The sequence below is a fragment of the Sceloporus occidentalis genome, unplaced genomic scaffold, assembly GCF_023333645.1.
Source record: "Sceloporus occidentalis isolate IW3139 unplaced genomic scaffold, rSceOcc1.0.p SCAF_9, whole genome shotgun sequence".
Classification (NCBI taxonomy): domain Eukaryota; kingdom Metazoa; phylum Chordata; class Lepidosauria; order Squamata; family Phrynosomatidae; genus Sceloporus; species Sceloporus occidentalis.
The window spans coordinates 46714492-46858670 of record NW_028316989.1 but is presented as its reverse complement, the minus strand read 5'-3'; the positions used below and the strand labels follow the sequence as shown (position 1 = coordinate 46858670).

The following is a 144179-nucleotide window of genomic DNA, read 5'->3' as shown; positions in this document are numbered from 1 at the left end:
TGTGACATGCCCCAGGTCCCAGTGGCTTCAATAGATCCATTAAATCAATGGTAACCTGGTAAGTCAACGGATATATAAATTCATGGCCAAGCGGGAAATCAAACCTATGGAAGCCATGGAAACCCATTGGATGACATTGGACAAATCACACTCTCACAGCTTCAGGGGAAGGCAATGGCAAACCTCCTCTGAACAAATCTTGCAAAGAAAACCCCATGACAGGTTTGCCTTAGGTTCTCCATAAGTAGAAAATGACTTTAAGGCACACAACAACAGCAACAGCAACAGAGGTTTCCAAGCACAAATAGAATTTTAAAGAAGAGAATGGACATCTCTGCCTTGTATACCATTTCAATGTAAAAAAAAAAGATGAGGGGGAAAGAAATCTAGCAGTAATGTGTGTCAGTGTTTGGCTCCATTTATGTAACAAGGCGCTCAGCCTCAGAGGAAGGCAAAGGCAAACCTCCTTTGAGCAAATCCTGCCAAGAAATTCCCATGATAGGTTCACCTTAGGGTTGTTATAAGCTGGAAATGACCTGAAGGCGCACGACAACAAGAAACAACATGTAACAAGGCAGCAGGGATTGAACCTGTGATATTGTGCATGCAAGCCTCTGCTCTATCACTGAGCTGCAGCCTGTTCCCTTTTATTGTCTGGCAGAATAGGTTGGAGTGCCAGGTGGGAGGGCACACAGCGCATGCGACAACACAGCTTCCTGCCTTGTTGTTGGGTATGCACTCTTAAAATTGAAAAACGGTCCCATGCAAAAGCTCCAATTCATGTAGCTATTTTGAAAAGTGGTTAATAATGAAATAAATGAAGATGGGAACTGAAGACAAGAGAGCTGACAAGGCCAGTTTGTAACAATTTGTTTGCCATGTGCGGCCATGTCTTAGATGTGGAAAATGTGATTCCTTGGCCAAATCCATTTGCTTTCCATGGTCTAGTTGGGGCATATTAGTGTGCTTCATACACTCCTTCTCTTTCCTGGAAGTTATTCATCTCCGATGCATTTCCCTGCCGAGTTCTTTGAACAGCAGCAGTCACCGTGGCGTGACCGTTTCCGCCTTATAAAACCGCAAGCCTCGCCGGTAATGTTTCTTGTTTCTCCCGACAAGTTCAGAAATCAATTTGCCAAGAAGTTAGAGAGGAGATAAAATAGGGGTGGCAAGAGACACAACTTTAAGTTATCCCACCTGGAACAAGCTCACTTCTGCAGCGGGGATCTTTATCTCTTGCAGAGTCCTTCAGTCACACAGTTGGAGAGTGTATAGAAAGACATGAGCAACTGCTGAAGAGCATTGAGAGTCAATGGTCAGAATCAGATTCACCATCTACTGACATGGAAGCCACAACCCACCATTGGCCAGAATATTGATGGGATCCTACAAATGTGTGACTTTCCCTGTGGAACTGGTTGAAAATGTTTGTCTGATGTGCAGTATCTCCATCCAGATTGCGGAAGCATAGTTTCACATAATTGCTGATGCACAGATGTGCCTGAAGGGGTGCATTTAGCTGCAGATTCAATTCAGTTGTACAATGTAGTCGTTCAACAAAAAGGTTGCACAGTAACATCAATGCACAGTTCTGCATGTGGAAACTTACACTACGTAACACCAATGTAGGATCTTAACCAATGTTTTGGAGCATAACGAGCTGAAATGCTTAGCTGAAGGATGATGCTGTCAGACTGATCTCCTGCACAGGTTTATTGTATGAAACAGTTTTTGAATTGTGGCTGGAAATGGACCTGAAGCCAGTGGAGCGTCTTTCGGCAAGGGATCCCTTGTTGAAACTTTGACTTGGATTACTCATAGTCCACATCAGATATGTACATTTTTTTAAGCACATGGCCGAAAAATCCAATCGCTAGTTCCAACCATAGTAGGCCTATTAAATAGATGTGATTTATCTACATTTTGATTTACCAAGCAACAATTGATTTTACTTGGAACTAGCAATTTGGATGTAGTCCTTTCTAGCTCCTATGAATTCTAATCGCTGAGCAAAAATGCAGCTTTGTTTTTTCCCTATGGATTTGATGTCCAGCCATTAAATTGTCACTATCTTTGGAAACACATTGAGTCAGCACAACCTTCCAAGCATTTTTTATTATTATTGTTTTGGCAGAAGGAAGCTGAGTCTGACCAGATTGAGAAATATCAACTCGGTAGTGACATGTTTGCAAGCAAAGGAAATACATCCTTTAAAACAAAAACCCTGTAAATTATTGCTGCTTTGGAACAATCAATAGGAATTATCTAGCTACTATTGTTTCCTGCATGGGCACTCTGCTGAGTCCATTATTGCCAATGATGTCTAAAAGAGCTTGGGTCCTGTTCCAAAAGAGAAAAGAAAAGAAAAAAAGTATCACATTTGAGCAAATACGCCATATTTTTAACCATTTCCATATCACTGAAGATGAGGTTTTAGCCTACAATCCTTCTGAGTCAAGCGTCACAAGTTCACTAGATGTTTGTGCCGAAATCATCATCATCATCATGATCTGAGGTCATAGATCAGCTACTTAGTTAACAATATCAGTATTCAAAGGGATCTTGTAGCACATTTGAGATGACCTGAGCAAAAGATGTTGTAGCATAAGCTTTCATACGACTTTGGACTTTATCACATGAGGAAAATCAGGGATTTAAACAGTCATTTTCCGAGGATCGCGGTGAAGGTTTTCACACGACGTCGCGATTAAAGAGGACGTATCTCGAGAATAACCAGGGAATAATCAGCCACAAATCATTCATGGGGAAATGTGTGTGAAAATCTTCGCTGCGATCATGCGACTTTCTTAGGAAAATGTCTGTTTAAACCCCTGATTTTACCCATGTGTGATAAACTCCTTTATCACATGGGCAAAAAAGATGGGAGCATAGTGTAATGCTGCCATCAATATCGCACGATCCTGTGAATAAAAAGTGGTGCTGGAATTACTCTTTATTCACACGATAATCAGGGGATAATCATGCTACCATGAAACGTCGTGTGATAATCTTTGCACTATTGTGCTATATTGACAATAAAAAGGAACAGGCACTATACTCCCATATATATATATTTACCTGTGTGATAAAGTCCATAGATTTGGTTTACTTCCTCAGATATATAAGCACAAATCATTCATTTTTGAGGTCAGAATGAAGTGCCCAGCAACAAATACAAGGCTGGGTGCCTTATTCTGACTTTAGAGTCAGATCTTCCTGGAAGATCTGGAGCAACAAGTGTATTATTTTAAACTGTCTTAAGACTGTAATACCCTGATTCTGGTGTGGAATATGCTTGACTTCATCCAGACTGCTTGCACTAGAAATGGGGTTTGCGACATGCATTGCCGAAATAGGACAATGTCAGATTGCAAGGAGGAGGACAAGCCTAGAATCATAGAATCGGAAGAGATCCCAAGGGCCATCCAATCCAACCCCATCTTGCCATGCAGGAAGACACAATCAAAGCACTCCTGACAGATGGCAATCCAATCTCTGCTTAAAAACCTCCAAAGAAGGAAGATTGCAAACAAAGCCAAAGTCACATCAAGTTTCCCTCCTGGGAAGTAAATCAACCCTGTTGATGCCTACTCTGGAAACTGCAGTTGGGAAGAACGTGTGGATACTTGCACATTCACAGACATCCATATCTCCCTCCCATAATGCTTTGCAGTATTAGGTCATCTGAAGATAAAAAACACTTTCAAACTAGGACTGTGGCTCCTGGATTTGGCAAAGTGATTGCCTGCCTTCGCATATGGCTGCCACATGCGTCTCAAATGCTGATTGACGCACAAGTGTCTCTTGGCTCACAAGATACTGGATCAAAAAAAAAAAAAAAATGAAGGGGGAAAAGTGGATGGACTTCAAGCAGAAGCTTAAAGAGACAAGTTTTCTGATAGATGGTTCTGGCTTCTAGGAATGCGCCCAAACAGTAAACATTGGGCCACTTCCAAGGACATAAAGTGCTTTTCTTTTTTCATTAGAACAGAGTGAGAATTTTACTGCTAATCAAAGGCATTCTGAATTCCATGGAGCTTGAAATGTATGGCCCTGGATTCTTTTCTTTCATCGGTCTCCAATAATCCCGCGTCCCCCAGATTTAAATGAAGTTGTGTTGGTTTACCAAGGGAACACCGTAAGAGCTGCAATATGCATGGTATTGACACTCAGTGTGCCAATTCTTACACCTCACATTACACACCATGAGTATATCAACACAACCTACAAGTAGTAGTTTGTTACATAACTTTAGTAGGCTTTACCTGAACTGCAGGTGGAACATGTTACGCTTGGAGAGCTGAACTACCATACAATACTGTACTGTATCGTAACATACTATACCATACCAGCTTATTGCGACTTATAGCCATTATAGACCATTATAGAAAGGAAAATCAATACAGTTTAAAATTTGGGCCTTTAAAACTAGAGTAATTTTCCATACCCCCCTTTAGACTTTGTGGCACATATTTGTAAAGCCTGGAGAAGACATTTTGATGCTCTAAAAGATCTATACTTCTCTGTATAAAAGATATATACTTCTTGGACAACAACAACCAGAACAACAGCCTTTACAAGCGATGATCTTTCCCTCAGTGGTTTTAGCAAAGAATAAATGTAGCTGTTTCTATGTTCATTATAAATAGAGCATTCAAGCAGTACATGAATTGAGTTGAACTACAGCATCAGAATTCTCTAAGCATAGAATTAGTTAAGTATATGGTCTGGTTAAGTGTTTATTTTGTGCACGTCTGAAACTGGATGTGTTGCTTTTCAAGCATGCGGTTTGTTTTAACACAATGCATCCCTGGCCCTCTTCCAGAGCACAAACTGTGGCTGGGCCATGCACTGTCCAGAAAGTTTGGGCCAGGTGGGGTTCACCAATGCAAAAAGTACCCAGAGCACATTTTCTATACATCTCTTGTTGCTTGTTGCTATGGGCTGTCAAGTCAGCTTTGGCTTATGGAAATCCTATGCATGAGAGATATGGCAGAGATCCTATTATGAACCCTGTGCAGGTCTTGCCAGCTCAGAGCCATGGCTTCTTGTACAGAAGTCTTCCTCTTTTCCTTTCACTTTACCAGGCGTTAGCATCTTTTCCAAGGAGCCATGCCTTCTCACAATGTGTCCAAGGTACAACAGCCTCCTTTTTGTCATTTCGATGAATTGCAGACCTCATACTGCTCACTTAAGCAATAGAAAAAGAGACGGTGAGTAGACTGTAGTAAGGAGGCAACTTCTCAAGAATATTAAGTAAAAATAAACCCTTTTCCCATGCTTCGGTTGAGGATGACATTGACTGTATCTCATGTGAGATTCTCCAGGGCCTCTCTGCCTGCCAGATCATCCAGTTTCTTCCCCTAAGACCACTTGGGGAAGAAATCCAATGCTTGGTGATATTCAATCTCCCTTTTCATTGCCCCGGCTGTATGCCTTTCCATGACACACGCTACCTCTTTTGGGGACAAACGTTTGCTTTGATTTCATGCTCTCTGGAAAGTCTGTGTGTCAGCATGATGCCATTGGTACAGTGCTTTGTGAGTTCCACTGAAGGAAAACAACGGGTCTGAAAACAATGCAGCTAGTTTCAAAAAGATCTTTTAAACCTTTGGGGCTCATCATTTCCTTCCTTCCTTCCTTCCTTCCTTCCTTCCTTCCTTCCTTCCTTCCTTCCTTTTATGCAATGAGAGTGGCTGACTTCCATGTCAGTGGGGCAGTCAACTGATTCCAGGTTTTACTTTGAACTTTAAAGGAGCAAAGGCGACATCTGCACTACAAAAATAGTGCAGTATGACTCAGCTATAACTACCATAGCTCAATGCTATGGGATTTTGGGATTTGTAGTTTTGTGATTTCTTTTTTAGCCTTCTCCCTCAGAGGGTTTTGGTGCCTCGCCAAACTACAAAGCCCAGGTTTCCATAGGATGGAGCCATGACAGTTAAAGCAGTGTCAAACTGCAGTGCGGCTGCAGCCATCGGTGCTAAATCCGCAGCACAAAACTCCCTTCTTGCAACAGCTCCATTGGCTGCCCATACAATTTTGGGCAGAAGTCAAAGTTTTGGAGATGACCTGCAAAAACCTTTTCAGGGTAATGTATAATGTATATACATTATATATACAGTTGGCCCTTGGAACTTGTGGGGGATCTGTTCCAGACCGCCGCCCCCCCACGAGTTCCAAAACTCATGCATATTCAAGCCCCATAGGCTTGAATGGGGCGCATGCATGCAGGGTGTGTGCCACAGGTGCACGCCCCATTGCCATTAATGGAGGTCACCCCTCCACAGATTTCCATATCTGCAGAGCTCAGGTCTGTGGACTTGGAGGGATGACTGTACAATATACATACATTATATAATGTATAATGTGCTGGACTACATTTGGTTTTGTTATTGTTCCAGTTTGTTTTAAATGGTGTCCAAATTTATGATGATTTCATTGCTTTTTAACTTGGGTATGCTGTTAGTTTTTAACTATAAAAAGCACCATCATCTTGGCCATGGAAACCCACTGGATGACATTGGCCTCCCATCAATCTCCATTGGCCAAGTCATGCTCTCTCAGCCTCAGAGGAAAGTAATGGCGAACACAGTCTGAACAAATTCTGCCAAGAAAATCCAGAGATAGGCTCACCTTAGGATAGCCATAAGTCAGAAATGGCTTGAAGGCAGACAACAACAGCAACCCTTGGAATATTCATCAGTCTCCTCATTACAAAAGAACACTTGTCTCATAGTGAAGAAATGGAAATATCTTTTCCTCCGGAGACCAGGCTGCAGGCATGGGAAGAATAGTAAGAGGAATTCTTCCCCCAAATCCTTTGACAATCATCTCAATGCCCTGATCAGAACTGATCTGGTATTTTGTGATTTCTGGATGGGTCATTTGAAGGACAAAGCCTGCTGCATTTGATGGAGATTACATCCAACATACAAAGGCAGCAGCAGAGGCACTGATAAGGATTTTAAAAGCAATAAATTCATTCACTGGGGAAGAGAAAGCGCAATGCCCTGAGGTTAGCTCTGATTGTGTCCTATTATCTTAACGCAGGATTTCTTTGCAAATGTCAAGTGTTATGAATATTAATCATTAAAATTAGGATGCAGCTCTCATCATTATTCTAATTTTCTGTGATTACTCCAAAAAAGCTTTCATATGTGTTTATTGCGACAGTGACAGGTGCTTCTCAGCATATTCCGATCAGCTTTGAAAACTAACTAAGGCTGCATCTGCCCTGCAGGAATAACGCAGTTTGACACTGCTTTAGCTGCCATCATGGTTCAATGCTATGGGTTTCTGGGATTTGTAGTTCTGTGAGATATTTAGTCTTTCTCGGAGAGCTCTGGTGCCACAACAAACTGCAAATCCCAGACTCCCATAGCATTGAGCCTTGGCAGTTAAAGTGGTGTCTGTTGACTTATGGTGACCCAATGGATTTCATAGGGTTTTCTTAGGCGAGGAATACTCAGAGGTGGTTTGCCTCTTACTTAATATGAACTACAACATGCAGCACCTATTATGCTTATGCATAATACTTGGGTGGTAGTCTCTCACCCACATATTATGCAAAGCTGGCCCTGCTTAGCTTCCAAGATCACACAGGCCTTGAGGCATTTAGGGCATTTCGGCCCAATCAATTACGTTAGACCTGGAACCATGCTGAAACTCTGCACCTGTATAAATAGAGAGATTGCAGGCATCTATCCCAGACAAAGCAGACCACAAGGGCTTCTTGGGGCTTGTCAACAAGGCAAAGTAGTCCCTTAATGGAAACCAGTAGGGGTTCCCATCTATTCCCTTATTCCCTTTCAGCTATGACTTTCCACCTGACCGACTTGATGACTATTTGTGCCTTCGAGTTGTTTCCAACTTAATGACAACCCTAAGGCCTTATATCATGGGGTTTTCTTGATAAGATTTGTTCAGAGGAGAGTTTGCCTTTGCCTTGCTCTGAAGCTGAGAGAGTGTGGCTTGTCCAAGGTCCCCCATGGGGTTTGCATGGCTGAGCGGGAACCTGAACCCTGGTTTCCGAAGCCATAGTCAATGCTCACACCACTGCACCATGCTGGCTTTTCATGTCTCTTACTGCAAGCAATGGTGAACCTATTTTCATCAGCAAGTAATGCAATCTCTAAGCTTCAGTGATCTCTCTTTCTCTCCCTCTTTACTTCGCAATGCACCATGGAGAGCCCAATGTAATGAAGTGCAGGGTATGTATGTATGTGTGCTTGTCTATGTATTTGGGAGATCAAGGGTTTCCATTTCAAGAAAGCTCAGGAAAAGGTTTGCTATTTGACCAGTAATCCTCCGCAACTGTCGTGGTTTAATTAAAGCCATGTCTTCACAAACAGATAATTGTAATGCCCTTTGATAGACAGAGGCTGATTTACACATCGCACTGCCATCTCTGCCTCATCCATAATGTATCAAAGGGTCTTCTTTGGCTCCAATGTAAAACTAGAAGAGATAAAAAATATGTACGTATGTGAGGAACAAGACCATGAAAAAGTCTGGGTTACAAGCAATGAGATGGAACCTTACTTTCTGGGCTGATGTTTTGAAGATGCGTAACCCGATGAAAGCATGCAGCAACAAACCACAATCCGACAGAGTAAAGTTGATTGCGTGGCTTCTTTTGGGAAGTGTTGCTTCACTTCTGACTTTTAGCAGATGATGAAGGTAAATCTTACAGCTAGGAGACGTTGACTTTTGGGGACTACAATTCCCAAAGACTCCACTAGACAACACAACCATTGGCCTTGCTGTTTGGGAGTTTCTGGGAGTCATAAAGCAAAAACATAGCCTCCAAATGCTTAATTTTTCAAATTCTGGTTACCTCCTATTTTTGGCCAGAGTCCTGTTGGTGCCTTACCAGCAGCAACATGTGTTAAATCAACTCAGAGAAGTGACAAGATATTTGTGTCCAATGCACAACGTCTGAATTCAATTTAATATTGGGAAGGTGGCAGTACACATCAATGTGCCATTGCTGATAAGCTTCAGGCACTGTACATTACGTGTTGCACATTCAGCACACAGATGCACATTGCTGACAGTGCAATCAGTACATTGTGTGTGCTGCTGTGCATTGCATGCTTGTTCGCACATTCAGTTGGGCAACACTGCAGTTCACTACCAAGGCAGCCTTGCACAACCACAGTGCAACACCACAAGTGTGCAATCTCTTCAAATGTTTTATACTTGTTGTTCACCGCCATGAGTCCCTATATTGGGAGATAGGCAGGGATATAAGAAAATACATATAATAATGATAAATGTAGGATCTCACTCTCTATCTCAAAGTCCCCCTATGGAAATGATTAGGTTATTATTATTATTATTATTATTATTATTATTATTATTATTATTATTATTTTGCAATGTGTGATGGCACTGCTCAACTCACTGTTGCACATGTGGAATTGTGCATGACTCTGTTGTGCAGTGGTGGCAGTGTGGTTGTGTGTACCCTGTCAGTAGTGATGCAGGGTTGGAAACCCCATGATAGGCTCACCTTAGGGTTCCCATAGGTTTGAAATGACTTGAAGACCCAAAACAGCAACAAAGTCCTTGATATAAGATCTTGGCCGAGGTGGTATCCCATTGAGAGAAAACTACAAAATGCAGTGAAGGGGGGCTTTTTGTAGCAGCAGCATCTTCTTATGTGGTGCACCAAACAATAATGTTGATGACACTGAAGCCTCTTATGCTCCATTACCTCTCAAGGCAAAAGCCCCATGTGATGGATGATGGATTGCCTTGGGCTTGCCCCTCTTGGCTTGATAAGCCCAAGGTTGTCCTTTGGCTGCAAATCCAAAAGGTGAGCAGGGAAACCTTGTGTTATTTCTCTCTATTAGGCTGCAGCAGAGCATCAGGCGAAGTGGAAGACATAACATTCAATTGACCTTTTGCTTATCTATAAATGTAGAATGAGTTGCGTGGACCCCAACTCCCAATTCACCAAGGAGCCATTGAGAAGAAATTTATTTCCTTTCACTAGCCATAAAAATAAATTGCTCCTCGCAAAACCAGACAGATGCGAATTCCAATCTTTTCTGTAGCCACCAGCCAGTAATATGATTATTATGAAGGAGATGTTTTTCTTCTCTGGGAAATCATAACAGGGCAGCTGTGTTATCAAACTGTGTTCTGTCAAATTGCCAGATGGGCGTTAAGTGTTTGAGAACAATTGCAGGTATCAGGTTGGCTACCTGTATTTTTGGAGCTTTGAAACTCAGAAGTAGTAATATGAGACTCAGGGTTCCCCAAGGCTGCCGCCACACTGTGCAATTATTGCAGTTTGACACCACTTTAACTGTCATGGCTCCATCCTATCGGATACTGGGATTTGTAGTTTGTGGTGGCACCAAAGCTCTCTGACAGAGAAGGCTGAATATCACATAAAACTACAAATATCAGAATTCCATAGCACTGAGCCATGGCAGGTAAGTGGTGTCATGCTGCACTAATTTTGCAGCGTAGAAGCAAATATAGGTATATTTTAGGCATTTCTAAAAAAATGAAACTGCACGTTGATTAATGCCTATTGCCAAATGTACATATTTTCCTCTGTCAACTAAGGCATGCCTCTCTCTGTGTGTTTGTGTGTGCATGCATCGCATGATTCAATTGTATGCAAACTGCTGGCTGGGGATGTTGGAAATGGTACTCCAGCATGAAACTGAAAGGAGCCAGATGGAAGGAAGTTGGATGGCATCCAAAGATCCAGACGTGTCTCCAGTGTCTTCTTTGATGTGCTAAGCAGTTGCTTCTGAAAACAAGACCATGTTTTGGAGCATTAGGTCACCTCTCTGGGCCAGAGCCTTGCAATTGGATTAACACAATTGTCATCAGGGCAAGCTTGGCTTGTCTTTTTGATGAATGATGATGGCTGTTTGGACCTCTCTTTCTCTCTGTGCTATAAATGCCTGTTTGTGTTCCATTTTAACACTGTCCTAGATGGTCTCGGGACAGAGAGAGGATGCATGAGACAGTCAGAGGCAGAAACAAATGGATGTCCTCAGTACTGCCAAGTCTGAATATATGGGTTGTCCTGAATTTTGGCATCAAAATTTCCTACTCTCTCAGCTGCACTCATGTCTTAAGTGAAAAAGGTCTTTCCTGCCAGAAGAAAGACAATGGAGAGGAAGGCTGATCTTGGTGAGAATATGTCCACCAGAGAACCTGAATGCATGGAGTGTATTATATGGGAGGAGGTGAACCTGTAGGTAACCTGGACCCAAACCATGTAGGACTTTAAAAATAACCAACACTTTGCCAAGAAACTAACTGGCAGCCAGTAGAGTGGTTTTAATACTGGTGTAATACAGTCACTCCTGGATGTCCCAGTAATCCATCTAGCTGCCATGTTTTGAACTAACTGAAGTTTCCAAACTTGGTAGAGAGGTAGCCAATGTACAGCGCATTGCAAACATCCAGCCTTGAGGTTACCAGAGCATGCACTACCATGCTATAAGAAGCTATAAGAAGCCCTGATGGTGCAGTGGTTAAATGCCAGCATTGCAGCCACAAAGTTGTGAGTTTGACCCCAGGGCTCCAAGGTTGACTTAGCTTTCCATGTTTTCATAAGTCAGTAATATGAGTTCCCAGCTTGATGGGGGCAATTGGCTCACAGACTGTAAACTGCTTAGAAAGTGGCTGAGTTCACTATGAAGCAGTATATACTGCTATTGATATTGCTTTAGGACCTCCAGCTCTCTAGGCATCAGACAGTCCTCCAGTCTGACTCTGTCAACTTCAGTCGGCAATACAGGGTTTGCTATTATCGAGAATTTTCACTATCCACAGTAGGTCTGGGAACATATCCTCCATGGATATGGGGGTACTGTATGTTACTAATAGGATGGAGGCCCATGACTATTCTGTACCCCTGCTCTCTTGCTTCACAAACCTAGGAAGAACAGCAGTTTGGCATCACAATACTCCTAGTGTTGCTTTCTGACATCTGCCCCATGCCAGTTGGAAAAGAGTTCCTTGGGAGTTTGCTGTTTTGATGCAGAACACAGTCGCCATTGCGGATTAATGAGCAAAGACTGAACATGAGGCCTCGCTACCTGTAATCCGGCTGAAAATATGTAAGCTCATCATAATGCACCAAAAGTGAGGTGCGTCTCCAGCAGATAAGTGGCTGTTCTCCATTTGTATTCCAAATGGCTGTCCCTGCTAGTTTGCAGAGATACGGCACAGCGGGAGCGCTTATGCCTCTTCAATCAAACTGATTGTGGAAAGAGGCAGGGAGCCTCTTCTGAATGACTCTTCCACATGGCCTGAGTTCAAAACCATGATGCAAAGAGTCCTTTGAGAAACAACCTCCATTTTTAGGTCTCTTTCGCACTACACCATTAGAGCTCTTTGTTCCCACTTTAAGCGCTGTTGGAATTTATGTGCCGCTTTTATCTGTGAAATTTTGAAGTGCTGGGTTTACTTAGCCTCCTAAGAAATTCCAACTCTCCAATATTTCATAGATGAAAACCAGAATCCATGAGACCATGCAACATCAGAGTGTGAGCAAGATGGCCAAAGTTATTAATAAGCGAACACACAAAAGTGCACATAAGTGTGTGTGCATTTGAGTTCTTCAGAACTCTTAATCTACTAAGAAGGAACAAAAAGTCAGTGGTGGAAGATTTGCTGGGCAGACAGCATATTAATACAGTATCTGGTTGTGCATCCTGTATTTTGCATTGCATTTGTGCACCATGTATTCTGCATTGTGCAAGGGTACTTAAGCCACTGATGTGTTGCACAATCTTTTTATTCTATGTGGGGGTTGTGTAGTGCTCACTTGGGCTACTGCGCACTGCAGAAATAAAGCAGTTTCAACACCACTTTCACTGACATGGCTCCATCCTGTGGAATCCTGGGATTTCAGGTATCCAGCCTTGTCTGATAGAGAGCTTTGTTGTCTCATCAAACTACAAATCCCAGGATTGCAGAATATATGGTGCACAACTTTAAAGTGGTGTTAAACTATTTTATTTCTGCAGTGTGGATACACCTGTAATGTATCTCTCTGTGTGAATGAATATATACACTGTCCTGAGGGAATGCTGGATTGCAGCCATAGAAGGTTCTTCTGTAACTGTCTCTCCCTTTCCCCATTCCTTGTTTGGATTATCTGAAACAATAAAACTCATTATTAATACTCTGTGAGGAGCATCCATGTGTATAAAGAAATACCAAAGATTCTTGCATCCTGAACATCTGAAAACATCTGGCTATGTCCATAATGGACAGTCAGTTCCTCCTATAGCCAGCCCCAAGGCATTTGGTATCATTCTTAAAAGTTTTTACAAACCGAAACCCGATGCTCCACGGTTTCCTCTAGGGAAATCGCAAAGATCAACACTGTCTTGTCATAAAGGATTATGGTCAAACTGGAATATCTGGAAGCCAATCCAGACAATGGTTGTCTCACCCACCAAAGTGAGTTGGTGAACTGGTGAATTTTCTTGGGAGAACAAGAAAGCAGAAATGTATGCCTCTGTTTTCCTCCAAACCATGGTGCCACAGTCCACAGATTATAAGCATTCGCATCTTTTTCCAAAACTGGTTAATGAGAAAAGACGTTCTCTTTTTTGAGTTTCTTGACTTTCACAGGGTGTCACAAGGCATCACCGTGACAGATATTCCCCCGTCTCTTGCTTGCCAGAAATGTCATGCATGCGCACAGGTGGAGCAAATTGAATCGATAAGCCTTAGAAATCAGGTGGTGTGCCATGCGCAGCTGGAATTTAATTTTGCAAATTGATTTGCACAGCTGATGATGGGGGAGCAGGAGGGGGAAAGGAGAGAAATAAAGAACTAGGGACCCTCTCCCATCAGATTTGGCTGAGTCTCATCCTTATTGGGAAGGAGGAAAATGAAGTCTCACAAATAGGCATTGCCATTCCGTTCTGAGGTTCTGATCGACTTTAGAGCCACCTTTGACAAGCGTTGGAGAGCTCAGAATCACTTTCTTTTTACATTAAAATTGGACACGCTTGGGATTCATTCAGTGATTTTAATAAAAGAACAGAAAGGAAGGACATGATACATCTCTCTCTCTCTCTGACACACACACACCACTCTTTTCTGCAGTTGTACAGTATGTGGAAGTAAAAAAAATGTTTTGTCAGCACAAAAAATTTGCCAGACCCGTCATCATAAATTGCACCTTGGAAGCTTGCTGCACCGCTCAGAAAGTCTGGCCAGATTACATTCCAGATTCCCTTCGTCTGGAGAAAGACGTGGGTCTGGGGGCAGGGATAGAGAGAGAGACATTTCAGCCTCACTCATCAGCTCAAGTGACTAATACACATGCATTTCCTGTTACACCACTAAAAAAACAGCAGGTGTAGCTATAAAAACCATGCGTAGGCTGGAAGGCTTTGGGGATTCTCTTCAGCGACCCATTCTGCGATGCTACCAAAGTTAGGGCCTTGGACACATCCTGAGTCCATGCAATGAGGGACTTCAGGCTACACATCTTGGCAGAATGAACCATGAAACAAAAGAGAAAATGCCCAAAATCCAAGATTCAAACTTACTTGGTGCAATTTTGTATACCTGTGCCTATCAGATAGGGGTCATGTTTTGGCAATCTCTTCCACAGCCTCCCTCTCCCTCTCCCCAGCTTTATCTTTCCATCATTTCCAACAGTGAAGGAAAAATGTTAAGCTTTTGGCTGTCTTTGCCGCACACAGATGCCAAGCATACCCACTCCCAAGGGATCAGAACTTTCTGCAGCAAAAGACACAGAGAACACATATTGCGTTGGCTTCATAGTCCACTGACATTTTGACCACCGGAAATGCAAGTTTGGAGCCCTGCAAACTGAAAATTCTGAGTTGCAGGACAGAATTGATCTTGCCTCCCCTGTTGCCAATCACTTTTTAAATGTCATCTCCTAGAGTCGGAGCCCATGGACTACATGTAGTCCCTAGAGACTGTTTCTGGGTTCCAGACCCCCCAAAGCTGAGATTTTACCAGAATGGTCAAAAGTTACTCTTGGACTCCTCTGATAATGGTGGATACCTGAAAAACACTGAGAGTATCCCCAAAACCAAGGGAAAACAGCCCCCAAATGCCCAAACAGATAAAGTAGAAGTAACATCTAGTAGTGTTTTGGGTTGCTTTCTAGACAGTTTTTGACCCCTCCACCTTCTTCTGTTACCCATCTCAAAAGAGGTCACATTTTATGATATGTGTTTTCCTGAAATACATAGTTCTTCTCTCAGTATCCCTGACTCAGTTTTTCTGGCGTCATGTTTTACAAATTAGAGTTGCATCACAGAATTGGAAGAGACCACAAGAGCCATCCCTTGCACCACCAAATGAGCATTTCACTGTGACATACAGTGTGCAAGCATTCAGGTCCGTGCACACTGTGCAATACAAAATGCACAATGTGCATTATGCATTGTGCACTAGACAACATGCACCGTGACACCACATGCCCAACACTGCTTTCATACTTTCCAACTGAAAGCAGCTGCTATACATCAGTCAAAAACGTCCGTCTGTTTGCATGGGGGAACTTACACATACGTAAGTCACCAACGGGATGACAGTCAAAGATAGAAATCCATCCAAATTTCTCTGGACTTTCTTTTCAGATCTTTGTTTGGCTAATGCAGTTGATTCAAGAGCCTCCCTCCACTCCTCCTGTGTCCCTAATGAGATGATTTATTAAGCTTCCTTTTTATCATCCTGGTTTTTAATTCTTTCTGGAATTTTGAAGAAAGAAAAAAGAAAAAGGAAAAAGCTGTTAGGTGCTAATTAAACCCTTTCTGAGGATGACAAGCTCCGCAGGCAGAGAGAGAGAAAGAGACGCTTGCCAACTCAGAGTCATGAGGCACTCAAGAGAGACAGAGGGAGTCCAGAGAGATACAAGCCAGGCTCCTGGTGAAGAGAATTACCTTGCCTGGAAAGAGACATCTCTCATGGATCAATGCATTGATTCGATTGATTGGTGTAAACCATTGGGTCCACGTTAAAGTCAATGGGTCCAAACAATTAGGTGTTGCCTTATTGTTGTTCCCCCCAACTCAAAACAAAAGTGAGGACTGCCCCAAAGGCAAAAGGATAAGCTGTGTAATTGATTTGCCTTCCTTAGGCCCTCTTCAGACAGGCCATTAAGGCTAGCATGGGGGCGAAGTCAGGGTGCCGCATCCAGATGACGCATGCCCTGACTCCGTTCCAGGGCGCCATGATGCCACACGCCACTCCACATGGCATACGGTGTCATAGAACTCCTCCAGTGTTGCATCCATATGACACAGCGCTGAAGGAGCACCGTATAGCCGTGGCAACACAGCTATGGCGCTCTTTTGAGGGCGCAAAAAGGAGCTGCTTTTTGTAGGTCCTTTTTGCACCCTCAAAAGACCAGATCGGAGCTACGTCATCAGGTTGCCATGGCCCCGATCAGGCTAGAAAGAAGGTGACGTCCCACCATCCCTTTGGGGCAGCCTGTTGAGCCCCTTACTTACCATATATACTTGACTATAAGTCGATCTCATGTATAAGTCAAGGGCAGGTTTTGGAGCCAGAATTATGGCTTTTGATATGACCCATGGATACGTCAAGGGTAAAAGCATGTAACAAAGGGTCAAAAGGATGAAGTAAAGAAAAACAGTGCCAAAGAACTTACAAAATTCCAGCAGGCAAAACTGTTTGTGCTCATACTAAAGGTTGGATAGATGAGGGACTAGAGGGGAGTCCATGCTTCCAGGACAGATTATATTCTTGCCTTTCACCTGCAGATGGTTCCTTTTGTATATTAGAATTAAAGTATGGTACTTACATTGACCCATGGATAAGTCAACTCTGTTTTTTGTGGCCAATTTTTTTAAACTAAAATTTCAATACTTATACATGAGTATATAGAATGGGTACTTGCTTATTTAATTTATATGCCACTTTTCTTCTGGAAAGGGACCCATGGCAGCTCACAATTGTCCAATAATTTAATTTTATTTCATTATGGATGGGAGGGTTAGGAATATAATGAAACATGATGTTATTGTATTTTATGGCAACCCTACGGCGAACCTATCATAGGGTTTTCTCAGCATGGTTCTTCAGAGGTGGCTTGCCATCGCCATCCTTTGAGGCTGAGAGAGTGTGACTTGCCCAAGGTCACAGTGGGTTCAGTAGATCCATTAAATCAATGGTAACTTACATACATAAATTCTGTTGATTACTTTAGGTGGGACAAGCATCCCCTTGCATACTTTAGGTGGGACTAGCAATTCGGATGGTTATTTTAACAACAACAACAGCAACAATACCTGGATTGTTGACCACCATGTCATTTCCATTTCCTTATGCAAAAAAGAAAAGAAAAAGAAAAAAAAGAAAAAGAAAGAAAGAAAGAAAGAAAGAAAAAGGAAAGAAAGAAAAGAGAGGTTGTACAACATTTCCTAAAAGACATAAAATTCAGACAATTAGGGTGAAGGAACACCTCATTTGGTATGCAAATGGCATCACGCAGGCAGCAGGTTGCACATTAAAGTGTCGAGAAAGTGTCATTAGGAAGTGCGCAGAGCCACATTTCTTTCTCTCTGGCAGACTCTGCCAAATTCCCTTGGTTCCCCCAAGAATGCTAGATATTTTATGCATCAAACTGGGATCCAGCCAGAGAGCGTTAACCTTTTAAATGAAATTATTCCTCCTCCTCCTCTTTCTCCTTTAAAAATGATGTTACAGCATGCCTCTATTTTTATTTTATTTTTATGTGGCTTAGCATGACACCCCGGTTGTTGTAAATATTTAAACTGGATAGAGACACAAAGATCCCTGCTGTTTTAAAATGGAGCTGTGCCTTTGCCTGTGGAGGAAGCAGAAAGAAGAAATGAAAAAGGTAGAGGGACTATATTGGTTCTGGTTTGCAGGCAGCGGATCATGTTTTGGAACACCTAGTACAGCAAAGCTGTGCTATACCTTTCTTCAATGGTTTGCAATAATAAAAAAAAGGTATATGGTCTTACTAAATGAGAGGCAGTATTGATATATAACATTCCCCACTTGCAGCATTTTGTCTTCCATCTTCTGCTGCATGTGTAGGTCAAGCAAAGAGAGATTCTGCACTTTGTGGCGCAAATCAGGTGAGAATTATTTTTGGGACAGCTGGCTGCATCCACTCTGCAGAATTAATCCAGTTTGACATTGCTTTATCTGTCATGCCACAATGCTATTGAATTCTGGGGATTGTAGTATTGGGATATATTTAGCCTTTGATGTCAGAGAGAACAATGGTGCCACAACAAACTACATATTGCATGATCCTTTGCATGGAGCCATGGCAAGTGATGCCAACTTGGATTATTTCTGCAGTGCGGATGAAGCCAAAGAAGGATAGCATCTCAGCAGACGCTGTATTATGGAGTTGCACCTGACCATTCTTCTCTCTTTCAAAGAAAGCAAAATCTGGAAGGAAGGACTGTAGCAAGCCGCTGGGTCAATCCATGATGGAGTTGTACCTGGATGTTCTTTTTTTCTCATGGAGAACAGAACAATAATTTTAGTTTCACCTTCAGCTTTCCCTTTTAGATTTCCAAGCTAAGGGTGACCTTGCACCCCGAGATATATTTGCTAGGCGTTCTGCAGTGAAGGATAACTGCTTGACTTTCATGGATGGCCAATGTTCATCATGCCTCTCCAGCGAGAGCTAACCTTAAATCAGGCTTAAAGGCCCTTTATGTGAAGGGACACTGAGTGGAAAGCTTGTTAAAAGAGAGCGCAACAAGGTTGTACATCAAAGTCACGAACGATGGATCCATTGCTGAGGAATGCTGAGTGTGACGTTCCAAACGGTCTCTCCAGTGAATGAAGTACAAATCTTGGGATCCTATCAGTAGGGAAAGGGGACAAAAACTCTCCAGAGACCCTTTACTTGCCTGATCAACATTCCTTTCTGCTTCCCTTGAAAGCTGTTGTTACTTTAAAAACGCTTTTGCCTAAACATACACCTTCCACCTGTTTTGAATTGCTCACCAGGCTAAATTTGCAGATGACCTAAAGATACTTGAAATTCTCATCCAGAATATAATTGATTGAAATTTCACTAACCCCGAGAGCTTCAGGTTGCAGGGAGATGGAGAAACCTGGCTGCCTGGAGCTAATAAGGAGTCAGGTTCTGAGTCCAAAGCTGTCATTCATTCCATGTTAACGTCTTCAAAGACATACCTGGTAAGAATGCTTATTTTCTCCTTACTTAAAAGTAAGCATGGGAGAACCTTGCCAAGATCAGGATAATGACATGGCAGATCAGGGGGTTTTAACGTTGGTTTGGCTGTGACAGCATTGAGGACCTTCTGCCAACGTGTCTGATGCCAAGGCATGGAAGGCATGGAACTTGTAGCTAAGGTGGAGGGTGGTAGGGTAGGGCATAATTCATGGGCTCTGCGTATTTTCAGACTTGCCCAGCAACAGAGGCAAGCAGCAACTGGGGAGAGTTGGCGAGAGTGGCATTGGAACCAGTGTGTTGTACTGGTTTGAGCATAGGACTATGGCTCTCGAGGTGTGAATCCCTGCTCAGCCATGAAACCCACTAGGTGACCCTCGGCAAGTCACACTCTCTCAGCCTCAGGGGAAGGCAATGGTAAACCTTCTTTGAAAAAACTTGCCAAGAAACCCCATGATAGGTTCCCCTTTAGGGTCGCCATAAGTTGGAAATGGCTTGAAGGCACACAACAACAACAACAACAACAACAACAACAACATACAGGCTATTTAGGCCAAGCCTAACATGGCGGTGGGTGGCAATGAAGGAAGTGGTGGTGGTGGCTGGTGAATCTAGAGTTTAATTGGAAAGTTAAAGGAGTTATCCAAAGTGCCAAGGCTACTTTGGTGGCATCCATGCCAAGGGTGCCAAGAATGTTCTCTGGGTTCCCCATGGAGGCTTGAAGGAGATGTCCATGATGCTGAACCCATTTTGGAGACAAAGGTATATCTAGAAATTCTCTCCGATTGAATCCAGATTTCACTCCGCTTGAAAGAACGGAACTCAGAATTTGAAATTAGGTTCTTTGATTAAGGATCCCTAATAGGTTAATCCAGGTAAACTATTACAGTTTATGGTCAATTAGGTATTGCACATGATGAGGATGTTTAAGAGGAAGGGAGCTAATTACTTTGATTAAAAATGTTAATTAATCCATAGTGTAAATCTTCATTGGTCTGACAGAACCAATCAAAGGCTCGTTTGTTTTCTCTTTTTGATAAATGCCTTGGTTTCCTATCTTAGACTTAATTAAGGTACAAAGGTTGACAGTCATCATCTTTGGGATACATGGGGTTCTTCGGTATCTTGCTTGCACATATCCATATAATTAGGTATCTCATGTCTTTACTTGACTATGTAAAACTCATTTATTATTTGGATTTAATGCCTGTAATGAGAGATAATGGAATTAGGGGCGGAAAAACCCTGGAAAACTGGGCTAGTGCTGGATTGGCCCAGCATTGTTCTTTCCAGTTGAAATACGTCTGCTATTTGTTCTTGTTATACTTGGTATGCATCTAATTCATAATTTATTTTTGGAACTTCATGTTGGGAAGAAGTGTGGATTTTTAAAGAGTGAGACATAAGCAATTCACAAGGGTTTGGATCCTTTATTGTGCTTGTGTAGTGCAAAACTACATTTATCCAGTGGTGTTAGCATGGTTGTGCTACAACATCATGCTGCCGAATACGGATGTTGTTCAATGCACTTCAATGTGTCTGCCTATTGTTCCACTGTGCAAATAGGAAGGCATAGCAGTTGTATTTGCAATCCCAGTGAATAAAGTGCTATATTTGAAGTCACATATTTAGCCCGGGGAAGGGAATAAAATGAACAAAGTGCTGTATTTGAAGTTCCATTATCTCTCATTACAGGCATAAAATCCAAACAATGAATAAGTTTACATAGTCAGCTAAGGGGATGAGATACATAATTATGTGTAGTGAATAATTATGCGCCACAATTACCAAAGTCTAACCTGCATTGCAGAAATAATGCAGTTTGACACCCCCAAAACTGCCATTGCTTCATCCACTGGAATTCTGGGATGTGTAGTTCGTTGTGACCCCGGACAGAGATGGCGAAATATATGACAAAACTATAGATCCCAAAATGCCAAAGCATGGAGCCATGGAAATTAAAGTGGCACCAAACTGCTTTCTTTCTGCACTTCAGCAGCAACCCAAGTCATACCCTCTGAGCAAAGGCAAAGTCAAACCCCTTGCAAGAATAAATCTTGGAAATGGCTTGAAGGCAAAGAAGTATGGCTGAAAGGCAAGATATAAACACTTGAATAAATGAATAAATACATTCGAGGTCCATCCCCAAAGATCATACCATGCATCAGGTACATCACCCTAAAGCAGAAATGTTATGTGGTCAGAGTTTATGGCATCCCACTGTGATTGTTGTTGTTGGTCATGTTGTAGCATGCTGTCTCTGCGCACGGCATGCAATGCCTCCCCATTTCGGGCCCAGATTTTGGGCGCTGGCAGCCAAATGTTCCATGCATGCCTCTGACTCTGGCCAGCAGCAGGTGTCAGATGGAAAGCAGCCTTGTTGCTGACATTTTGGAGAGCAAAAGGCTTTTACACCCTCATAAATTTTGCTTCCATTTGTGTCTCTGTGTGTGGGGGCGTGAGTGACCGAAAAGCAGGTTGTCAGGTTTTTCTTTCACACTCCTGGCTTCCATTGGCACCGTCCAAATACAACTTTTAAAATATTTGGCAACTGGAAGGAGGAAAGAGGACGAAGGAGGCGTTTCTTCTTCTTCTCCTCCATATTTTGCTTTCTGATATTACAGCCCATTCTATTTTTTTGCCATTTAACCAGTGAGAATAAAAATGCAATCCAAGGCATGGTGTGTCCAGCAGGTACTCTGTCTGTCTGTAAAGTCTTCCACCTATTTAACCCAAGGCATGCATGCTTAGAAATAACTTCCATGTAGCTTAATGAAGTTTATTTCTAAATCAGTAAGTATAGGATTGCATCCTTAGTATATATGTATCTCTATATGCAAAATATTTCAAGCCGTGGATAGTTGAATTTGTGGATAAATAATCTGTGCGTATGTTGTGCCAACTGTACAATGAGCCTGCTGCAATAAGCCTGCTCTCCCATAGCAGAAATGACATTTCCCATATATATGTGTATATACGGTGTGTGTGTGTGTGTGTGTGTACAGTACACACACACACACATGGGAGAGGTGCATTTAATGGAGGGCATGAAGGGAACAGTTCACTGCTGCCTGCTAGCATATTGCATGCCATAAATGTAGGTTTTTGTTTTTCTTTACATGTGAGAAAATGCCCTGCCTTTCAAGTGCCTCTTAATAACAATATAGTCACTTTCTCCTCCTGTAAAAACAACAAATGAACCCAATTAAAATTATTGTCATGATCGCGAGGCCAATATCCAAGGCTAAGATGAGATGCTTTCCTTCTACTTCTGTGAATTCAATTCACACTTTGCGTGTAATTCAGTAGCGATGGAGTGATGCTGAAATAACAGCGGGCGGCCGTTTATGTTAAGGCTCCTAAATTACCATTGAATTTAGTAAGCTTGTTGAGAGACGATCAGAAATATATTAACAGGGGAGTGTGTGGGTTTGTGAATCGAAGCAAATTTGTCCTTCACCTGTTTTTTATAGTCAATGCATTTGAAGATGGGTTTATGGGTCATCGTGAAGGAGATACAAGGACGAGACTCACAAGTGATTTTGTGATTCTGGGGTGACATTTCTTTAGAGCTCTCTCTGAATGCATCCAGAGAACGGTGACCTAGATGATGAGGACTAGAGCTGCCAAGCTAAGAAACCTTATCTCAGAAAGCCACAAATCCCAGAATTCCAAAGGATCAAGCCATAGCAATTAAAGAAACCAAAGCTGTCACAGCAGTGCAATGTGGATAATATTCATAGTGTGGGGAGCAGTGTCCTAGAAAAGCTTTTTGATGTGCACCATCATCTGCATTCACCCTAGCAGTGCGAAAAGACAATTACCCCAAGATACGGAAAGCTTAAGTCATTTTCACTTGATGGAAAAATCAATTAGTCATTTTAAACAGCTCAGCCAATTGATGGAAATATACTCCTATACTCATCCTATGCTCCTCCCTTTGTTCATGCAAAGCTCCACTTTCCACAGCATCAAGCCAAAGAGAAAACATTGAGGCAGCTGGGGGGAACGTCCCAGATTTATGTGCCCTGTGCCTTTGCAGCCAATCTCGCCGATCCTTCCCTCCACATCTGTTGTATGAATTGCCATCCAAAATACTGAGGACACAAGGCTAGTAGAAATAAACCCATCCAAAATGAGAAGCATGCAAACACCATCTGCACCATGCCCTTATGTCTCAATGGGAGACGTCCACACATCTGCTGCCCTTCTGGTGGCTGGGATTATCTACATTCCAATGATTCCTTCCATATTTCCATGTTGGGATTCAAAAGATCCCTCTTTTGATGATGAGATTCAGACAATATGCAGATCACACAAATGGCTGGTTTTTCTGCATAATGGAAACTTGTTGACATCTCCAATACGAAATGGTAGATGCTGCAATCATCACAATAGTTTTGCAACGCAAAGCCAAGCAGGGACATTCAGCAATGGGATCGATGGCCTTCATACTTGTATTGAATCTGTCACATCTTTGCATAAGTGCAGGTTGTTGGTACATAACACTTGCAGAGAATCTAACAATTCTGTGAATAGAGTCCTATTGGTGGGTTCTGGATGCTCAAGGTCCTCTCTAGGAAATATGTTGAACATTTTTGTCTAACATAGAAAGGCCATATTCAGTTGATAACTATAGAGTTTTTAGGCAGTGCGCATGAGCATGGACAATGGATTGCACATTCAATTGCTCAGCACTTTCACATAACTGTGAGTGCAAAGTTATGTTCTGTTGCCTTGATACAGAATTTCAGCCATTATCTCAATTCCATTATTTTCTCTGTCTTTTTTCTTCTCCCCCAAAATCCCCATCCCACACTTTCATTGTATCGGGTTGTGCGACACTAGCTGAAATTCCCATCAGTGGGTGCAAAATGTATACCTCTGTCTATGCAGCCTCATGCTCGATCCATCATGCTACATCCATAGGAGATGGCAACCATATCCTAGCATTTCCAGAAGAGGCGCATTCCAGAGGAGGCCTGTCCTTCCATTCCTCTGAGGCTGAGATAGTTTGCCTTGTGCAAAGACAGTGAAATCTTCCATCTGCCTATTTAATCCATGTGTTTAGAAATACCTTCCATGGAATTCAACAAAATTTATTTCCAAACCAGTAAGTATAGGATTGCTGCCTCAGTATATATGTATGTGATTTGCAGTGGTTTCAGTGTTGGACTATGACTTCCTTGCCCAGCCATGGAAACCCACTGGGAGACTTTGGACAAGCCACACTTTCTCAGCCTGAGGGGAAGACAATGGCAAACCTCCCCTGAAGAAATCATGCCAAGAAAACCACATGCAAGCTTCACCTTAGGTTCGTCATAAGTTGGAAGTGACTTGAAGGCACACAACCCCAATCACAACAGCAAGGATTGCAGCCTGTGTATATATACATAGCCTTGTGCAAAGACACCCTGTGGATTTTCATAGCTGAGCAGAGAACTGAATCCTGGTCTCTGAGAGTCCTTGTCCAACACTCAAACCATTATAACACTGACAAAGTCAAACATAGCAGAAGCGTACAGTAGGAGCATCAATTGTCTGGCTGAGAATAAGGTAGCTTCCCATGTTCTTATGTGCCTTATTAAAATAATAAAGAATAGGATGTGTGCTTACACACACACAGAGTGCATTTGGTCAGCAAGTCTCTTTCCTTCTACCCTTCCCATGTTCACGCCAGCTGCAACTATCCTTAGCGGCTTTCTGGAAATTTTAGGTTGAAGTCTGTAATGCGTTCCTTATGGCAACCCATGAAACAGACCTTGTAAATCATGCCTACCCTGTCTTGAGAGCAAATGACTTGCTTATTTAATGTGAATGTGGGCTGAGAAACAACCAAATTCAAGGCCAAGTGAAACGGTACAGCTTTCATGCAATTAGCAATTCTGAAATGATTTATTGGACCATGCATTGCAGGGGTGTGTGTGTGTGTGTGTGTGTGTGTGTATGTGTGTTCACTCTCAAGCAAGGATTAATACTTTCTAAAGTTTTCTGCCTGCTATGCAAGATTACAAAAGAGTGGCTTTTTGGTAAGCTTTTAAATGTTTTTCCTCCCACATCAGGTTTTCTTTTCGTATTTATTTCGCAGCAAAACAAACCATTTGCTTAAAATATACCAATTTTGCCACCGAAGATTTGGGCATAGAATAGTGCAAAGCATATTGGCCAGAATCTTGTGTCAGCTTATATTTAACTAAGTACTTAACTGAGCAACGTCTCTTAGCTTGATCCCGCCGAAGCGGATGTGATCTTAGGTAACTTGCAAGGGTCTCTACTAACTCTGTGATTCTATGTTGTGCCTCTTATTGTACAGATGAATGCAGAACCAAATAGGCAATAAAAGCTGCATCTGAATCTGCCTGCACTTGCGCAGTAGCATTGCATGCACAACTCTGCTTCTGCAATCTTGCAATGAATGCAGATGTTCCTGACTGGAGAGGAACCTGCAATCGTTTTTGCTGGTGAAGTCCCACATTTTTAAGACACCTATAGCATTCTCATAGCCCTGGTTCTTACTCTTGGAGATTACCTTTAGGTGGTGCACTGAGTCAATGGAGGATGGGTCCATGAGTCAATGGTGCACTAAGGATGGATCAATGTATGGAATAGGAAGAAGGCACATAACGCCTTTGAGCCATGTCCATTCTTTACGGAGCAGAAAGAAGTATTTCTTCTACTAACAGTTTCTCTTGAATTTCTCTCCTAGGAACGAGAAAATTGCGCACTGTGTTTTTTGGAAAAGTGGTAAAGACTGGCTTAGTGGCATGATTGTTTTGAAACTATGCAGATATTTTGTGTTTAGCCTTTGGCAAGGTTAGTGTTTTTGGCTGGCAGCCATCTTGAGAAAGTGTTTAGTTTTAAGTTGGCAGTCATGTTAACACTGGCGATTCCCAGGTAGGGCCTTTCTAAAACCAAGAAGGGAATGGCAGCGTTCCCATCATGTCAGCCGGTTCTTTTGGCTTTGTCTTTGCTATTGATATTCTGTTCATGGACACTCATTAAAGAAGCGGAGTCTATATATTCCTCTCTGTCACCAAACAACCTGTGTCCCATTTGAGGAACAACATAAAAATCCTGTGCCTTCTGAAAGAAATGGAGGGACATTTAAACCCAGTGGCCTAAATCAAGATGGGAAATATGCAGCTGAACTGAACTTTTTAGCAGCCATAGCCAATAGTGAGGGATGTTGGGAACTGTAGTGCAACCATCTCTGGGGGGTCTGATCCAAGCGCTAGTCCCTTTGAATCAATTGCTGAATGGCAAATCATTTATGAACATCCCATTTCTTCACTTGCCTATGCTCTAGCTTGGACTAGCCATTGATCCTGTGATTCTAGCAATTTCAGCCAATTGCTTTTGGTTTTCTCATAGAAGCTACGCTGAGGTGCTCTGAGAAAAACATCATACATGTCTTAGGGAGAACCTAGTTTGAATCCTAGTTTGAATAGAAGCAGGCAAGAAAGAAGGAGGAGGAGGAGGAGAAGGAGAAAGAGAAGAAGGAAGAGAAGGAGGAGCAGAAGAACAAGAAGGAGAAGGAGACAGAGAAGGAGGAAGAGGAGGAATAGCAGCAGAAGAAGAAGGAAAAGGAGAAGAAGGACGAGGAGTAGTAGTAGAAGGAGGAGAATTTGTTCATTTGTACCATGTTAGCATTCAACGCAAGTAGTACGATCAATGGGAGCATGCATCAGAAGACCATGTTTGGTCAGAGAAGTGGCTTCAGGGCCATGCCACCTGCTCCCTGGTCATTTTAAAAAAGCTTAACCTGTCTACCCCAGCTGCTTTTCCTATGCTCCCTGTTTTATGTGCTGCCCTTTCTTCTAAAGAACTGTAGTCTCACTGCAGAGGAGGCTGACCTGACTCCTAGCACCTTTTTTTTAACCCATAAGTTTTAAACAGCCGAGAGCAGAACATGAAACGCCGTCTCTTCTCCTAAGGCAGTACCTGCTCCCGCATCGAAGGTGTGACAAATTAGCAGCTGTCTCTGGCAAGGACACACTCCAACAAGTATGTACCTGCGTCCCTTCCCTCCAGCAGAGTTGGCTCAAATTCTTTGCAATAGCAGTGAGGGAGGGAGGGAGGGAGGGAGGAAGGATGGAGAGGACTGAAACAGACCTCTGTCTGAAACCCAGCAGCAACCAGGTTGTGCGGGACAGACTTCTAAGGAGGAATCTTGCTCTACGGATATGAGAAATAGCTCAGAACATTTGCTCCCTATGCTCCCCAACCCACGCTGAGTCAAGAAAGGACTTGCAAGGTGTCACTGCACACAAGTCCTGATAGCAATCTCTGGCCCTACAGAGAGATGCTGGATCTGAGAGCATCACGTTACATGGCTCATTTAAGGATGCCCTCAATCTGTTCTGTCATTTTATCCATTTGCCTTAAAAGTCATTGTCTATGATGCTAAGAGATCTTGTCGCACCTTTGAGACCAACTGAAAGGAAGAAGTTGGCAGCATAGGCTTTCATGCCTTCATGCCTTCTAGGGCAAGTGCGATGCCTTTGCTTTGGGTTTCCCAGCCACATCCAGTTGGGGATGATGGGCTTGATTATCATTTGGGATGCTGGAACAAGCTCTTCTCAGCATCTTGCAGAGAGTCAGCCAGGGAGGTCATTCCAAAAACTATTGTGCAAGAGCATATCTCACCTGCAAACAGCTCCCCAAATCTATCTCCTTCAAGTTCAATGAGTAATTTGCCTGGAAGGGAAACTGATTTAAATGCAGCCATAAATCTATCAACTTACCTTTATTTGTCAGCTGAAAAATATGCATTAATGATTCTTTTTCTCTGTCTTGCTTCACTTGAGTCCCTTTTGTGAAACACATAAGAGAAACTGCCTGGAGCCTGGCGAAAGGGGAACACAGCCTTAAAGAGAGAGACCCAGAACTGAGAAGACAAACCGTTCAAAATTAGATAGACTCTCAAACTAATATGCTTTTCCGTTCTTGCAAAATGTGTCCAAAAGCTCCAGGGACAGCTTTTTTCTGCTGAAATCTTTTTAAAGCTTTCTCTCTGATATGAGTCTCAGTGTAGTAGCTTTAGAGGAGATGATAAGTCAAGGATTGTCTTTTTCCCTTGTTTCTGTTTCACCCCAACATCTGTTTCTGCACATTTTTAGCAAGCTGTTGGGGTGGGATGTCTCAGTTGTCTAATCCTGTTGCAATAAGCCTCTCAGATATGCACCCATCGCTAGTTATTTCTTTCTACAGCAAGAATGGGAATTGTGGAGTCTATGAAGCACATGCAACTCCCAACCACAGCCTTATTTGTGTGGAGACCAAGCTGCTCTAAACATGGTCCTTGGTGCACTAGAACATTTTTGCTGTGTGCGTTCAAGTAATTTCTGACTTATGGTGACTCTAAGGCAAATCTGCCCATGGCCTGAATACTCTATACCTTATATAGGTCCTGTCTGATCCTAGAAGGTAAGCAGAATGGTTAGTACTTGGGTGGAGGCCTACCAATGAATAACCAGGTCTATAGGCTATATTTTAAGGAATGGAACGGAGGGTTCCTTGCCCAAGAAAAGCCTATGAAATTCATGGGTTCACCAAAAATCTACAGACGACTTGAAGGTACATATAGACACACACAAGTTTTTCTTGGGAAGACTTTTTCAGAGGGAGTTTGGCACTGCCTTCCTCTAAGGATGAGAAAGGTTGACTTCCCAAAGGTTTCTCAGCAGGTTTCCATGATTTAATGGGAATTCAAACTCTGGTCTCCACCATGAAGTCGGGATAGCTCTGCTTGCATCATGACTTCAGGATAGCTCCACTGCAATTCCTCTCCAGCAGTCCTTTGGCTTTTGTTTGGCATAGATATAAATACATGGCTGGGTCAATCTATTTCTGGACGAAATAGCACCTTCCACACCTAAGTTCATTGCGTTCCGTTTTTGTGCAAGCCCACAAATTTGCATTTGGGTATATAAATTGATGCATTGGCAATGCAATGCACACGTCTTCAATCTTCCAGACAGAAACAAAATAACAACCAGCAAATGTGCACCAAAGGATTTTAATAGATAAGATAAAGGAGAGCCATATGTGAAATGTTTTGGTGCATATGCCAGCATCAGCCGCAAAGTGTGTGCTTCATTTCACACATCTGGCTGAAACTGGCCTATAAACCAAAATGTGGATCTGTTTTATCTTAGTTGATAAAATCTTTCACTGCCCATTTTGTTTTTTAATAGATATTTGGAAAGTACTTTATTCAAAATATACATTTCTATAGGCGTACTATCTCCAAAAATGCATTTTAAACGTATTTGATCAGCATTGAGAGCCAGCATGGTGGAGTGGTTTGAGCGCTGGACCATCCTTTTGGGGAGGCGAAGCAGGGTTCGAATTCCCCACTCTGAAAACCCATTCTCTCAACCTCCATGGAAGGCAAAGGCAAATCTCATCTAAACAATCTTGCCATGAAAACCCTGTTATAAGTTTGCCTTTTTGTTTGTTGTGTCCCTTAAGGCCATTTCTGATTTATGGCGACCAAACATTTATCATGGGTTTTCTTTGAAGATTGGATCAGAAGGATTTTGGCTTTGTTTTAGAGTCTCTTAAATTGGAAACAACTTGAAGGTACACAATAACGACAACAATCTGCAAAATTACCTTTTGGATTGCAACTCCCAGTTTCCATGATGACTCAGGTATTCTGGCATTTGCAGTCACAAAAATAAATGATGATGGCCCAAACTCTGATTCTGATACTCCCCCCCCCCCAATTATAGATGCATCAGAATGCATGTAAGATATGGCCAGATGTGTGGCCAGATGTTTGCATTAAGCATGTTTTTAAAGTGGGTATATGTACTGACAAATATCTTCCTGATGTTGTTATCTGTGGAGATCCCTCAGGGCTCGCTTTAGCATCTGCTATCCAGGACCTAGATTATTATGTTTTATAAGAAACTAGTTACATTGCTCATTACTACAATAATACAACAGATTATTAATTTATCATTCTTCCTGTAGTCTAGGAAGAAAACACTCAGAGATACCCATTACAAAGAAGTTAGCGTTGTTCCACTAAAAGGACAGGAAAATGCCCTCTGGTTCCCCCAAAAGGCCAGATCAGATATTGCACCTTGCAAATTTAGAGGGAGAAATAAAGATTTCATTGGCCAAATAGCTGCTTTAATATGTGTGTGTGTGTGTGTGTGTGTATCAGAACTATTTAAACAATTTGCAATGGGTCCTAGAGCAAATCAAGTCTGAACTCTTCCTAGAAGCCAAGACAACTGAACAGAGAAAGTTGTACTTTGAACTTATCATTAGAAGATAAGACTAGCTAGCAAAGAAGCTTGAGAAGTGAGTAGATAGTCAGAAAAGAGAAAGGAGTAAGTCTCATTTAAGTCACTGGGGCTTACATTTTTTTAATGTTATCTATAAAGTAAACGGAAATATATGGTTGTTGACTGGTATACAAATATTGCAAATATCTATTTTACGTTCAGGTGTATAGGATTGCTTTGTAAACCATGCAGGTTGGCTTCCACATTAGCTATGTTCATGAACACCCTGAAAGGTCCCAACTTCTTGCCTCAAGGTCTGAAAAAACCTATTTATCAGGCTGTCTAAAATATTGTCATTCACGGCACATCTGCTGGAAGGAGATTCAGAAAGTGAAATAAATGAATATATATATATATATATATATATATAGAGAGAGAGAGAGAGAGAGAGAGAGAGAGCGCACCTCCAGGCTTTGGCATTAAAGTGTATGAAACTAAATTAATTCCAACAGGACAAGGACTCAGTAAGAAATGGCGTCCTATAATACAGTGTTTGGAGATGAAAAAAGATGAAAGCCCTCTCCAGACCCAGTTAAAGAAAAGTTGGGAAGAACCTCAGGCTTTGCCTTTTTCTTCCTTCTCCTCTAAAAAATGTGCAACTTTCCTTGAGCATTGGGAGAGGTTTTTGGAGCTGCAGGTCCTTGATGTGGGTTAGAAACAAATTTCAACCTTAAATACTATTCTTAATCCTGGCTAGAGTACAGCCACTAAATCAATTGTTGTTGTTGTTATGTGTCTTCAAGTCATTTCCGACTACAAACATATATTTATATGTTCATAAAGATTTGGGCAAGATCCTAAAGTGTAAAGGTATACAACTGAGTACTGAAGTCAGAATCATCCAAGCCAAGGGAAGGCAATCTGCACAGATGTGAAAGCTGGACAGTGAAAAAGGACAAGAAGAAGATAGATTCATTTGAGACATGGTGCTGGAAAAGAGCTGAGGATAGCATGGATAAACAGATGGGTCCTGGAATAAATAAGTGCGAAATCTCCCTGGAAGCCAAGATGATCCAATTGAGGCTGTTGTACTTTGGCCACTTCATGAGATGGCACGACTCATTGGAAAAGACAATAATGGTAAGAAAGGTGGAAGGCAGTAGAAAGAGAGGAAGATCTCATGTCAGATGGTTAGACTCAACCAGGAAGATCATGAGTCTGAACCTGGAAGACCTAAGCAGAGCGGCAGAGAATAGGGCAGTGGTTCTCAACCATCCTAATGCCGTGACCCTTTAATATAGTTCCTCATGTTGTGGTGACCCCCAGCCATAAAATTATTTTCATTACTATATGCAAATATGTGTTTTCGGATGGTCTTAGGCGACCCCTGCGAAAGGGTCGTCCGACCCCCAAAGGGTCCCGACGCACAGGTTGGGAGCCACTGGAATAGGGGGCTTGGAGATGTGTTATCCATAGAGTCGCCATGAGTCGAGGTCAACTCCCAGGCAAACAACAAACCTCCGTTTTGGTGTTAAATGTGCCAGACATTGTCTGGACTGTTTGCACCAAAACTGGGGTTTGGGCCACGCATTGTCTGAACAGAAGGGGCAGAAGGGGCTTTTCGGCCCATGCGCTCTGTATTGTTCCCTAGGAAATGCCTTGAAAATTACACTCTTTTGAATCCTGGATGAAATCCTCCCTCCAAAGTATCTTTTAACGTAACTAATATTTATGCGCACGTTCCACTCTCTGAGCCTTTTTTGATACAGTAGATGTCTCAGTCTCGTTCATGAACATGGAGCCCAACCTTCTTGGGTCTTAACCAGAAATGTAAATTCATGGGGCGCATACATGTTTCTTTTTCTCAGATGGCGATTGCTAATGAAGCCTGGCTCAGTGAAAATTAATTGCTTTGTCTCCTTGTGAGCTGCAGCCAAAATGTGGTATCGTCTCACTACAGGCTTTTGAGGCACCAAGTCCCTCCTCTTCCTCCTCATTGCTCACAAAGCCTTCCTCCTTTTCTCCTGGCTCAATAAAACATGTTTTTTAAAAAATGTTTTACTACCCATTAAAGCGTTTAAAGGCCAAGGATGCCAAAAGGAAATTAGTGCACTCCTTTATATAGAGATGAATGCAATGGAGGAGAGACATGTGGTTCCAAGTATCATTTTACAAGACACAGGCCAAAGGCCAATTGCAAAGGATTAAAAATAAGGTTGCCAACTATCACATCTGCCGTTGCAAGCATTTTTGTTTATCTATCTGTGCGCCGTTCTGGTCCCAAGATTTAAAGACTGAGATGTCACATTGACAAGTCAGAGAGTAACTTTATGCTCACAGAGCTAGATAGAAGTTGAGCAAAATCATATCTGACAGAGAGTAACTTTATGCTCATAAGGTTAGACAGAGGTTGAGCAAAGTCACCTCATTGATGTTGGTGATGCTATACAACCAAAACCCCCACAATGTGCTTCCATGCAAATCCATGAAGAATGCGCATTGTATGCAATGGTTGATGGCACTGTATGTGGAGCTCCACTTCCTCAGCTTTGCGCTGAACATGGCTGTTGAACAAAAATGTCCACAAGTGTAAGACGCCAACAGGAAGCTGACCACGAAAAATATCACCCAGCTGGAAAGGTCCGAAAGAGGCAACCCAAATGTCCGTGGGGTTGGAGAAACTCCCCTTTGTAGAAAAGCTACTAACAATTGGAATTGTTCAGCTTAAAAAACAGGTGCATAAAGGTCTTGGCTCAAAGGATCTATTAAAGTGCACGAGAACATGCACAAGCATTTTAAACAGAAGCATAAGCCCTGCCCATGGAACATAACACACTTCTTTCTTTTGTATGGTTTTTGTGGATTTACTGGTTGAAATCCTAGACGTTTTCAGGTGTCTCTGGAGGGAGGGCCAGAAATCCATGCAGGTCGGTGGCAGGTGGAAAGCCAGTGCGGTATAGCGGTTTGAGGATTGCCATTTTAAATAAGGGACAACATTTTGCCATGCCATTGTATTTATTGGAACTTGAACATCCACAGATTTTGGTATCCATGAGAGGTCCTGGAACCAAACCCCAGCGGATACCAAGGCCCACTGTATTTCTATACTTTATTTTAGCAGCCAGGGCAGCATCCAATGGGATCTCCCCCTCATGCCTTGTGAGGATGATGGGAAAGCCAGGGGCCCTTTCTTTCCTCCTCCTCCTCCTCCTCCTCCGTCCAGCTGTAAGTCTTTCTAGCAGCATTGGCCTCAATGGAGGACGGAGGGACACCGGGAAAGAGCCTCCTTCTGCAAAGCCCACTGGCCACTGCTTCTTCTTCGTTCTCCTGGGAATCCAGAGGCAGAGGTCCACCAGTTTTGGGGAGCCTTGCTCTTGAATGTTTCCCAAATAATAACAATAATAATAACGATAAACCATTCACCTTTAAAATGCTTATACTTTTAGATTGTAAGCCTGAGGGCAGGGAACCATCTAATTAAACATAATAATTGTAAGCCACTCTAATAGCCTTTAGGGTTGTAGGGTGGGGGATCAATACCATTAATAATAATAATAATAATAATGAGGATGCTCCACGTGCAAAGAAGGAGGCCACGCCCCTCAGGAATAGGCAGCCAATGGGAGCGGAGGAAGGTCCAGGTCAAAGGATGGAGGCCACGCCCCTCAGGAATGGGGAGCCAATGAGGAAATCACAGGAGTCCCCATAGACTTTGGTTTTATTAAGATGTGGCTAATAAAGAACATTCCTGATACAATGGTGCCCTCTTGTGGCTACTGAGGGCACTGCAGCCTCTAGATGACTCCAGCAAGAAAAATTGGGAGATTGAGCCAGAGGGACAGATCCCTCTTCTCCTAGGACTCCCCTGAAAGGCCCACTCTGCAGCAAAACCCATATATATACACACACACACACACACACACACACACACACACACACACACATACACTGTATTTTCTGGTGTATAAGACTACTTTTTAACCCAGGAAAATTTTCTCAAAAGTCGGGGGTCGTCTTATACGCCGGGTGTTGTCTTATAGGGCTGAAACCTCCGAGCCAGAATGGAGAATCTGTGGTCTGTGGTCACCGCATATGGTGGGGAGAGCTCAAAAACGGCCGCGGCTGCATACTCTCCGTATGTAGTGACCATATGAAAGCAGGAAGGGAGGCACTGTACAAGTATGGTAGAAAAAAATCTTGGAGACAGAGAGGGATGGGCAGGCAGGGAGAGCTGACCAATCCAAGCAGGCTTTGTATACAACAAGTTTTCTTGCTAAGTACCTGCATGTCATAAGCATTTGAATTAAAATTACCATATTGAAATCAAATCTGATGTTTTTTAAATTTTTATTTGGTGTGTGTTGGAAGAGGGGTAGTCTTATACAGCGAGTATATCCCAAACTCTATATTTTAAATGGAAAAGTTGGGGGTCGTCTTATACGCCCAGTCGTCTTATACGCCGGAAAATACGGTATATATATATATATATATGTATACACACACACAAACACACACACATACATACACAATGTATATATCTATATCTCTATATATCTAATTTATATGTGTGTGTGTATATATATATATATATAAAACTATATTATATATGTGTGTGTATGTATGTGTGTGTGTGTGTATATATATATATATATAAAATCGTATGTGAAATATTATTATGTATGTGTGTGTATGTGTGTGTGTGTGTGTATGTGTATACACACACACACATAAAATTGTAACTTTGTATATGTAATTATATATATGGGAACTGTCCTCCAAGACCCCTCACATGCTGTGCCTTGTGAGGATGATGGGAAGTGTCCTCCAAGACCTCAAGCAATTTTCTCCAGCGTAATACATTTGTGTCCAATGTACTCACTAATATATTCAGTTTTGCCCTCCCTCCCAACTTTTTGGTCTCTTTCTTTTTGGAGCCAATGTGAAGTGCCTTTATTTGCCTTAATTTTGGAGATGGATTGTGCCATCTAGTGGCAATCAAAGGCAAATGCAGTACTTCTGGGCCGCTGGTATATTTTGGGCAGAAGCCTTGCCAAGGACAAGGCATCCTTCTCCTAGCGTTGAAGGATTTATTAATGTCTCCTCCTTGATTTCTCCTGGGTACAATAATCTCTGAATAACCAAAAGATAAGATGGAAGGCGACCATGCCTGTCACCCAACCTTGTTCTTAGAAAACACTTAGTGACCGACTCAAGGACTTTCTAACTGAATGGCACTTGTTTGTATTGAATCCGAACACATGAGGACCAGCAAGGTGCCAGTATGTTAGGAGTATGAAGCTTGCCCTATTCTATTTGAATGGTTGGAGTTGCTGCATTAAGCAAGAGCATTGTGCCTCCCAGGGTCTTGATAGATGAGGTGGCTCTCTGCCATTAATACTAAGTGGTGCTATTTTAATGGGAGAAGCATCAAGGGAAGCCAGGAGGATGTGCAGCTATGAATAGCAATTGCAGATGGAAAGCGATGGGTGGGGAGATTTAAAGGCCTTTGCAGAGCAAGGCCTTAAGAGGAGAACTGAGAAAAGAAAACGCAATGCCTCTTTAAATGGGGTAGAACTGGGGGTCTCTTGTTATGCCCTCCTGCAACTTGTCTGAGCCTCAATAGGTTTGGATTTTGCGACATTTCAGCTGCAGTTAAAGATCCAGGTCCCTAAAATCCCAATTGAACCCAATGCCACTTACATCTGAAATTGGCATAGGAGTTTATTATGGGAGGCATCCTGTGCAGAAATGAGATTTAAAACAGGATTTTAAAAAACCCCAAAACCTAAGAAGACATGCAAAAGTGTGATTTATTTGCAGACACATCGGAGTTAATGCAACATTAAACCGGCTAGAAAGTTGACAAAACTGTCAGGAGAAAGAGCCCAGATTATCTAATGCAGCTCTTGGGTTTCCAAATGTGGAAAGGTACATCAGGAAGGATGGTTCAGGAACATCTACAGCCCTGGAGGCCCCTAGGAGCTCCTGCATGAGAAAGGCATTCCTGCAAAGCAAACACTTCTCCCAGTTGCGCATAGAAGAGGTCACTAAATATTAGCTTTCCGGGACCGTTACTTTGCTGGCTGTTTACTTTCAGCTGCCTCTCCTTGAAGTCCATAGAAATGATCCTGTTTGCTTGGGCTTGCTCTTAAAAGACCGTCGCATCAGGCAGGAAGGATGCTCTGCCATTTCTGGCTCCCCCACAATGGAGGCCTTCCAACTTTCTTCCTAAAGCAGACATTAATATGGAAGAGGGTTAGGACAGCCTTGTGAAATGGGTGGAATTTACACCTTGCATCTATTTGGTGGTGGTGGTGGGGGGAGATGGATCGATTTGACAGCGGAGTGTGGTTTCCACTACATTTGCCCCGATCACATTTTCTTCCATTACATTTGCCCGAATCTCATTTTTTCCCTCTGCTCTGGGCCCCACAACAAACTCCAGCTCCCAGAATTCCATAGCCTTGAGCCAGGGCAGTTAAAGCGGTGCCAAACCGGGTTATTTCTCCAGTGTGGACATAGTCTACATTTCCCAGGAAGCCTCCATGCATTTGCACCAAGAAAACCTTTAGTTGCTGTGAAGGTAAAGCATGCCAAGGTTGGCTGCTTTGTTACCTGGAGTGACACTGCCATCTCCTGGACAAACTATAGATGACTGCCACTGATGGAAGAAAGGCACATCACACACATTTTGAGCAGAGCAATCCTGTCCTTGCTGCCAGACTGCTTGCCATAGGCCCCATACAGACAGGCCAAAATAAAGCTGCTTCGGGTCACTTTGGAGGTATGCTGTTTAAATGATGCATGCATGCGTCCTAAGAGTCTGGAAGCCGCACCAAAGCCCTGATCCAGCCCTAAGGACTAGAGCATGGCTTTGGCGCAGGTTCTGGCCTCTTAGGATGCATGCACCATTTAAACAGCATACCTCCAAAGTGACCTGAAGCAGCTTTATTTTGGCCTGTCTGTATGGGGCCTTACACAATTTCCAAAGCTCTGATAGTCCATTCGTGGCACAGCAAAAGGAAGACAAGGGTAGTATCTGGTGCCTTTGTTTCTTGGATGCATTTTAAGGCATCATGGGATTTGCAGTCCGCTGAGGCACTGGAGCACTCTTGCTGAGATTTATATATATATATATATATATCCCATCCCTGGCCTTCAAATCTCAGGATTTCCTAAGATCGAAGCATCTATTATTATTATTATTATTATTATTATTATTAACATTTATTTATACAGTGCTGTAAATTTTGCACAGCGCTTTGCACAGCAAGGATCAAATAAAATTAAGGGTTAAAAAGAATAAAATCCCACCAAGCAGATTACACGATTAAAAGATCTCTAAAATAATACTTAATTAATTAATTAATTTGTTTTATTTATATACCGCTATTCCAAAGATCATAGCGGTGAACAGCAAGTAAGCTAATTAGCAAGTTATAAATATAACTAATGTATAATACTAATAAAAAATAGCTAGTATACAAATAAAAACAAAGTAAGCAGCAGATTCACAGCCAGTAATTCAGAATGCCTCTCTAAATAAGAGTGTCTTATCAGTTAAATTGGAATCACTGTGCTATAAATGAAAGGGAACCTCACTTCTGTAACCCATGTGAGATAAACTTGTGAGATAAAATCTTTCTGTGGAAAAAGATTTAGAGGTTGCGTCCCATCCGTCAGCATAGTAAAATGTACGTAGTAAGTGCATTTTCTCTTGTATGATTTCTGACACCTTTGCCTGATGAAGAAGCCAGTGGAGCTCCACAAGTTTGCATCACGTATTTTGCACACTTTGGTTGGTCCCATCAAGGTATCACTGTTTTGTGGATATTGGGATGTTATTGCACTTTTCTCTATGGCCCACACGGATTTGTTTCCTAATGTCTGCAGCTGCAAGTAAAATGGAATAAATGAATTAAAAAGCTGTAGTAACAGCTAGAAAGTTACAAATCTGTCTTGGGAAAACTTCTACAGAGGAACATATATTTTCTTTGGAGAGATGGACGTTTTGGAGAGATGGGCTCTTCTTATCTTTGGAACGATGGACTCTTATCAGACACATTTCTGACAAAACTCTATTTTTCGGGGACAGTAAGTCGGAGTAAATCAAGGGCTCTCAGATGACAGAATAAAAAGGCATCAAATGGGTCAGACAGAAGTTCAAGGGACTCATTCTTCAATTATGGAGCCTTCCTTCTCCGATGGGGAGGGCAAAATCCTAGATGATAAATGCTCTGCGTAACCTCAAACACCAAGACGAAATTCATCAAGCAAAGCCTCTGCATTCTCTTGCGAAGCCAAACCTAGGTTTATATAAGCAAAAGTTTATATAAATTGATATAAACCTAAGTTTATCCAAGACTCAACTGACACAAAAAACATACGAATCTCCAAGTCTAGAAGCTTATAAGGTCTTGTTTCGTATCCAGACCTTTTCTTAATGGAGCGGAATCCATTTTCCTCCGAGAAGAAAATCATTGTATGCTTTTCTGACAAGGGACCAAAAAAGAGAGAGACTTTTCTGGAAGGGGAGTCGGAGGAGATGGAAAAGACGGAGGGTGCAAAAGGTCATTTCATTAAACTTTGCCATGTGTTGCCACATGGAGGTGAACTATGCGCAACGTCTTTCCTCCCTTCATTTCTCTGTACTTCATAAATCACCGAGGAGCGATGAGCTCAGGAGCCAGAACAGAGCGGTGCTAAGAAGGATCCAAGGAGCCATCCATCTTTGTCAAAACAAGATCTTCCCTCTGTGTGTGTGTATATATGTGTGTATGTGTGTATCAAAAGAACACCTTGATCCCTGTGGAGTTATTTCCTTTCCTCCTATAATTTACTCCTTGATGTTTCTCAAGATTTCCTGCTCATGTAAGAAATGAACACTTCAAGATGTCCAGCGTGTTGTTCTTATTAGTTTATTTTAACCATTGAATTATGCCCAAATTGTCCCTACTTGGCACACGTTGCTCATGGGCATGATGTACCACAGCTGCATTGGAGAGATACCCCCTCTGAGCAAAAGACCACCTTGTTGCACACTGAAGTACAAGGGTAGTTTAGCTTTCTTTGCAAATCGTTGGCCATTGTGCAATTGTGCGGCTGGGGAAAGATGGGACAAATAAAGCCCGGTCTTCTGTTGTGTAGTAGAGCTGGGGTGTGTAGGGTTTAAGAACTGGGGCTTTTGAATTAGTAGGGATAATGATGTTATTGGACACACAACACACACACAAGCTCCACAATATTAGAGAATGGCTAGGTTTCCCCTGTAGCAGTGTATCAGGACATGGGGTGTGCATATTTTATACTTCCAGGTACCTTTTGTAGCTTTGTTAACTTGTATTGTTTAATATGTTGTTAGCCTCCTTTAGTTCCATTATTGAGAGAAAAGCAGAATCTAAATGATCAACAATGATAACAACAAGACATACATGCAAGCCAGTGGGCTATAATGGTTTGAGCATCAGATTACGACTCTGGAGACCAGGGTTCGAGTTCCCGCTTGTCCATGGAAACCCACTGTGTGATCTTGGGTGGGTCACACACTCTCATCTTATGATAGCATTACCTTAAGGTCACCATTAGTCAGACACAACTTGAAGGCACATGAGAACAACATTTACACACAGAGATGCACGATGCATATAAAAAGATGCTAGATATATAAGTAGGTAGGTAGGTAGGCGGATGGATACATATAATGCATGTATGCAGATACTAGGTACATAGATGGTAGGTAGGTAGGTATGAGAAAGATAGATAGATAGATAGATAGATAGATAGATAGATAGATAGATGATAGACAGACAGACAGACAGACAGACAGACGGAGAGATAGATAGATAGATGATAGATATAGAGATGATAGAGGCACACACACAAACAGAGAGCATTGCTCTCTCATATGAATCCTGCTCCTTCCAAATGAATTTTCCCTTCATTTCCTAAACTTCTAGCATTGCAGTAACTTAATACTTCATTTCAATATTTAGAAACAAGAGTTCAGGCATGCAGAGAAAAGGGGCAGGCAAAGCGACCAAGAGAATGCAAACCCAGTAAGAACCAGTGTGTATGCTTTCTCAAGAATAACTTTGGCCACGTGTGTCATGGTTTTCATCTGTGGACATGTCAGAGGGTATGAAATCTATGCCATCATAGCTAAGCCTCATAACATAACAAATAGCTAAACCTCATAACAAGAAAATGATAGCAATACTAGACCTCAACCCCACACCACTGTGGTCTACCCATGAACTCTCCTGTTGCGCACAAATCTAAACCAGCCAACATCATTTTGTTCTCAGCTACGTGTTCGAAAAGAAGACAAGCATCACTTGGTGGTTTTCCTATAAATAAACACATGTCATGTATGTCTAAGAGATTATCAAAGTGTTCCTTACTGTTCCCTATAGTGTCTTTTTCAGTCATATCACAAACCCGTCTGTCATCCGGAGGAGAAAAGAAAAGAAAAACAGTGACAAGGGGAAAAATATATATCTGAACAGTGTAGGAAATTTTGAGTGGACAAGGAAACCATAAAGTAACCAGTTATTTTTATGGCTGGGATTTTCTAGGCCGGATCTGATCACTGAGCTCCGCTGTCCTCCCTGCAAAGACCTTGCAACAAGATGCTCAATTTGGTTGCATAACAAGACATTTTATGGGAAGCCGTTTGCTTTGTGCTACTTACAGGAAATTAATGTGAGCTTTCCAGCTCAGGAGAAGCCAAGCAGCCCTATCTCCTGCAGGTTTCCTCAGAAGTGACTCATGGATTTGTTTCCATGTTAGTGTGTGTGTGTGTGTGTGTGTGTGTGTATACAATTGCAGACCAAAACACCCCAATGCTTCCTTGACTTTCCCGGCAACCAAGCCAAAAGGAAACCAAAACACAAGATTCTGTTTTTGCCCCCCAGAATGAGCATGAAAAAATCCAGACGGGAATCTGTGGTGGCTTTCAATGGATGTAAATGCTGTTATTCTGGTGGTTGCACTTTTTCAAGTGGTGCAAGCCTTATGGCAACTGTGTCCATTGTGATCCAAGCCTTAGAACTGCTACCTAGGCGTTTCAATAAATGCGTTCCTTAATGGTGGACGGACAGTTGGCTAAACATGTGTGCAATATGAGAGTTCATGGGTAGACCACAGTAGTGTGGTGTTGAGATCTCGTATTACTATCATTTTGTTGTTATGAGGTTTAGCTATTTGTTATGTGATGTTAACCTGGATTATTTCTGCAGTGTGGACACAGCCCTAGAGGGGCAAACTGCCTCTGAAGCTGGAAATGGTATCTTGATTCATAGCCCTGGATGGCCCCATCCTCTGGGTTTATGTGCTGGCTCTCCCCCTGCAACGAGTTCTATACTTTAAGTAGATGTTGTTTGGAGGATGCTCACAAGTCCATTGCGATATGTATTTTCTTATGTCTTTTACTTGTTCTTTAAAAAGAAAGAAAGAAGAAATAGAGATGGCAAATCTTGGCCCCGTGGGCAGGAAAAAGAGACATTGGTCCACATCTGCCATGTTACATTTCTTCCAAGGTTCTGAATTTCCATCATATAGTAAAGAGAAATAAATATACGTTTAAATAAAGTCTCTTTTCCTCTCCCAATGGGCATTGTCATAATTGTTCCTTTTATGTTTGTGATAAATATAAATGAAACGGACATATAACAGCTAGACATCCACTCACATGGAAAGTGCCATGAATAGGGCCAGCGTTGGGTTTCTTTTAAGCCGGCCACGTCTGACGCAAAATACCTCCATTCTCCCATTTTTAAAAACTGGTTGGCCTGAAGGTGACAGACATTGGCTTCCTTCCTCAATATGTCTTCTTCTGGGTGACAAAAGGCCAGGGCAGAAGTGCATCCCCATTTGCGTATGAAGCAGGCTGGGGTCTGGTTTTTACAGCCAAAGGGTCATGGAGAGGAAAGATGAAAATATTTGTATGCAAGAATGAAGAATGTAAAAATGTTCTTCCTGCTGGGTGAAATGGCAAGAGGACACTTTTGATGCACCGTATTTTAGTCATTAATATATGTGTTTAGGTTTGGACTAAACCATGTCCCTAGCATTGCCAGGACAGAACTACTCCAGACCCTGAAATTTAGGAGCCAAAATCTCCTCTTGTAATGTCTGAAGAACAAGACCACATTGATACCACTAAGCATAACACCTTAAGCATCAACCATACTTGCACAGAATATTGCCTAGCAGCCCAAAGAAGTAAGGTCGGACTCTGCGGTGCTGGGCCAGGCTTGAAGATTTCAAAAGTTGTCATTGAGCATGCTGGTAGCAAAAACAATACTCTCCCTACATTCTGTGCTTTCCTTGTACAGAAGGTGATAAGGGTGTCTTCCTAGGAATTCTGTTTGCTAGGCATGCCATTCGTCTTTGCTGATAATTCATGAGGTCAAAGCTGACACCAGTGCCTTCATGCTACCATAAGTCTTGATCAAGTTATTATTATTATTATTATTATTATTATTATTATTATTATTAACCTTTATTTATAAAGCGCTGTAAATTTACACAGTGTCCTACAAAGAAATGTAAAGCGGACACGTATAGTACTTAATCTCACAGTAGTAACTGCCTTTGGCAAACATGAGAACAAACAGTTTACCGAGGGAAGAAAAATCAATAAAAGCAAGGCTTTTTGGTTCCACCTTCCTTTTCGCCAGGTGCGGAGTTGTCCTGTGTTTGTCTAGTGCCCTGCTTTCTGATCATATTTCAAGCCAGGCATAAAGTGCGCCTGTTCCTGTTTGCATTGCCCCAGCAGCACTCTCGGGCACATTGTCAGGACTTATGGTGCAACACAAAGCAGTGATCTGGGCAGAGGGTATCACTCCGGGAGATAATGGTGTGTAAGTTAATTCGGCTGGCATCAGCATGACAACAACAGAATGGGTCTGGACAGTGCAAAGACAGATGAGGCTGGCCACTGGCCAGGTTGCCCTGAATATGGATAATGCATGCTGCTACTCCGTACATGTTCAGGAAACAAACCAACAACCTGTTTGGTATTGAGTGAAGAACCTAGCTTCCTCTAAACCTGCTTTCTCTGTTTGTTTCAGTTTTTTAAAAGGTTTCTAGTCCTTAGTGTGCCTTGAAGTGTGTGGGCTTTTGAGATCTCAGACCTTTTGCCACTATGGTGGTGATGCGCCTCCAGGTTGATTCGGATTTAGAGCAAACCTATCCTCTTTTTTTTAACCCAACAAAATTTGTTCAGAAGGGTTCTGCCGCTGCCGTCTTTTGAGGCTGAGAGAGCATGACTTGCTGAAGTCTCTGTGTCATTTTGCATTGTCAGTGCTTGAAGGATTATGGGAGTCTTAGTGCAAAAAGAAGAACCTTGATTCAATTCTAGGTACACCAAGAGGCCGTGTGTTGGTTTTGGGGCAAAAGTGGGAATCCTATGTTGTTGAACTGCAAATCCCATCCTTCTTCACCAAGGTTAGGATTGTGACAAACTGCCATCTGGATGGTTTCAGGTTACCCATCCTGACCTAAACCTGCATGGGCTTTGAAACCTGGTCTCCAAAGGTTCGCACTACACCACACTGGCTCTTTTAGGGAAACTACTAAGAGCATCATAAGCCACTGTTCCTTATTTATTTCATCAGCATAATTCACTTCTCCCAAATGAACCTTTTTCTTTACAGTGGGTCACTTTTTTTGTTCCTGTTCCCCTTCAGGGAGGAAAACGCAAGACCTATTTTGGCCAAAGAAAGTTATTCTTGGGCGTCTGAAAGGATGGAGGGCCATGAAACAGGCTTGTGGGCCACCACCCATCTCAGCATTGCTATTACTGTTATGTGCCTTCAAGTCATCTTTGACTGATGACATTATGAGTTTTTCTTGGCACGTTTCTGAGATCATCTGAGGCTGAGAGAGTGTGCTTTGCTCCACACTCACCCAGTGGGTTTCCATGGCCAAGTGGGATTCGAACCCTGGTCTCCTAGTCCAACACTCAAACCACTACGCCTCATTGGCTGCTATCCTTTCTTTAGGGTCATCTTTTGGATGGGGGCACATGTTCAATTTGCTTTTTTGGGATAATATTCATTTCCCCCTAAATTTTGGATGCTTCGCTTTCTAAGCCACATGACGTGAAATCAAGATCTGTTCCCTGCCACAATAAAAGGTGCCCAGTGTCCTGAGACTGAGTTTTACAAGTGAAGTGATATTTGTATTAGCTGGGAGGTTTGTTTGGCGACCACATGACAAGGATACATTTACGAGGATGTATAAGACAAAAGCAAGCAGAGGCCGAAGGATTTTCTGGCAGCAAAAGTGGGGAGGGAGAGGAAGCCAGTGCAAAAAAGGAAACGTTTGTTTATTGGGCAAGGAAGCGTTATAAAACCTGGCCTTCTGCGCTGGGGAAACATGGAACTGGAACCACGTTTTACTCTTGCATCCTTTAAAGCAGTGCCTTGCAAACTTTGAGCCCTCCAAGGCAGCATGCCCAGATATCATCACAGCAAAGGAGGACAAGGCACCGTAAAATGTAGGGCATCACCATCCAAAGGCTCAAGATGCTCCTGCAAATGTAAATGCGTGCTTCTCAGTCCTGCTGAAAAGGGAGGACATTTTCAAGGTCCTCCTGGACAGTAGGTTGAAATGTAGGCCATAGTCCCAGAAAAGGAGGACATGTAGTCACCTTGCTTCCAAGGTTTTTGGTCATCAGCTTCCAGAATCCCTAGACAGCGGTCAGGGATTCTGGATCCTGAACTCCAAAACTCCAAGTGGACCAAATTTTGAGAATCATTGCATTTGGAGAGGGATGGGAGTTGCAGTCCAATAACCGGAGGGGCGAGGGATTCCAATCCCTGTTTTAGAAGCAAGGAAGTCCAAAGAAAGATGTCAGTGGTGAAATATTTGGAGAGGTCGGGGGGGGGGGGGCTTTCATCCTTTCCCCTCCTTTGGTGCCTGTCTCCCTTGCTTTTACGCTTGAGTCAAGGTGGGAAACCAAAACCTTCCAGGTAGCCATGGTCTTCACTTTGTAGCAATCCAAGCCTGTTTCCACATTGCCAAAGAATGATGGGATTTGTAGTACAACAACGCAGGAGTCTCATTTTTGCCCTACATCCAAGACACATAACCTCTGGGTGTACCTAGAATGGAATCGTGATTCTTCTTTTTGCACAAAGGCTCCCAAAATCCTTCAGGCATCGGCCATGTGAGTGGACACAGAGTTCTGGGAGTTGCAGTCCAAAAAAGAAACTTTCCAAGATTAAATAAGAGAGATTCTTTGCCTGTTGTGTGACAGCACCTGCCTCTAAGTTCCTTGAAAGGAAGCTGTTTTCTTCTTGTTTCTCTACTTACCAGGCCTCCAGAAAAGCTAGGCACTCTGCACATGTCTGGAAGAAGTCTTGACCCACTCTCCTTGGTCCAGCTGTCAAGAAAGGGTGTGGCCTAAGAAAAAGGGGCGTGCTTAAAGGCAGAGGCGGGGCTCCAGGATTTAAAAGTACAGCTGCCAAGTGAATTCAATCATTGCTTAAGAGCAGAGGAGTAACCCACATTGGAGAGCCAGAGCTGTGTTGGGCTATGACTCTGCAGACCAAGGTTCAAGTCCCTACTCCGCCATGAAAACTCACTGGGTGATCTTGGGTGAGTCACATATTCTCAGCCCCCCAAAAACCCTGCAATGAGTTTGCCTTAGGATTACCAGGCTTCTCTGATTTCAGTTCCTCCCTTTCTCAGGAATTTTCTTGCAGCTTGTAACATTTTTTTCTCTCGCCTGGGAAAGGAAGGAAAAGAGCGTACTGCTAGGCATTGCTTCCAACCACCCTGCAGAGTAGCCCACCTGATTCTCAGTCCGATGGGTTGCTGGGCATGCCTTCCAGCAACCTTGCAGAGTAGTCGACCTGATTCCTTACAACAACCCTGTAGAGTAGCCATCTGATTCCTCACAACAACCCTGCAGAGAAATCCACCTGATTCCTTACAACAACCTTGCAAAGTAGCCCATCTGATTCCTTACAACAATCCTGAAGAGTAGCCCATCTGATTCCTTGCACCAGCCCTGCAGAGAACGTCTGCTTTTCAGTTCAGATATTGTCAGGCTGGGCATGCCTTGCACTAACCCTGCAGAGTGGTGCATCTGCTTCTCAGTCAGCGCAGCTGGATCTGTGGGAGTGAAGGGCTGGATGGAGAGCCACCAGGGAAGCCCAACTCTGGGCTCCCCTCCCTGGGTCTGGTACATGTGGAGGGGGAGCTAAGGCTGAGATCCAGCTTGCTCTAAGGAGGGCTGGGTGGCTCTCTCTCCGGGGGAGGAAAGCCCTTCCACCGCCTCCTTCTCCTCCTCCGACTCCTCCTCCCTTCCTTCCCTCCTTCTCTCTCTTCCTGGAGGAGAGCAGAGAGAGGGCTGGAAGAAGCAGGTAAGATGTGCACCTGAGAAGTTCTTCAGGAGAGGGGATGCTGGTGGTGCCACTCCTTTGGGGACCCCCTTGTTCTGGGGCAGAGGAACTGGCTGGGATGGTGGGGGAGGTTATGGGGCACTGGAGGGGATGATGGTTTGGGCAGTTTGGGAACATAGCTTGTCAGACTTTCCCGGAATAGTTGCTGGACTGCAACCCCTAGCATCCCCCCTTGTTGGGAGTTGCCATTCCAAGGAGTAAACTTCTGGTTAGGGGAATAGGCTTGGGTTCTCAAGGCCCCTGGGCAGGACTTGGGGGCTGGGAGGGGATTGCTATTCCTTTGGAGAACCCATCTGCTTTGGAGAGGGAAGGGGATGGACATTTATAGATCTGTATACAGTTCAGTTTTCTATTTTTAAAAACGTATCTACAAGTCTATGTCTGTATAGATGCAGTACGTAGAGAGATCTTGTCTCAGCATTTGGAAAAGCACCTGAGGAAGTAGACAGATGTCTATGAAAGCTCATGTTCCCAACTTCTTTTTTCCATCAGTTTCAAAGGGGCTACAAGATCTCTCTACATACTGATTGTAGGGACTAATATGGCTAGATCTTTGAATTCTACCTATATAGATGTAGATACATTAGCAGGATTTGTACTTTGGGTCTCCCTTTTGTCCCAGAAAGAGGCCCTATGGCAACTCAAAATACCAATTGTTAATAGTAATGAATATTGACACAAGGTAACAGAGGACAATCCGAGTTTACAAATTATCACACAAGAGCAAACATGTAATGGGTTAGGAATCCACTGAAGAGCTACAAAGGTTCAGTGAGCCACCTTGGAGAGGGACTTCCACAACTTGAATGCCATGACCCAAAAGGCCCTGGTCTGTCTCTTAGATAGCCATAAAGGAGGGATGGGGATGCTACCACTTTCTAGACAATGTTGGGTTGCAACTCCTAACAGCTCTAGTAAAGATACCCAATGGTGATGGCAATTGCAGCCTAACAACATAAGAACTGTTGGATTCAAACGCCTTTTGCACTTTGAACTCAGTTTGCAGCAACTGAAGTAAACTGGAGGACCAAGGGGAAATGTGAGGAAAAAAGAGAGAAACTGGGACATTTTAAAAGCAGCTGGGAAAGTGGGACAGCAGAGGATTATTTCCAACTGTCCCATCGAAATAGGTACTTGTTTTACGACACTTGGATTTGCATAGAGGAATGCATCCATCTGAAGAAGTAGACCCTGGTCCAAAACACACTGCAGAAATAATCCAGTTTGACACTACCTTAACTGCCAGGTTGTTTTGTGAGACATGGAGCCCTCTCTGTCAGAGAGCTCTGGAGCCACAGCAAACTACAAATCCCAGCATTTGATACCATTGAGCCCCAGCATTAAAAGTGGTGTCAAATTGGATTATTTCTGCAGAGCGGATGCAGCGTCTGTCTCCAGGCTGAGAAAAGTGTGATCTTCTAAGTGTTTGCTCATTAAAGCTAGTTGTTTAAAAGGCAGAAGAACAGAGAGAGTGTGTAGCTACTTTGCCTTGGATCCTGTGTTGGGCTGACAACAGTTAACCAGAAGTCAGAACCTCCTTACTTCTCTTTTGCCTCTTTTTTATGAGGAAGTGATCTGCCGTCATGATAAGATGAAGCAACCAAAAGGTGTGGAGATAAACTCTATCTCCCAATGGTTGCTTCAGACTGAGTTGCTTTTAAAGATACTGGTGAACCTGACATTTGGCAACCCTGGTGCGAAGGAGATGTTGTTTGGGATTTTCCGCAGGAGGTAGCACAATGTCTTACATTTTGAGAGCTTGAGAGTCAACCATAAAGACCTGAATTTCCTTTAGAGGAGTATTGACTCATTTGGAGTTGGAGGGTAGGTGGGGTGAAGATATGGGGTGGTTTTTGTGGTTCTCTCAATGACAAGCGAAGAGGCTGTGTGCGGAGGATAGAAGCTACAGTTTGTCATTCTCTTTTGTTTCAGACAGACAGTGGCCAGAGGTGTTAGGGAGCATTATGTTCTACTTGTCGAAATAAAATTTGGTGGTTTTAGCGAGATATTCGTGATACACTTGCAGTTTGGTTGAGCCAGGATGGGGGAAAAAGTAGGCTTTTTAATTTGTTGGAAAGACTTGATAAAAGGTGGACTGCAGCCAGCGGATTGCCTGGAATGCAATGCTTGTCCGAAGAGGCATGCGTTGGGCAAGAAGAACTTTCTTCCCCGGTTTTGCCTTTAGGGTGCAATCATTTTTCGAGGAGGTGATTCTCCTGAACTGGAACAGGTTTAGAATTGCATCACTTGTGCCCTCTGGGCGACTGGAGGAATTCGTTGGTGGCAGTCTTGGCATTCCCAAGAGAGGTTGCTTGAGATGAGCATTATCCTTTGGGGATCATGCCATTGTCTTGTTTACATGGCTGAAAAAATAAAATAAAAATGGAATTGTGAGAATGTACTATCCCTGAATCGGATGCCCTGAATGATTTTTTCCCATTCAGTCAATCAAAAAGGAGCAAAGGATGGTCTTTCAGGTCCCATCAGACATAGTTAGCAGTTGGTTCATGGAGAGGAAATCTGGGAGATGCAATCCAACAGCACTAGACGGATCACAAATCACCCGTCCCTGTTATGAATGAGATGCTTTTTAGTAGGAGAGTACACAGGAGAAGTTACCACATTCCTGGGATCTTTCTCTGTTTACAGTGGTCCCTTGGTATCTGCTGGGGTTTGGTTCCAGGACCCTCTGTGGATAACAAAACCCATGGATGCTCAAGTCCCACTGAATACAATGGCATAGCAAAACAGTGTCCCTTATAGAAAATGGAAAAATCATGCTTTGCTATTTGGAATGTATACTTTTTGTTAAAGCCGTGGATGCTTGAATCCGTGGATAGGAAATCCATGGATAAGGAAGGCTGATTGTATATGCAATGGCAGCTGATGGCTTCTGTAACAATCTACTTTGGTGAATCTACTCCTGGTTTTAGGATGGGGAATTTGGATGTATCTTTAAAGTTAGACCCAGAGCAGATTCAGCATCCTGCGGTTGTGTGTGCCACCGGCTGCCAGTGTGCATGTCTGCATCTGCCTTGTTGTTCCAAGTTTAAAATGTCTCTTGTTTTGACTCACTTTCGATATATCTCTTGACATCCAGGGTAGCCATGTGTTCTGCTTCAGGGAACGGCTCTTGATCTGAAGAGGGTGCCTGGGTTGGTTACATAAGTTCCATTGTGGCTTCTGCTATTCTATTCTTCTACTTTAAGGTTAGATGGAAGTTTGGTGAAGGAAGCGCATGGCGACTGAGTGACAGGTGTAGATTGCTGGGTGAATCCCATTATAGATGGCGATTGGTGGAGAGCATGAAAGTGGGAGGAACTGCTGGAAGGGTATACTGAGATTCAGGATGAAAGAGAGAGGATGAGATTTTGCATGAAGAAAAAGGAGAAGCTTAGCATGAAGGGAGATTGTGTTCAGTAGTTAAGATCTGGTTTGTTAGTTGTGTACAGTGGACCTTTCATATCTGCTGAGGTTGGGTTCCAGGACCAAAATCTGTGGATGCTCAAGTCCGATTAAATACAATGACATAGTAAAATGGTGTCCCTTATATTAAATGGCAAAATCAAAGCTTGCTTGAGGTGGAGAGTCAAGAGAGGAACAATAACTATATCACATGGATCTTGATCAGTAAATATTCTTGCTTAGTTGGTCCCAGCTCTCGTCATACTAGTGAGATATGTTGCAATTCTAGTTAAAGTGTAATGATAGTTTTTAAGCTTTGCATCTGCAATAAAACGATAGCACGTGTGGGTTTTATGAAACCCCTTACCTTCTCATTTTGTGTGATTTGTAAATGATTACCCAGCCTAACCAAGAAACTCTAGCCCAAAGAACATGCTTTCTCATTGGCGACCTTGCTTTCCTTCTCTTGCAAAGAGTGCTGCTACTTCTAGGCAGAGAAGTACTTACATGTGTTGCAAGAAAGTCCATTGTTTGAAGGGAAATTCTTGGATCTGGTTTACTTTGGAAGGGTTCTCATGGGTAATTTGGTAACCTGAGCTGGGCAAACTCTTTGCCAGCACTCTGTTTTCAATTAAGGCCAGACTTTGGTAAAATGAAGTATAACATGAGATGCAAAGCAAGAAGTAAAACAAAGAGGTTTGGCTCCAGTCTTAGTTGTCCATAGCAGCCTCTGCCAACCTGGCTGGGGATGAGGGCAGTTTTAGTCCACAGCTGGAAGACATTGTATTTAGGAACACTAGTCTTTATGGTAGGATTCAAAAACATAGCCATGTTAGTCTGGATTAGTATGCAAATGATCTTGAGACGAACTGGGACAAAGAGGTTGGTAACACGGTAAGTACTGTAGTTCCATCCTAGGGAACCCTGAGATTTGTACTTTTACAAGGTCTTTGGCCTTTGCTGTCAAAGTGTGCTAGTGCCCTACAAAACTACAAATCCCAGGATTCCCTAGGATGGGGTCATGGCAGGTAAAGTGGTTCCAAACTACATTATTTCTACAATGCAGATGCACCTTAAGTCTACTTTGTAAGATGCATCAATTTGTTTTGAAGTTGCTACAAGATCCCTTTGCATACTATTCTCTATGGCTTAATCTTCATAAATTTGGAACTTTTTTGGACCCCAATTTCAACCTGCAACATTCTTTTTAACCCCCTTCATCCCAATTTCCATCTTTTTCCAGATGTCACATTTCCTGCACCTCCCAGAAATGAGTGTTAGGTTCAACGTGCTGCAGAGAAAAACAATGCATTCCTTCTAATTCCCTCTTCAGATCTGAAATAACTTTGTCTAAGGTCATTTAAATACAGTTTTATAATGTCACCTCTTAACCTTCTCGTCTCCAGGCTAAACATACCCAGCTCTCTAAGACAGGGCACAGTTTCCAAACCTTTCCAGAAAGAGGAGGGAAACAGACAGTGGGGGCTACCAGAGAGGCACATTGGATCAGGGCCTGTTTCTCCATCATTTGGAGAGCTTCCAAATACTTCAAGAGCCCTGTGTTGAAAACTCTAAATGTTAACAGGGCAGTTTCGGATTTCAGGGAGAAGCTTGTAAATGCCACCTTAAACAAATGCTTGTTTGATTTGACTCAGAGCTTAATTTCATAGATGACCTGATTTAAGATGCTTAATGAAGAGCAAGAGACAGCATGTCCCAATGTGTGCGTTTTTGCTTCAAATTCATTGCCTGGCGGACATGAAACGCTGTTCGGTCCCCTCACCTCCATGAGATCAGGGATGTCTTGTAGCCTGTCTTTTCCCTTTTCCTTTTACATGTGTAAACTTCCCTGTTGCACTGCATTTCCAAAGCTATTTATGGTGTGTTGCTTCTGTAGTGCTGTTCATGCCAATGACAGTTTGTTCTGAATATTTTACACAGCATGATTGCATTGACATGGTTTTGCTAACCATGGTTTGATCCAAGCCATGATCGGGAAAACATGCCATGACTATTAAAACATGTCAATGCAACATACTGTAGGTTACCTGTGAGATCAAACCATGGTTTGGAAGACCATGTCAGTGCAACATTGTGCCATAGGTTACCTTTAAGAATGAAAGGGAAATGTGAACTTGCATAGGACTCCCTCCTTCTGTTTTGTCCCTCTCTAACAATAGAGAATTTGGGGAGCAAATAGATATGAACAATCATGAGGAGTCTGGTTGTAAAACCAAGGATTCACATATTTTCATGAACTGGGAGTTAATTTCAAAACAACGAGGAATAATTGCTAAATATATACTTGCTGGTGAAATCTGCTTCTCTGATACATTTTAAAGCTTATATTCAGCATTAATGCAGTTAATCTAAAAAGGGGGTAATTAAACAGATAGTGATTCACATGTGCTTTAAATCATTAAAGATGAGTCCTTCCGAGAAGTGATTCAAACCATGACTTTTATTGTGGTTTAGGTCAAATAACCCCCAATAGCTACTTCCCTTCTTCCTAATTTGTGCTCAGCATAGTTGATTTAAGATGCAGCCGACTGACATTAAAGTAAGGGAACATAGAGGCAAATAAGAGAGACCTACTCTCTGTTGCTCATATATGTGGTTTTGATCAAGTTCAGAAGAACCTATCTGGGCCAAAAACTGCCATAAACTGGGGAGGGACAATGCCCAATGTTTAGCCTATTGTCTTTTGTCAGAGGATTATTTTGTGCGGTGTCTTTGCATGCCCAGGACTGGCTGAAACTCGGGTCAAGAGTTTTATTTCCCCATATTTTCATGGAGACAGTAGAAGGTAGGATCAGATTGCTTGGTGCACAGCAGGAGTCTAGATCACCTTTTGCATTTCTGCTCTGGATTGATTTCCTGTTCTTTTTCAAAATGTTCAAAACCATGTTTTTCAAGTGTGAAGAAACACCGACGAAAAGAATCCTGAGTTCACTACAATCCTACGTAGGGTTCATTGGTATACAGACCCTCTGTCTTTCCTGATATGGTAGAGACAGTTTCAATCAATCCTCTGCTGTCCCTTTTGTAGATGTGTCCCAGTGTCTCTCTTCTCCTTCCACTTTCCTCTATGGTCCTCATCTTATTTCAGTTGCTGCAAATTGAGTTCAAAGTGCAAAAAAAGTAATTCAACAGGCAGGAGAGGAGAGGAGAAGGTGGACTCTTGTCTTTCCCATTAGGCTCAGGCACCAGCAAGCTGCTGCAGTCTCTCTTAACTTGTATGTTCTTCCTCATTGATAACTTTTGCCACTTTGAACTTGCTGGGCCACATGTGTTCCAGTTTTCGTTTGTGACATGTTGAAAGGTTTGGGTGTGGGAGGTTACTGACTGCAGAAATGCTCTGCGTGCTAACCCTGTTTTCCTTCGAGGGAGGGTTTGCTGACCAGGGATATGTAGTCCGACTTTTGGGGTGTGGAAAAGAAGTCGCCGATCACCAAGCTCCCCACTGACCGCCTTCTCTAATCCCTTTGGATTGTTTGCTGGAGAGACCTGTACACATAAACTGAGATCCTGTTGCTCGCCTTTCCCTTTTCATTCAAGTGCGGTGTACTGGAGCATTGTTTATGCAAGGGGGGTTGTATGTATTTGCTTAAGTCTTGGAGGAGGAACACTGAGGAAAATATAGCTGAGGCCTTCATCATGATTCAGGACGTTCCTTTTTTGCTTTAGGTGGTACTCTATTGTTGATTTTCATACTCATAATTTTGTTTGTGAAGATACAAATGCTGAAGGTCTGTGCATCTCCGCCACCCTCCACAACCTCCTTTGCCACCCTCCTTATGTCAATTATACTTTAAAAAGTACAGTTTGACAAAGATGAAGGGAGTGTGTAGGTGTAAAAAGACTTGTGTCTTTGTTAGGTGAGGTATGGCAGCATTTCATTTTAATGTTTGGATCTGACTCAACCGCTCCCTTGGGGAAATCATTATTTCTATAAAGTGACTTTTTTCTGTGTGCAAGCTAACTTTGTTTCACCTTGGGACTCTGGTTTGTTTTCATCTTGGGGAAATGGTCAATTAGGCCATTTATATGTGGACTAATTGCTTCCGTTCGTTGTTCCAGATGACTCCACGGTTGGAGACCCAGCTTCAACCTCACCAACTTTAATGTCTGCCAACAGCCAGTGTTTTTGATTCAAACTTGATAAGATGGCTAAACTGTCCTGTTTGGTTGGTCATTTACCTTGTGCATGGATATACTCACAAGGAACTGAGGTGTGCATTATCCTACACTTGGAAATGTGAAGTAAAATCAGATGAAATTCAAGCAAAATCTAAATGTTCAATTGATATCTACCCATCCATAACTTCAGACCGTGAGATATTTAAAGAGTGTAGTGGTGCCAACACACAGCCTTCTCTTCACCAATGCCCAACTCCTTCAACATTTACTCATATGTTTTGTTGTCCCTACCTCTTATAACCCTTGTTGCCCTTCTCCCAACTCACTCCAAGATGTCTATATCCTTTAAATGAGGACCCAGAATTGAATGCACCCAAGCAGCAGAGAATATATTGGGATTATAACTTCCCTTGACTTGGAAGATATGCTTCTATTAGCATCTTGCACAGTTCCTTCATGTTCAGACTAAAAGGAAGTTTGCTCTCCCACCAAAAAGAAAGCTATCACTTTCTTTCCAAAGGATTGTGCATGGAAATTTTTACTCTTTTTCTACTTCTAGTATATATAAATATTAAAAAAAATCATTCAATGCATGAAGTTGAGAGCATCTTGGAGATTTGATTAGCTGTCTAGACATTGTGACTGGCTTTGCTGTTGTCGAGTGTATTAACGTCTGTTTATTGCAAGTAATGGGACACATTAATAGTCTCTGATTTATTTTCCTTTGCCATATGTCATAATCTTCCCCGCTTCTGAGTGGAAAAGGTATTCTTGGTGTTTTGGGTCCTAGAGAAATAATAGGAAATATTTGCCTGTTTATTAAGATTGATGTCTGGAAACCATTGTGGGTCTTGGTTGCAAGTGCAGAAGCAAATGCTGGGTAGAGATTTATGGACAGGTGCAGCTGGTGTATTTACATGCTTATTCAAATGTTTTTGCTTCGTTGCTTTCAGGGAAACAACCTGTACTCCTGTCAGCACAATATTTCAGTCGATTGCATGGATTGTTAACACCCAAAGATTCCCCTTTGAATTAAGCTTGGTCAGCTTTGGCTTCATGACTTTCTGGAGCAGCAGAGTTACTGAAGACGACCAAGAAACTAGATCACAAATGAGCGCTTGAGAAGAGGCACCACGATGAAATGGTTAAATTAAGTCTGTAAATCCCTGCACACTATATTTGCCTATCTTAATCACATCTGTCGCCTTACTGGCAAAGAAATAAAGAAAAGAAGCATCATCTTTTATTGCAGTTTGAGGAAAAGCAAAGGTTTGCTTCCCGTTTATATGCTGTTCTTCCAATATAAAACAGTCTTCCATGTAAAGCAGGGGTGGGACAAGCATGGCCATTGTGCCACATGCAAAACTTACTCCTTACTTTGGGTCCCCTGCAGCCCCCTAGCCCCTATATATACATATACACATACACACATATATACATATCCCACGTATCCTTAGGATGCAGCCTGGAGAATTGAAGTGGTATCAAACTGGTATAGCTGCCTAGCGTAGATGCATTCTTGACTTTTCTTAAAAGCCCACCATATCTTGGAAAAGTTTCTTTTTTGCTTATAAGTGAAAATATGAGAGACTCAAATAACTTAGAATCAAGAGGTTTATTTTCTTGCTCCTGTAAGGAAAAAAACACACATGATTATTAAAAAAAGAAGAGTGTATTGGGCTTTAATAAGTTTCTTGCCAGCCCATTTCCTTCTGGATTTCTAGCAGTATATGATCCCTCCTTTCTTTTTTGCTTTGCATGCTCCATATGGGCTGCTTGGTCCAGAGGCTCCATACTGTTCTGCATCCCTTGGTCCTGTCCTTGAAGATCTTGCTGTGGCCCATGGCCTAGCAACCAGTTACTTCATTAACTAGGTCTCTGGCTGCATCCGCATTGCAGAAATAATCCGGTTCGGTGCCACTTTGCCATAGCTCCATGCTACGGAATTCTGGGAATTCTAGTTTGTTGTCCCACCAAATTGGATTATTTCTGCTGTGAGGATGCAGCCTCTAACACCAAGATGGTGCCCTCCCAGACTCATACTTCACCTCCAAGTAATTGGTAAGGTGATGCTATTTAATAGTACTTCAAGCTTCGGTGCTGCGTCGAGCCTCCTTTCAGCCCCAAGCAATGTGTTCGTTCTTAGGATCAGCCCTGGAGCCCTTGTTAGAAGTTGCGGTAAAGAAATGATTGCATAAAAATATTGTCTTGGAGAACGCTTGTAAGTCTTGCAGTGCCAAACAATTTAAAAGCTACTGAGAGGAAGTTCAGTTTCCCCCGCCCTCTTCTTGTTTGGCAAAAGGTGAACGAACACTGAACATACTGAATACGTGGAGCAAGTGTCTGCCTGTCCTTGCTGGTCTCAGGTTCCTCAGAGCTGTGGGCACAGCCAAGGTTTGAATGCAGAACTAATTTCAAGACCGATGATTTAACAAAGGATGAATTGTATTACCAACCAAATTCCCTTCTGGAGATGTTCCATTCTGGAGCACCCAGTATGCATCTTTGCCTCTCTCCCTGAGCAGACATGATAGCATTGCTCCCCTTCTTTCGTGGAAACATACCTACTGTGGTTGTCTATGCTGAAAAAGAAAAGAAACGAACACAACAGTGACCATGCTGTTTAGGAAAATCTGGGAGCTCTAGTCCTCCCAACTAGTGTTTCAAAGGTCTGGGACATGTGCAAGGTTGGATATTGTTTTGAAATCAGCAGCCATAATGTTTATAAGGATCCCTAGCCAGATAAATGAAATTTCGCATATCAACAGAAGCCATCCAAGGTTCTTCTATCTCATGCGAGGGAAATGAGGATGAGGAGACAGCCTTTTCAGCAGTGAAAGCACTTATTAAATTGTGTCCAGAGGGTCACTTTTATCATCCTTTTGTCAGCAGAAAAAATAAGGACTTCTCCTGGGCCTTTAAAATTCCACTGCCTTAACTATGGCCCCATACAGACAGGCCAAAATAAAGCTGCTTTGGGTCACTCTGGAGACAGGCTATTTAAATGATGCATGTGTCCTAAGAGTCCGGAAGCTGCACCAAACCCATGATCCATTCCTAAGGACTGGAGCACAGCTTTGGCGCAGCTTCCGGACTCTTAGGACACACGCATCAATTAAACAGCATGCTTCCAAAGTGACTCAAAGCAGCTTTATTTTGGCAGTCTGTATGGGGCCCATAATACCGTATGCAAAAGGATCTTGCATCACCTTTGATACTATTTATGTGAAAGAAGGTGTAGCATGAACTTTCAGAGATTTGGTGTGCTTCCTCAGATGCTGCAAGATCCCTTTGCATACGGTTATTCTAGACTAACATCAATATGTCTCTGAATTCTTAACTAATACAGTCAGTGTTTTTAACTGTTCTTGTCGTCTGATTATGAACTTCCCCGGGAACCAGATGATTGAAGTTGGCGATATAAATAAATGCTAAAATAAACATTGCTGTGTAACATTATACAACTGCATTGTCTCTCTGTTAAATATTGTACAAATACGGGTTTCCCAGGAATGACTTTTCTTCCCCTTTTCCACTGAAATACAAGTGAGTTCTTTTTGTAGGAGGGGAGGAAAGTCTTCATGTTTCTTTCCCCCCCCAGGATGTAGTGACTGTTGCCGCCGTCCCAGATCGTGGCTGAACTAGGGTAGGATATCTTGTTTTTCCATAGTGACTGTTTTGTAAAAGGAAATGGCTTTCCTGTTACTTAGCAAAAGCAAAGCCTTACGGATCACTTGAGACCACAGCGGGCAAAGAGTTGGGAAACTGGAATGTGACAACCTTGGTTTGATTTGAAATGTCTGATAACTCATGAAAACGCTCTTGAAAAATAGAGGGATGTCCCTAGCTCACAAGTTCAGGATGCCTATTGTGGCAAAATGGTCCAAAGTTAAGGAACACCAGAAGCGTCTTTAGGCATAACTGGGAAATATCTCTCTTTGAAACTCTGGAGAGCTGTTGCATACAGTGCTGCCAGTATGAAACTAACAGGAACCAATGTCATGATTCAGTATAGGACAACTTCCTAAAAGTGAAAATGACTGTCCCTGTCTATTTTGCTTCTGCATGAGGTCCATATCTGGGCATACCTTCTTTGCTTGCTATGAGATGGTGCATTAGGCCACCTCCTCCAATTCTTTTGCATCTTTGTGCATTAAGCAGTTCAATACTTTTCATCACACCTGATTTATAGACAGTGTGGCATGACCCCCTGCCTTCGAGGTGCAGCCTATGGGTCACATATGGACCCTTGGTTTCACTGTTGTGGGCTTGCTGTGGCGGGGCTTACAACCTGAAGGACCCTCATCCGTGTAGTAGAGTCAGATACAAATATGACCAGGCTGGAGTAGTGACTCTTACAGAGATACAGCAGGTAGCTTCCTCACTGAGTAGGTACTTTGGACTCCCATTAACATTTAGTGAAGTAAAGTCACCGATGCATGAGAAAGAATAGGTGAGATGCAGCTTGGTTGCTGGAGAAGACCTCTTGGTACTTATGTGTTCAGAACTTCAGGTATATGCAGGATTTGATATTTACCCCTGTGAGACTAGAGACGTGTATACTGGCCAAATGGCTAGCTCAGAATAATAAAACCTTACCATCAATGAAGCTTAGCAAGCATTGAAAAGGAGCCAGAATTTTTTGCAGACGTTCTGTGGAGGCTTGTGGCTTCCATGTCAGTGGGGCGGTGACTGTCCTTTCAGTTTTAATTTGAACTTTAAAAAGAGTTCTCCAAGGATTTAAACCTGTTTTGAGGATGGTTTAACCCAATGGGAGAATGGCCAGTTGCATAACAGGGACCTTAAATTGCACAGATGTCAATGGGACTTCTGTTGGATGATGACAACTGCTGAATGAATAGAAGGTTTGTGCAGCATCCTTCATCGAAACAGCGCATGGTTTTGCTGCAAATCAGAGCAGAAACACTCTGTACATCTTCCTTTTGCCTTGTGTTGCTACGCAGTTGCTAAGACTCTTAAAGAAATCTTGGTTTCCAGTTTGTTTTTTGAATTGATGCAAATGACACGGGACACTTCCTTGATCCCAAAGTGACCACATGCTATTTTAAGGCTGCTCTTTCAGTCTCTGCTCAAATGGACCCAAAGGGGGACTTGTCTTGTGGGTGGGTAGCGCACACAAGAGACACTTGGCTTTGGCCTCAGGAAAGAGCTTGAAAAAGTGACTCCTGGGGGTGATAATTCCCAGAATCCCCCAGCCAACATGCCCACTGACCTTCTTCACGTATGAATATGCCCCAGGAGGGACTTGTTCCTTTCATAGCACTGTGGCTAGCAGCCATTGAGCTGAATCATTTTACAGCATTTGGGAATTCCCATCATGTTGGAAGCAACCAAAATAGTTCTCCCCGGGCTATTTTTATCTTCGCAACATGTGTAGGATAAAAGACTCCGTTTCCTTCCTAGTAAGAATAAACACTTGCTGGTGAGATGGTGTGTTTGTTTTTGACACCGGGACACATTAGTAATGCTGCCTGTTTTGAGCGAGAATCTGTTCAGGGTATCTCTTGGAGACATTTCAGCTCACAATCCAAATCTGTGTTCCTTTTGCGATGTTGCGACTAACTTGTTTTTTCCCCTTCATGTTCCTTCTCTTCCTTGCTACTTTAGGATTTGGTGAAAAGGCTTAAGGATACGGAAGCGCTACTACAAACTCAGCTTGACTATGGATCTGGAGAAGCCTTCTGTCTGGGGATCATTCAAGCAAAGGACAAAGCCTTTGTTACAAAACCTGAGCATCAGAAGGACTAAGAAGACCTCAACCAAGTTGGTGGAGAAAAGGCAGAGGCACCCCTTGGACCGACGTCTTAGTTCTTCAGTGCCTGACATACTGAGCGTAGAGACTGTTACGGAAGAAGAAACAAATTATTCACGTTCCAAAGCCTTGTCCATTTACTTCCCGAGTGACTTTTCGGCAACAGAGGCATTCCTTCAAGACACTAGTGACTCTTCCTTGAAACCATCTGGAGAGGAATGGAGCTGGAGTCAGCAGGAAACTGTGCATTTGGAAATCAGAGCGGATGACATGGAGAAACCCGTCGTCTGCAACCCAGATCCAGAAGCGAAGCGGAAATCTAGCGACGATTTCTTTGAACTGCTGCAAAGAAATAGCTTCAGTAGTGACCTTGCAGAAGATGCGCTTGAGGTAATGCCCACTGGGTCAAGCAAACCTAAGTCTGCGAGACTTAATAGTAGCCATATTTCTGATGTGTTTGTAGGATCTTAAAAACACAGCAAATGGAAAGGCGATGACAAAAAAAATAATTTTGCAGATATACTGTCCTAACAGACATGGGTTTTCATTCCTGCTGAGTAAGTTTGCATTTCCCTTTATTCCTCTGATATTATTGCATGTTTTCAACAATAAAATAGGAGCAGAGTTCAAAGCTTGGAATGGGAGCCTTTGGTCCTCTAGACCAAAGTTAAAACTAAACTCATCAGTTAGGGTTACCAGGTTTCATAATGCCAGTTGCAAAGCCTCCTAATTTCATGGTTTCATGGCTTGAAAGGAAGGATAAATCTACTTTCTTTTGGGCAGCTCCACAATCCCATCTTAACATGCCATTGGCAACTGGGTTACTGGATTTCGCCTCCTGGGCCTTGCTGGTTTATTTCCTCTTCCAAAGGACTTGCATGCAGGTGGTTGGTTTGGTGAAAGCTAGGACACTTTTCGGTCATGTTCCATTGCTTTCTAGCCTTTGTTCAAAAAGATGATGATGATGATGATATTAATAATAATAATAATAATAATAATAATTTATTTATTTGTATTTCCTGCCTCTCCCTAAGGATCGAGGCGGGATTACAACAGAGAATAAAGTCATCAATAATTTACAAGATACAGTATTATCTAAAGATACAATCAATAGAACAAACAGCAAAACTACTACTACCAAGAGGGTTGGGATATTCAATAGGGATGTCAGTCTTCAACTATTGCAACCTCACTTGCCTTTACAAATAATTTTTGCATGGAGGACCCACATATATTTCAACAAAATAATTCCTGGGACCTGGGAGAAAACGGTGCAAAGAAGTGCCTTCTCAAGAGTTTTCTCAAGGATCAGGAAACCTATTTTTCAGGGTGAAATGCTGAACCACAAACCCAGAAAGTCCTCTGAGAGTCATTGTGTGTCATGCTTGAATTTTTTGAATGCATGAATCACAAAAGCCTTATGCAGATGTTTGCCTGAACATGCTTAGGACATGAGCACACATGTAAGCCCTTCCCGTCCAATTCTTGTGTGTTGGGAAGTAACTTAAACATTGGGCATTAAAGTCTGAAGAGGTCTCTGTCGCTGCAGTTGAGGCTTCATAACCCTTAAGACCCCAGAAAGTTGCCTGCCCTGGAGCAAGGTCCTGGTCATTTTTTATTTTTAGTCACCATGCTACTGGCTTATAGCATGGTGTTTTATTGTTATTGTTCCTTAGTAGCTCTCTCCAGGAAAATGAAGTTCTGATGTGGCCTTTTTGGCATCTCCAACTGAGAATCTGTTTGGCTTAATTTTAAGTATTAAGCAAACTCTGAGATTAAGGCTACCATCCTCTGCCCATGTTTTCTATGAACGGGTTCCACTGAACAAAGTGGGACTTACCTTTGAGCAAATATAAAGTAATTCACAGTAAATCAGGATGATGCAAGTGTGTGTGTGTGTGTGTGTATAGATAGATAGATAGATAGATAGATAGATAGATAGGTAAGTTGATGTTTTCCAGATGTTTAGGACTCTGATTCCTATCACTGCTAAGGAAGCATGACCAATGGTCAGGCATGATGGGATCTACAGTCCATCAGCTTTCTGGGGGGGGGGGGTGTCACAGTTTTGTAGAAATGTTTGGTATCTATATCAAGCAGAGTGCAGAAAAGCCAATGCAATATGAGCTTGTGGTAGAAACAGGAGAAAATATGCAGGATGGTCTTGTAAGATTAAAAACAAACAAATCCCTTTGCATTTATTGTTTCATGAAATCCATCCTGGGAGAGAGAAGGAGACAGGCAAAAGAAGATTGCCTAAACATCAATACATGAGCCACCAAAGCTGGCTATCATGTGTGCATATTGGCTAGTGTCCATGATCATGGATGCTCCTCTGCATCTATGGTGACTTCATCCCCTTCTGCTTGTGTATTCGCTTTTATTCATTTTTGACATGTATTTGAGGCAGGCAGACATCATTTTGGTATTAAGGCTAATATGCCATTAAGCTGTTATGCATTGTGGGCTCCCTCTATTTTGCAGTCTCTTAAGCAGGCCTATTGTGTTGCAGGCAAACAGGGAACTACTTGTGTAAGGTGGTATCAGGTGTCTTCTTACGCAAGCTTGTAAAAAGTATAACCACTGAGTCAACTTGTAGTTATACAGGTATGGCATCCCAGCAGGATCCCCCTCTTTCCAGTTTTTAGTTTCTTGAGGCAAAGGGAGTCATTAAAAAAAAAAAGAAATATGTGAAATCTACTATCTTTAATGAAACAACCTCCAATTCAAAATGGTAAGCAGTACAAGGAGTCTTGCACCTATTTAAAAGGTGCATTGTCCTTCTTGGAGGTGTCAGTGAGCAACGCTTCACCTTTTGAAGCTCAGAAAAAGGTTGATCTGGGAGTTCTGGAGGTGCCGGAGACCACAAAAACTTAACTGTGGACTGCATTTTGCCCAACCCAGCTTAGATGAACCAATAACACCAAGTTAAGATGGAACAATGATCCAATAGGAAGCAACATCCTGGACTCGAAGCTTATGGAGATGTGAGAATAGGGCACCAGCTGGGTTCAAATGTGTGGCCGACAGGAGGAGTGTGTGCCTGATCTCCATCCGTGTACCTGGCAAATTCATTCTGGTCAAGCAAAGTTAGCTGTTGTTTCTTTCCTTGACCTTTCCCTGGTTTCATAGTTGTATAGAAACACACCAAAATACTGAGCAACTGCAGTAGAATCCAACAGTAAAAGGATCCAATAAGAATACAGCCTCTTTCATAAACTTGTGCTTATTTTTGACAGCGTTCTTACGGTGATTCCAACCTCGACTTGTCATGTTCTTCACAGATGTTTGATGACCAATGTGTAAGTGACTTTTTTTTCTTTTTCAAAAAATGTAGTGAATTATAGAGTATAGGTCAAGTTCAATGGAGTATAGGCTATGAGTTCAATGGAGCTTGTATGAATGTGGAAGGACCAGCTGAAAGAGAGGGAGGGCAACTCTTTTCTGTGGCTGGATTCGCTTGTTTCTCTTTTAAAATTTGGTTCTAGGAAAGTCTTTGGGCAGAAATGTCCTGTGCAAGGATGTCCTGGGTAAAGAATGCTTGCAAATAGCCTTGTCTTCAGTGAGAAAATGTGTTTTGACACATTGAGATAGCTTGGGTGGGGAGTTGTTCGCTTTGAAATGTTTCACATTTTGTAGCCTTTTGCAAAAATTCTGTTTGCACAAGAGCCTTTTGACACTTTCTGCACAAAATGAAAATTTCACAAATAAGTCCCAAAATGTAAAATAATAAGAAATAATAATCAGAAGCTTATACAAAATGTCTCACATGCTCACCAAATTGTAGGAGAGGGACTTCTGAATCATTTTGTTCATGTGTGAGAAATGAAATAAGTTCAGATTTATATCCCCAGACCTATGGAAGATAACCCAACTTATTTTCTTGCCCTTTGTTAGGCTGGGTGAAGAAGCTCGGTTAAGTGCTTTGCCCAGGAGTAAATTGATGCCAGGGGGCATGACTACATACTACTACATGGCCTCAGAGGAACACAATAGCAACCCCCCTCTGAACAAATTGTGCCAAAAAACGCCATGATAAGTGAACCCCAGTAGGGTTTCTGTAAATCAGAATTGATTTGAAGGCAATCATCAATAAATAGAGTCCAGGCTATTGGAGGATGAAGGATTTGGTGAAAACCAAGTTTCTCCTTCATGAAGAAACCATGGTTCGGCTGCTGTCTTGAAAGGAGACCAAGACGTACCTCTGAGTTTGGTGGCCTTTCATGCGGTTGATTCCCATTGCCACAATGCAGCCTACATCAGACGCGACATTCTTTGCAGGAAGCGAAAGCGATATATATGATTGTTTTCTCTTGAACTTTCTCACAGGCCCTGGAGGAAGGAAGCGATTGCGTGAGTAAATTGCCCAGCTCATTTGCATATCTGTTAACGATTCATTTGAAAGAGGGCAGGAATCTGGTCATCAGGGATCGCTGCGGTGAGTCCGCTTACGTATTTTTCTTTTCTTTTTCTTCTGTTTGTTCAGGATTGTGAAAAGATGCAATCCTGCCAAGGTTTGATCACATCTTATATAATATATAAAATGCCCACAATACAATTCTTGATCCCCTGACTCAATGCTTGTAAACATCCAGCAAAAACCTTGGAGATGTTATAACATTATGGCCTGCTTGGCTTATGTTCTCTTTCTACATTTCATAGACTCTTGGTTGGCTTACAGTATTTAAGCATAGTTGTATTTTGCCTTTATTATGTAACAAAGGGATTGGAAAGGGTTTTTAGAGGAAAAATCCAAGAAATTGCTAAACTTGTTGTCTTGCGATATTTTCCTGTTTTTATTGCAACACAAGTCTATAGTGTGTCCAGAGAGACCGAAAAAAGAAAGATGTAGTTTAATATGCCATTTTGCAGCTGCCCTCTTGTGGATGTTTTCAGTGTTGCAGAATATTAGATGGATTGAAAGCCTGTGCACAGTTTATGTTGGAATGTCAAATATTCCTTATTATAGCAGGGAATCCTTTATTTGAGAGCCAGAAAGCTTGTTGTACATAGATCTGGCAGGATTCCCTTATTATAAGGTATGTCTACATTTGTGTGGATTGGTTAGCTTTTATATAGACTGAATGAAGGGTGAAAAAAGTCTTGTATTTTGGAGCGTGGATCCTTCGTAAAGATGGAAATGTGTGCATCATGTTGTTTGTTTTAACTTGGTTCATATGATGTTTTTAATTTGTTGCTTTAACTTTTAGATTGTACGGCATTGGCAGGCTTTTATATTCTTGATTTTACTTGGTTTTGTACAGCGCCGTGTAGATTTATGGCGCTTTATAAATAAAGTTAATAATAATAATAATAACCATGTAAATTGTGAATGTAGACAATATGTTACTTTTGCAGAGAAACACATGGCTAGGTTAACTAAAATACTTCCATTTTGCTATGACCCCCAAAAAGCTCATTGCAAGCAGTCAGCAAATTAAACAGAAAGTCAGTTATTTCTTCCTCTCACCTAGGATTAGGAGTTTATCACACAAGGCTGCCAAAGTGGAATTACAGATGAATAGTAGTGTCTGTGGCTGTACCTTATTGTATGATGACTATCCTATAGCTGTCTTGTCTTCCATTAATTCCTGGGGTGCTTTATTTCTTTTATTTCAAGGATTTATAATCCCGCCTTTCTCCAACAATGGGATACAAGGCAGTTGCTCCTTTTAATTGATGGGCAAAACCTGTCAATGCTTCCCAGTCACACTGCTTTTCCACTGTTGATTCAGGCGATTCAGGTGTAATGAGTTTCTCCTGCTGCCGTTCCAGTATTCAAGAAGTCACATTCCTAAGCAGGCTGTTTTGTTTTGATTTTGGATAAGGAAGGCTCAGCCTGTTTATATATATACACACAGACACATGCGTAGTGCAATAATATCCACAATCCACAGGACAGCGATACCTTTATTGGCCAGCCAGAATGCACAAAATACATGATGCAAGCTTTCGAAGTGTCACTGGTTTCTGTAAAAGGCAAAGGTGTTAAGAATGAAATGGGAGAAAGAAAGAAAAAAATGACAGTGTTGGAGTCATATGCCTCCATTTTATCAAGATATTGTTATAGTTGTTCTCAGTTAAGATGGCACAGAAGGATATCCCTGTAGGAAGAAGCAATTACTCCTTGTTGGCCATGCAAGCTCTGAGAGATGAAGAATAAACTCTAGGAAGTAAAAGTTAAAGTGTAATGGATACCAATGGATATGCTTTCTGGATATGTATGTATATACAATCGGCCTTCTGTTTTTGTGGGGGATCTGTTCTGGATCCCCCCCCCCCATGAAAACGGACACTCGGTGATATTCAAGCCCCATAGGATTGAATGGAGCGTGTGCCTATGAGTGTGTGCCGGGTGTGTACCTTGGGGGTGCGCCCCATTGAAAATAACAGAGGTCACCCCTCTGTGAATATTCAAGACTGTGGATCTCAAGTCCAAGAGTACAGAGGGGCGACTGTGTGTGTATATATGTGTGTGTGTGTGTATATATGTATGTATGTATGTGTGTGTGTACATATATACACATATGCATACACACTCACGGAGTTTTCAAGGCAATGCTCTCATCCTGAGATTCCCCCTCCTCACCTTCAGGAACATATCAAAGCAGCCAAGCCCTGAGACACAGAGCCAAGCAGTGAGATCTGGCAATCCTCCTCTGCTCCCATCATGAGATGCAAACTCATTTAGTTGGCATCCAGTCCTAGAGCGAGAGGGTTCTGGCATTCGTCAGGCAACCCTGCTTTGTAATGAAAGAGAACACGGTTGGAAATGAAGCAAAATTATAAAGTGGTAAAAAAAAATTCAGAAGCAATAAAAATGCTCTGGTTGTTCTCTTTTGAACTGCTAGAGGGCAGCAGTAACCGTTTCAACTCACTTTGGCTACTAGCTAAATGCCATCAAATGTTGAGTGTGCTTTTTCTCCTGCCTCCTATTTGAAGAATGCACTTATTCCAACTGCAGTATGTGACGGGTGCATTGTGATGCTAGAATGGCTTTCCCTTTGGAGCAATTTCCCAACAATGCAAAACGCCGCTAACTCTTTCAGTCAAAATTCAGGCAAATCCTTGGCATGTCATGACATTGTTTAGGAGATGTTGATGAAGGGGATGTTTTATCATGCATTATCTAATGGCGGAAGTCCTAAATAACCTAAAGGCACCAGATCCTGTCTGATCTTGGAAGCTTAGTACTTGGAGGGAAGTTAGTACTTGGTTAGTACTTGGAGGGAAGACTACACATGAATGCTAGGTGCTGTCGGCTATATTTCAGACGGAGCAAATGGCAAAACCACCTCTAAGGATAGCATTAGCAAGTACATTTCCATACTGTTTATCATTGCACTTTAAGCACTCCTTAAGCAGTTTACAATGTGTAAGATACTTGCCCCCAACAAGCTGGGTATTCATTTTAGCGACCTATGGAAGGATGCCAGGCTGAGTCAACTCTGGAGCCCTGCAGGATCAAAGTCACAACCTTGTGGCTGTGAGAGGCTTTAGTACCAGCATTTAACCACTGTGCCACCAGGACTTCTATAAGGATTTCTTGCCTAAGAAAACCCTAGGAAGATCATGGGGTCACCATAAGTCAACAGGCAACTTGGAAGTCTCTCTCACATACACACACCCACGTACCCTAATCCTTATGGCAGCCTTGTAAAAGTTAGTATTAATTTGGGCTTCAGATCCCCGAATCCTGATGATGATGATGATGATGATGATGATGATGATGATGATGATGATGGCTGAGGTTCCTGGGAGTTGCGGTCCAAACCATCTGGAGGAACAAAAGCTGAAAATCCCTTCTCTAATGCTTCACCAGACTACAGTCACCAGAATCCCATAGGACATTGCCATAACAATTAATGTGAAACCGTTATGCCATAATTGTGTCATGCAAAGGGCCTCCAGGAGATGCAATTCACCTTTTGCAGGGTCACCTGTGATGTTCAACATAAAATGCTTATTAAATGCTTATGCTATTTCTGTTTTATTGGTTTGTTTTCTGACATTTTTTGGTGGCCCATGCGGATCCCGTCGAATCCCAGAGACAGAAAATTGGCTCCCAGGCATTTACTGTAGTTGCCCACCCCTTTGAAAGTCACAATGCTATTCTGGAGACAATGAGAACCTTTCTAGTAAAGACTTAATATTGCGATTGCTTTCGGCTGCAAGATTAAAGTGGAGGTCTGTAAGCAATTTGTCTTTTAAAAATTGGTTGAAATACTGCTTTGCTAGAGAAGCTGTTGGACCAGTTGTGTGCTTCCAGAAACAATAACCAAAAAAACCAATTTCATTTCAATCTGGCATCCTTTTATTACATATATATGTCATGAGCCATTTCCTTTTGGCCCTCCAGAAGGCTGTGCAAAGTTCTGGTCAAGTCTTTTCTCATTTGAAGTCCGATGGCACATTAATGCTATTGCTAGTCCTTCCATTTTTCTCATCTGTTGGAAAGGTTTTCATGCTTCCATACCAATGTGTAGTAGTAATGGTGGTGGAAATAACAACATTATTGGTGGAATCACTTCATAAATCCACTCAAGAAATCCAGGCCATGTCTTAGATAGAAAAAGGAAATAATATAATTCATTGGATGGGGTTACACTTTTGCTGAAGACACAGGCCCAGAGTTTGGATGAGCTCCTGCATTTAGCTATGAGCCTGGAAGCTCAGATTTGTGTATTTGCACAGTTAAAGCTTATGCGCTGGTTGTGTACTTTCCTTGGGACATCGGATCTGGCCACAGTGACACATGCCTTAGTTATATCTTGGATGTATTACTGCAGTGTACATTAGGTGGGGCTGCTTTTGAAGAGAGTTAGGAAATTTCAGCCGGTCCAAAGAACTGTGGCCAGATTGCTAACTGGGGCTGGCTACAGGGATCACACAATTCCCTTGTTGCAGTAGTTGCTGGTCCATTTCGGGGCACAATTTAAAGTGCTAGTTTTGACCTTTAAAGCCCCGCATAACTCAGGTCCATAAGGGCTGTATGAGAGCCAGTGTGGCATAGTGGCTTGAGTATTGGACTATGACTCTGCAGGCTATGGTTTGAATCCCTGCTTGGTTATGAGAAACCCATTGGACATGTTTTTGCAGAAGACACATCACATACCTTCCCACGCACACCTCCCAAACCTGTTTAAAGTTGTGGATGGGAGACAGAATTGCTTGCTTCATTGTTTTCTTTGAAACCAGAAGCTCCTTGGTTGATGCGTAGGATCTTTGCAACCGACTCTGTTTAAATAAATGCCTGTTGTTTGCAAAGCTGCTGATATTAAGGTTAAAGCCCATCTGTTGGCTGACACTGAAGGGCTGTCATTGGCGTATTCTCTCCGTTGCGCTCTTCTCCCCTCCTTGCTTTTCCTTTGTCCTTTTCCCTCTCCCCCTCCCGGCTCCTTGCCTAGTTGAGATGTTACTTTTTTGACAGTGAGACAGAATATATTTTCCCCCCTGGTTCTCTGAGATTGGACGGAGGGAGAAGCCCACACTTCCATTGCCTTTCCCCCCTCTCCATTTGTTGCATTTCTCCAGCTTCTCCCCCTCCATACCTCTCAATTATTTCCCCCCGTACAATTAACGTCCTACTAACTTGACACTTCTTCCCCTCATTTTGGCTTTGTCAAACCCTCGTTTCCCCCCCGGTTTCCTCCCCCCGATTAATTCCAGACATTAATATTTTCTTTCACACAAGTGCCGCCGTTCACCCGTGAAACAGTTTGAACATTATGTAGCTGTCAAGATACCTAGGGATTACCCGGCGTGCTTTGCCTCCGTAAGTGACACCGCCGAGGCCTGGTTCTGAGATGTTTATTTTGAGACTAAGCTGACAAGCATGAAGTCCTGATCCCAGGGAGGCAATCTCATTTAATTAAAAGACTCTTTCATTATAGTTCGCCTTCCCCATCCTAGCCGACCCCCCCCCCCCTTTAAACACATCCACACTTCTTCTTCGTTTCGCATGGACAGCATTGTTTTACAGTAAGGGAAGGTTTCTTGTTTTCTGGGGGCATATATTCCAGCCGTCATTAAAAAAACAACAACCCACACACACACAACTTTGATGTTGATGCAAGAAAACGCAGAGTATCCCCATGGAGATTTGCTCTGTTTAGAAGGAGGAGAAAGTTATTTTGGGATTAATATCGCAGAAGCTGGAAAGCGCATTGTCTGTCCGCTCCCTTTCAACGCTGCGCTTTGTTGCAGGACTCTTGTTCCATTTAAGAAACAGATGAGTTGTGCGTTTGGACCACCTGCCTCCGCTGCTCTATTCATGTTTCCATTCTGCCAGTTACTTTTCTTGTCTCGTCTCGATATTGCCTCTTTCATGTAGTTAATAGTTGAGGGACTTTTTTTTAATATGCCAATAGCCGCTGTTGATCAGGAAGATAAAGGCCGTCTCTCTTCTGTCTTCCTCCTTCTTTTAAAGCAGGGATTGAAAAATTCAAGAGAAATTAACAAAAGGGAATGCAGCAAATCACTCTCATTCATCTCATTTCCAAGTGGTTCTGCGCATCTTTTTCTTATTAAAAACCCATCCTCTGAAGGTTATTGGAAATACTTCATGCATGGTATTTATCTGGATAGCTTTGCCCTTTGATGAGACGTGTAATATTAGCGCACATTGTTTTATTCCGTTTGTGTCTGAATGCTCAATAAATGGAGGTCAATTTCTGAGTGGACGGATCTATGGAAACATCTCCTTGGTTGACATTGGAAAGGAAGGAAGAATGGCAATGGGATATTTAGAAAAACCTTTGCAACTACTAATGCCAGGTTTTGCACTTGTTCTCTCCATCCTCATAATTTTATCTGCTCAGAAGTGAGCTTGAGTTCAATGGGACTTCACTCTTTGCTTGTATCGATCTTATCTGTACTAATAAATAAGTTCAAGTTTTCTCCTTAATGGCTGGGGTTAGGAGAGGTTTTCCTCCCCGCCTCCAAAGATTTTTCGTACTTCGAGATTTAGTTTGCAAAAAGGAAAGGAGAAAATTGCACAAAAAATTTGGGTTTTGTCCAAAAGGACTTTCTCCGGCTTTTATGCCAAAAGCAACTCGTTGTGCAGAAAATTGTATTTTGTTTGCAAAGCAGCTGATTTGTGCAAAATGTAGTTTTATGCATTTTGAGGGGACCTGCTATCATATAGTTTGAGTCTTGGATGCCAAGAAGCCCTTGTAAAAAGGGACTCCACTCTATTACCTTTTAAATCTTCCTTTCTTCTATTTCATAACGAATGTAAGTCAGAAGTTCATATGTTGGGCTCCATCTCAAAAAAATGTTCCAGCCAACATGGCCAATGAAAATGATCTCAAGGAAGCGGATACCTTTCCATAGATAAGGAGCTACCAGTGAAAAATCTGTTTCATGCCATTCCCCATCACTAGTTGCAATGGCAAATTTTCATATTTTGAAGTAGGGTATTCCCATTATGAGCATCTGCTCATAATGGGAATCTCCATATCCGGGCCCAGAAAAGGAAGGCAGCTCTATTGATCAACACACCAATACTAGCCTTTGTACTAGAAACATGACATTTGTAAAGCTAATGAATCGTAATTCATTCAGAAACGACTGGGAGAACCCATCCCTGAAACCATACAGGGATGTAAGGTAATGTTGTCATACCTACTGATTAAAATGTGTGGTTCATACAGGTTTAGAAATGCTAGTTTAACATGTAACATTTTCTCATTCTTTTAAACATTCTTTTTTTGTTCTAAGGTACAAGTGATCCGTACGTGAAATTTAAGATGAATGGCAAAACCCTCTACAAAAGCAAGGTTGTCTATAAGAACTTGAATCCTGTTTGGGATGAAACAGTTATACTTCCCATCCAGACCCTGGATCAGAAACTGCATGTGAAGGTAAGATGTTGGTTGGAACAGTTACTAAGGTTTGCCAAAAAGAGATTTTTCTGTCTTTAAAGTTGCCTTTGCAGGGCTCCGTTTGGCGAGATCCTCAGACCATTGAGACAAGCAAACCAGATTGCAACATGTGAGCAAAATTCCCTAGGAGTTCATTCCATAAATTCTTACCATTGTTTTTGGTGGCGGTGGAAAGATGTTGCTAAGAGCAATTTTCCAAGTCTAAGAGGTTTTCTTAGTAGAATTCAGATCGACACCAGGTGGCATGTTCAAAATACACGACTCCATAGGTACATCGAAAGAAACCTGTTCCCTCTTTATGTGTCATGGCATGTGTCATGGTTCTCAGTAGGCTTCACAACAAGAGAAAGCATGGCTTGAAGGAGAATTAATGCAGCGGTGCAACATAAAGAAACCAGGAGCAGAGCACTAGACTCTTATAGCGGAGATATGAACCGTATGTGCTCTCTAGTGTAGACCACAGGTTTCTATGGCCCCATTCACACTATGAAAATAATCTGGGATGAATCCGGGTTATTTCCTTGGTGTTCACACTTGCTCTGGATGTACTCAGTGCACCTTTGAGGGGAAGGCTACCAAGAAACCCACTGAAAACAAGATATTAAATACTGTTTTTTCCCCAAGTTTCCACCAAAATTTGCATTGATCCACGTCTTTGGCAGTGTGAATACACTTCTGAATCGATTTGGATTACTCTGTATCATTGAAGGGAATGGGCGCAGCTCCATTTTATCCTGAAACGATGGCATGTGTGAATAACACATGGGTTAAAATAGCACTGTGACATCTGTGAACCCAAACATAATGGGAACCATGATCCCAATATGCATCAGTGGTCTCCTTGGGACAAAAGGCCCCCTACAATTCTCATTGACCACTAATGTCCCCTGGGGTCACTTTCTATTTCTTCAATACACTTCTTCAGGAATAATGTATGCCCAGTAATTGTCTGGCCTGGGATAAGCCTACTTTCTTTACTGATAATGCTCTTTTGAAAATTATCTCTATAGCCATAACATATTCAAGGGTTGCCGTGTTGGCCATATAGCAAAGTACAGTAACATCCCAAATCCACAAAACAGTGATACCTGCATTTGGCCAACCAAAATAGTTATTTCTCCATGTTGCCAGGTGAGAGCACTGTTAACAGAGCGGTCTGTAACTAAAACCACCTGTTTCTGGCACAGTCGAAACAAATAGTCTATCTATCGGTGTGTTAGGAACCATCTGTTTGAGGGTGGAAAAGGAAGAATTTAAAAAGGAAGAATTAAAATGAAGTCTTAAGAAGTTAACAGCTTGTCGGGTTGTTTTACTATATTTGAGTAATTCTTCCTCCCCAGCCACAAATATGTTCATAGACCTTTTTTGGGGGGGAAAAAACATCAACAACTATCAAACTATTTATTTAAAATACATTTTTGGAAAAATATGAACATGGTTAGCTGATGAAAGCCAGCAATAAACTAGTTAAAAATGAAATGGGGGTAATAATAGAATTTGATCTTGCTTTTGATTTCCTCCCTCATGAAGCTGTATATGTGTATATATGTATACATATGTATGTATGTCTATGTTTAAAAATTCAGTGAATCAACTGTTGTTTTGCACATTACTGGTAGAGGCTGCCACTTCGCTCATTTTATGTTCTTTTTCTTAAGGCTTTAATTGGCTCGGTTTTGTTCACAAACAGAACTAAGTGAGGACAAATTGCTTTGCTTATCTGATGGGCGGAAATTGTTTTCAGATGTTTCAGGTCTCTGTTTTCCCTCCTTCTCTCCTCTCCTCCTCTATATGCATCAGGTATACGATCGAGACTTAACCTCTTCCGACTTCATGGGGGCAGCAGTTCTAGCGCTGGATGAACTGGGGCTCAACAGGTACCTTTAAAAGCACATTTGGGACTCCAAAATTTAAAGGAGTTCTTCAAGGTTCTGAATCCTACCATCCATTAGCAAAGTTTTGGCCAGAACAGATGGGCAGGAATGTCAACACAAATGCATCACTCCCAGCCAATAATACCCAAGCATATAAGGTGGCTTTGTGTTACTCTTATCAGGTCTTACATGAATTAATAAGAAATGGTTACAGAGAGCATAAGAAACACTGTGATGACAGCAAGTCATTGTGGAAACAGTAACAATGCCCTGAAACCTCAATGGAAGATCAGGGTGGGATCTCTTGAGCTTTTCAGATAGTTGTTGGACTTCAGATCCTACTTAGTTCAAACTAAGTATTATTGACTTAGTGCAAACTAAGTATAACCTATTTTCTATGTAGGAAACATGTGTTTTGGTCCAGAAAATGGCTCATTTTCTAGACATTTTTCTTCCCTCCTTTCTCTCCTGCCCTTTCTCTCCTTCGCTTGCTTGCTTGCTTGCTTGCTTCCTTCCTTCCTTCCTTCCTTCCTTCCTTCCTTCCTTCCTTCCTTCCTTCCTTTTTTCCTTCCTTCTTCCCCTCCCCATTTTCCTTCCTTCCTTCCTTCCTTCCTTCCTTCCTTCCTTCTTCCCCTTCCCATTTTCCTTCCTTCCTTCCTTCCTTCCTTCCTTCCTTCCTTCCTTAAATAATAAATAAATAAAATCTTTATTTATAGCCCGCCTTTCCACAGATCAAGGCGGGTTACAATATGCAAAATACACAATTGCACAAGAATACAATGTCATAATAAAAACATCAATAAAACACATTAAAAGGTACAATTAACAATTAACAACATCCAGTCTAGCTCAAAATGCAAAGCTGTAAAGGGAGAGCAGGAGTACAACTGGGACATTAGGGGAAAGCCTGCTGGAAAAGGAAGGTTTTTAGCCCCTTCCTGAATAGGTCGAGGGAGGTGGCCAAGCGGAGCTCACCGGGAAGCGAGTTCCAGAGCTGTGGGGCCGAGATGGAAAAGGCCCTCTGTGTTGTTATAGAATATTTTGCATCTGGAACTCGCAACAGTTGCTTCCCGGCTGACCTGAGTGTGCGGGGCGGATTATATGGAGAGAGGCGGTCCGCCAAGTACCCTGGGCCCAAGCCATTCCTTCCTTCTAGCACAGAATAAGCTCTGAAATGTGAAGATTCTCACCCATTAACAATGCTTCTCATCAGGTCTTCCTAACACCCTAGAAACCTGATTTTTGACCATTTTCAGAATAGTCTTTCAATCTCTTCTCCAGGTTGCATACCAGTCTGTTGATGGCCATTTCCTTTTCTTCTTTCAGGACTGTTGAGAAGACTCTGAAACTGGATGATCCAAACAGCTTGGAGGATGACATGGGTGTGATTGTGTTGGATCTGAAGCTTGTGGTGAAGCAGGGAGACTTTAAAAGAAATGTAAGTGGGGTCCAAGCGTCTTTCTACATTCCCCTGCCAAAATGATCTTCGATAAAAAGATTTCTCTGCTGGAGAGCTCTAGTGTTGAACCCATCCCAAATCCAACCTGGCAACCCTAATAGTCTAAAATGCCCCCCACCCCACAGGTAAAATCCCAGAATGGCTTTACCACCCCACTGATACTGAATTTCAGATAATAAAAATGTTCTTTTATGTATATAACAATTCAAGTTCTTTCCATTCAAAATATGCTCAGAATGTGAACTCCCTTTAGAAGCTACACTCAAGGCATTAACAATCTGAATCCTTTTTTTCACTTTCTTTTTGCTCTTCTTTTTTGAATGGCCCTTGTTACGCCAATGTGGATGCTGCCAATAGAAGTGGGTGAACCGAAGAAAGCGCTCAGTAGCTAAGGTAACTCACATTTTCCTTCCCCCCACTTTCCTTCTCCTCACCTCCCTTTCTTCCAGTCCTCAAAAGTGTCCAACTTTTACAAGAAGCTCCGCTGAGCATATGGAAACTTGCCCTTTCACGCCATGCTGTTATAGTACTATTATTCCACTTTAACTGACATATCTTTCTTCCTCTGGAAGCCTGGGGTTTATTCTTTGGTGAGACACTAGAACCTTTGGGCAGAGAAGACAAATTCCTCTCCTGAAACTGCAAATCCCAGGATCCCATAAGATGGTGCTATGGCGGCTAAAGTGGAATTATTGCACTATAATTGTATAATGTGGAAGGATCCTGGTCCATGGGTCTTAAAATCAGAAGAAGAGTGATGGTGACTTGGACTGCATTTTATTTTCCACTAGGAGCCACCCCTGAGGCTCTCATTTGTGGTCAGTGCTTTACCTTCACCTCCATGTCTGCCTAGCACAGAGGTGAAAATCAATGGATTTCCAAATGTTGTCGGATTGCAATTTCCAGCATTCCTCATCATTGGTTATGTTGTTTGGGGCTGATGGGATCTGATGGAGGAAGAGGAACAGGATTCCCAGCTCCAATCTACCAGGAATCCATACACACCCGTTTTTTTTTTGTTGTTTTTTTTTGCAAACTTGTTTTGAATTGGAATAAGGTACCCAGAAATCTTTCATTGGGTCTGACAGGTTCCTGGAGCAACAGCACTGGGTCTCCATGCAACACATTGCCAGCTGAACTTCATTTCAGTCAATGTAGGGCTTAGACTTATAGCAGAAGTAGGAATCATAAAGCTTTCTGGATGTTGCTGGACTGCCGTTCCCACTATTCTTGACCTCTGTCTATGGGGGCTTGACCTGATGGGAGTTGCAGTTGAACCACATCTGCAGACTATGTGATTCCCACTCCTGGTCTGTTGCTGGGATATAAAATTCTTCCGTATTTTGTTTTTGTATGCAAAGATGAATATTGAAGGTTGTTCTCTCCCTGCTCCGTGGCAATGCTTCAATCACCCATCCTTATTTTATCAGTTTGTAATTCCTGTATATCAGAGATATCATGCTGTACACACAATATGGTAGCAGCACCTAGTGGTATCTTATACACATTGCAGGCATCACACAGCATCTCCAGTTCTGTCCTAGAAGCACTGATCTCTCTCTGCTCTCTCTTCCATCCAGCCTTTAATGTGAACAATTATGCCTGCCATAATGTTGTAGGTTCTTTGGCATTGTTTTCCTTTGCTTCATCATTTAGATCCTTTGTTGCATGCCCCTAACATTTACCCTCAACCTATCCAAGGGTCATATCAAAATCCATAATTTTGCCCCTAAAACCTGCCCTCGACTTATACATGAGGTCGAATTATGGTCGAGTATATACAGCCATTCTCCACAGAGATTGCTAGAAAAGGGAAGAAACATGTGCCTCCCTTTGACATAGAGGATATAGATGCAGCAAGGATGTATTTGGGAATAAAGGTGGAGTCAGAAATTGTAGTTGGAGTCGTAGTTCTTGGAAATTGGAGGAGGCTGAATATGGATTTATATAGGCTTGCATTTCTCCTGATTTCTCCTCTCTCTCTACATTTCCCCTCTCTCTTTCTCTCTGTTAATACCCATTTAGCCTTGAAGATCCCTTGAAAGGAATTGAGATTTCCCAACTATGGCTATCACTGGCATATTCTGAAGCCCTTTCCATGATCGTGCCCCTGCATTTATGCATTACCTTTCTATGTTAAAACAGTGGAGACAGACCTTTAAGTTGGCTTGACGGGTTGCTTGGGTCCCAAGGTTCTCATGAAAATATTCTCTTCCCCCCCTTCTCCTCCCTCTGTAATGAACATTTTAAAAAGTGATGGGAACAAAGGGTGCACAAAATAAAGGGGGGGAGAGAAGAGGGAGACGTTGGAACAAAACCTGCAAACCTTTCCTTTATTCCATTTTGTCTTTATTTCTTGGCCTTTTTCCTTGCTGTCACTAGAGGGTAGGAGAGTTGCAGCATTCCTTCCAGAAGCCAGAGTTCAGGCTCTCAAGCGATCTGCTAAGAAAGAGCTGCTGTGACCAACGGAGAGGCAGTAAAGAGTTTCCCAGCAAGACTACTTGGGCAACACTTGACAAAGCAGTATTTCCTGGTTTATCGATTCGGCTGCCATACTAAAACACCGGCGTTGTACATCAATAACTATCTTTAGTTAGGAAGCGCCAGGCCTGTGGAAACAAGACGGGCTCCTTTCTCTCTCCGGCCCTCCCTCCTTGCCTGTTCTTTTTGTGTATGTGTGTGGTGGAACGTAAAGGCTACAAAGCAAAACGGTGCGCTTGGGGAATAGCCGTGTCTCGGAGAAGCATGAGAGGTTATGGAAGAATGGTCAGGAGGAGTGTGATGGGGCAGAAGATATGTGGATGGACTGGATTAAGAGACCAGGAGGAAATAAAAAACAAGCTCTCTAATGGATCTGTAAACTTGGAGCCGCCATATGCTCTTGTCTAGCCCTCTCCAGTTTCCCCGCTCAACTCTTCTGGCCGGATAGATGAAGGAGATAAAACTCCAATACGATGCTCTCTCTTTTGTGAAAGTTGGTTCTTTTCTTCAGTTATTGGGCTTCCTTCCCAATACACAAAAAAACAAACAATTGGGCAAGGAGGAATTCACTCCTGTTATTGGTGATGGGAAAATAAAAAACAGAATTAAAAAAAGGCAAGAGACTGAAGATCAACTTCTATGAGGAATTTTTCCTAGGGATCATATCCTCTTTGTTGGCTCTTGCAGGGTCTTAATGTCCTCAAAATTAAAGTAAAGTTTCTCCCCAAATTAATCTAAAGTTGTGAAATGGTTCTGTTTAGATCCAGTAGCAGAAAAGTGAGCTGGCTCAGTTCTATGCTCAGGCTTTAATCTGAGAATGAGAAGAAAGCTTTGGCTCTTAAAGCTACATTCAAACTGGCTCCAGTCTGGCTTTAACATCAAACTGGCTCCAGTCTGGCTTCAGTTTGAATCTGGGCACGGTTCAAAGTGCTCTTTATGACTTATGTAAGGATTCAGTCCAAATTATCTGAACAACCGTATGTCACCATATCATCCTGCCTGGGTCTTATGGTTTTCTTCTGAGCTGATCTCTGGAGACCTTCACCAACATCTCTACCGTGAAGACTTTAAGGCTAACGGTAAACATCCATTGTGTGCTGGAAGATGGAGGATGACAGTTTTGCATCCCAAAGGATTGAAATAATGGGCTTTGGGTACCTCCTCCCCAATAGCCTTAAAAAGTAGGCCTTCGTCACTTCTTGAGAAAGGGTTTGGCTTGGTAGTCTGAGGCTGCTGTTCTTTGCAAGGGCAAGTTCTAGGAAAGGGGGGGGGGGCTGGGAGGGAAATGGCTGGCTAGCTGTATGACCATGTAGCCAGGCCACCGTCCCTTAAACTCAGTTTGTTGTTCTTTTGTTGCCATCTTTCAAGACGGTGGTGCCTGGTGTGTCCAATTCACATTTGGAGCTTTAATTTGGACTTTAAACTTACTATCTAAGGTGCTGAACCTATTTTGGATTGACCTAAGGTGGATTCACCACCATGTTGGCACAGCCTCCTCTAGTTGAAGGCAGGTCAAATATGCTCTTGGGTCAGCTTTTGTAAATGAAATTGTGTTTGCGGATCTTAGAGGGGAAGCAATTGGTGTCCTGTCATTTGCCTCGATGCAGCAAAATGTTTTGGGCCAGCCCTGGACGAGGGGTTGTGGTACAAGTGGAATGAGCCCAAATACCACCTGGATTTTGGAAGAGTTGTTGGCCCAGCTAGTAAGGACACAGTTGAGAAACTGTGTCAGACAGAGTCCTCCAAGTACTGGATTTACTTTTTTGGACTTCACCTCCCAGTCTCTCTCATACTGGCTTGGATGTGCTGGGACTTGTAGTCCAAAGAGGTAATGTTTCCAGGTTCTGTTTAAGTTCAACTCCATGGGTGGTCACTGGGTCAATTAAAAATCATTTAGGCCACAGTGTATGCCCCTTTGGATTAAATCTTGTGTAAATCTTCCCACCTTTGATGCAGTTACTTACCCCTGCATTAGTGGGAGGGGAAGGGAGGAGTAAGAGACCTGAAATGCTCTGCTCCTTTCTAGGCCATTGTTGTTGTGTTGTGTTTTCTTGGAGGCGCATAAGGCGAACCACTTGCCAGTAACCTCATTAGAACAGATCTACTCTGGTTCACTTCTCCCAGGGACCTGGAACCTTCTTGCCATGGGGGAAAGAAGGTGTCCCTGTGCAGCTGAGCAAACTTTGCATGCTCAATGAGTGCCGCTTGGGCGAATGCATTTGCTTCGGGGAGGTGACAGTGGACCTGCCACGCTTCCCTCTTTTGCTGTGGAAACTCAGAAAATTTGAGTGGCACCTTGGTGTCCAAGTGATTGGAGACATGGGCTGAAAAATAGATGCTGAGTTGACGTGAGACCAGTTTTTTCCTCTCCCTCCTTCACAGGTGTGTGTATGTGCATCTTTGTGTTTGCGTGTGTATAGATGTGGGCCATGCACAGAGCACTGTTGTGCTCTGCTCCTCCTCTCTTTTATTGTTCTGTCTCTTGCGATGGCCTTTGATCAGGGTTGCTGCTCTCCTCTTTGAATGGCTTCCACAGAGTTGCAGAACTCGCTTGCCACGGGGTCGTGAGCCATTGTGCAACAGTTCAGCTGCCGCGTCTCATTCTTCTCACCTCTTACCCACAGGGAAAGTACTTCAGAAGAATGGTTTCCTTGCCTAATGAGCAGAGCAGGGAGAGCAAGGGAGGAGAAAATCAAAAGCGAACCCCTTCCTCCTTCATTTTGCAATGATGCTTTGACCTGTTCACAGGCCTCTTGCTTCCCCTGTTGCATCCTTTCGGTTTTATCTTTATTTGTGCTTCTCCTTTTGGTGGGTTTTATTTTTTTTAACCTGAGTTTTGAAAAGTTTGGACTGTGTGCATTTTTAGAAATGAGATACAACAAACCAGCTTGGAAGTAAGTATTTTTAAATAGTATTTAAACAAAACTAATTTTTTTAGTATAGAAGATTGGCACCAAGCATGGCACCAAAGGGCCACATTGGGTACAAAACACAAATTGGTCCTAAGCTTCCATCTGATTCATGTACTACTGTATTTTTGGCTGCCAAATCTCAGGATGTCTTGATATGTAAGGCATACCCCCTTCCTTTTTGTGTGTGTGCTTTTTGTGTTTCGCTTCTCTTCCTGAGCCAGAATCAGCATGAAATCTGAGTAGCAAAAGTTAACATGAGGAAAAAAGAGCAAGTGTTAGACCTAAAGTGTATGTGACTTTGCATATGTGTTGGGAATTGGTATAATTGAAAATATGATGTCATTATAGTTCCATTTCCCGACTTGGCTCCATTGGTTACTTCTGCTGAGGGTAGGAAATGCTAAGCTGATAAGACTGCATCTTGTTTCTTTTCAACAGCCGGTTATCCAGCATGCATATATATATATATATATATATATATATATATATATATATGCAATGCCTATGCCTCTACCAGCCATGTGTTTGGGAAGTCTTCATTAGAGATGCTTTGAACTATGACTGGGAAACAGTCTTCAGGAACCACTGAATCACAGAGTTGGAAGGCATCACAAGGGCCATCTGGCTGAACCCCCTGCCATGCAGAAATTTAAATCCCCAGCCCTCTTGAAAGTTGTCCATTCAGCCTCCAAAGATGGAGAGCCTGGCCACCATCTGAGACAGTCTATTCCATGGACAAAAAGCTCCTGGAGTAAAACAGTTTGTCCTAATGTTTAGGTGAAATCTTGTAACTGGAGTCCATTTGTGCATGTTCTAGTCTCTGGAGCAGCAGACAACAAGCTGGCTCCATCTTCTACATGACATCCCTTCAGCTATTTAAAGCTCACTATCACATTACCTCTTGGTTTTCTCTTCTACAAATTAAATCTTCTTAAGTCATTCTTCACAAAGCTTCATTTCCAGACCTTTGATCAACTTGGTTGGATATCAGGGACTGGTCTACTTTGTATTTTGGGAGCGCAAGTACAGCAAAATTGTAGGCAACAGATGCTTAAAGCCTCTATCAGTGAAGTCCCTTTTTACAAAGCCCTTTACAACTCTCCCAGCCTATCCTTTCTTCCTTATCCCTCTATCTAGCTGGACATTTAAAAAAAGCCACATTAGCACTGGGAAGAAGGTGAAAGAGAAGCGTGTTTGCAGTAAAGAATGCAATAAAACAAAGCTAGAGTTGGAAAGAGTGGGATTTTACTCTAGTTGTTCCTACCATATTAGTACGTACCGGTCTACTACAGGCAAGACAAACAGCAGCTCCCTCCAGAATCTCTCATTGAACAAAAGAACAAAACAGAGAGAAAAAGAGTGAAACAGAGAGAAAACGGGAGAGCAGATAACCCTGTCTCACCAGCTCCCTCCGCAGCATGATTCTGAGGGTAGAGCAAGCTTGTTTTCTGCTGCTCCAGAGACTAGGATACAGAGCAATGGATTCAAACTCCAGGAAAAGAAAGTCCACCTAAACTTTTGGAAGAACTTCCTGATGGAAAGAGCTGTTCAACAGTGGAAGATGCTGCCTTGCTGTGGTGGATTTCCTTCTTGGGAGGTTTTTAAATAGAGGCTGGGTGGCCATCTGTCTGGAGTGCTTTGGTTGTGTATTCTTGCATGGCGGAATGGGGTTGGATTGGATGGCCCTTGAGGTCTCTTTCCATGTGTGTGTTTAGGGAAAGAGTGAACCAGAAACAAAACTGGTCTCAAACATGTATGTGAGCAGATAGGGGGACATCCCCTTAGTTGTCCACGTTGTTGTTTTTGTGTGCCTTCGAGTCATTTCTGACTTATGGCAACCCTAAGACAAATCATGGGTTTTTTTTGGCAAGGTGCATTCAGAGGAGGTTTGCCATTGCCTTCCCCTGCGGCTGAGAGCATTTGACATGCCCAGGGTTGCCCCGTGAGTTTCACAGCCAAGCTGGGAATCGAACCCTGGCCTCCAGGGTTGTAGTCCAACATTTGAACCACTATGCCACACTGTCCTCCAAATTGGGGTGCCCCCAATATTTTACTTTTGAAAACTAGAGGGGCTAACCCAAGCAAACTCTCCCCACTTCTTAGTGTTCTCTTCTCCCTTTTCCTCTGGGTCTGGAAAGCTTGCGAGAAGGCGAGCGTTTCAAGAAATGTCCAAAAAGTGTGCCTATGTGTGTATGTTTGGTCTCTCTGGGAACCAGCCTAAAATATCTCCCCCTTTCTTCCTGCTCCACAAAAGGAGAAAGTCAAGAAAAGACCAGGCAGGGGTTTGGAAGGGGAAAGGAGGGGGCAATCACTTTGGATTTCAACCCAGCAAGCGCCGCACATCAAACACAGCTGCGCCATGCACTAAAATGTTCAAAGTACGGTGGAGATAGATAAAGGCTTTTGATGGGAAGTGGATATTTCCCAGGGACATTACGAGCAATAATCCAGATGTTCCCCTGTAATGGAACGAGTGTCCACAGATAGACCGGGAACGTCCCAGCCAAGTGAAGCCTGCTGTAGGCCTTGGCCTCTCCGCTCCCATGCTGTTCAGCCATATGGAAGCAATCTCCCAACCCTTTTTAATGGCCAGCCTTAGATTCCATTTTCGCCGGCCTCGCCGAGCTTAAGTGGGCCTGTTTTTATGGACAAGTCAGAAAGAAGCCGTTCCAAGACAAACATCCAATTCGGAAAAATTAGGACATACCAAGCCGCAAAATTATTTTAGAGCATATTTCATGGAAGCGGGGCCATTTTTCTCCGGCAATTGACAGATTGCAGGCTTGACCTTCGCTCCTTGGTGGACATTTTCACCACCCCCTTCTCTCTCTCTTTTTTTTTCTTTAAAGGGGAAAGTAAAGGGGGAGGAAAAAGTAGAAGTAAGGAAAGGAAAAGAGAAAATGGAGTTTGAAATAGTTTTCAGCTTTTAGGGATGGAAGGTGGGGGTGGGAGGAGAGAAGGAAAGGTCTAAGGGGACTTTGAAGTATGTCCATGGGAAACATACATGTTTTTGGCTGTTTTGGCTTGTGAAATAACTTTAAAAAAATAGCCCGCAGCTAGATTTATGAAGGCTTGCTAGCATTCATCCAAAGAAAGTTAAATGGTATGTTTTGGATGGAATCCTCTGATTCCACAGAAGTAGATGGATCTGTGTGTGGGATTATAAAGGCCATGGCTGTTTAACCCAGAAGAGCAATTTCAGAATACTCTGGGTGTGTTTCTGACATTTTAGTGCATGGAATTAAAGAACTGGGAGGGAAAGTCTCTATTTTGAGCGGATCCATTTTCTCCCCTTCCACCAAGAGCCAGTCGCAAGTACTAGGCATGGATATAATGTTTTTGAAAATCCTATTCTCAGGTCGACATGTTTTTTCCTCCCAAGTGTCAGGAAACTCCGGCAAGGAGATTCCTAGATGCAACAAGAAGCTTCACAGTTTTGGGGCTTTGTTGTTAAATGTCATTATGTTGGTGTTGCCTTATGGCAACCCTGTGAATGAGACAGGGACATGACAACCTGTTAGTAGCAACCCTGCTCAGGACTTGCAAACTCAGAGCTGTGGGCTTCTTCAACAGAGTCTATCCACTTTCAATTCAGTCTTCCTCTTCTCCTTCAAAAGTGTCTTGGGATTATTGTTGATCATAAATTGCATATGACCCAGAGTCTGGGGCTGCAGCAAAGAATGCAAATACTATTTTTGCCTGTATTAATAGAACTGTAGTGTCCTGGACAAGGAAAGTAATAGTCCCACTGCATTCTGTGCTGGTCAGGCCCCATATGGAGTATTGCATTCACTTCTGGGCACCTCATTTCAAGAAAGATAAAGATAAATTGAAATGGTTTCATTTCATGCAGTGGGACTATTACTTTCCTTGCCCAGGACACTACAATTCTATTAATACAGGTGATAAGAGGTATGGAGAACAAAACGTATGAGGAAAGATTGAAGGAGCTGGGCATGTTCAGCTTGGTGAAGAGAAGACCGAGGAGTGACATGATGGTCCTCTTTAAATATATAAGGGATTGCATAGAAGGGAGGGGGCAGGTTTCTTCTCTACTGTCCCAGAGAGTAGGACCAAGTCTACTGGTTTTAAGTTACAGGAGGATAGATTTCAATTGAACGTTAGAAGGAACTTCTTGACAGTAAAAGTGGTTCATCAGCGGAGCTAATTATTTGGAAAGGTGGTGAGGTCTTTTTCTTTGGATCTGGACAGCTATCTGCCAGGAATGCCCTAGTTGCAGCAGGTTGGATTCAATGGCCTACCTGGGATGACATTTATCTGGGATGACGTTTGGAGAGATGGATCCAGTAGCACTCCCAAACTGTGAACACGAGTCTTTCAGGGTGGGAGTTACCCTATCCAGAACTGGTTGACACATCTCCAACCTACAGATTAGGATACTTAACAGTAAGCATCTCTGTCTTGTCTGGATTCACAAATGAACGCTCAGCACAGCATTGGAAGATTGCCTGTGTTTTTCTCCATCTTTAGGCAAGCTTCATGCGGATGTCGAGGACGGAGGATTCGCTACAACAAAAAAACCAACTGTGGAATGGAACGGTTACCATTGCTTTACTGGAAGGGAAGAATATCCCTGCTGGGGGAATGACGCAGATCTTTGTACTGTTAAAAATGGGAGACCAGAAGTATAAGAGCAAGGTGAGTGGAATGGGTGAACAATTTCTCTATGCTGGGGTTGGACGCAGCAACCCATCCGAAAACCCATTCCCATGATAACCTCAGTATATTGCAATGTAAAAGGAAAGTTTGTGCATGAGGAGGGAGCAAGTTTATTCCAAAGGCCAAACTGCTCTGTTGACCTTCAGTCATTGATCACTTGCTTTAAGAAAGTACATTTGACACCACTTCAACTGCCATGGCTCAATGCTATGGGATTTTGGTATGTCGTTGCGCCAGAGCTCTCTGGCAAAGAAAGCTAAATGTCTCATGGAGCTACAATTCTCGGTATTTTATAGCACTGAGCCATGGCAGTTAAAGTGGTGTCAAACTGGATTATTTCTGCAGTGCGGATGCAGCCCTAAAATGGGTCTATGCTCCTTCTCTGACCTTTTTCTGATTCTTCTGCCAGCAGAGCAGTTCTGTTGGCAGGTCTTTTAGATCAGCCAGCAAAAGATGGTTCTGCTGGAAGAAAAGTATTTCTGACGAGAGAAGAAGCTTGTGCCTAATTTTAACCTCCTACAGCTGGCACTATTTTACATTAGGGTTACACTGTCAGACAGTTTAAATTGCCAGCATTTACATTTGCATGCATTTTTATATGTGCCTTAAAAGATATGAATCCTCTGGTGTGGAGTACAAAGCGTACTCCGCTTCTTTCTCAGTGTCGCAAATGACAGCTGTTCCGTACTTCTTGCTTTTGAAAGATCTTCTTTTGCTTCTGCCCTCCTTTGAACTGTTCTGTGAAAGAAGCAAACCTCTCTTTTTTTTAAAGAAAGAAATGAAATGAAAAGAAAAGTAAACCTTATAACCGCATGTTTTCTAGACTCTGTGTAAGAGAGCAAATCTACAGTGGAGGGAACAGTTTGATTTTCACTACTTCTCTGACAGGAAGGATGTGTTGGAGATTGAAATCTGGGGAAAGGATAACAAAAAGCATGAAGAAGTTTTGGGAATGTAAGTTTTGCCTTCTTTTTTTAAAAGGTCTTTAAAGAGTAATAATGGGACACTGATGTGATAAAGAACCCCCCTTTCTCTTTTTCTCCCGAGTGCATCCTCAGATTTATAACTGTGTTATATTGTGTTGTCCTTGTAACTGAAGTTTGCTGAAACCCCATTGAGGACCTTTTCATATCAAGAACCTATGAATGCAACCAGGTCTTCCAGTTCACGCAGAAACCTATACAATACATACATCCTGCTCCATACTCACAACAGAACGCAACACACCAATGTGAGGTTGGCATAAGCCAGACCTGGAACAATGTGACATTCGTTCTCTACTTTTTAGCAATGCCGCACTCCATAAGTAACTTTTTAAAAAAAATTATGGTGACACTGCAAAAGGAGTGAAGCTGTTCCTTGTTAAGTTCCATTAGTAAATTAGTAGTAGAAGAGATTTGATTCCCAAATTGGACTTCTCTAGTCTCCCTGTCCCTCTGCAGTGACAATGTACTTGAGTGCAGTCTTTTGTGCACCAGCTTAACACCGGTTTGCGGAGCTGGCAATGTGGTCTCCAAAGGTGTCATGCAAGTCTAGGATGCTTTATTCCCTTGGTTTAGGCTCTTACAAACCTTGTACCTAGAACAACTTGTAAATGGGTTGTTTAGCCTGCACTTCGCAGCACTTCTCTTTCCCCCCAAGTGAGCTTGAGTATGTCAAGAAAGCCGACTTCTCTGCTCCCTCCTTTCCAAACCTGACAATTTAAAAGTAGGAAATCTCTGAGGTTTTGTAGCAATAGGTGCCAACTGCTCTGATCCTGCAGCTGGAGTGGGATCAGTCGAGAACAACTCATGGCCCATTTACCTAGAAAGAACCCACCTGGGTAGACTCCGCAGGGTTGGATGTATTTTTTTTGCAGGGGGCCCTATTAAGAAAACACCTTAACATGTTTTTGTTTAAATAAAAACCCTGTCAACAGGCTTTAAGCACTGAAAGCTTGCTCCAGACCTTCTTCCCAGACCTGTCTCTGTTTGGAAACTTGACTCCGACCACATACCAAGGCTGCCAAACTGCCCCCTTAGAAGAGTCTCTCTCTTATTTGAAGCTCCAAATGTTTGCTCAGTCAGTGTTTTTTCCCCTGAAAGCAAAAAATCCATAGAGCTCCTGGAAAGGAATGTTGCACTCCATTGACTTCCAAATCACAGATATTTTGATGGCTCCACTCCACTTTCGCAGCTTTTTCTAAGCATTTTATCTGTTTGTTTGTTGTGTGCCTTCAAATAGCTTCCGACTTATGGTCTAAGGTGGTTTATCATGGGGTTTTTTTGGCAAGATTTGTTCAGAGGAGGTTTGCCTTTGCCTTCCTCCGAGGTTGAGAGAGTGTGACATGCCCAAGTCACCCAATGGGTTTCCATAGCCAAGCTGGGAATTGAACCCTGGTCTCCAGAATTGCAGTCCAGCACTCAAACCATGGTGGCTTCCTAGGCATTTTATCTACCTCCCTTGAAAGTAGGGATGCAGAATCAGTGTCCCTTACAATATTGTGGGACTGCAACTCCCATCAGACCTAGCCAGCACACTCAATGGTGAGGATGGATGAGAGTTTCAGTCCAGCCACTTCTCAAGAGCCCCATGTTTGCCAATCTGCTTCAAAGATTGCAAGACCCTCTGCACCTTGTCAGCAGTGAATGAATGAGCAATGAAGTCAGACAGTTTGTCCATTGGGGAAAACCCATTGGTACTGTGCTTGTGACTTAATTCCCCTTTGCTTCTGTTGTTTTAGGTGCAAAGTAGATGTTGCGGCACTTCCCGGTGAGCAAACCAGCTATTTGGAATTGCCCCTGGAGAAACAGCCCGGATTGTTGTTGATAGCAATCTCAGTTGCACCTTGCCATGGTGTTTCTGTCTCTGATTTGTGCGTTTGTCCCCTTGGGGACCCCCATGAAAGGAAACAAATTTCCCAGCGTTATGTGAGTTTGGATGCATTTTCTCCTTTGTCATTATTTTCCAGAAGAGAAAGGGAAAGGGATTCTCCAGAATTCTCCGCCAAGAAGCTGTAATATAGTCTAGTAAAACTTGGTATTACTAGACTACAAACCCTAGGATTCAGTAGGATACAGCAATGGCAGTTAAAGTGGAATGCAGCACTATAATAATCTATTTGTTTTATGGTCTCCGTATTAAGACTTCTGGTCCAATAGTATCATCACCAAAAAATAAAATCCGCCATGACTAGGGGCATCTCAAAGAAGTGGAGGGAGCTCATGGGTTTTGCAAATTGTACTTAGTGAAGTCCTACCTAAATAATAAACCATAGCCATAATAAGGAGCGGATTGCAAATGTGCAAAATCAAAGCAGTGTGTTAAAATAAATGTTCTTCTTTCTTCTAACCTTGGTTTGCAGTGTATAAGGAACTCATTCCAGAAGATAAAAGACATTGGCTTTTTGCAAGTGAAAATTTTAAAAGCTGTCGATCTGTTAGCTGCTGATTTTTCAGGTAAGCAATATTGTTTTTTTCTAATGTTTAGTCTTTGTTTTTAATTTTTGGTTCAGTGCACAAAGTGGATGTTCATTGAAAAGAGGACCAATTTGTGCATCCCTCCCTTTTTATTAAGAAAGATAAAAAATAAAAGCAAGCATACAGAAAAATAACAAATATATATAAAAGAATGTATCAGGTACAGTATGTCTAATATATGAATCATACACATATTATTAGTTAACCAAATGCAACTGAATCATTCTGTATTATAGAGAATAGAACATCGTGAAATGGCTCATTCCATGGTATGATAAAGAAATAAATGATTTCTGAACAAATGTATTCCCTTTTATGCCTCCTTTTCTTCTCTGTTCAAAATAGCTATGCAGAGATGGAGGAGAGAAAGGAACACCTCTTACATGTTAATTTAAAATGTGAATTCCCAATATCCTCCCCATTCTCAACCTCCTTGTACTTTTACAATACAATTTTATTGTATGTATATATATACATGAGTTAGCATTAAACACGCACACGCGCAAGCATGAAAACAGTAAGTAAAACATCACATAAAAGCATATTTCCATAAATCTGTATAAGAATTAGGGAGTTGGAGGATCAATGATAGTACAGTTACAATAGGAAATAAAAGAAGCCAGTTATCAAAGCCTTTTTTTTTTTGCTTCTGGTTTGAGGCATATCTCCATGTATCTACAGTTGTATACAATGTTGTATGTACAGCTTAAGGGTTTCCCCAATATATCCCCCCATTTTGAGGAACACGTATGTGCCAATATATTGCATTTCATTTCAGAGAGTTGATTGAATCTAGGAACGGGAAGATAGTTTGTCTCCAACTAAAGCTCCATCTGCATTGCAGAAATAATCCAGTTTAACTGCAATGGCTCAATGCTATGGGATTCTGGCATCTGTCGTTTGATGTTCAAGGCATGCTGAAAGTGCATTGGAGGAGGAGGTCGATACTGAGCTGCAAATACATTTAAACCCATCAACCCTAGAATCATAGGTTGCATCTGCACTGCAGAAACAATCCAGTTTGAGTCCACTTTAACTGCCATGCCCCAGTGCAAAGCAATTCTGAGAACTGTAGTATTGGGACACCTTTAGCCTTCTTTGTCAGAGACCTCTGGGGCCACAACAAGGGACAAATCCCGGGATTCCACAGCGATGAGCCGTGGCTGTTAAAGTGGTGCTGAACTGGATTATTTCTGCTATGGGGCTGCAGTTGTAGAGTTGTAAGGGACTACACAGGCCATCCATTCCAACTCCTTAGCGCCTATCATGAAGAAATACCTGAATTAAAAAGAGGACCTCGTAATGATAGAAACAAACAAACAAACAAAACAAAACTGATCTGGGATCGCAAAAGATGCATATGTCAAGATTATATTTTTGGTTTGGAGTAACTTTCAGAGGGCAATGCAACTAGATGGGAAATACTTGGTGAACTGATTAAATTGTGTGTGTCAGTTTATGTCCCCTAGGTATTCAGAAGCACAACTATGCGCAACACAAAATACCTTGGAAATATGAACCCAAGGAGGAGTACCATCAGTTGCTTAAGAAGAAAACCTTGTAATGCTGCTATTTTCCTTCCAGGCAAAAGTGACCCTTTCTGCTTGTTGGAGCTGGGAAATGACAGACTTCAGAGTTACACTGTTTATAAAAACCTCAATCCAGAGTGGAACCAGGTGTTTACTTTGTAAGTGGATTCGCAATCGGAACTTGCAGTTTTAGGAGTTGCAACTAGCACATGTAGGAAATAGTCTGAGGGACCAGGGACCAAGACTTGTAGGCTGAGTCTTAAAAATAAAGCATTCAATATGTAATTCATTGTCCATGGGCTTTATGACATTCCATAATTTTGGAGCCCCCGGATATTTGTGAGATGCACATAGTCCAGACTTGGTACTTTCTGACAAGATGATGTGTTGGTCCTAACACTTTCATACCCAAAGGTCCATTATTTTCACCAATGTATTTTCTCATAACTTGGGTCCATAAACGTGCGCAATACAAAAACTTGGCAAAAATAGGATTCATTTGATTAGATGTCTGGGAATGCAATCATATGTGAGCCTAATGGACCAAAGTGACCCAGGACTTAAATTAATGAATACATATATTGAACTCTGTTTTTGTAACAGATGGAACGAGTATATATTCCTAATTCTCCTGCCTGTGAATCTCTTTCTAGCCCTGTCAAAGACATCCATGAAGTTCTTGAAGTGACTGTGTTTGACGAAGATGGAGATAAACCACCTGATTTCCTTGGGAAAGTTGCCATCCCTTTACTGTCTGTGAGTTTTGTCTTTACGTTTTGCTCCATGTATCATTCGGGACGTGATGGTTTCAGTGGGATATGCTGCCATTCCCTACTCCTTGTAGCAGTTCAGACAGAAAGACAAATGAACATCTGTGATGTGTCTGTTTCTCTTGATATTTATGATGGTCCTTGATGTCGCATGTGAAGTAGTCTTGCAGCCAAGCGACGAATTGCAAGAGAGAGAATCATTGATACATCGCTGGTTGATCAGTGTTGTTGCTTGATTTCCCTTCCGAATGTACTATTTTGGTATCTCCACTTTCTTATTCATCCCCCCCCCCCCGTTTTTCCCTGGGGGAGTAGTATCAAGTCTTAGTTATTATGTATTCTCTTCCAAGTAGTTTCAGTTCTTGTGTAGGTAGCTATTCTCACCATGTACAGATGTAGTTTGTTGTTGTGCGCCTTCAGGTCATTTCTGACTTACTAAGGTGGACCTATTGCTAGGTTTTCTTGGCAAGGTTTGTTCAGAGGAGGTTCACCATTACCTTCCCCTATAAGTGGTCTTTGCTTATATTCTAAGCACACTTTCTTTCCAGTGTTGCAACTGGGATGACAGAACAGTTGAGCCAAATATTAAGTTAGTTGTTAGTCTTGCTTAACCCTGATGCTCCTGGCTGAGAATCTGACTGTGATCCTACATCAGAGCCAGTAATACTCTGGCATCCAAAGACATAGCCAAGTCAGTCTGAATCAGTATGGAAAGGAACCTTGATGCAGGAAAGAAATTGGTAGCCTAAGCTTTAGTAGACCCAAATCTACTTTGTCAGTTGTGTCTGAGACAGCATGGCCTAGTGGTTCAAGTGTTGAACCATGACTTCAGTGTTTACCAATATTTAGGTGGAATCTCTTTTTCTTGTAATCTGAATCCATTGGTTCATGTCCTAGTCTCAGTCTGGAGCCAGCAGAAAACAAGTTGGTTCCATCTTCCACATGACACCCCTTAAAGATGGCTCTCATATCACCTCTCAATCTTCTTTTCTCCACGTTAAACAACATTCAACTCCCCAGGGATATTCCTTTTGCTAGATTTTTGCTAGGGCTTGGTTTTTAGCTCCGCTGTTGCACGCCGTTCTAGAAGCAGGGCTATTTATAAATGCATTTTAATTGCTATTGAAAGGGACTTGAAACAAACGTAATGCTTGATAGAAATAAGAGTGGGATTGGGCCCCATTTGAGAATGTGCCCATCAAAGTTAGCTCTGGTCATTTGGAAACCCATACTCTTCTTCCAGCAAAGAATACAAGTTGGTTGCATTGTCTCCTTTTTCACACCTTCCTTGAGACTTGGGTTGAGTGTGCCTTTCATTTCTAGAGTCCGAAGGTGTTTCAGGTTTCCTCCCCCCATTTTTAAAACGTTCCAAGGAGATCTCATTGGGCGACAGACCGTTTGATGTTTACAGGGAAGGCGCAATCCCTTGAACATCTTTTATTCAATTTTGGATGACTCTGTTAATTTCTCCCCGAATCCTCATATCCCTGATGTTACTGGACAGGAGCGGCGTGAGCAGCTGGTCTCCTGGAGAGCCAGCGCCTGCCAAATGCTCTATGCGCAAGAGGCAGCCAGCTGTGTGGGCTGACAGAGAGAAGATGTTAGGGTTTGATTTTTTACTCCTCTCCTCTCGATTTTATAGACATTTGTCAAGGGTCCCTCAGGATTCCTGTAACAAGGCAGGCTATAGATGAGATGGAAGGGAAGAGAAGCGTATGTGCAGCCGTGGAAGAGAAGATGCGAATTCGATTCTGCCTGGATTTCTTTGTCTGCATTTTTAAAAACAAGCCACTTCAGGAAGAGTTGACTATTGGCTTGCATAACGGATCTAAACTAAAAATAATAAAGCAGTGCAAAAGACTTCATTCCATAGAACAGAACTATAGCACTTAAAGTGGTTTCAGATGGCATTATTTCGACAGTCTAGATGCACCACTGGAATCCATCTTTACAGTAACTGGAAGGAGATGTTGCGGTTTCATCACCTGAACAATTGTTCTGGAGAAGTGAAAAATTTGCTCTTTATCAAGTGACTTTAAGGATGCTCCTTAGGAACCATTTTTCAACAATGTTTTGTTGTTGCTATTGCTGTTGTTTTCATTCTTCTGTGGGCCGCACAGCTCTCTGGTAGAAAACACAATGGGATGTTGTAGGGAAAGAATATCAGCCCCATCCCCTGTTGAATACTAACTTTATGCTCAAAGATCAAAATGGAAAAATTGTTCCATCCAGCCTTTTGTCATGACCTAGTCTTCCACTCCAGCGCTGAACCATTTTGTGTTGTGTCATCCAGGGAAGACAATGAAAACTGCATTGGTGACAGGCTTCCTTTTGGAGCATCTGTAAATTGATGCAAAAGGAGTGGAGGTGGGGGGAAGAAGTAGTCGCCGCACCATTTTTCTTCCAGACAAGAGCAATGAAAATTCAGTCTCTATTCTTTAAGAACCTTGTCTCCTTGGTGTCCTGTACTGTATCAATCTCTGACTTTCCCTATTTCATTAAAATTCTCAAGTGGGCAGCAGGGCTGCTCCTTAATGGAGTTAGCATTGGCTATCCATAGCGATGTTTTACTCTTTCACATCCATTTTGCTGGGGACGTTTTGGACAAGCGGTTCAGCAAATATATCCATTAGCCCTTGAGAAATCCAGTGTGCCTTTGGCTGAGGTTTGACATCCAGCGAGGCAGTTAGACTGTGGCATTCGGTGGAGCTTGGAAATCTCTAGACTGACTGTTAACACTTAGTGCCATTGTGCCCTTTCACACTACACACTTATAGCACTTTGATTCCGCTTTAGTGGCCATAGCTCCAGGATTAGTAATTTAAGGAGCAACTAGAGCTTTCCGGCACAGAATTTTAAAATAGCTCATGAAATTACAAATCCCACAATTCACTAACATGGAACCATGAGAGTTAGAGTGCAAACAAAGTGCTATAATTGTATCATGTGGATGGGACCATGGTGATTCTCCAAACACCATTTCCATCCCTCTCCTACCCTTTCTTCATACCAAATGGTGAGATTTCAGGGTTTCTTCTCCTTGCGTTGAGATATGCCTCTTTCTCATATGCATTTTCTGTACTGCAGCCACTTATTTATGCATTTGTTTTTGAACACTTTTGCACACTTTGAGCAAAGTGTGTTTGTCTCTATCTTTCAACTACATTTGAGCTGCTTTTGTTTTGAAGCTCTATACAAGGTTTTGTGTGTCCAGATAATACAGCAAGCCTTGCAAATGTGTGAATTTCCGAGGCAAGATGTGCTTCCCTGTGCCACAAAACTGGGAAGGTGTGAATTGGATCATTCCAATGAGTATTTTAAAACCACCAAGATTTCACCCATCCTGATCGGAGATATAAGGTGCTCTGGAGGGGTTTTATTGCTGCCAGGTGTGAGAGTGTTTTTCTCACCAATGATGCTCTTCATGTATATATTTCATAGAAATAAAGGTACTGTTTGCTGCTGGGAACTTAACCAAACCAAATTTGAACACGTAGTCAGAAGAGATTAGTGACTCTGATATCAGCTGTGGTTATAAATCTGCTTTGCATACTCGTCCGAACCATGCAAGAAGGTGAACCCATTCAAGGGATAGTATATTATTAATCTTGTTTCTTCATTTTTAAAAATTCAATTGCAGATTAGAAATGGGCAGCAAAGTTGCTATGCACTAAAGAATAAAGATCTGGAACTTCCTTCCAAAGGTGTGATTTACTTGGAGCTGGATGTCCTATTTAACCCTGTAAGTTGGATGTCTCTTGCGGAGCTAATATCATCTTATAATGAAGTGCTATTTTGCCAAATCATAGGGAAAGAAGTTGGTTTATTTCAATGCACAAATGGTTAAAGTGAATCGCAGTTTGGGATCTGGACAAAAAGCTCAAGTGTGGGTAGTGAAAAATGGCAGCGAAAGAATTAGATCTAGCAGCTGAACTACAGAGAGGCGAGGAGAGGAGAAAAGGTTTGGGCAAAAGACCAGGGATCCTTTCACATACACAATATTTGCACTACATTCTATGGAAGAACAACTGATAGGCCAACTGTTGTGCCAATATATTTTAGACGACTGGGATAGCAAAAGCCATTTTAGCAAGGGATCTATGTTTCGCTTTTCGGTAGCAGAGTGCTGTTTAAATACCAAATCAAGACAGATCTTGAGCATAAAAATGACTGCAATGTGATTATTTTTGTATATTCTTTCTTAGGTAAAAGCAAGCATCAGAACCTTTTCTCCTCGTGAAAGACGGTTTCTGGACGACAATCGCAAGTTTTCAAAGAAGGTACTATCAGTCTCTTAGTTCTTATGTCTTTCTGTATGCAGGAAACAGTGGTTAATGTGAACAGAATATGGAAGCTTTATTTTCCAGCAGAGGGAGAATAAGCACTCATCATCTTAGTTTGGATGCAACATCAAACCATGGTTTGATACTATCTCAAACCTGAACTTGCCCTAAAAGAGCTCCTCTTATTTTTATTTATTTATTACTAATATGCTTATGCATATGTTTTGATCTGTTCTTCCTTTCCTTCTGTTGTCTTCCAGATCTTATCAAGAAATGCTGATCGTGTGAAAAGAATCACCATGGCACTATGGAATGCCATACAGTTTCTTCAAAGCTGCTTTCGCTGGGAGTCCCCCGTAAGGAGTGTGATAGCATTTGTGGTAAGTGGGATTCTTCACACAGGGACTGGAATCTCATAAATGGCTTCTGTGGTCCCTTGTAGAGACAGCCTGGAGAGAGTAGTGGCATGTGGACCAAACTTGGGATGCTGCCTCCTGAAATGATAACAGTGATGATAATGATGCTGCTGCTGCTGCTGAATTGTGTGGTGGATCACAACCAATCTCCAATTTGATCCACAAAATAATGACCACAGATGATTTTCATAAATTTAAAGCAGACAAGACATTGAAATAGGTAGGGACTTTCCATACTTTGGCTCAGCCATTAATCAAAATGGAGACTGTAGTCATGAAATCAGAAGAAGATTTGGACTTGGAAGGGCAGCTATGGAGGAACTAGAGAAGATCATCAAGTGTGAAGATACAGTGTCAAATACAGTCGTCCCTTCAATCCATGGACTTGGAAGTCTGTGGAGGGTTGGCTGCCATTAACCCCAATGGGGCATATGCCTGTGCCGCGCACCCTGCATGCACGCACCCCATTCAAGCCTATGGGGATTGAATATGTGCGGATTTTGGAACTCACATGAAGGTATGGAATAGATCCCCACAAGTTCAAAGGGATAACTGTACCACCATTGGGACTTACGACAACCCTAACATGAACCTATCATGGGGTTTTCTTGGCAAGATGTCTTCAGAGGAGGTTTGCCTTCCCCTGAGGCTGAGAGCATAGGACTTGCTTATGGTCACCCAGTGGGTTTCATGGCCAAGCTGGGATTTGAACCCTGGTCTTCAGAGTTGTACTCCAATACTCAAACCACTATGCAAAGCTGGCTTTCTATTATAAGCAGCAAGCCTGATCTTTTTTATACCAGCATCCCACTGTGATGTAACAGAGAAAAAGATGCAAAAAATAGCAACTAATTGATGCAATCTCCTTGAAGCAAATCATGAAGGAGTTGAGCAACCCTGGTTTATGTTGTCTTTTCAGCTCTTGCTGAAAACCTACCGATTCCAGCCCTGAAAGTTAAGCCTGCTGCCATGGAGCTAATTACTACCAGCGGATAATACATATTTAAAAAACATTTTTTAAGGTTAATTTTAAACGTTGGATGGCTGTTGTGAGGAATTATGCCTCATTGCACATCCGGCTTATGATTTTTTTTCTTTCCTCCGGAATAATTACCCCTTCTATTGACAGTTTGCTGAGTATTAATGGTAATTATGTCATTTAATGAAATTACAGTTTTCTTAATGCAATTACAGTAATCTGAGGGAAATTAAAAGGATGTATTTGACTGCCTTTTCTCTCTCTCTATCAGTCCTTGGGGGATAAAAAAAAACATATGCATGCAAGGCTGAATGTTACAGGAAAGCCCATATGAATTTGAAGCTCTTGAAGAGATGTGGCCTTCTCATAATGAAAGGTTGAGAACCTTGGGATGATCTGATGGGACACATTTTCAGATGCTGGGTAGGGTTTAAGCCACCAGGATGGACCCATTTTTAATTGTGAGGTCCAGGCTATCTGGTAGACCATATCTCCTCATATGAGCCTACCCAAGACCTTCTTTCTTGCAAGCATGGTTGGTGGGGATGCGGAGTGATTTACTTTTAAGCCTGAATTCTAGGATCAGCTAGGCTTACAGTGTTGCTTCGTTGTGTCTTCTTTCTCTATTCCCCACAATCCATCTTTCTTTCTGGGACTATTTTTGAACATATAGAGAGTGCGAAGTCGAAGGCTTTCATGGCTGGCCTCCATAGTTTTTTGTTTCTCTGAAGATGCCAGCCACAGATGCTGGCGAAACGTCAGGAAGAACATTTTCTAGAACATGGCCACATAGCCTGAAAAACCCACCAAAAAACATGGATGCCAGCTATGAAAGCCTTCGACTTCACAAGATAATTTTATATTGGATTTTGATATGACCCATGGATAAGTCTATTAACTCTCGCAGCAAAGTAACACAGATCATATTTTACAATGTGGTGCTTTTTACAGAAATGCACAAAGTCACCCAGTCTAAAAAATGCACATATTTGTCTTGAGAGAAACATACAAGAAAACAAACAAGCCCCATGGTTTGTGTTAAGGAGGCAATGCATCAAGTTCAGTCATTTTCCACTCAAGGACAAATCCTATCTTTACCGTTGTCTACTCTTGAGCTACACCAGACTCAAGAATGCTAGAGAATAAATAGTATGAATATGAAATTTCCAGTTCCTCAGATTGCAATAGATAAATAATTTGGGGGTATCAACTGAAAGGGATAAGAAGAAGATTGAAGAGCAAAGGGGCGTGGGACATTGGAGAAGAAGCACCACTTTTGACTTGCAGACTGCAGCTCTTGTCTTGGCTTAAGTGATATCCAGAGCTTATCCCTGGGAAAAGACCACTGTGTCCCTTTTTATCCGTCTGTTTTGGATGTATATACATGTATGTACAGTGGGCTTTTGGTATCTGCTGGTGTTTGGTTTCAGGACCCCCCGCCCCACGGATAACAAAATTTGTGGATGCTCAAGTCCCATTAAATACAATGACATAGTAAAATGGTGTCCCTTATATTAAATGGCAAAATCAATATTAGTTGATTTTGTAGTATTGGTTGGATGGTTGAATTCATGGATACAAAAATGCATGGGTACAGAGGGCTGGCTGTATTAATTTTTCTCCAGCTTTCAGTATGACTTTTGGGATGCAATTTCTTCTTATAGAGGTTTTTTAGTATATACTTTCCCCTAATGTCCTTTTGATATGAGAGCTGTGTTTTCAAAATTCAGACGGAGGGAGGTGGACATGCCAAGGAACAGATTAAAGCATTCCAGTTCGTATGTTAGCTTAAGAAGTGTGAATTAGATCTCTTCCTATTGAGATATGAGCGAATAGATTTCCCCCCAACTTCCTAATCTAGATACTCAGAAAATAGCAACGTATCATTTGGTGAGTCTTAGGCCTTGCCTGCACCGTCCAAGATATCCAGAATGCAAGACAAATTGGAGCAAGATCAGAGAAGGGTGGCAAGGATGATAAGAAGTATGGAGAACAGAACCTATGAGAAAAGGTTGAAGGAGCTAGGCATGTTCAGGTTGGTGGAGAAAAGACTGAGAAGCGACATGATCGTAGCATTTAAATATCTCAAGGACTGCCACAGAGAGGAGGATGTGGGTTTGTTCGCTGCTGCCTCAGAAAGTAGGACCAGGTCTAATGGTTTGAAATTGTAGGAGGACAGATTTTGATTGTAAATTAGAAGTCTCTTAACAGTAAGAACAGTTCGACAATGGAATCCTTGCCTAGAGATCTAAGTAGGATCTCCTTCTCTGGATGTTTTCAGAAAGAAGCTAGACAGGTATCTGCTGGGGATGTTCCAGTTGGATTGCCTTTATTGAGCCTTGTGAGGCCACTGAACTCTACGATTCTATGGGCAAGTCACACAGTTTCAAGAGAAAGTCAATGGCAAATCTATGAAGAAATCTTGCCGATCTTATAAATGCTAGGTTTTTGAATCCCAGGGTCAGCAATTACCTCTTGATTCTTTTGAGATCCAGTTGCAGGCTTCCCCTGGCCCCAGTGCTTTTATCACTGGAAAACCAGTGCGGACTAGAATTTGAGAAAGCCATGCATGCTTCCAGTATCTCCTTTGGCAATGGGCATGGGAGTATAAATGTAACTAGCAAATAATCCTCCATCCTGTGTGCCATTTTGAATAGTGGTCCAAAAAGCCACCCCTTCCCCATTAATTTGATTTGTCTCTATATACATACCTGTAAATAAATTGTTCTTGCAACTTGGAAAAGCGGAAGAAAGGACTGAAAAGCCTGAGCCCAGCAGACTGCTTGCATCTTTGCCACCCATAAAGAGAGCTATGCTCAGTCGTACTTGCTTTTGCAGCTAACATGCTCCTGTGTGCATGTGTGTGCATGCACAGCAGAGCTTTTTCTTTCTATATTTCGGCCTCTCTCTTCCACAGACTCCTGTCAGATGCTGCATCTTCTCCATTGCCGGCTACACTTGGCAAGCTGTAGGTCCTTTTTCCCCTCCTGCTACCATTTGAAGTGGTTGCGCTGGCAAAGGTAACTTGTAATTATGCCCACTGCAGGTGACAGTTACAAGACAACAGCACTAGTAATTTCAGAGACCTGATCTGATGGATTTTTGGGAGAGAAACCTCTTTTGTCTTCCAGTTAGCTGTCTCTATGGCTTGGTAGTGTGCATTAGCTCATCCTCGCTTCCTGAAACTGAACATTGTTTTGACTAGTGCTTGCTGCCAACCTCAGCTTTTTAAATTCTTCATTTCCTCATTTAAAAAGTAAGTATTTAAAAAAGAGTAATATCTAAAGAACTATTGTGGGAGGGACAGTGCATTAAATTATAAAGCATATACTTTCACTCCACTGTTCGTCCCTTGGATTCCCCATTCTAGCTTCTAGCCGAAAAGCAACTCTGCAAGAAACGGCACAAATCATAAGGCTGTGCATGTGGCCCATTTTCCCAAAAGGTCACTGAAATGATGCAAGAGTTTCTGTGTAAGTCAGTAGTCTACATAATGTTCTGGCTTCAGGCGTTGTGGTTGCGCAGAGTGTGGTGCCTGAGCTATGAAGCTTGTTTCCCCACAGTTTCCATCCTTATATTTTGGGAAAGAGCATAACTCTTGATGCCCTGTTGTCACTTTTACTGGCGCAAGGTACAGAAAGGACTGAACATTCTTAAAGCAGGGTGTATAAAATAACAAGCCATTGCTTGTTTATTGCATCTCAGCTCTTCCATTCCCCCACTTTTGGGCGAGGAGTTGACAAAAACATTTCATTCCATGCTTGTTGGAATATCCTGGACCTTTCCCGCCTCTTGAGCACACTGTGAAATAACTTCTCAAAGAAGAGGGCTAAATTAAAAGCCAGTTTCTGTGCAGTTTTTAAGAGTAAAAATGGGAATTCCTGCAGGTGGCGATAGGCAATCACAAATAGGGGCCAAAGTCCAGAGTTAAATATTCCCTTCCTTCCACCCTTCTTTTTTCTTTCCCCTGGGAGCATTGACCCACCATAACGCATGCTCCATGTTATTATGGATTTTTACAAGTCTCCTTTACTTCTCTGTTGCTTCGACTCCAGTGCAATGCGTATAACATCTTGAAAGGTAGATGGAGGCTCAGACTTTGGCAGTGAGGTTATTTTGTCATTGCTATTGTTGTGTACCTTCATCTGGTGTGGTAACTCCTAGATCCACCCTCTTCTTGTGCAACAAGTCAAGTCATGTATGACTTATAGTGACCCTAAGGAAAAACCTATCATGCAGTTTTCTTGGCCAGATTTGTTCAGAGGAGATTTGCCATTGCCTTCCTTTAAGACCGAGAGAGTGTGACTTGCCCTGGGTTAGTTACCCAGTGGGTCTCCATGGTCCAGCGGGAATCAAACCCTCGTCTCCAGAGTCTCAGTACAACATCCAAACCACTATGCCATGCTGGCGCTGTATCTTATGCATGTTAAATTCCCCTGCAGGAATTGCTGGAGTTGTTTGTCAGGTGTGGAATTGAGCCTTGGGAGATTATCGCACAGGGGTTATTCTGTCCTTGTCTAGGGTTGCCATAATTGTCCACTTTTACCAGGGACAAAATGTGGAACAAATTCAAGACCAAACTGTAGGACAACTGCAGGACAAAACTCAGCCCAAAATGTAGGACATTGAAGAAAAATGGTGGACCTTAAATGTCCTACATTTTGAGCTGAGTTTTGTCCTGCAGTTGCCCTACAGTTTGGTCTTGAATTTGTCCTACATTTTGTCCCTGGTAAAAGTGGACAATTATGGCAGCCCTATCCTTGTCCCATTCCTGTCCCATCCTTCCCATGCGATTGCGGGAAGGACTTTCAGACGACATTGCACAGTTCCCATCATTAACCTGTCTGAAAAGCTCAATTGGCCACGATTGTGCAAAAGTCTTTCAGAAATGACTTGCTGCTTCCTCCAAGCACAAAATGCAAAATTAGCAACGATTTGCCTTGCCTGCACAAGGCAATGTTTTCTTTTGAATGTAGATCTTTTAGTTTCACAGGCTTTCTGGAAAGGTATGGGTTGTGTTTGTTTGTTTTTAACGGTTGCCTAGCCTTTGCAATATTTGGAAGAGGACAGCCAGGAAATGAAACTTTTCAATCATTGGAATTCAGAGAGAACCCGAGGCTTAAGCTTGGAGCTTATTGTTCTGCAGCGTTTTGGCTGCAGCTTCAAAGGCAGGTTTCCCACCAAACTGGAGCAGTTGGGGCAATGCGGTGGGTCCCACGAAAAGCAGAAGAATCCTTGTTGTTTGTCCCGTGGGGTTGTTTTTCCCCCCGGCAGACGGCATTCTGTTGGGTTTTTTTTTTTTTGTTGGTCTGTTCAGCCTAAAAAGCTGTCAGTATCTCTTTCATGGAGACTTTGAACAGATGTCTAAAACAGTTGCTCAAAGGAGGGAAGGATGCAAAAATGAAAAAAACAAAACATTGCAAAAAAAGAAGAAGAGCCTGCTTGTCTCTTTAAATGGTGAAATCTAGACACATCATCATCCAAGGATGCTCTGCTCACCGTCACATCGACAGCTCCCTCTTCCTCCTGTGCCGCCCGGCGTCTTACCTCACATGGCTGCTTCGTCGCGCCCGGCGTTTCATCTGTATATAAAAATTAAAAATTCAAACAAAAATCTGGCCCACATGAAAAAGAGGCCCCTTTTGGGCATATGGTTCATTATGCGCATTTGTTTAATTACTAAAGCACTTGGGATGGCGAGTGCTCGCTCTTCCCTCCCTCCCCTGCCCTTGCTTTCAACTGGGAAGGCAGAATCTGTTCTCTAGCATTGAATATTTGGAACGAATATGAAAGGTTTTGGCCTCCTTTCCTTTAAAAGATAGTAAGGGCGACATTTATTTTTGCACTTGGATAGTCAAATAGGAGATGCACACGTTGTTCCAATAGAAATCGGAAACAAGTGAGGGCATGTGATGACTTTTGGAGAGTATTTGTACAAACATAGCCTCTTGGTGTTAATATCTGTGAATGCCTAACCATCTGAAGGCAAAACTGTACATTAAATATTGGGTAGAATCCTATCAGTATCTTCTTGCTGTTATGTTCCTTCAAGTCATTTCTGACTTATGGTGACCCTAAGGTGAACCTATCATGGGGTCTTCTTGGCAAGATTCATTCAGAGGAGGTTTGCCATTGCCTTCCTCTGAGGCTGAGAGAGTGTGATGTGCTCAAAGTCACCCAGTGAGTTTCATGCGCAAGCTGGGAATTGAACCTTGGTCTCCAGAGTCACAGTCCAGCATCCAAACCACTATGTCACATTGGTGCTGTATCTCATGCATGTTAAATTACCCTACAGGAATTCCTGCCATTTTTTGTCAGCTGAGGTATGCACACATTGCAAAAGCAGAGTTGTGCATGGGTGTTGTTTCACATTGTGCATTGATGCTGTGAGCATTCACACAGATGTATATAATCCACACTGCTTAGGGATGTGAATGCCCATTTGATCTGGGAACCCTAGATCAACCATGGAACATGAAGCTGTGCAACATTGACAAAAGCTCTTGTGGCAGTTCAGAGTGTTGCAATTGGGCTTCTCAGTTTATGGAATCAGATGACTTTTCTTACAGAGATTGAGATTCCCCCTTTTGACCCCATCCCTACTGCAGTGGCAGTTGGGATAGCAAATGTAGGATTTAACCCATTTTATAGCCTGCAAGGACCGGTCTGAGGAACGCTACTAAACTTTGTGACTGATCGATTAATCTCTCTTGCCTTTTTTCTTTTTAAAATGCAAATGATCTAATAATCTCCCACAAACCCTTCTTCCTTTGCTTTGTTTCTCTTAGGTTTTTGTCATCACGGTTTGGCATTTTGAGTTGTATATGCTTCCCTTGGCTTTGTTGCTGCTCTTCGCTTACAACTTCTCCTTGATCACCCCAGAGAAAGTCACCAACGTCCAAGACACTCAGGTGAGTAACCCAACCATGAAGTTGAAGGTTTTTATGGTCAGCATCCATAGTTTGTTGTGCGTTTTTCAGGCTATGTGGCCATGTTCTAGAAGAGTTTATTCCTGCTGTTTCGACAGCATCTGTGGCTGGCATCTTCAGAGAAAGATGCCAGCCACAGATGCTGGTGAAACAGCAGGAATAAACCCTTCTAGAACATGACCACATAGCCTGAAAAACTCCCCCAAAACCTAAGTAACCCAACCCTTCATCCTTCAGGACTGGTTGTAATTTATCCTTGAGAGATGGAGGAAATGAGGGATTTCGGTGCCTTACGTTTTTATGATATCAGCTAACCCAGTTGGATTTGCAGCTGTCGGTTTGTGCTTGCCGCTTTTTCCTACATGTGAATGGTTCTCATCATCGCTAATGATGGATCTGATGGGGAGCTCAGCACTTTCACATACACGGCTACTCATAATTCTTGCATGAAGACTTGGTGACAGTAGCAAGGAGAGTTCAAAGAGGGTAAAGCCGAAAAATAGGGTTCCCAGATTTCAGGGTCTTTTCCCTCTTCTTTGGTGCTCTGGACAAGGGAGAGGAAACTCAGGGTGAGCTCACTGTCTTGAAAAGTTTCTATCAAGAAATGCGTTCTTCATTTGTTAGACTTGCTTGTTTTATTGTTTGAACAGTGATGTCTGCAAGGAGGAAAATAAACATTTCTGCCTTGTTCCACCATTGCCATATTTAGATGACACCTGGGGCCAAAATGGGCAAAACACGGGGCCAATCCATACTCCAGGGTGAATCTCTGGAGTACAAAGACTCCCAGTTTGCTCCGACTCTACCCAGAGAAAGTGTTCTTTTTTTAGATAAGAGTTAAAGTACAGTACTTACATTGAGCCATGGATAAGCTGGCCCAGGTTTTTTGGGTCCATTGTTATTAAGAGGTTGTAGACTTATACATGAGTGTATACAGTAATCTTCATTGTTCACGTTTGTTTTTAATGTAAATGCATGCCTTTTTGTCATGTCTCCAACAGCTCCTGCATAATAATAAAATAATCTATCTATATTCTATCTATCTATCTATCTATCTATCTATCTATCTATCTATCTATCTATCTATCTATCATCTTCTGGTTCCTCTTCTTGCATCTTTCCTCCTCATCCTTTCTTCCTCCGCTCTGAGAAAACATTTTCAAATTGGGACAAAATGCATTTTCCATTAACCAAGGCCTTTTTGGTGTGCTCTGTCTCATGACAAATGGGAAGATGCCAAGTAGTTTGAGCAAAGTCCCAAATGCTAAAGATAGAGCCATGCAGGCATTTGACACATCCTTTATTATATCTGGAAAATGGGAGGTCTTGCCACTTGATGAAATTTGGGACACTTGGGGCATTAGCTACAAAAGGGGATTCCTCCCCCATTTCTTTTTTTTAAGAAGAAGACCATTATGAAGCTGAGCAAATCTGATGAAGGATGAAAAGGCAGAATTACAAACAGTCCCTCTCCATCACTTTCTCTCAGGTGACACATCAGTGTCCTGCTAAAATCTAAACCATTTTTGCTGCTACTGCTAACCAGGTGATGGATGCTTTGATTTTGCCGTACATGTCGCTGAGAACATTTTTTCCCCATTGCTATTATATTCTCTCCTTATTACATTGACGATCCCAAGATGTGGTGATGACCAGAGATGGTGGTATATTTGAAAAGGAGATTAGACAAAATGTATGCCGGAAGGGAAGTCTGCCAATGACTAGTAGTCATTATGGCTATTTACATCTTGTTAGACATAACATGGCTCCATTGACTGGTTTTTAGGAAACATAGGTGGGGTTGGTGCATCTTTATATTCATGTTCTGCTTCTGTTGATGTTGTATGCCTTCAAGTCATTTCCAACCCCAAGTCAAACCTATTGCAGAGTTCTCTAGGACTGAGAGTGTGTGACTTATCCAAGGGTTTCTATGGCTCAGCGAATCAAACCCTGGTCTCCAGAGTCATAGCTCAATGCTCAAACCACTACCCCATATTGACTCCACTTGTGGGCTTCCCATGATCAATGGGAAGAGATGTCTGAACAACTAGATTTTATTCCAAGATTAAACACCAGACTTGTCTTGGCGTCCTTATGCTCTATGCAATTATAGCACTACTATTCCACTTTAACTGCAACATGACCATCCTATGAAATGCTGGGATTTGCTGCTTAGAGCATTGGATTGAGAACTATAAATGTTCCTCCAGTTCCAGGATTCAATAGGATGGAGAATGGTAGATAAAGTGGAATCATAGTGCTATAATTCTGTAGTGTGAATGAGCCCCTGATTTGCAGGATAGATGCAGTCTTTGTGTTGATGAATGGCTGTAGATGTATACAGAAATAAATAAAATAATAATAATAATAATAATAATAATCATCATCATCATCATCATCATCCAAGCAGGTTTGACCAGGTTGGATATAAAAATGCTCATATTTCAAAAGCCCACAAAACAGCGGTGAAACTTTAGTCAATGAAGGGAGTGAACTTGAAACTTGATTTAACAGAACTCACTGTACATAGAGGCGGAAAGAGGGGATCCCTATTAATGTGGTCTGTGTAAATGCATACTCAGTTTGGCAGAGACAGTCCTGATTAATCCTCTGTCATCTCACTTTTTCAGCTGCTTTTATGTTACAGATTCTTTCTACTCCTCCTACTTTCAGTTGCTGATAACTGAGTTCAGAGTGCAAAAGTAGGTTGCATTCAACTCAGTGGAGAAAAAGGAGAAGAGGGACAGAATCTTACCCTTCTTGGTAGGCTCAGGAATAAGCAAAGTGCTTCAGCCTCTTCTTGCTTGTCTGTTCTTTGTCATTAATAGGTTTTGTCATCATGGTCACATTTTAATATTGCTTGGCGACACATGTCCCGGTTTTCACCTGTGAAATTTTGGAAGATATATAGATATATAGATATGCAATTTCTTAGCAATGGGTTGCATAGTGTGAGAACCTTGGTTTTGATCCAGCATTGCTTTTACATACCTGCGTTTCAAGTACGCAGCCTCCAGCTTTTTGACATTGTGAGATTTTTCTGTTTTTTAAACAATTCAGCTTTTAATTCTGCTTCAGTGCATCTATTCCATTCCATTCTACTGCGTTTAAAGATTTTATTGCATTAAAAAAACAATAATCTGCCTATTCAAGAACCAAACACTCCAGCTAACCTGAGAGGTCTTTTTTTATACATCGCCAGCAACGAAACAGCGTTGAAATCCAAGTTGCTTCGGCATTCCCCTTCCTCCCCCTCCCCACCTTTTTAGCAAGTGGAGTGATAATGCTGTATAAAATTTTATATCTGATACTTAAGATTGATTATGTGTGTGCTAATGTATTTTCTGCCCCCCTAATGTTTTGGTAATGGCCCTAAAGGGAGAGAACAGTCATTGAAACCAGCGTTGTCGAGAGTAGAGCAAACTGAGTGTAGAATTCGCAGCCTTGACTTTCCAAGGGGTTCATTTGTCAGAGGGAGAACAAAGCTGGTTACTGGCAGGAAAACTTGGCAAGTGAATTAAAATAAACCTGAAATGAAGTCCTAACCTCTTCTTTTGCTTTTAGAGTGATTATAATGTGTCTGCTTTGTTTCAGTGTGTAAAGAAACACAGTAGCCCCCCTTTTCCATGTGAGATATATCCCAAGCCCCCAGTGGATGCTTGAATCCACAGATAGTACCGAATCCCACGTCAGTAATATTTTCAGACCATGGATAACTGAAACCACTGTGGATAAGAAGGGGGCTATGCAAAATAATCTTTGGGGCTTGACAGATGCCGCTTATCTTTGCCCTGAGTTGGTGCTGCAGCAGCCGCACACTGCAACATTGACGCACTGCCAAAAAGAAGCTGCTGCCTAGAGCGGATTCTTTTTTTGCAGAGGCGCAAATGGGAAAGGGCACCGCCATGACACTACTTCCTGCCAGCAACATCTGGACACTGCGCGGAGCATGCATCATCATGGTGGTCCCCGTGTAGATGGGAGGCTGCCATGATTGCACCGCCGTTCGTATTAGGGTTTGGAAGCGTGCAGTCGCTGCGCACTCCTGAAACCTAATTTTGGCCTGAGGACAGCACTTTCTGCCCGTCTGTACCGGGCCTTTATTAAGTTTGCCATATTTACAAAAAATACACTTCAGAGAAAAATGACATTTCGTCTTCTTTTCAATTATTTTAACAACGAAATAGAAATATTTCTGAACTTCCAATTGGTCCGCTTAGTTTTTGAGGAAAGAAAAAAGCACGCATTTCCCTCTTAATGTATTATTTTTATGACGTCAGTCTCTCTATGCCTGTTGTCATTCTGAGCTGTTTCAGGGCTTTGTAATACACACACACACACACACACACACACACACACACACACACATTAGTTTCTCCTAATCTGTGTTTGCTATTTCTATAGACTTTCATTCTGTCAAGTTTGTTAGTCTGTCTAATTCTATATTATCTAGACTTCACAGTATCTTTCAACAGTGGCTGACAGTGGGAAACTGTAATTGTGGAAAGTGAAACTGCATTCCTACTATAGGTCTTCGTCTTCAATGAGATTTTTGTTGGAACTTCTCAACTTGCAAAAAGAAAGGAGAATGGATGGATGGATGGATAGATAGACAGACAAGACAGACAGACAGAAAAACTACAAAGCCTCCAAGTCCATAAAATTTTGAAAAAGAGCTGGGAATGTGCCTTGCCCAAAGTTCATCCAAGTGGGTCTCCATGGCTGAATGGGGGTTTGAACCCTGGTCTCCAGTGTCACAGTCTCCTCAAACTATTATATCATGCTGGCTCTCAAAATATCTATAACTATCCATAAATAAATTTAAGAAATCAACATTTAAATAAATAGCATTGCTTCACATTTATGCAAAGCTTTTGGGGATAAACTAATCTCCTATCTTCTTCTTCTTCTTTTTAAGGACTGCATTGTTTTAGAGGATGATGACGATGATGATGACAAGGTAAGAATAAATACCTGATGAGGAGTGGAACCCAACAAACTAGAGGTACAGCTTAGTGTTTTCGATAGAAGGATTTTAGCAGTAAACACCAGAAAGCATTTGCAGCTATTCCATCCTTGTTTTCGCTTTTTTAAACTACAGTGGATTTTATGCAGTAAGGGAAATGGCATATATATATATATATATATATATATATATGGATATATAGTCAACAGTACAAACCACTCTTGAAGGAAGTAGGTATTCAGAGGTATTCAGTAGACTCAAAGAACCAGGTTCCCTCGACATATCAAGAAAGCTTGTTGCGATTTCCTTTTCTGATAATGCAAACATCAGTGCTCTGGTAGTTGTTGCATTGCTATCTGACAGCAGATAACAGGCTGCTTCGGTATTTGAAGGAAACTCATGAGATCCTAGGATACCAGCTGCAAATTTAAATGCCGATGCCACTGAACAAGAGGTGTTTCAAAAGGTAGTACACCACAGAAGTAATGCAGGAGGTCTGTACTTGCTAGGGAAGTGCTAAGGAATGGGAGCTTTTGCATTTGGATCCTGCCGGTGGGCTTTGTATCTGCACTGCACAATTGGAGCAATTTGATATTAGTTCTAACCCACATGGTCCATCCTACAAAATCCTGGAATTTATTGTTTGGGAAGGGACTTAACATTTCTCTCTTGTACTACTATTAACACAAACAATAAGTGGTTGGCTGGGATCTGATACAGAAGGCCATGGTTTCTATCAAATATGTCCGTGTTCTATCAAAGTATACAGGGGGAAAAAAGCTCTCTTGGATTCTGTTGCATGTCAGTTGTAACAGACCAAGCTTCTGGGAATTGTAACATGCCCTCAGAGACGTAACTGTTTACAACTTAGGAACACATAGACACTTAGTTCAAAAACAGAGGCACCGATTAACCCCCTTCCATATGATGAATGATCAATCTTTGAAATGGAAGGGCTAAATTGCCAGCCCTCTTATCCCACCAAATGGTGATAGAGGAGGCTGTGATCGGAGTTCCTCATAGTTTATTCTCTGCTGCATGCTTTGCTGTCTAGTGTTGCCACTTTAAATGCAGAACTTAGGTTCTCCTTTGGAATTGTAAAACATCTGAAGCTCTGTTTTTGCTAGGACTGCTGTTTCCCATTTCCCAACCACATACACAGAGACCTTCAGACTTGCTAACAAAATTTTGCAAAGGTCAGATGCTCTCACCGAGATGATGGGTTTAAACTAGGGTCATTTTACTTTAAATTTGCCCACCTTCTACAGTGAGGTCTGCCTAGTCTGGGCCTCAGCCAGGGCTAAAGGTACATCCTGACCTCCTTCCTGAATGCAAAGGTAAGCACTCAGGCCCCAGTGCCATTACCTACGCCTATGGATATAACGCTACATAAGCCTACAGACATCAATTGGCTGGTCCTGTAGACCAGGGAGACCTTCCCAGGGTGGTCACTCTTGGAATGCATTTAGTGAAAGGGTGTTCCTGGACTTACACTCCAGGTTATGTGAGGCTCCGGTGATAGAAAGGGACTGTTCTGAGACCTTTGGGACCATGGACTACACTGCCTTGGAGTGGAGTCTCCTTCTTTGGAGGTTTTTAAACAGAGGCTGGGTGGGCATCTGTCAGGGATGCTTTGATTCTGTATTTCTGCATGGCCAAGATGGGTTAAACTTGATGGCCCTTGGGGTCTCTTCCAATTCTATGCCTCTGGGCCAGGCCTCCCTCAAACCCTGCAACTTAAGAGAAACGTGGTTACCAAGTCAAGGGAAGAAATCATCTCACTATATTCTGAGCTGGTCAGCCCTTGTATGGTGTACTGCACTGTATTCAGTTCTGGGCACCTCATTTTAAGAAGGATATTGACAAGTTGCCGTGGGTATAGAGAAGTCAACAAGGATGATAAGATGTTTCGAGAACAAAACATATGAGGAAATGTTGAAGGAGCTGGACATGTTCTGAAGGGTAAATACCCCAAGGGTTGTTACAAAGAGGAGGAAGTAGGCCTGTTCTTTGCTGCTCCTGAGGGTAGGACCGGATCTAATGGTCTGATTACAGGAGGATAGATTTTGATTGAACATTACAATAAATGTCTTGACTGTAGGTGTGGTTCAGCAATGGAAGCAATTTGCTAGAGTGGTGGTTGGATTTGCTTCTTTGGACATCTTCAAAAATAGCCTGGAAAGCTATCTGCTAGGGATGCTTTAGCTGGACATCCTGCATTGATCTGTCAGAGAGCTGTCTGGTTGTCCCTGGTGTTTGATGATGATGATGATGATGATGATGATGATGATTATATTCAAAACACTTTCTGCATAGAAAACAGTATAATTGTTTTGTACAGAGAACCACACTCCCATCTAGACCCTTTAACCAAATATGTTGCCTCTTCTAGTAGAGGTTGGGGTCTCCTGTGCCAGAGGAACAGTGAATCCACTCCCAATTTCAATCCAAGCTTCTTTAATAGAAAAGGAAAGAAAAGGATTCATCACCTTGGACAGCTTCTTTAAAATTCAAAGTAAAAGCTTGCCAAGATTCCCTGCGTCCGCCAACCTGGAAGACACCATCCGCTACCAGATTGCTCCCTCTTTTGTGGTGGATCTTGTACAGATATTACAAGATCTTGGGCTAAACTTCCCAGGCCTCAGGATCCACTGAAGGCATGGCACTCCGCTGTGGCACCATGAACATTGAGCACTTTGTAGCAAGTGTGCAACATGCTCCATTGCTAGCTGTTGCCTACTTGACAAAAGCTGAGATCGCGAACGTTTCAACCTCCCTTGGGTGACAGCCACGCATCTCATTTTCCAAGTTCAAGCGGAGGTGAATTACCGAGACACAAAAGGCTTTAAATTCTGACTCTGTTCAACTTTCTTTCCCCCTCCCCTTTTTAAAAAACTGAAAAGTCCTCCCTTTCCCTTGCCATGCTTAATCTTCCCCAATAACCTCTTTTGTACTTTTGCTTAAGCAATTAATGGAGAGACGAGTCCTTTCTCAGCTCAGAATGCAAGGAGAAGATTTTAAGGAACACACTGGTCATGTAATTAATTCCCGGTTGTAAATTTGTTTTGATGGTTTTAATTCTTTCCCAGAGGCCGAGGGCTACTTTTATTCCACCAAGAGTGCCACAGTCAGCTGAGAAGCAGTGGAAGTAAGAAATGGACTGTGAAGAAACAGGGAGCAGAATGAGAGAAAAGATGGGCGAGGGGGACCACTTTGTCCGATGCAGGCGGGGAATTTGCTTCTTAATTTTCAACAAAGGCTTCAGAGAAGGAGGATTTTGAGCCATGGGTGCCTAGGAGCCAATTAGATTTTTGGCTTAAGAGAGGCAGGTCACCCAAAAGTCACAAGGAAATAGTATCAAAAGAAGTCCGCCTGTGGCGGACGCCAGCGCAACTGGCGAGAAATTCATCCTTCAATGGAACTCAAATATAGGTGTGCAAGGTGTGCTCTTTTGTAAGGCACAACTGGACAGGCAGGACTATCGGATTAAACTTGGATCAAGTATAAAGCTCTCTCTCTCCCTCTGTGTGCATGAGCCCAGTTTTCTGGGCAAAATAAAAAGCCTATGGAAAGATTGATAGAACTTGAGAAGTTACCTTTAAAAATATAATTCCCATTCTCTCCAAGCCTAGAGGGATCTGGGAAATCTCATAATCCTGAACCTTGCTGGTCATCCCCTCTAGAGTAGACCCAATGAATCTACAGTCAGCCCTCCACATTCACCAACTCTTTATCCACAGATTTAACTATCCACAGCTTGAAAATATTCAAATTCCAAAAAGCAAGTATTGATTTTCCATTTTATATGAGAGGCACGGCACCATTTTGCTCTGCCACTATATAATGGGACATGGGCATCCATAGATTTTGGTATCTATGGGGGGTTCTGGAACCAAACCCCAATGGATAGCAAGGGCCCACTGTATTATTGAATGGGAAGTCAACACTTATGTAAATCCTATTGATTAAATGGCCCTACTCCAGTTGGATTTACCAACAATAAGGAGAGCAGATTTCTAGAAGTTGCTGAGCTGAAGGGCAGGGAACCGTCTAATTAAAAAGATTGTATGTACAGCGCTGTGTAAATTTACAGCGCTATATATAAATAAAGCTTAATAATAATAGCTGAAACCCCCGGCATTCCTCACAACTGGCCATGCTGACTAAGACTGCTGGGAGTTGCAATCTAACAACAGTATAATTTCTATCCAACCCAAACACACTTCTGGTCCCTAGCATTTTGGATAAGGGATATTCTGCTTGTATTAGGTTTCCTTCTGAGGTAGAAAGAAGTGCTTGTACAGTGCGCCCGCATTATATGCCGCTTTGAGCTTATGCGCAAAGCTGCGTAGAGCTGCGCAGGAGCACACGGGGCGCAAGGGGCGGTGCGTCCCAGTAGAATGAATGGGGCATGTGCCCCTGTGTGCATGAGCCCCATTCACTTGAATAAGGCTCGAGCATACACGATATTTGGCTTACCTGGGGGAGTCCAGAACGGATCCCCCGCATAAGCCAAGGGCACGCTGTAGTTTTTAATTAGTCTTATTTTATTTGCCCTGGTTACCAAATTGACTCGGTTGCTTTTGCTACTATGTGCCTTAACTCAGGTGCACAGGGCACAGCTTTGCAACTCTGCCTTGGGCAGCAAAATGTCTTCAGCCGTCCCTTCCTGGCAGTGGGATTTATATCCATCTTATATCGATGGACATCATAGGCCCATTAGGATGCCTTTCAGTTATTTCACTTTCACTCCGTCTCTCCATCCAAGGAGGTCTGGCTAGCTTGCAGCAGAAGACGTAATATTGTGTTTGCTAAATTGTGTTATCGCCACATTCTTGTAGCACAATCTGAGACGTGTAAACAAAGCCAGCAGGATGTCTACCCAGCTGCCAGATGATATTCTTCACAGCTCCAGGTTGCAAGAACAGGCTTGCCCTGGAAGATCTTGGCTGGTTTTGTTTTTCTTTTAAATTCCATTGCTGCAAAGAATTGTTCAGAAGTTAGAGGCAGTGGACGGCACAACAAGATTACTAAATGGACTATAGCTTAGGCATCTATTTCACTTGGAAGAAGCCACCCTTGGCAACCTGGGAGCTTTTTCCTATCAGCTTTGGTATGAAGACTGCTACCTGTACCCACCCAAGATGAAACTACAGTTGGCCCTCCATTTTCGCAGGGGATCAGTTCTGGACCCCCCGCGAAAATAGAGGCTTGTGCATATTCACCAGTAAGAGGAGTGGGGGAATTCAATCTGCACTTTAAAGAAACTTTAGCCAAGGTGGCGAACCTATCTGGGTTTCTTTAAAGCCTGGAATGGATTCACTGCTCCATTGACATGAAAGCCACCAGCTACCACTGCCCTTGGGGAAAAAACCCACCATCCATGTCCCTGGAAAGTGCTTTATGCTTCTATTAGAAATATGCAGATAATGTTCCATGATCCATTTGCATCCTTTCCATTTAGGTGGAGGGTTATTCTATATGTGTACATAAATGGAGCATAGGAGACATTTTCAAACAAACAGCTTCATTTATATACTGCTCCATACTGAACCAGCAGTGTCCAAGTGGTTTATAACTGTAAGCTAATTTCCCCATTTTGGACAAATGCACATCTAGGGAAACAGGTATTATCAATGGCATATTTAGCTGTGTGATCCAGATGCAATTGGGCATGCATTCTTCCAGTACACAGGGAGAGGTTACTTACATGCCATAAGTAACTCTGACATTAAATGAGATTTTTGCTTATTTGAAGGAAATGTCCTCTCAAGTGCTGAAGTCAGAAGACAAGCATCTGTGGTTGTGAAGCCTTAAAATAAATATAGCATTATTGGAGGAGATATTGTAGGATTCCAGGCTACAGCTGAAGCACATGTGGGCCTTTTTTCAAATGCTACCCAGGAGGATGTTATTGCCCAGCATTTTGCAGTAACCTCTTCTACAACTCTTATTGTCTGAAATGATTTTAGAAAGTATCTGTCTCAACGGTTCTTGTTTTTTCCTCCTCCTTCGCCCCCGCTCTTGCTCCTCTTTCCTTAATCCTTCCAGGAATCTGAAAAAAAGAGCTTAATAGAAAGGATCCACATGGTCCAAGACATTGTTATAACAGTTCAAACTGTTTTGGAGGAAATAGCATCATTTGCAGAGAGGATAAAAAAGTAAGTGAAAGTTTTGCTCCCATGATGCAGAGTGTGTGTGTGTATGTTTGTGTCTGAACAACACAGCTGAAAACAACAAGCTACAAGATCTCTCCTTTAAGCAGTACATGGCATAAAGTCAATTTGAGACTGTAAACCACTTTGGGATTTTGAAGAAAGCAAAGCAACAAGAAAATGCCTTGAATAAATAAAATAGCATGCTTTAAACAGCATTTTCAATCTGTTTGTGACAATGTCTCCCATTGTGCCGTTCATTCATTTTTTACACACAGTTCTTGCACTGGTGCAACTGTGTAACCCCTCTTTTACTCACACGTGTGTCTGTCTTTCTGTCTGTCTGTATGACACACACATACACAGTTTTGTCGACGGTTCCGCTCTTTAAAAGAACAGCCATGCGGGGGTCTAAAAATACAACAAATCCAAGTGTTGTGGTTCCACAACATCTGTCCCAGCTGTGTGGGAAATGGCCCAGCAAAACCTTCCACTTTGTGAACAGAGTACTGTTCTGTGTGCAGCTGGATGGCAGGAAGGCTTGAAGTGCTGGGTGACTCTTGCTTCATTTTGTATTCATTTTGATGACAATGATCCCTAAGAACACAGAAGGGCATTAATATGGCTGCCCTGCCTAATCCACCAGGAATCCCATTGTAACCCAACAGTAATGTTGCTATGGCCCAGGGTGGGCTGGGAGTCCCTCGGAGTGGTTTTAACAAGTGTCACAATGGTTTACATAGCCTTTCCATCTGTATGACCCTTCGTATCAAAGGGACTTCTTTCATAGCCCAAGTTGGTTGGGACGGATGGATTTAAAAATACTTTCCATGTGTTTCTCAGCTTTTCCTTTAATTTAAATTGTAAGGTCCTCATTGAAGCGGAGACATCCTCCCTCCTCACAGAAGACAAAGTGTTCTTCATAACCCAATCTGGTTCTTGTTTTGCACCACCATTGGGCTTTAAGGACATCCAGGGGACATCTCTGGTGACCTTCTGGTGACAGTCGGTGCCCTCAGAAGGCTGAACATTAGACTAAGCCATAAAAGGTTATGTCTAGGTCACAGAACCAAACTTTTGTCTTCATGTAGAAGTAGGAGAGAAAACTTTTATAGGTAGGGTAGGTAGTGTGGTGCTTTTCAGATCCTCGAACACTAACCTTGCTTGTTGAGTTTTATGAACATACGGGTTCAAATCAAGAGGTTCATTGGTGAAGATTTGTGAGGCTGAGAAAGTATGACCCAATATCGTAATACAACATTCAAGCTGACAGTTTTGCTGGCTCTCCAGAGAATGGACCTTATATATTCACCTTGCTTAATGCCCTCTGCAAAAGGGGTTGATCAATGCGGCTCTCCAGGTGTCATTAGATTGCCCTTCTCATAATCCCTTGATGGGAGATGTGGCCCTCAACAGCTGGATGACCACAGTGGTTTCCTCCACTTCCACTCTCATAACTGGAACCTGTAGGTGCCTTATGCATTTGTAAGTTTCCTTGTGGAAACAATCAGTTATGTTTGCCCAATGCTGAATGTCCATATTCAGTCCAAGGGTGCAAAACTGGTGTTTTGCATATGGCGCCATCAGGCATGGATGCATACTGCGCGCACATTTGGTTGTACATTTGGATGCCTGTTTGGTGTCCTGGTTGAATTGCACAGCTCTGGCATTCAACAAAAGGGTTGCATAACACGATAAATATGTAATGTCACAACCCTGATATAGAATCTTAGCCAATTACAGTCAACTGAGCCTGAAGCTATAAGCAGCTTCATGCTTTCTCCTTGTCTGTCCTCTGTGAACTATAACAATGTGCCTATGATATTGTATTGCAAACAGCAAATGTGGTTTTAGCCTAAACTTTAACGAAACTATGAAGAGGACAAGGTCTTTCACTTCTGATTGGAGCCACTACTCCACTGACACGGGCGCCACTGGCAAAATTCACATGTTCTAGAACATGGTTAGAAACTTCTGTGCAGTTGGGGACTCTGATGAAACATGTTGGTTAGTTCTTTGAACACTTAAATGTTCTTTCTTGTTGTCTTCTCCATGTTACTCCATAGCACATTCAACTGGACGGTTCCTTTCCTCTCTGCCTTGGCTTGTTTAGTTCTTGGCGTGGCAATGATCGCTCTGTATTACATACCACTAAGGTACATCATTTTAATCTGGGGTAAGTCAGTCCTGGATGCAAATGCCTCTGAAGAAGTCAGCTATGCGTTTCCCATTGCTTTATTTGTTGTTTTTTGTATTTAATTTGCATTAAATTCTCTCAGTATGGGAGCCAAGGAGGTTCATAACAGAAGTTAAAAGCAAGAAAAGTCAAAACAATAGATGATGCAAAAGGTTAAAAGCAATTAAATAACCATATTAAACATTCTTTTAAAACAGTTAAAAGGGCACTTAAGACATCATGATAACAAGGAAAAATGCAGCACCCCCAAATTAAAAAGTCCTTCTGCAATGAACAGCCAAAGGCCTGTAAATAAGGAGGTCTTTGCAGAGGGCAGCCAGCTTAGCCTTCTCTTTGCACACTTAGAAGACCCCAAAGAGAGAGCCTCGGAAAGCCATGTGCTGGGTGCAGATTTTGCCTTTGGATATGTCTTCCCAAGGCCAAATTGTCACCCTCAAAGTCACCCTTTCAGTTCTTTGCAAGAGTTATCCCTGCCTCTCTTACGGCTTTTTAAAAAAGGGGGGGAAAGGAAGGCGTTCCATTCCTGAGGCAAACTGTGTTGCTTTGTAACAACCTGCCCACCGCTCCTTTCAAAGCAAGACGTTTGTGAATGATTCCACATGACAACAACATGTGTCCGGCTCATCTGTGTTTTCACACTAATTTTTTCTTGCAAAAGCCATATTCCCTCCAACACCACCCACCTTGTTGCCTGAGCAAGCAAGGCATTTATATGCCGCGACGTGTGCATCTCCATGTTTCCAACTTATTTTATTTTTTCCACTGTCTCTTGCCTTTAAAATCTTACAGTATTGCATTGCATTTCCCCCCTTTTCTTTCTTTCTTTCTTTCCCAGGCATAAATAAATTTACTAAAAAGCTCAGGAACCCCTATGCCATTGACAATAATGAGCTCCTCGATTTCCTCTCCAGGGTGCCGTCAGATGTTCAAAGGGTAAGTAATAAATGGTGAGCTCCAACTGAGACACCAGTCCCTGGCCCAAAGAACCACCAGGTGCGATGCCAGATGAACACAATGCAGGGGCATTTTTTGACCAGCAGAGAGAAAGCATCTGAAGAAACCATAAACGCAGGCAGAGGAGGAGATAGACAGATGCAGGAAAAGAGGGAAGGGGGGGGGGATGGATGTCTTTTGAGGAAGGAGTTATATCCCCCGAAGTCCTCTCTTTTTAAAAGGCTTGGCAATCCGCTGAATGCGGTTATTAGAGAAGGCCTCCTCCGTCAACATTTGCTTTAATATTTATGTTACTGTGTGCATGCGTGTATTGCTGCTCCATCCCTAGGGTGACTAATATCAGCACAAGGCTAGAATTGAAAGACTACACACCTGAAAGTACATCACTATGAATGCAATGGCTTTTACTTCTGACTTAGATAGGTGTGGGGCTGTGAGGTGTGGAGATATATTCATGTGTCTGTATGGGTCAGTGAGGCCTAGTGGTTTGAGTGTTGGACTGTGACTTTGGAAACTAGGGCTCGATTTCATGGCTTGGCTGTGAAATTCACTTGGGTGACTTTGGGCAAGTCACATGCTCTCAGCCTCAAGGGAAGGCAATGACCAATCCTTCTGGGCTCCAACTGTGAAATGTGGAGGGTATGCTATGATCCCTTGGAGCGGGGCTTATAAATGGTGTAAGATGGTCCCATGTGGTCCATGGTTTCTATTTTTCTCATAAGGCATAAGCAGTCTGCATCAGGAAGGAAAGAGATTGTTCTAAATTATCTGACGCATGACACCAGATTAATATCTTTAGCTGGCATTGCTTCCTGTTTTTGGCTGGCTGGGTGTTAACAGTACATAAACTCTGTGAACTGTTTTATTTCTATTTTATTACTTTTTGCACTTTGCTGAGTAGCGCTTGACCTGAATTGTTCCCTTCCCCAGGACAGTTGTTAAGAGAGGCAAAGGCAATGCCATCCAGAGATGAATCGAACCCTGATTTAGTTTGATTAATTTTTCCCAGGCTATCCAGTCATTCGGCTTAAGTGTGCTTTTGAGTCTTCTTTCACTCTCTGCTCCAGCTTTTTTCTTTTAGAGGACACAGGATTTGCAGTGGCAGTAGACATTAATATTTATATTTGAAGATAAGCTGCTTTTCTGTTTCGGTTATATATAAAGTTTGCCTTTCTGGAATTTGCCTGAAATGGTTTCTCTTATCCTCAATGACCTTAAAGGAAGTTGGTGTTAAAGGTGTGCGGCTGAATGAGTTGGGAGGAAAAGTGTGGCCAGTGCCAAAATGGTGCATGTGATTTAAAGAAAAGATTTTGCACCAACTAACAAAGAGAAAATACAAATGGAGTTCAACAACGGCTTAGAAAATGAGAAATAACCCATAAACCTCGCACTCCTTTCCCTTTCCAAGTTTCAGAGCCCAGATTGTCACACATGTGCACTGCACCTTTCCCATGCAGATGTGTGTTTTAAAGCCCATGTACATTCTGCATTGCACATACAGATATGCAAATACATTTTGATAACCAGCCTGGAGTAATGTTTTAAGAGCAGGAATACTGCACTAGGCTGGTTATTGAAATGTGCATCTGTATGTGCAATGCAGAATGTGCACGTGCTTTACAATACACATCTGCATGTGAAAAATGCATGGGAAAAATGCAGTGCACCTTGTGGGTTGAATGCAATCTTTAGCTGGTCACTTTGGGGCCTGATAGGAATATTTGGCCTGCATCACTTGGTTGACATATTGAACAAATGATAGAAGAGTTGTTGTTGTCGTTGTTGTTGGTTTGCCTACTCTGCGCTCAGTGTCCTGGGGATCTTTGCTAGGGTAGTGTCTTAGGAGGCTATATTTGGTAGGCAAGTGTGGATGAGGAAAAGGAAAATTGATGTGCAACTAGCAGAAATCTATTATGGCAGAAAGGAAATTTCCCAGAGAGGCATCTAGAAGAAACTTAGTGAAAAATTACATCCCTATCCTGGAATGGCATGAGATTCTACTTTGCATGAATCAATTACTGTACCAGGAATAAGCACGATTCCATCACAAGAGACCATCAAATTCAGACAAATCCAAATGTGGATAAAGTTTGTCTTTCCTGTATCAAGTCAATAAACATGGACACATCTTTTTGTATTCCCCAAGCTGAGAAAACATCGGGTTTATCACACAGAGCGTATGTGTTTGCATACGTGTATATGTATGTTCCTATTTCATTATCAAGCTCCAAGAAAGTAAGTCAAGATCACAATGGCATGGGACCTTTCCGACCGTATGCCGAAATCAGGTGGAAGCCCCCTTAACCCCCGGCTCAGTGCATCTCATTAGGGGAGGGGAAAAAAAATCTGGCTTTAATATTTTGCTTTTCAAGAAATGATGCATGACTTCTCAAATCCTTCCTGCAATTAATCCCCCATGTTACTGTGTTTGGAAAATGATTCATTACTTTTGAACTTTCCTGAGTTTTTGCCTGGGTTTGTCCTCGGGGAGCCATTAACACATTGCGGAGAAAGCTTGGGTTACCTTGTTGCAAACGTGACGTCTGTTTGTTTTTACAGGTGCAACACGCTGAATTGAAACCATACAGTGGTTCCAGTCCCATTAGGAAGAAGCGGAGCGCTCTGTAGGATGCAGGGCTTGGAATGTGGCATTCTCCCACAAAACACTCATGCGCCCTGCACAACTCCCATCCCTTTTCAGATCAGATCGGAACGTTGTTCGCTGCCTCATATCCTGGATGTTTTGTCTGGAAGACATATGTAGAAATTCCCCTGCTCCAAATTAACCCGAAACCTCTCCTTGTATCTGGCTGGGTTTTTCTTTCTTGTCCTCCTGCGCACTGATTTTACCCTCACTAAGAGAATCCTGAATGGTTTTCAACATGTATAGTGGAGTCAAAACTTCCTCTTGGTTGGGATAACAGAAAGGAAAAATCTTTTACTTTGTGCACCAGATTGACACAGCTGATATGAGGCATTCTCAACGTTTTCAAGCAAATAAACATACCCAACTGATTTGCACCAAGATATGAACACGATCGATCGCTTCTGCTTCAAGCAAGGGACAGATGAACAATTTTGTTTTCTTGTAATGACAAGGAACTGCTCATTTTCTTTACTCCTCCTCCTCCTTTTTTTTAAAATCCAGCTATTGCAGCTGAGATATTTGTTCAAAAATTGCCAGTAGCTGCTAGATACTACAGTGGAGTTGGTTTGCTTTGAAAGGAGTCTGTTGCTGGCGACAGGCATTTACTCCAGCTTCCACATAATCAGACTACGAGAAATGAATCTACCACTGGCCATACAGATACTATATGTCCAATGTTTTCATCTTACCAGTCTTTTCATGTTCTCCTCCATCCCACTTGCCTGATGCAATGACATGCCCACACTACATATGCAAAATACTTCTTTAATATAACTTTATGGGCATGGAGATGCATGCACTAAAAGGACATGTGTGTGGGGGATCTGTAGCAATTTTTAGTGTATTACATGTGGATTTAGGGTAGCATGGCGACTGAGCCTAGGTATGGTTAATCTTTGGACTTTCCGATGGTTTGGACTTCAACTCCCAGAGTCCCTAGTCAATGTGGATTATGGTTGTTTTGGTCCAAAACGTTTGGACAGCATAAGGTTGCTCACTCTTGCCTTGTTTGTCTTGCAACAGCCAGTGCCTTATGTGGTTATCTTTATTCCTAAAAAGCTAATATATTGCAATTCAGAAGTCGACTGTCATATTTGTAATTGTAAATAGAAATGATTTGAACACCAGTGACTTAGCTTTTTAATGAAACATGATGGTTTAGAGAAGTGGCTCCCACAGATGTTGGACTACAACTCCCATCATTCTTCTATGCTAGCCATGTTGAGGAGAGGGATGGGATGCAAATGAGTTGCAGTCAAAACACTTGGGAGTGTAAAAGTTGGAGACAAAGATTTAGTTCCCAAACAAGGTGGGCTTCCAGGGAAAGAATAGTTGGAAAGGGAAGATGGTGATTTACACAGTAGCGTTTGAGGGAAATATTCACTATAGGAACCAGGATGATAGACTACATGGTCTGATCCAAGGCATTTTTGTGTTCCTGTGAAGCTACCACATGAAACAGGTTGAGGAACATCCCATTGAGATAAGGATAGTTTACTACCTGAAAATGATAATGATGGTGATGAAACTCCTTAAACAGAGCATCTTTCATTTAGAGGGTTCAAATCTGAGGTTGGTGCAATGGGAGTTCAATGTATAGAAAGAACCCAAGATCAGGTCACCCTCCTTTAGTCGATTTCTTGGCACTTACTAGATCGTGTATATGTGAAATGCAAGTTGTGAAGGATTTGTGGGAAATTTATACTGTATCACTTTCTTTTTTAAAAAATTCCACTTTTTATCGAATGCATTATGTTACATTAAGAAGCAGCTTTCTGAAATGATGTGGATATTTGGTCTAGAAGAGATTTCAACTCAAAAGAAAACATTTTGGTGATATAATAAAGAGGGAATATATTTTACTCTAAAGGGCAGGTTCATTTTTATTGTTCACGTCTAGTATTTCTCTCCATCACTATTCCAATGGCTGTATCCTGGGCTGCTGCCACACTGTAGAATTAATGCAGTTTGACACCTCTTTGACTGCCGTAGCACAATGCTATGGAATAACGGGATTTGTAGTCTGACCGAGAAGGCTACATGTCTCACAAAACTACAAATCCCAGGATTCTGTAGGATGGAACCATGGCAGTTAAAGCAGAGTCAATTCTGCATTAATTCTGCAATGTAGATGCAGCTGAGATTTACTTACAGGCATGTTCTGTGAACCAATGATGCTGCAGGAGACACATGGCAACCCCTCATCTGGCACAACATGCTCTTCACATCCCATGATACGAGGACAGAAATATGTGCATGCAAAGAAGAATGCAGTATAGCTTATAGCTTTGTAGATGCGTGCAAAGAAGGGATGTGGCATAGCTTGTACATGCCACAATTTGGCACAACAAAGTGACATCTGAAATGGCCCACTGCTAAACATCACAAAATGCATTGTGTTGATGCCACATGGAAGGAAAGGCAGTGAAGCAGAGCCAGCTAAATTTTGACCAGCCAGATCTATTTCCCCCCCTATTCCATGGCTATGTGGGGTTTGGTTGAAAAGTCATTTCTTCCTAGAAATGTGGCCGATTCTCTCACCAGATTGGAAAGAGATGCCAGTGTCTTTCCAAATGATGCTTTTCCCCAGTGGCCAGAATGCTCCCTTTTCCACTTCCTCCTTGCATCAACCAAATTTCAGGAACCGTTTTCCCTTTGTTTATTTCCTGATCCTGACAAGCTCATGTGCAAAAGATCTCCCAGCGCTCTTGAAGGTGTCGCGCGGTGGCAAGTTCAACTGTCGCACGCTTTCAACCACGCTTTGATCACAATCCCCTCTGCTTCTGGAGCCCTCCCTCTCTCAACCCACCCACCAATATGTCTGGAGATCCTTTGGAGCAGTTCTCCAAAGAGGCCCTTTGCTTCCAAAAGGATGGCAAGCCCAACCAATGGATGGGGGGCGAAGAAGAAGGGGGAGATCTCTGTCTCCCACCATTACTGGCAATGAATGACTTTACTGAAAGTCAACACCCTTGGTTTGCATTTATCACTGCCAGCCTCCCTCTGCATAGTGGGTTGTAATTTTTTTTTCGGTATTCGCCATGCATTGTTAGCGGTGATTGTCATGTAATTAAATCACTGCTCGTCACGAGAGCCTATTTTTATGCTGAGATAAGCATCAGAAGTCTGCAGCAGCGTCCCCCAGATCAATAAAGATGTTCCCTGTAGGATTACAAATAGACTGAGGTTGAGCAGGGCACCAGAATTAATTAGGAATTATTCCTCTCTCTCTCTCTCTTTCCCTTTTCTGCTTTCAATACATTTTTAATTGTTTATCCATTTGCAACTTTAAAAGAAAAAGAAGAATGACCCTTTTTTAATTGTCGGTGGTGATTTTTGCCTATAATATCCTGGCACCTGGGCATTTTCTTACTTGGAGAGGGGGCCAATCCTACACATGAAAGCATGGCATGGCTATGTATTGGCTGGTGGATTCCAGGTAAGTGGAGCGATGAAACCGCTCTGGATTTTACTCAGATCTATCAAGGAGGAATCCAAGGTCCTGAACTCTCCCCCCTCCCAAGAAATATTCAACACTTAGACTAGCTTTCTTAATGTTTGAAGTGAAATCCATTGTGGATTCACCATTCCATTGACTTGGGATCCACCAGCTGACAATGGAGATTATCACATGAAGAGACAGGATGTCATTGTATATTCCAATTGTATATTCAATCCAAGAATGGTAGAAGCAATGAGTGAAGAAATTGTTTATATGGATTGCCAACTATATAATGTTTAGACCAAAATTAAAAACACCTGGAAAAGAGAAGGTTAAGAGGTGACACGATAGCTGTATATTCATATTGGAAAGGATGTCACATAGACGATCAAGGAAGCTTGTTTTCTGCTGCTCCAGAGACTGAGACATGGAGCAATGGATTCAGATTGCAGGAAAAGAGATTCCACCTAAATATTTGGGAGAACTTTCTGATGGTAAGAGCTGTTCGATAGCGGAAGATGCTGCCTTGAAGAGTGGTGGAGCCTCCCTCTTTGTAGGTTTTTATACAGGGTATGGATGGCCATAGGTCACAAGGAGTGCTTTGGTGGTGTCTTCTTGCATGACAGAATGAGGTTGGATGGGGGCCCTCTTCCAACTCTATGAGGCGTTCTGAACTTCTGGACCAGGCTTTGACTTGCATCATAAGGGCAGCACCCCATCAGATGAAATCAATGTACATATTCCTTTTTTCTTGTGTTTTAGATGGTAATTTAGTACGATTTTTAAGGTGGCAATTTGTCTCCCCGTGTGCACTGAATTCAGCATGACTGAATTTATTTATTGTATTGATTTATTTATATGGAAATCTATAGCTCGCTCTCCTGGCATTTACACAATGCTCAAGGTATTGAGATGAAGCATTAAAAACCAGCTGCAAAATAAAGTGGGAATCCTAAATCACAATGGCAATATATACTAACAGTAATGGTAAGAATAAGAATTGATAGGGAACAGGAGGAGGAGATACAACTGGCATTGGATTAAAAACCAAGCAACAGATCTATTGGATAAAGCAAACATCAGCCTGAAAAGCAAGGTTCTTGTCAAGTAGAGAAACATCCCAAGAGGAATCACTGGAATAACATCGCTGAAATCTCTGTCTCTGAGTAGAGTAGCAAAAGGCGAGAAAGTCCATCCCAGGAGAACATAAAAGAACAAGGTGACCAGATGTTCTTACCACAAAGGAGGACAAGGCACCACAAAACAGAGGACAGCCAAGAAAAATGTAGGGCACGAGCAAAGAAAAGCTAAAAACAATATAAACTCATGCTTCTCAGTCATGCTCAAAATGGACGACATTTTGGAATTCCTCCTGGACAGAAGGTTGAAATGGAGAACATGTCCTGGAAAAGGAGGATGTTTGGTCACCCTGTAAAAGAATCTCCGACTCCCTCTATTCTCTTGGTGCTCCTTTTAGAGCCAAAGAGCCACCATCACCATCATTTTCCCACGCAAGAATTCAAAAAGTCCAAAAGTAGTAGAAGGGGTCAGTGCTTCTTTTAGGATCTTCCCAGTGATACCTAAACTCTTGTCCTCCAGGTGTTTTGGATTTCAGCCGACCTGGCTGGGACTTCTGGGAGCTGAAGTCCGAAAGATCCAGAGGTCCAAAGTTTGGGAACCATGGGGAAGCTCTCGCCTTTTGCTACTCTACTCAGAGAAGGGATGGCTGCTCTTTTGATAAGGTGATAAGGTCTGGGCATTTGACAAGGACACTGGGAAACCAGGGTTTTCAGCTTGGTTGGGCCATGGAAACCCAATGGATGACCTTGGGTAATTCACACTTTCTCAACCTCAGAGGATGGCAATGGCAAACCACCCCTGAAGAAACCTGCCAAGACAACCCCATGAGAAGGTGGCCCTAGGTTATCCATAAGTCAGATATGACTTGATGACACACAACAGCAACAAAAAGTACAGTACACTGACCCACGGATAAGTTGACCCAAGCTTTTTCGGTGTTGATTTTGACTAAGATTTCTAAACTTATACATGAATATACCCAGTATGTCCTGTCTCCTCAGAGTAGGTTCTCATCCCTTATCTCCCCACACTTTGCTACACTGGGGACAAAGAAGGAGGAAGAAACACAAGCAACCCTACTCAGATGTGAATGAGGTCCGATTCCGTCTCGGCTGAATATTTTCATTTGACACGGATGCCTGTTGGTTACAACTTTCCAAAGTGAAGGGGTAGCTGGGAAAGAAAAGGGGGGAAAGTCTGTTTTCTGTCTTCCCCCCTTTTCCTCCTACCTAGCCTTAGCTGTCAGGATCTTTTAGAAATAACATGCTCCTCCGAGGAAGTCAGAATAGCAACGGGAAAAGGAGTAAAACCTATTATAAAACAGTTGTCCAAGAACTTAGGCACGGCGCAGGGTAGAGATCGATATGCTGTGAAGGTTAAATCTATTTTCACACTGTGTTCCATTTCACAGTTTAATGGTGTTTTAATGTGTCTGTCACCGATTCTCCCCTTCATGTTACGCAGGTAGAGCCTTTACAAAGGAGGAAGGGACTGGAGTTTTCCTGATGCTTTGCACGGTAACATCTTATTTACCAACTGAGTTCTGACACCTTCCCTTCTTCCCTCTCTGGAGATACACCAGGCTCTGCTTATTGTAATGTTCAAAGAGTCTGCCTTTACAGTAATTTCACATTATCTTTGTCAAAGGCCTCTGGGGTTGGGGAGACTGTAAAACAATGAGTTTTCAGGAGGAGGGAGAAAACTTAATGGGTTTTTATAGCAGCTGAATGCATTATACCAAATCGAAATCAAGGTTTACCATTTTGGTCAGACCTAGGCTGGTGCATTGTTGCACCACATTCGGTGTGAATGAATAAATTGTGTCATACTCGATCTCATATAAGCATATGTTCTTGAAGGTCCTTACATAATAAGGGTACAAATCTTCCCAAGACCTTTTGCAGTTTTTTGGATGCTTTCCTTATTTCAAGATGACTTCTTTTTATAAAACTAATGTAATAATGTAATATAGTTTATTCGGTCTTTGACCAGTATAAAAAATAATAAAAAAAGAAAAACAGCATCAGTATAATTTAAAATATACATTGTACATTATTATTATAAAACTAATAATAATAATAATAATAACAACAACAACAATATTTTAATGCATATGTATTTTAGGCATATTAATAGTGCATAAAAGACTAAATTTTTGTGCATAAAATATTAGCTGGCCTCCAGTTGGGAATTTATGACATTATAAACCAGTGTTGTGTAGTGGTTTGAGCATTGGACTATGTCTTTGGAGACTGTGAGTGCATCTACATTGTAGAAATAATGCAGTTCGACACCATAAACATTGGTTGTACATTCAGTTGTACATTTGGTATCTTGATTCAGTTGTGCCATGTTTCCATTTAGCACAAGGGTTACAAACACAATTTATGTAGGATTTGTCTTCTACTCCGTTGTCGTGATCACAACTTTTCCACAACATCCTGACATGTGTTGCATAGTGCATTTGAATGGAGCACATCAATTTAAAGTGGACTTCTTGCTGTCTGTACCTCTATTCCTCTTTCTTTCAAAGCTGCCTCCCAATTCCCCCACACTCTCTTTTAATTAAATGACAGGAAGCAGAGCAGGAAATTAATATTTCCGATCCCCTTATGTAATGTGACATTAAAACCAGGGGGCTGGATGCACGTGGACATGGCTACACACACAAGTGTTGAGAGGGGTACAATATTGCTGTTCTTTCACACTCGCCTGGCTTCTGAAATGTTGTTTCAGCTGCCCTGAAATCCTGACAAAAAGGGACATTGCTTCCCAACCTTCTCTCATGCATCCCATCAAAACCGCTCTTTGACTTCTCCCTGAACCATAACCATAGTGATCCATAACAATTTATCAGAGGGTTCCCTTGTTTCCCTGATGTGGACTGTGGAAAGGAAGGATGAATGGGATACGGGAGGAAAGGAGGAAGGAGAAACGGTATTTATAGGCACACTTTCCAAAAGTCCTCCCCCATCCCAAAGCCACCCTCCAGAAATCATTCAATGGAAGTTAATTTTTGGCTAAAGACTAGAGTAGCATAGTGGCTTAAATGTTGGACTAGGACTCTGGGAGACCATGGTTCAAATCGCCGCTTAGTCATGGAAACCCACAGGTGATCATGTGCAAATGTGTTGCTGCATTGCAGAACTAATGCAGCTTGACACTGCTTTAAATATCATGGCTCCCTCCTATAGCTGTAATTTCCTTTAATTTATGTTATAAGATCTCTTCGGTCCCAAGATAGGAGAAAGATGGGATCTAAATAAAATGAAATGGATCAAAATATATATTGTTGTAGGGTCTATGTACAATACATTATATTCATGCCCTCATTTGTCCATCCATTTCTTCACTTGCAGGCTGTTACTTGGGATGATCCTTCTTAGCAGCTATACCTGATTTTCAAGTGTTCAGATCACTTCACCTAAATTATCTCTGTAATCCTTTCAAAAGCCCAGTATGATAGGCCGGTATTACACACACACACACATTTTACAGTGTAGGCTGTTGTTATATGTATTTCAATTACAGTATTCCAGATAAGGCAAGTGATTAGTCCAAGGCTTAAAATTGAATCTATGAGATTTGAACCAAAGAGACATCCTACATCATATTTTCTGATTCTGCACTGCAAAGGCAGACCCTCTTATTCCAAGATACTTCTTACATAGTTGGTCTGGTCCTCATTGCTATCCATCTCTAATCAAACCCAAAGGGTCCATTTATTCCACAACAGCCTGTTTTCAAAACAAGCTAGACCACAAATAGCAAATCCATCAGCCACTCATGGAGGCATATGCCACCTCTCCTCCATTAGCTGCATTCATGTTTTCGGCACAGAAATCAATATCCAAGATCCTACATTGAGCAGGTTGGGGGAACCTCACATTCATAGAACTATGTAGTGGTTCGGCAGTGTCACCCAGTGAACTAAAACACACTGCAGAAATACTCCAGTTTCACACCACTTTAACTGCCCTGGCTCAATGGTAGGGAATTCTAGGAACTGTAGTTTTGTGCTTCATTTTGCCTTCTCTATCAGAGAGCTCTGGTGCAACCACAAACTACAATTCCCAGGATTCTCTAGCATTGACCCTGGGAAATGAAAAGACAGTATTTCCCCCAAAATGCATATTCCCTGATTCATGTCACTTTCTGTTCTCATTCTAAGCGGTTTGCGTGCGGCGGCGTCTGAAAACCCATTACGCAATTGTGCCTAATACCCCGGATAATCCCTGGTTCAGACCAGTTTAAATTTTCCACATTTTCCCCATGTGATAAACTCCAAACTTTATTATTTCTGCAGTGTGCTTTGGCCCAGAACCTACAAATGCTCATGCTACAACTTCTTTTGCTCCGTTAATCTCAAAAGTGCTACAAAATCCCCTTGCCTGCTAATATTCCAGACTAACACGGCTACATCTCTGAATTCTACCTCCAGTAACAGTTTCTTCTGAAATATTATCCCACCAAAGCCTGCCAGGGAAATTAGATTCCTGTTGGATTTTGTTGGCATCCTTCTGACGCTGAATTCGGTTGCAGTATCACCAAACAGCTGCTCCAGAAGAGACGCGCTCATGTTCGCTTCCTTGGAGTGGCATTCGGAAGGCACACACAGCCGGAGAAAAAGCACTGTTATTGTCAGGTACGCAATGAAATGCACAGCTGAAAATTAATTTTTTGTAATTAAAGCCCACATCTGTGAGCCTCTTTTTGCTGGAAGCCCCTGCTCCGCTGATAAATGACATTAACGCCACAGGGCCGCGCATACCAGCAAATTTAAAACCACTTTTCTTCCCGGGTGTGCCACTTAGCACAGCTGGGAGAATGGGCTGTTTAAAATTTAAAGGGCTGCTGAATCCTGGCAGAAAATGGTTCGGGGGAGAGGTGGAGGGGGAAAGCACGTTCGGTACAATGTTGGCTTTCCCTCCTTGTTAGCAAGGAAATAGTGGAGTTGCAAATGTAATTCAGGGCGATGCTGTATCCAGTGCTTGCTCTGGCAAAACATACTGGAAGAAATCGCACTCCCTTCTGCGTTTCACTAGGGATATGATAATCTCCCAGGGATTTCCCTCCACTGAATTTCTCTTCAATCGCAGCTGCTTTTTCTTCTCATCATAGGCTGCTGCCACACTGCAGAATTGATGCAGCTTGACAGCGCTTTAACTGTCATGGCTCCATCCTATGGCATCCTGGCATCTGGCATGGTGCCTACATACAGTACAGTAGGTGGGAGTGGGTTATACATAACTATACATATACATATCTAGAACTAGTAGAATATGGACTATTATTTTTATTTCTTAAGGGTTACATCTGACTAACAGAGGTCTTGGAGCAGCATGGAACTTAAAAACAAACAAGCAAGCAAGCTCTAGTTGCTAAATATATGAAAAGAGATACCTAAGGACTCTAGATAAGAAATGCTTCCTAGGCTCAGGCCAAAGCCCATCTGGCCTCATTGTGTGGAAGATACTAGGAGATGCAATCCAAAAATAGCTTTTCCAAGATGCATTTGTAAATGTATAAAAGTCACATCTCTGTTTTCTGTTTCTCCTTTCTCTCTCTGTATTTGGATCTGGGTATTGTAATATTTTCTCCTTGGCTGGTGCCCAACAGATGCTAGCTATCTGTCAAAAACACTTAGACTCCTAGAATTGTAGAGTAGGAAGACCACTGGGACAACTCGGTCCAACCGTCTGCCATGCAGGAACTCACAATCAAAGCATCACTGACCGATGGCCATCCAGCCTCTGTTTAAAAACCTCCAAAGAAGGAGATTCCACCCCACTCCAAGGGAGCATCTTCCACTGTTGAAAACCCTTACTGTTAGGAAAGCTCTTCCTAATGTTGAGGGTGAATCTCCTTTCCTGTAGCTTGAATCCATTGCTTTGTGTTGAGTCTCTGGAGCAGCAGAAAACAAGCTTGCTCCTCAGTATGATATCCCTTCCAATATTGAAACATGCCTATCATGTCCCCTCTTAATCTTTTCTTCCCCAGGCTAAACATTTCTCTAAGTCACTCCTTCTGGGGCACAGTTTTCAGACCTTTTATCATTTTTGTTGCCCTTTGCTGAACATGTTCCAGATTGTCAATATTCTTGAAATGGGGCGCCCAAAACTGGACACATGATTCAAGATGAGGTCTGTCCAAAGCAAAATAGAATGGCACTATGATGACACTGATGCCGATGCATATCACATGCATAACTAAAACATTATTATTGCTATTGTTATTATTATTGTCATTATCATTTCTATTTTATTTATGCATGTGATGAAATTTCTTTGGGTTTGTGCACCTACCTCTACAGATTTTATTAGGGAAAGAGCCTAATATGCTTTTTGAAAGGCATGAGAAAACAATTTTTAAAAATGTGTGTGTGTGTGTGTGTGTGTGTGTGTGGGAGGGGATGTTAATTAAAAATAAACTTCAAGACAAATGCATCTCGAAGGTCATGTCTCGCTTAGTGGCTGTGTGTCAAGATTTTTGCCGCCTATAAACCTCCATCTAGGAGCCAACCTCCAGCCCTTTTCTTTCATTTTTAATTTCTCTCCTTCTCTTTCTTTCTAGGTCTCCAAGGTGGCAATGCTGACGGACGGATGCTGTCATTTGGAGAAACGTGGAGGCAATAGGTTTGGCATTTAGATGGTATTCAAGGGAGTTAATGTGGATGTCCTTTGAAAGAAAAAATGATGCTTAGGAATTATTCTGGGTTTGGGATGTGGAAGAGACATCTCAGTTTATTGCCAATTACATTTTTTCTCTATATGATTTTGCTTTCTCAGGACAAACAAGTGAACTTGTAATCCGATAACTGCAGAGGCAGGTGTCTGCAAGCATCTAGGAGCCAAAAAGTTTTTATCTTCTCTGCAAAAGGGGAAACTGGCCTAGATACCCAGAGATGTATTGGTTCATACGAGGATAGGATCAATAAATCTTATTTTCCTATATCTTAGAATCAGAATGAAAAGCTCCAGTAGTTAACACTGTTAAAGCACTTCCAAGTAATGACAAGATATAGCAGGTGAAGAGCCAAGCAATGCTGTCATTAAAATAATGGCTAGGTAGACACCCTGAAGGAAGAATGCAGGAAGAATCCCTTCAAAGAATGTATACATCATGTTGTAAACATATGTTTGTTTCTAGCAACAGAAGGCCTAAATCTTGCTTTAAAGCAAGAGCATAATGTGAGTATTTATTGCGGGAGGCTCTGTATAGCACTGTGGCATCTTTAACGATGCCGCATTATGGTTTCCACATCCAGTTCTTCTTGCAGTTTCCCATTTAATGTCCCATCCGCATATGGATGGTGTTTAACTCAAACCAATATGAAACCAGACTATACAATAAAATGAGGAGAAAGGTTTTGGTTGCCTACACTTCTGATCATGAGTAAAGTCCCATAGGCTGGAGTGGTGTGGTGAGGAACCAAGCCATGGTCATGTCCTATTTGGAGGAGGCCTCCTTGGATGAAGAAGTGGAGGAGAAGAAACAAGATGAGATGCTCTAAATGGAAGAAGGTGAGAAAGTTGGCTGTCCTGTCACGGCAGTAGCAGAAGCAAAGACAGTCCATCAATGGATTGGGAAAGAAATACGGTAGCATTTTTTCCTTGTAGAGTATGGTAAATTAAAGCACCAGAAGCAAAGGGTCAGGCAAGGACCTGCTCCACTTTAAATACAGGATGCTGAGTTAAGGAGGCCAGCTGGGCTGATGTCATTCCATTGATGCAGACAACTGATTCCAGATATGGATATCACCCTGTTTGACATCTCTGGCTTTGTGGATCTCTGATTTGGTATGTACCTTTGGACTAATCTTTCTGGCAGTTTCCCACTTGGCTTTGGGTTCTTCCCCAGGCTGCTGTCTTCCTTTAAACCTTGGACTTCCTGGACCATGCCTGTGAAAGCCTTGGGATGGTAACCCTGTGTAAGCCTTGGGACTTCACTGGCTTCTCTCTTCCAGATTTTGAGGACTATAATGTGCTCATCTGGGCACTCACCAGCTTTTAACACCATGCTAATTCATATCCATATCCAACAGGACTCTCATGCTAATCCAGAGTTGGAAATAATACATTCAAACTAATGTCCTCGTTGTCCTTATTGTCCTAGGTTGCCTTAGTGCCTCCTACTCTTGAGCAGGAAAGAAGGACCCCAATTTCTATGAACTCTGCAACAGCTGTAACCATTTTTTTCCTGGGGCTCCCCAAGCTTCTGCAAACAAGTTGGAAGTCACTGAGGATTCACCTATCCCATTTTTCTTTCAACTTCAGACTTTCCAGATTCTTTCCTTTCCCCAAAGGGAACAGGAACTCATATACATAGGCATGCACCAAACACAGGTGCATTGGCCATAGCAGAGTCTTGTAAGAAAACTATGCTCCAAGCAAGGCACATTGCCACATTATCACATTAGCAGAAAGTAAATCGTAGTCAGCCAAGGATAAAAAGAAACATAGGTCCTCGTGCAACTAAATAAAACATATCTATGTGCCACTCATGATGGATCTTCAGACGTTCATGGATAGGGTTGCCATAATTGTCCACTATTACCAGGGACAAAATGTAGGACAAATTCGAGACCAAACTGTAGGACAACTGATCGAATAGGTCTAAAGGCCTAATCTAGTTGGGCCTAAGCAACAGGACAGCGGCCAAGTTGTTTAACATTACCTTAACAATGCTCAATGTAACAAAATAATTTTATTCATCACTCTCAGCTGTTTTGCAGTAGCAAAACCAGGTTTGACATTAACATGTTATCACACATTCTGTGTTCCTAAGCTCTGTCCATATTTCTTTTCTCTGTTGGCTTAAAGGGGATAAAAGTATCTGAGGATGGAGGCTGTTCGTTTTACTTTCCAAATGTCAGAGAATTTGTGTGTGTGTGTGCTTTGTGGGGAGGACAAACTTTCATGAAATGGAGGAGAAGGCAGTCGGTAGAGCATTACTTTGAGTTAACAGCAGATGGTGTGAATATTCTAGCTGTGGGTGTTGGATTGGTTGTGGCTCTTGGCACATGTAAAAGTAATTGTGTAGTACCAAAGCATAGAGGGCAGAAATGTCGCTGGATTGTGTGTGATGTTATTGCTCCCCCAATATGAATTCTGCTTTAAAAAAATGATATCATGCTAATGAAACTCAGTTGTTAAGAATGGAAAAGCTTCACTTGCCTGAAGGAGAATAGTAAGGAAGCTACCAGTCTAAACCTTCTAGGAAAGGAATGCCTGAGAGCAGCCACTAAGAACGTCCTTCGCCAATTTTATATTTGTGGATTTGATTATTAATGGAGTTGAGTAATATGTTCTCTCTAAGAATATCTAGGTCCTCCAGTGCAACTCTATGGCCAACTTTAATTAAAAGTTGCACTGAATCACCTAGAGATTCCTAGAGAGGATACTCTACTAGGCATACCAGCGCAGTTCTATGGTCAGTGACTGTCGGACGTCGACCACAGAGTTGCCCTAGAGAACCTAGAGATCCTTATAGAGGTGTCCTCTCAGGTAAAAACATGGTGTTTTTGTTATTTGTGGTATTTCCATATTCACGGGGGTCTTGTGCTCCTAACCGTAGTGAATATGGAGCGACAAGTGTACTTCTATGGGTGATGGACCATACACAAAGGACCTCCATAGAAGATCTCAGAACGTGGACAGGCACATATAGGAGGATATGATCCTTTAGATAACTTGGACCTGAGGCATATGGGACACCACATCTGGTTCGGAGACCCCTTCAATGTGAGACCAAAACTGGATGCTATTTTAAGAGACAGTCTGTTGCTCTCAGTCACAAAGGCCCACTGTTCTTTGACACCAAATGTGCTTCTCATTCACATTCGCATCCCATGAATGGGGGAGTCAAGAACGAAGCCTCCAAAGGGAAATAACTCTTTGCTTAACAACCTTCACTTTTATATAAAATCGAAGTTATTCATATTACGTCTTCATCGCTTCAATCTCCAACTAGTAACACTGCTACAACTACTCCCTCCTGACAACTATATTCATTTCTCATTAAAGATATTTCATGTTTTATTCAGGAATTTAAATGAAGCTATCAGAGCCTGTAATAGCATCAGTTTGGGATAATTGTATCTCAGTGTTGCCAGCCTCCAGGGTTATAATTAATATATATTTGGATCCCTTACTGTCTTTAGAACGAATGGTTGAATGTGGATGACATGAGGAGGAAAATGATAAGAAAGAAAGAAAAAAGGAAGGAAGGAAGGAAAGAGAGAAAGAATATATGCAGATGATGATTTATTTATTTCATTTGTATGCCACCTTTCTCCCAGAGCGGGACTCAAGGCATGCTAGAAGTTGATGGTGAGATAAACTCATGTGCTCTCCCCCTTTTCAACATGTTTACTCATTATAGGATTTTGATGGCAGCTGCTGTTTACCTTGCTGGTTGTAGGCAGGCACAATAGGATTTACTAAAGCAGAATCCCGCTATTTTCCAGCTCAGTCCTTTTTGGTATCATTTACTGCAGACATATTGCTGTAACCTGACATTGGAGTTTATCACATGGGAGGAATTTCTCTTAATGTCGAATGAAAAGAAAGTGGAGCCAGAACGCATTCACGTTAATTCGTTAGTTCAGCGAATTGACGTGAATTCAAATTGCGCTCGGACTGGCTTCCCATTGCCCCAAAATGGCTTGCTATTGCCCAAAATTGCGTGTGATCATCTCTCTCGTAGTAACGTGAAATGCCATGGTTGTGTTCAGACTGACTTCCCATTGCACGAAATTGCGTGTGGTAGTCTATCACGCAATAACGTTAAATCTCATGGTTGAGTTTGGATTGCCATTGGATTATACTTCTAATTTCCCTGGTCTGATAATGTCCATTGAATGCCTGTTCTTCCCCATACTTCTCTCATCCTCCTCCCAATGCAGATACAGCTACACATCTTTTGTATAGATATAGGATGAGAAAGATAAGGAGTGGCAAGTTGGGCGTAAAAACCCTTCACTGAGAGCAACGTTGTTGTGAACTCTGCTTGTCTTAGGTTTTATCCTGAATATCCCTAGGCTTTCTGTGAGCAGGAAAAGAACAACTACTAAAAACAGCAGATTCTCCAGTTTGGAAGCCTGTGGGCTCTTCCTTCCAAAATTAAGAAAACTTGCAAAACATGGCAGGATTATAAAACCAAGTCCATGCCACCTGCCTTTCCCCTTGCCTATTTATTATAACATTGCACCTGCAGAAGACAGAAGAGACGTCGATGTCATTAAACCTTGCACAGATCTGTAATGTTTTTTGTGTTGGCCTAACAAAGGTATTACCAGAATGCCCCCAAATTTCTGTTATGGACAATGTAGGTAGCTTTTGCAATTGGAACCACTCATATAATAATTGTTTCTTGGCATGCTACACAGATTAACACATACATTGGCAACCTAGCTGCCAGCTTGGTTTCTCATACCTGCTTTATTGCAAAAATTTCCTGATTTCCACTCTTAATGCGCTTACCTGCACATCTCGGTTTGTATGAAACATCTAAATTTGTCCCTTTAACTACTCATTACAGCCACTTTTGAGCATGAACTTGTAATTTTTATAACATACCCATATGCATTTCATTTCCATTGCAATTTGCAATTCTCCCATTGGGTGTGTGTGCATGTATATGTATATGTGCATATGTATCTGTTCACAGAAGTTTTGCTTCATTCATCTGATAAAGTGGACTGGAGTCCACCGAAGGGTATGCTAGAGATCTCTTTCTCAGCTTCAAAAGGGCTATATAATGATGATGATAATGATAATGATAATACATTGTATTTTTGTTGCCCCCTCTCCCGCAGGATTGAGGCAGCTTACAACATTGAGTAAAACACAACATACAGTTAAAATACATCCCATTAATTCCCTTGTATCTGTTTATGCTGACATACTTTAACACAGCCATATTTTTGGACATTGCTGTCTATATTTAGACTGAGGCTGTATCCGCACTGCAGAAATAACCCAGTTGTACGCCACTTTAACTGTCATGACTCCATCCTATGGAACTCTGGGATTTGTAGTTGGTTGTGGCACCAGAGTTCTCCGAGAGAGAAGACTACATACTTCACAAAACTACAAATTCCATAATTCCATAGAATTGAGCCCCGGCAGTTAAAGTGGCATCAAACTGCATTGATTCTGCAGTTTGGAAGCATCCTCAGTGATGCAACTGTGCTGAGACAAAAAGCTAAGTTCAGACTATAGAAACCTGCTTATATGTTGGATTTTTTGGGGGTGGTGTATATCAAACATCTTGTTTCAATTCCTCAACATTCCTGTGAACATGTAACATCTTATTTCAATTTCTCAACATTTCCTTTTTCAAGATCCTTTTCTTTTCACGTTGGATTTTGCCCTGATTGGGAAATGCATTAAAAGTTGTCGGTCACCGATGTACAAATCTGATACATAGCAGAGGGAAGAAGGTGTAAAAATGTACATGTTTGAAGAAGAAGAATGATATTGAAAATCTGTTGGAAAGACACAGAAAGAGCAAAAGGGGAGGTAAGGTCAGTTCCCAATCTTAAATCACCTTCTTTTGTTTTATGGCTTCCATAGACTTTCTGTTGCTACCCCTATATTAAAAAACACCAATAATAATAATAATAATAATAATAATAATAATGTATTTATATCCCACCTCTCCCTATGGATCGAAGCACGTTACAATAACACAAAAATAACAGTAAAATACATAACACATATAAAACCCAAATATATATGGCTATCTCCCTATGTGCTTCGTAATGGAAAACCCAGGATTCTCCAAAATGGTTCTTGATGGGCGCTTTAACCAAACTCCGGCTTTGCTTTTAGTCCCTCGATTGTCTTTTTCCCTTTCTCCCTCTGTCTTCTTAGCAAACCTTATATTATATTATCATTTTTTCCATAGCCAATACAACTTGAGAACGCTTTCCAAGGCCAGGAATGAGGCCAGTGGTTGCTGATGTTAAAAGGACATGACATGTATACTAGTCAGAGCAGAGGCGCTAGCTGTATGCATTAAAGTCAAACACATCACAGGCCTATTAGGGAAGATGGAATGGGCGCATGGGTTTGTGCCACTTGCTGGGTGACTTTTCCTTCTTTGCAAAAAGTAATCCTCCCATGCTCTCTCTTTCCCTATTGATTGATTAATTTCTCCTTCCCAGCTCTCCCCTATCCATTCCCCCTTCTTTGTCTCTCTTTCCTCCATTCTTTCATCACATCATACAAACACGCATACAACCTTTTGATTCCTTTTGTCCCCGCTCTTACTTTCCACACCGAGGTTCTGGACAGGAGAGTTCAAAGGGACCTGGAATTGAGAAATGGAGTGATTACTAATGCATCAGGTTTTCTAATCTTTTTCCTTTTTTCCTTTCCTGACCTGGCTTGTAGCACAGCTTTTTCTTTCTCCTTTTGCCAATAAGCAACCAAGGTGTGAAAAAAGCCACTCAGAAAGGTTGGAGGAAGGAATAACCAAGATGAAGGCACTGCTGTTAAATAAGGAAACCCTCCCATTCTGAGTATGTCTGGGTTACAGAAAAAGTACAAAAATTGGAAGACAAGAACAATAAATGTTGTATATGCTGGAGTCCCATTGAGTTGAATGGCAGCATGCTCCTGTGTGTTGCAGCACACATGTGTCTCTGGCGCATGCACAATTTTGTCCCTTGCCACTCGCCATCTGCGTAAGCTTAAATCTATGTACGGCGAGGCGCATACGCCAAGAGTGCACTGTAATAATAAAGGGAAAGGTTGGAGGATGAAATTTTGTCTATACATGACCAGCAAGTCAAATGGGGAGAAGCTAAGCTGGCTTTTACATATATTAAAAAGAAGGGGGAAAATACTTGATTTAGACACTTAAACAGAAGTATGTTCTTCCTACATTACAAGGACATTTCAAATACTTCGTGGGACAGTTCCAGTAGCCAAAGCAAGATTAGATCTATTACGTAGTAAATGTCTACTTAGTTGTAACCTGTTGTTGTTGTTGTGAGTGCCTTCAAATAGTTTTTGACTTATGGCGAACATAAGGTGACCTTATCATGGGGTTTTCTTGGCAGGTTTCTTCAGAGGAGGTTCGCCATAACCATCCTCTGAGGCCACCTGTGTCATCTCCTGGTGGGAGATACAGGTGCAAGTTCAATTTTGTAAGTTATGCACCAAGCAAGAGTCAATGGCTGTGTGCAAATGTCCAGCTCGGCTGTTGGAGCTTGCTACAATTTCCAAGGCCTCATTGATTTTTAGTTGCAACTTGCAAAAACTATCTAGCGTTGCATCATAAAGTGAGGTCAAACTGGGTTATTTCTGCAGTGCGGGTGCAGCCTAGGAGATCTATGTATTTACTTAGAATTCAGAAATGTAGCCATGTTCATCCGGAATATCAGTCAACACACTGCTCCACATGTAGAAATTTATGTTAAACAACTCCAGCATATGATTTTTGACTTCACTTTTATATTTCCTGCATGGAAATGTGTATGCATTTCCATGCACACTTTCCATATCAGATTTCTACAGGTTGCCATTTCCCCCCATTGTGGGCTTGTGTGGTTTTTTAAGATAACCACAAGAAGTTTGCCTCTGAATGGCTTTCCCTCTTTGGTTTTGAGAGAGAGCCTTTCCAACTGTGGCACAGATTTCATAACTCTGCTGACACTTTTGTGACGATTTGACCAGGAGAGAACACATCCGTTTAACGACTTGTAGGGCCTTTGCTAAGAGATCCACTTAGTATAATGACGCTATCGAATCCAGATCCCAAATAGAAGTGCAACACAGGCTCTTCATCTCCAAAATAGGCCTAAAATTAAGCAACATGAAAGGCTAGCATTGTACGACTGTTGCAACAATAGTTGGGCAAATCATATACAGAGCAAGGTGGAGGCAAACAGTGCGATAGGGATGGAAAGTTATCTGCCTGCCTGGTTTCCCCACTTCCTTCCTTCCTTCCTTCCTGAAAGTTTCTCTGGTTGTCTTATAGCCACACAGATGTTTCCGATTTAATCCTAGCTACAGCCGCAAATCTCTCTTTGACTGTACTTAGTTTCTGCAATTACTGTAGCCGTTCTTGATGGGTGTCATAGTGGAGGAGAGACTTCTCTTCCCTGGGAAACTCATGCATCGTCTTTCTTTTTCCTTTAATGATAGACAAATACCCCTTTTCTCTCATTCTTTCTTGTCTCTGTTCCTACGAATCTAGTCCCTCAGCCTGGATAAATTATTGACATGCTTTTAACCCCCCCTCCCCCCACAAAAACTGCAAACAACCTTATAGCAAAAGGTTGGACTATTTAATTCAAATCAAACTGGAATATTCAGCTCCTTCCGAAGCTGCTCTGTTTGCCGGTTTTCAAAGCCTAGAGCCCAAACAAACTGTGTTCATCTGCATTACACAGGTACAGCACTTTTAACTATGATGGTTCTGTTCTGTGGCATCCTGGGAGTTGTACTTGGCGGGGTGCAAAAGGAATGAAGTGAAATGGCTAGGATATTCAATAATCCCACTTAGTTTATCCACCAGCAGAAAGCAAGGGAAGTTTTCTTACATTCTTGCTTTATTTGAATCTATGTTCAGAAAGTGTATGTGTGCATGTGTATGCGATGGAGTTTTGTGTTGCACAGAACTCATCCTCCCTAAGATGTTTCCAACACATGCATTTAAGTTGTTGTGATACAATGTCTGAGTATGTATTCTCCTTTGCTAGATTGTTTTAAAATGAATGACATACCCTATCTATCTACATACTCTATCTATCTACATGGGGTTATATACAGAGACCAGATTTTGTAACATCTTTATCCCAGTGTCCCCAAAGATCCTTAGTTTTGAGATAAATGCAATATTATACTTAGCTGCAACATAGGTCTGATAAGCATTTAATCCAGAGCTCTGCACTGAATGTCAATCGTCACCGATTTCATTTTCGCACGCAAGGGCAAATAATAATTACTGCAGTTTTCTACCTGCTGTGGGAGAAAATGAATATTTCTCTGCAGTATCCTCCTCATATTTGAATGTCCCAAAATGAAGGAGAGCAAAATGGAGGGAGAAGTGGAGGGTGAGCAGGAGAATGAGGGAGGAGGTTCCTTCAAATGGTGGCATCAAAGGATGGTCTGTCCGGAAAATTGGTTATGAAGTTTGTTTCATGGACGCACACAACAATTTAACAACTTTTATCTCCACTGGATAATGTGACAAGATTTTGTTCATTTTTCAGTTATTCTTTTAACACTTTGGGGAGGGGAATGGTCAGGAAAGAGTTAATTTTGTGACAAATACACTATAGAAATTATTTCTTGGGAGGGGGAAAAATCAGCTTTAATCAGCCAACTAAAACCAATCTCTCAGTGGTTCTTGATGGAGAGTTCCTATGTATTTCATCAAGGATGCCAACATTTATGGGAATTCATTCCATCCCTAACTTGTTCTTGGATTACAATTTACTAAAATCCTCACATTTCTTCTCATGAGTTTAATGAAAGGAACTTCAGATCCAAACAAGTGGAGTGTAGGAGAATGGACAATCCACCCGTCCTAGATTCCCAATGCATAAAATCCGACAACTCATGGAAATGAAGTATGTTCTGACAACTGTAGGCAATAAGAACATAAGACAGATGCCTGTCCCAATGGAAAGCAAAGAGCAGCTCGCTGTCGTTTCCAACCATCTGATATCGAATGTGAAGCAACCAAGATTTTCTTTTTTAAAGAAAAGCCATTAAAAGCCGATGGTGCTATTTTTAAGGAGGATGTAGCATTGAGTGAATCAACTTCAGAACCATTTAAAATCAGATTTCCTGTAGGCAGAAAGTAATTCTACTTCTGCGCTTTGGAATCACAGAAACGGGGAAAGAGAAAGGTCTTTCGGGTCATCGAGGATGACTCTTGCCAATACCAGCTTGTTCCTTTGCTGCATATTCACATCTACGAATGCTTTGTCCGGTCTACTTTAAACTAAACCCAGTGATAGGCCTTCCGCCGCGTCCCGTGAGAACCTGTTCCATTTATTCTCCACCAGCTTGCTTTATGGATTTTCCTTTTAAAGTATTATATTTATTCTCATTGACAAACCAAGCAACACAGATTGATCTGCCAGCCTTAAGCTTCTGCGAATCTCTTGATTTCTTTGGGGGTAAGTGGGGAAGGGATGGCGTTTTGAAAGGCGAGAGGCTCCCGCAATCCACTTCTCTTGACAGTGAGCGATCGCAGCACCATGTCCACTCCTCCGCAGCGTAATCCCCTCCGGTGTGTGTATATGTGTGTGTTTTAATAACACACTTCCAATCTCGACACATCAAGGCCGGGATCGTGTTGCTGTGAAACACTTGCTCAAGTTCCCTCTCACATGAAGTTGTGCTTCTCTGACCATTGTGCAAGAGGTATATTCAGTTCAGGGTTGTGCAAGTGGAATTCCACAGGTGGAAACATTTCTCACACATAGTGTTTTGTGGGTTTTTCGGTCTATGTGGCCATGTTCTAGAAGAGTTTATTCCTGACTTGCATTCTCCGAAGACGCCAGCCACAGATGCTGGCGAAACATCAGGAATAAACTCTTCTACAACATGGCCACATAGCCCAAAAAACCCAACAAAAAACATGTATGAAAAATATTTACACCTGTGGAATTCCACTTACACAACCATGAGCTGAATATACCTTTTGCACAGCCAGCCATGAAAGCCTTCGACTTCACATTTCTCTTACAGTGGCACATTATTTGGTGTGGAAAAGCGTGCAGCTATTCTTCAGTGCATTTGCTGTACCACTTGTTTCACTTGGATTGCAGAAAAAGACCCTGTACATTCCCAAATGCACAACAGAACTGCGGTCTTGAATTCCAGCCCTCCCCATATGAGGAACAATTTCCATTGGAAACCCTCCAATGTTTCACCTGAAGAGGGAAGATCCAAATCCTCTTCCTTTTCGTTTGCAAGTTCGGTGATAGCCCTTGCGGTTATTTTCCGCGTAGCAGGCAGGAACGGACCTCTGACCTGATCCAGCTTGGCAATTCCTCCCTCAGTATCTGGCTGTTCAGGATGGATTGGGGTTAAACATGCAAATCAAATAAATATCCAAAGAAGACATCTGGTTGCCCAAAGCTTCAACGGAATGATGATGTAAGGCGAAGATTATAGTTCAAATGACAGCCGGGCCCTGATTGAATGAACCTTTGAGGTCCAAACCTGAAGCCATTCAGCAGAAGGATGTGCTGAAAATCTTTCTTGGGGATTTGAGTGTCTTCACAACAAGCTGAGGAGGCCATAAGGATATGTTTGCTTATCATCCACTTAACCCGCTTCCCATCTCTCTAGGCCAACATTGTAACCTCGGGTCAAAACTATTTGGGATGGCTGTTACTTGTGATAAACACATTTTTTGCAAGGTGAGTAAGACACATAAGGCTTGGTGCCTTGTTATTATTAATGCGCTCTGGTGGCGCGGGTGGGAGGAGGGACTGGGAGGGAAGTAATTTCTGCAAGGGAGGAGAAGAGCCCCGGTTTTTATGTATAATGTGATAAAATTCCTTCCTGGAGTTCAGCCGTACTGCTTATGTAGCAAGTATTTGCTTTTGCAGATTGAAATACACGGCTTCTGCATTTAATGCAGGAACCGATATCCTTGCTCAGTGTTTCTGGAGATAGGCATTTTGCTGATCTAAATGTCAGTCTTGGGATGGAGACAGTCTGGACGAAAGAGTGAAAAATGTTAAAAGTTTGCTTCCTGGTAGACAAAAATTATGATTTCTTTTTGTGCATTTGAGATTATTTTTCACATTTGGGAGCCTTTTTTTTTTGGCAAAAATTGTAATCTGTCCACAAAAGGTGCGTTGTTTTTTTTTTGGACAGGAAACAACGCTATGTTTTTGTCTCTGTGCAAAATCTCCACTGTTTTCCACAGAAAAGCAATGGC

At 42.2% G+C, this 144179-nt stretch overlaps 1 protein-coding gene across 1 annotated transcript; it reads left to right on the top strand.

Moving 5' to 3' along the window:
- Positions 1-46787: 46787 nt before the first annotated feature.
- MCTP2 (multiple C2 and transmembrane domain containing 2) lies at positions 46788-122580 on the top strand. Its single transcript, XM_089539190.1, has 24 exons — positions 46788-46805; positions 55343-55658; positions 60018-60552; positions 63402-63464; positions 64492-64600; positions 71884-72026; positions 73848-73924; positions 75248-75359; positions 75738-75773; positions 85265-85432; positions 86277-86407; positions 88176-88362; positions 88797-88890; positions 90496-90598; positions 91094-91196; positions 94851-94952; positions 95416-95490; positions 95754-95873; positions 103677-103799; positions 108736-108777; positions 114835-114944; positions 117005-117114; positions 117971-118068; positions 120649-122580. Exons 3-24 carry the CDS (start codon positions 60073-60075, stop codon positions 120715-120717), a joined length of 2655 nt encoding a protein of 884 aa, XP_089395316.1. The 5' UTR covers positions 46788-46805; positions 55343-55658; positions 60018-60072; the 3' UTR covers positions 120718-122580.
- The last annotated feature ends 21599 nt before the right edge of the window (positions 122581-144179 follow it).

Coding starts and splice junctions, on each gene's coding strand:
- MCTP2 (XM_089539190.1), top strand. CDS start 60,073: ATGGATCTGGAGAAGCCTTCTGTCTGGGGATCATTCAAGCAAAGGACA. Junction 75,360..75,737: donor AGGGAGACTTTAAAAGAAAT/GTAAGTGGGGTC, acceptor TGCTGCCAATAG/AAGTGGGTGAACCGAAGAAA. Junction 91,197..94,850: donor TTGCCATCCCTTTACTGTCT/GTGAGTTTTGTC, acceptor ATTCAATTGCAG/ATTAGAAATGGGCAGCAAAG.